The sequence below is a fragment of the Petromyzon marinus genome, chromosome 74, assembly GCF_048934315.1.
Source record: "Petromyzon marinus isolate PM22_M1 ecotype Great Lakes invasive population chromosome 74, UKy_Petmar_22M1.pri1.0, whole genome shotgun sequence".
Taxonomy (NCBI): Eukaryota; Metazoa; Chordata; class Hyperoartia; order Petromyzontiformes; family Petromyzontidae; genus Petromyzon; species Petromyzon marinus.
Window position 1 is genome coordinate 9,270,409 of NC_133740.1, and position 115,514 is coordinate 9,385,922.

Genomic DNA, 115,514 nt, shown 5'->3' on the forward strand with positions numbered 1-115,514 from the left:
TAAGTGATCAGTCTCACCAAAACGTTTTCGAAATCACCAAAATGAAGCTGTAAAAGCCAATGTTACCGGCGATCACAGGAGGTGTGATTCCAATGTGACAATAAACGATGTTCACGTAACATGTACGGCCAAACTTTGCACCCATAGCTGGTCGCACGAGTCGCTCCATAACAGCACGAGGATCAGCAGCAAGTACCAACATGTCTTCCAATGCACCTTTTAAAGATCGGCACACTACAATGACAACTCAAGATCATAACGTTGCAGCGGGCATCCGGAGCGATGCATTTGATTTCAGGCCACTGAATATCAGTGGCAGCTGGTGGGTGCACAGCTCCTCTAGACGAGGGAGGAGGAGGAAGGGAGGGAGGGAGACAGACAGACAGAGATACACGAAAACAGCACGTGTTCTTTGGTTCTTTCGGTAAAGTCACCACGTAGAATGAGAATAAAATAATAAATTGATAGAATAAAATAACGCAATAAAATTCTCACGACGTTTCGGCCACAACACAAGCGGCGTTCATCAGGTGAAGGAACGAGACTGTCTGGTAGGACAGCGCTGGAGTGAAAAAGCCACGCTCAGATCACGACCTTTAAGCTGTGTGAGAAGAAACAAAGCGCCTTGACAAAGGAATTAGCATAGAATTTAGCATTGAAATGGCTGAGTGATTAGCTTGTGACTGGTCACAGAAATGGCTATGTTAAAGTTAAAGCATACACATCCATAGCTTTCGTGAATGCAAGGATTCATCTTCTTTGGTTCTTTCGGTAAAGTCACGTAGAATGAGAATAACAGAAGCTAATCACTCAGCCATTTCAATGCTAAATTCTATGCTAATTCCTTTGTCAAGGCGCTTTGTTTCTTCTCACACAGCTTAAAGGTCGTGATCTAAGCGTGGCTTTTTCACTCCAGCGCTGTCCTACCAGACAGTCTCGTCCCTTCACCTGATGAAGGCCGCTTGTGTTGTGGCCGAAACGTCGTGAGAATATTATTGCGTTATTTTATCAATTTATTATTTTATTCTCATTCTACGTGGTGACTTTACCGAAAGAACCAAAGAAGATGAATCCTTGCATTCACGAAAGCTTTGAATCGAAATTTAACAGCACGTGTGTTAGAGAGAGAGTGGGAGGGAGTCTGTCTGCGTGCGTATGGGGCCGTCCATAAATGACGTCACGCACCTAAGGGGTGGGGGAAGGAGGGGTCAGACATTTGTGACGATGTGTGACGAGGGGAGGGGTGGGAGGTTTGAGAAATGTGACGTCACGTGAAAATACGCAACTTTAAATCGATATAGAATTGTTATAACAACACTCCTACAGCATCAGAATGCAGCGCCACGTTAAGTACGCACTACAATGACAATAGTTTAAAGTGATTTGAACCATGTTTTATTTTCAAAATGGAAACATGTTTTTTTTTGGGGGGGGGGGGCAGAGCTTTGTGACGTCATATTTGAGGGGGGGGGTAAAAAATCGTCCAAAATCGCGTGACGTCGTTTATGGACGGCCCCAAATACTCTTAGACGCATATTTGATTCTACAGACTCATAGAGACCCACAAAGACCCATATTCATAGAGACCCACATAGACTCATATAGATCCATAGAGACCCACAGAGACTCATAGAACCATATAGACCCACATAGACTCATATAGACTCACAGAGACCCACAGAGACCCACAGAGACTCATAGAACCATAGAGACCCACATAAACTGATATAGAATCACAGAGACCCACAGAGACCCACAGAGACTCATAGAACAACAGAGACCCACAGAGACTCATAGAGATGCATAGAGACCCACATAGACCCACAGAGACTCATAGAACCACAGAGACCCACAGAGACCCACAGAGACTCATAGAGACCCACAGAGACCAAAGTATTAAAGCTTTCGTGACTGCATAAAATAACTCATTGGTTTTTTCGGTAAAGTCACGTATGTAGAAATACATAATATACATAATATAATTTTATTGTATTTCTACATACGTGACTTTACCGAAAAAAACAATGAGTACCCACAGAGACCCACAGAGACTCATAGAACCATAGAGACCCACAAAGACCCATACTCATAGAGACCCACATAGACTTATATAGATCCATAGAGACCTACAGAGACTCATAGAACCATAGAAACCCACATAGACCCACAGAGACTCATAGACCCACAGAGACCCATAGAGACCCACAGAGCCCCACAGAGACCCACATAGACTCATAGAACCATAGAGACTCACAGAGAACCACAGAGACCCACAGAGACTCATAGAACCACAGAGACCCACAGAGACCCACAGAGATTCATAGAACCATAGAGACCCACAGAGACTCATGGAACCATAGACACCCACAAAGACTCATAGAACCATAGAGACCCACAGAGACCCACAGAGACTCATAGAACCATAGAGACCCACAGAGACCCATATTCATAGAGACCCACAAAGAACCATAGAGACCCACAGAGACTCATACTCATAGAGACCCACATAGACTCATAGACCCACAGAGACCCACAGAGACTCATTGAACCATAGAGACCCACAGAGACCCATATTCATAGAGACCCACAGAGAACCATAGAGACCCACAGAGACTCATACTCATAGAGACCCACATAGACTAATATAGAAACACAGAGCCCCACGGAGACCCACAGAGACTCATAGAACCATAGAGACCCACAGAGACCCACAAACACCCATATTCATAGAGACCCACAGAGACCCACAGAGACTCACTCATAGAACCACAGAGACCCACAGAGACCCACAGAGACTCATACTCATAGAGACCCACAGAGACCCACAGAGACTCATACTCATAGAGACCCACATAGACTCATAGAACCATAGAGACCCACAGAGACTCATACTCATAGAGACCCACATAGACTCATAGAACCATAGAGACCCACAGAGACTCATACTCATAGAGACCCACATAGACTCATAGAATCATAGAGACCCACAGAGACCCACAGAGACCCACAGAGACTCATAGAACCATAGAGACCCACAGAGACCCACAGAGACCCATATTCATAGAGACCCACAGAGACCCACAGAGACTCATACTCATAGAGACCCACAGAGACTCATATTCATAGAGACAAACAGAGACCCACAGAGACTCATACTCATAGAGACCCACAGAGACTCATATTCATAGAGACCCACAGAGAACCATGTTATTTTATTGTTGGCAGGCAATGCCCCACTGAGCTGCCGTGACGCTCTTTTTAACACGCTTTCATTTAACTCACTCTGTCTGTTGTTGTTGTCGTTGTTGTTGTTGTCGTTGCATCCTCAAATCTTGCAACTCAATTGTAACCCACTTCCCAATGTGCTATCGACTGCAAACTCGGTATATTTACGTCATACTGATGACAATACGATATTCTATCATTAAAAATAAAAAATACATATTTTTTAATATTATTTTTTATATGTTATATTTCGGCTTTGGTCAAATTGTCCACGCTCAACTGACGTTGGCTGTAATTGGCCACGTTACGGCAAGCTTCGGGGCCCCTTCCTGGAGTCGTGGACTTCTTCCATTACTAGTACGGTACATTTAATAAAAAAGCGTGTTTAAAAAAAGTGTTTTTAAAATGTTACTTTTATTCAGAAGCGGACCTGGCCACCACAAATGATGGCCCAACTGAGCGGCCTATCGTCATCGTCATGACCATCATCACCATCATCATCACGATCATCATCATAATCGTCGTGCGGGAATGTTTAGCATCAGCAAAGCACTCTGAAAGAGTGACGTCGATTATAAATGCGGAGGGGAAAGCCGAAGGACCCGGAGAAAAATCCACGCGACCACGGAGAGAGAGACACACTGAACTCCAAATATACAGCAGCAACAGACGCTGTCAGGGTCGTGATCGAACGCACGACTTCCTGTGTACCAGGCGAGGTAGTTAACATCTCCTAGCCACCGTGATGATTATGTGATGAGAGAGACACGCGAACTCCAAATATACAGCAGCAGCAGACGCTGTCAGGGTCGTGATCGAACCCACGACTTCCTGTGTACCAGGCGAGGTAGTTAACATCTCCTAGCCACCGTGACGATGATGTGATGAGAGAGACACGCGAACTCCAAATATACAGCAGCAGCAGACGCTGTCAGGGTCGGGATCGAACCCACGACTTCCTGTGTACCAGGCGAGGTAGTTAACATCTCCTAGCCACCGTGATGATGATGTGGTGAGAGAGACACGCGAACTCCAAATATACAGCAGCAGGCGTTGTCAGGGTCAGGATCGAACCCACGATCTCCTGCGTACCAGGCGAGGCAGTTAACATCTCCTAGCCACCGTGATGATGATGAGAGAGAGAGAGAGAGACGCAGACTCCAAATATACAGCAGCAGGCATCGTCAGGGTCGTGATCTAACCCACGACTTCTTGTACCTCAGGCGAGGTAGTTAACATCTCCTAGCCACCGTGATGATGAGAGAGAGACGCAGACTCCAAATATACAGCAGCAGGCGTCGTCAGGGTCGGGATCGAACCCACGACTTCCTGTGTACCAGGCGAGGTAGTTAACATCTCATAGCCACCGTGATGATGATGAGAGAGAGAGACGCAGACTCCAAATATACAGCAGCAGGCATCGTCAGGGTCGTGATCTAACCCACGACCTCTTGTACCCCAGGCGAGGTAGTTAACATCTCCTAGCCACCGTGATGATGATGAGAGAGACACCCCGAACTCCAAATATACAGCAGCAGCAGAAGCTGTCAGAGTCGGGATCGAACCCACGACCTCCTGTACACCAGGCGCGGTAGTTAACATCTCATAGCCACCGTGATGATGATGAGAGGGAGAGAGATGCAGACTCCAAATATACAGCAGCAGGCATCGTCAGGGTCGTGATCTAACCCACGACTTCTTGTACCCCAGGCGAGGTAGTTAACATCTCCTAGCCACCGTGATGATGAGAGGGAGAGAGACGCAGACTCCAAATATACAGCAGCAGGCATCGTCAGGGTCGTGATCTAACCCACGACTTCTTGTACCCCAGGCGAGGTAGTTAACATCTCCTAGCCACCGTGATGATGATGAGAGAGACACCCCGAACTCCAAACATACAGTTGCAGCAGAAGCTGTCAGAGTCGGGATCGAACCCACGACCTCCTGTACCCCAGGCGAGGTAGTTAACATCTCCTAGCCACCGTGATGATGATGTGATGAGAGAGACACAGACTCCACATAGACCTCCTGTATACCAGGCGAGGTAGTTAACATCTCCTAGCCACCGTGATGATGATGAGAGAGAGAGAGACACACAGACTCCACATAGACCTCCTGTATACCAGGTGAGGTAGTCAACATCTCATATCCACCGTGATGATGATGAGAGAGAGAGACGCAGACTCCAAATATACAGCAGCAGGCATCGTCAGGGTCGGGATCGAACCCAGGACCTCCAGGCGGAGTAGTTCACATCTCTTACCCACCGCCGTCGTCCACGTTTGTAGCGTGGTCGACTCAGCCTCAAATGAGTACCTGGTGCGGTGCGTAAAAAAAACATCGCCACTGGAGAGACAAAGGCGGCCGTGCGCGGTGCTGACCACCCACCCCGTTCGTGTGCCGTGCCGGCCTTTATAGGCGCTTGCTCGCTAACAGCATTTGCCCCTACAGTCTGTTCAGGCTGTACGGGGGATCTTTGTCTTGTTGTCTGCGTGTCTCAGGCTGCGTTGGCTGGGTCATGCATCCCGATGAGCGGTACACAGCGGTGTCGAGATCGGCCTCTGTGGTGGAGGAGGAGGCTCGTGAAGGACGCTGCTGCTGCTGCTGGGCAGGTGGAGGCAGTCGCCACTACAGCGACAGCGGAGGGTGGCGGAGGAGCTACGCTCACAACAACGAGCGGAGCGCCGGGCGGATAAAGCGCAGCGAGTTGGAACAGTGGTGGGGGGGGGGGGGGGGCACAGGTGGTTGCTTGCTGTCATCTGAGTCAGTGGACCCGTGGCACCTGCTGGGTCTGTCACGTGACCTCCTGTCAGCAGAGAGCCTTCGACAAAGTTCACGCGATAGCCTCAAAGTGCACCTAGCCTGGCTCAGCAGGGAGGCACAGGTGGTGGCATGTTGTCAGTCATCTGAGTCAGTGGACCCGTGGCACCTGCTGGGTCTGTCACGTGACCTCCTGTCAGCAGAGAGCCTTCGACAAAGTTCACGCGATAGCCTCAAAGTGCACCTAGCCTGGCTCAGCAGGGAGGCACAGGTGGTGGCATGTTGTCAGTCATCTGAGTCAGTGGACCCGTGGCACCTGCTGGGTCTGTCACGTGACCTCCTGTCAGCAGAGAGCCTTCGACAAAGTTCACGCGATAGCCTCAAAGTGCACCTAGCCTGGCACAGCAGGGAGGCACAGGTAGTGGCATGTTGTCAGTCATCTGAGTCAGTGGACCCGTGGCACCTGCTGGGTCTGTCACGTGACCTCCTGTCAGCAGAGAGCCTTGGACAAATTTCACGCGATAGCCTCAAAGTGCACCTAGCCTGGCACAGCAGGGAGGCACAGGTGGTGGCTTGCTGTCAGTCATCTGAGTCAGTGGACCCGTGGCACCTGCTGGGTCTGTCACGTGACCTCCTGTCAGCAGAGAGCTTTCGACAAAGTTCACGCGATAGCCTCAAAGTGCACCTAGCCTGGCACAAGCGCCGTCGTGACGTCACCGCCACTGATTGGTGAACGGCGGTTGTTGTTGTGTCCATGTAAAGACAAAGATCCCCCGTATAGCCTTGACGGACTTTTGGGGCAAGTGCTGTTAGCGAGTAAGGGGGGAGCACCACGCCAACCCCCACCACCACCACCGCCCCTACCCCTCCCCCCCGTGCGTAGTGACATCACCACGAAATTGCACGGTGCGTCATGACGTCACCACGGTCGACCAATGACGAAACGCGCCTTACGTTCTCGCTCACGAAACGCGTTGCGTTAATCGAGCGTGATGGCGTCACGAGACGCGGGGTCTGCGTGGGGGCGTGCGGAGGGAGGTTGCGAAGGGAGGAGGGAGGAGGGTGGAGGGGAGGGGGGGAAGTTCATAGTTCATAGTTTCATTTATTTTGGTATAGCCCTGTGAGCCATTCGGCTCTTGAATCGGATGTAACCGCAACAAACAAAAAACATGAACAAGAAAACATCTTAAAGTGATTATGTGACTGTGCAAACAGAAAATACAGGAAAAAAATATCAAAATATTCCTGAAATAGCACCGTGCACCAACGCTGTGTGCAAAAATCCCAGTGGGATGCAAGTCAAACAACAACAACAACCACAAGACAACTAAGATTAAAGCCATCAGTCTAACTCCGTACTACAATAAACAAAAACATGGCCAAAACAAACAAAAAACTTTTCGAAATCACCAAAATAAAAGCCATAAATCCAATGTAACAGTGTAACAGTGATAACAATAAACTACATAAATAAATTATGTAGAGCCATATTTTAGGCCACTGAATAGCAGTGGCAGCTAGGGTTGTACAACTCATAGGTAGTGAAGTGGGGAGGAGGGGGGAGGAAGGAAGGAGAAGAAGGGGAGGGGGGAGGAAGGGGGGAGGGGCGGGGAGGAGGGGGCAGGGTGGAGGGGAGGGCGGTAGATAGTGACGTCAAGACGTACGCGGCGGCGGGGGGGTATAATCATGACGTCACGAAGCCTCCCCTCTCCCTGCGACGTCACGCGCGCGTTTTCTCGCTGTCCGTGGTGCTGAGAGTTTGAGACGTGGGGGAGGGGCGGGGCCGTCACGGGGTGGGGGGGGGGTCCTGGGGTGGGGGGAGGGTCCCGGTAGGGGGGGGGGTCCCGGGGTGAGGGGGGGGGGTCTCGGGGTGAGGGGGGGGGGTCTCGGGGTGACCTCCAGGGGGGTGGGGGTAGGTCACCGCCTGGGCAGCTTTTAAGGTCGACTCGACCTTAAAAGCGAGCGAGGTTGCGCCGCCACGCACGAGCCCCCCCCCCCCGTCACTCGCAGCGCTGGGGGAGACAAAGGCGGTCGGGCGTGGGCTCTTCGTGACGTGCACCGAGACAGATTGTCCACTCGTGCGGCCTCAATAGGCCCGGATCGGGGTGGGTTGACCGCACAGCGCCACGCCCGGCCGCCTTTGTCTTCCCCCAGTGGCGATTTTTACGACACCGTAGCGGCGGGTGCTCGTTTGAGGCTGAGTCGACCTAGGGGAGGCCCGGGACCGGTTCAGATAATCGCCATCGAGGCTGGCCGTGAGCGGGAATCGAACTCGGGTCGCTGGGTTCGGAGCGCGGCGCATTAACCGCTGCACCACCGCTCCCCATACACACACACATACACACACACATACACACACACACATACACACACACATACATACACACACACAAACACACACATACACACACAAACACACACACAAATACACACAAATACACACACGTACACACACACAAAAATACACACACACAAAAATACACACACACAAAAATACACACACATACACACACAAACAAATACACAGAAATATACACACACGCACACACAAATACAACAACAACCGCCATTCGCCACTAAGTGGCGGTGACGTCACCACGACGCTTGTGCCAGGCTCGTTTGAGGCCGAGTTGACCTAGGGGTGGCCCAGGACCGTGAGCGGGAATCGAACTCGAGTCGATGGCTGCGTTCGTAGGAGCGCAGCGCTGCAATCAACACCACGGCCACCACCACCACCACTATCATTATCAGCCAGGTTCAATCCACTGTTGGATAAACGCCTCCCTTAAAACCAAGCCACCGCCGGCTCCAATCACAGCCCTGCGATGTGACCACAACAACAACAGCAACAACGACGACAATGTTGTTGTTGTAATCAATGCGATTAATGCACGAGAGCGTGACATCTATTGTGGAATATTTCATTTAAACAGGGGGGGTGGGGGAGGTTTACATAAAGCAAAGCATTACAAAAAAAACCGAAATGATGAACGAAGCAAAGTGCCGACTACACCGACGATCTTCTTGTTTCCTCCGATCGTGAAAAAAACAAGGACACGCAGCGAGAGAGGGGAGGGAGAGGTAAGACAGGGAGAGGAAACGAGAGAGCGGAGAGAGAGCGGGGAGAGGGAGAGCGGGGATGGATCGAGAGAGAGAGAGCGAGGAGAGGGATAGAGAGCGGGGAGAGAGTGGGGAGAGAGAGAGCGGGGAGAGGATCGAGAGAGAGCAAGGAGAGAGAGAGCGAGGAGAGGGAGAGAGAGCGGGGAGAGAGTGGGGAGAGAGAGCGAGGAGTGGATCGAGAGAGAAAGAGCGGGGAGAGGATCGAGAGAAAGAACGGGGAGTGGATCGAGAGAGGGGGAGAGAGCGGGGAGAGAGTGGGGAGAGAGAGCGGGGAGAGGATCGAGAGAGAGAGAGCGGGGGAGAGAGTGGGGAGAGGATCGAGAGAGCGGAGAGAGAGCGGGGAGAGGGAGAGCGGGGCGAGAGAGCGGGGAGAGGATCGAGAGAGAGATAGAGCGGGGAGAGGATCGAGAGAGCAAGGAGAGACAGAGAGCGGGGAGAGGATCGAGAGACAGAGAGCGAGGAGAGGGACAGAGAGCGGGGAGAGAGAGCGGGGAGAGGATCGAGAGAAAGAGCGTGGGAGAGAGTGGGGAGAGAGAGAGCGGGGAGAGAGAGAGAGAGCGGGGAGAGAGTAAATATGAGATAGAGGGGAGAGTATAACGAGAGGGGTTGGGGAGAGACGCAGCCACAGAGACGGGGAGAGACAAAGATACGCATGCACAGACGAGACACAGAGACACACACACACACACGGGCGAGAGACGGTGAGACACAGGGAGATAGACACAGACACACACACAGACACACACACACGGACACACACACAGAGACACACACAGACACACACACTCTCATACCCGGGCGCCACGTCCATCCAAACCAGGCTAGGTGCATGCAGTACCCCCCCCCCGTTCGTCCAATAGCGAGCGGCCTTCTCACACGGAGCGAGGAGTGACCGGTCCGGTAACTACCCCCCACCACCACCCTCCCCCCCACCTACCCCCCCACCTACCCCCCCCCCACCACCACCCTCCCCCCCCCCCACCTACCCCCCCACCACCACCCTCGCCCCCACCTACCCCCCTCCCCCCACCTCCCCCCCTCTCTCCCCCTCTCTCCACCTACCACTCCCACCACCACCCTCCCCCCAATCTACCCCCTCCCCCCACCTACCCCTCCCATCACCCCGCTCTCCCCACCTACCCACCTCCCCCCCAACTACCCCCTCCCCCCACCACCATCTCCGACGTCTGCGAATGCCCAGGTACCCCCGGCTGAGGAAGGACCCTACCGTGCCGACGTTCCGCGCTGGGGGGCAAAAGACGCCTTGGTACGAGCGCGGGGTGCTGCGCGTGACACCGCCGCATACCAAAAGCAACCAGCGGTACGTGGTGCAGGGTTTGTTGTTGTTGTTGCTGTTGTCTGGGTTATATATGAAGAACCAGTGGCATCTGCGTCGTAAAACCCGACACTACCCGACACCACCAGATGTAGATGACACTGGTTCTTCACGTTCTGCAGATGTAGTTGCCACTGGTTCTTCACGTTCTGCAGATGTAGATGCCACTGGTTCTTCACGTTCTGCAAATGTAGATGCCACTGGTTCTTCACGTTCTGCAGATGTAGATGCCACTGGTTCTTCACGTTCTGCAGATGTAGTTGCCACTGGTTCTTCACGTTCTGCAGATGTAGATGCCACTGGTTCTTCATGTTCTGCAGATATATGACACTGGTTCTTCACGTTCTGCAGATGTAGTTGCCACTGGTTCTTCACGTTCTGCAGATGTAGATGCCACTGGTTCTTCACGTTCTGCAGATGTAGATGACACTGGTTCTTCACGTTCTGCAGATGTAGTTGCCACTGGTTCTTCACGTTCTGCAGATGTAGATGCCACTGGTTCTTCACGTTCTGCAAATGTAGATGCCACTGGTTCTTCACGTTCTGCAGATGTAGATGCCACTGGTTCTTCACGTTCTGCAGATGTAGTTGCCACTGGTTCTTCACGTTCTGCAGATGTAGATGCCACTGGTTCTTCATGTTCTGCAGATATATGACACTGGTTCTTCACGTTCTGCAGATGTAGTTGCCACTGGTTCTTCACGTTCTGCAGATGTAGATGCCACTGGTTCTTCACGTTCTGCAGATGTAGATGACACTGGTTCTTCACGTTCTGCAGATGTAGTTGCCACTGATTTTTCACGTTCTGCAGATATAGATGACACTGGTTCTTCACGTTCTGCAGATGTAGTTGCCACTGGTTCTTCACGTTCTGCAGATGTAGATGCCACTGGTTCTTGACGTTCTGCAGATGTAGATGCCACTGGTTCTTCACGTTCTGCAGATATATATGACACTGGTTCTTCACGTTCTGCAGATGTAGTTGCCACTGGTTCTTCACGTTCTGCAGATGTGGATGCCACTGGTTCTTGACGTTCTGCAGATGTAGATGCCACTGGTTCTTCATGTTCTGCAGATGTAGATGCCATTGATTTCGATTTAAAGCTTTCGTGACTGCAAGGATTCATCTTTCTTTGGTTCTTTCGGTAAAGTCACGTAGAATGAGAATAAAATAATAAATTGATAAAATAAAATAACACAATAATATTCTCACGACGTTTCGGCCACAACACAAGCGGCCTTCATCAGGTGAAGGGACGAGACTGTCTGGAGGACAGTGCTGGCTTAGTAACCATCGGAAAGATGTTTTGAACCATTTCCGTTCTTAATTAATTGTATTTTACGATGACCTTCAGACCGCAGCTCTTTCGCTGGCATTGACTCTTAATACCTCTCACACCACGGTTAATGGTATGGTTTACAACATGGAGTATAACAGCGCCTCGCAGCTGTCTCTCTCCCCCTCCTCTGTTCCGACCATGGATGAACTCGTCTGTTTGAACGGGGCCTGTAGCTATCCGTGTTGCTAAAGTTGAGGGTAAGAATCCACCCATTTTTTTTCGCCATATAGTATTGTGATATATAAGGACTTATTGTTGGTAGCTTAGCTGATTGGAGAATATATAGAGTTTATTGATAACATTGAGGTAATTTATAGTTTAGTTTTTTATTGGTTGACTATATAGTATTCATTATATATTGTAGTGTATACCCAGTTACTGTGAATAGCTCAGATGTGTAGGCCTTGACTTCAACATAGCCATTTCTGTGACCAGTCACAAGCTAATCACTCAGTTATTTCAATGCTAAATTCGCCTAGTTATTTCAATGCTAAATTCTCCTGTTTGATTTGTACTAGGTGCCTCTGTGAATGTATATGCTCTGACTTTAACATAGCTATTTCTGTAACCAGTTACAAGCTAATCACTCAGCTATTTCAATGCTAAATTATATGCTAATTCCTTTGTCAAGGGGTGCCTCTGCGGATGTGTATGCTTTAACGTAGCTATTTCAATGCTAAATTCTATGCTAATTCCTTTGTCAAGGGGTGCCTCTGCGGATGTGTATGCTTTAACTTAGCTATTTCAATGCTAAAATCTATGCTAATTCCTTTGTCAAGGGGTGCCTCTGCGGATGTGTATGCTTTAACTTTAACATAGCCATTTCTGTGACCAGTCACAAGCTAATCACTCAGCCATTTCAATGCTAAATTCTATGCTAATTCCTTTGTCAAGGCGCTTTGTTTCTTCTCACACAGCTTAAAGGTCGCAATCTGAGCGTAGCTTTTTTCACTCCAGCGCTGTCCTCCAGACAGTCTCGTCCCTTCACCTGATGAAGGCCGCTTGTGTTGTGGCCGAAACGTCGTGAGAATATTATTGTGTTTTTTTTATTTTATCTTATCAATGTATTATTTTATTCTCATTATACGTTACTTTACCGAAATAACCAAAGAAGATGCCACTGATTTTTCATGTTCTGCAGATGTAGATGTCACTGGTTCTTCACGTTCTGTAGATGTAGATGCCACTGGTTCTTCACGTTCTACAGATGCAGATGCCACTGGTTTTTCACGTTCTGCAGGATGTAGATGCCACTGGTTTTTCACGTTATGCAGATGTTGATGGCACTGGTTCTTCACGTTCTGCAGATGTAGATGCCACTGGTTCTTCACGTTCTGTAGATGTAGATGCCACTGGTTCTTCACGTTCTGCAGATGTAAATGCCACTGGTTCTTCACGTTCTGCAGATGTAGATGACACTGGTTCTTTACGTTCTGCAGATGTAGATGACATTGGTTCTTCACGTTCTGCAGATGTAGATGTCACTGGTTCTTCACGTTCTGCAGATGTAGATGCCACTGGTTCTGCACGTTCTGCAGATGTAGATGCCACGGGTTCTTTACGTTCTGCAGAGGTAGATGCCACTGGTTTTTCACGTTATGCAGATGTTGATGGCACTGGTTCTTCACGTTCTGCAGATGTAGATGCCACTGGTTCTTCACGTTCTGTAGATGTAGATGCCACTGGTTCTTCACGTTCTGCAGATGTAAATGCCACTGTTTCTTCACGTTCTGCAGATGTAGATGACACTGGTTCTTCACGTTCTGCAGATCTAGATGCCACTGGTTCTTCACGTTCTGTAGATGTAGATGCCACTGGTTCTTCACGTTCTGCAGATGTAGATGCCACTGGTTCTTCACGTTCTGCAGATGTAGATGACACTGGTTCTTCACGTTCTGCAGATGTAGATGTCACTGGTTCTTCACGTTCTGCAGATGTAGATGCCACTGGTTCTTCACGTTCTGCAGATGTAGATGACACTGGTTCTTCACGTTCTGCAGATGTAGATGTCACTGGTTCTTCACGTTCTGCAGATGTAGATGCCACTGGTTCTTCACGTTCTGCAGATCTAGATGCCACTGGTTCTTCACGTTCTGCAGATGTAGATGCCACTGGTTCTTCACGTTCTGCAGATGTAGATGCCACTGGTTCTTCACGTTCTGCAGATGTTGATGGCACTGGTTCTTCACGTTCTGCAGATGTAGATGCCACTGGTTCTTCACGTTCTGTAGATGTAGATGCCACTGGTTCTTCACGTTCTGCAGATGTAAATGCCACTGTTTCTTCACGTTCTGCAGATGTAGATGACACTGGTTCTTCACGTTCTGCAGATCTAGATGCCACTGGTTCTTCACGTTCTGTAGATGTAGATGCCACTGGTTCTTCACGTTCTGCAGATGTAGATGCCACTGGTTCTTCACGTTCTGCAGATGTAGATGACACTGGTTCTTCACGTTCTGCAGATGTAGATGTCACTGGTTCTTCACGTTCTGCAGATGTAGATGCCACTGGTTCTTCACGTTCTGCAGATGTAGATGACACTGGTTCTTCACGTTCTGCAGATGTAGATGTCACTGGTTCTTCACGTTGTGCAGATGTAGATGCCACTGGTTCTTCACGTTCTGCAGATCTAGATGCCACTGGTTCTTCACGTTCTGCAGATGTAGATGCCACTGGTTCTTCACGTTCTGCAGATGTAGATGCCACTGGTTCTTCACGTTCTGCAGATGTAGATGCCACTGGTTCTTCACGTTCTGCAGATGTAGATGCCACTGGTTCTTCACGTTCTGCAGATGTAGATGCCACTGGTTCTTCACGTTCTGCAGATGTAGATGCCACTGGTTCTTCACGTTCTGCAGATGTAAATGCCACTGGTTCTTCGTATTCTACAGATGTTGATGCCACTGGTTCTTCACGTTCTGTAGATATAGTTGCCACTGGTTCTTCACGTTCTGCAGATGTAAATGCCACTGGTTCTTCGTATTCTACAGATATATATGCCACTGGTTCTTCACGTTCTGCAGATCTAGATGCCACTGGTTCTTCACGTTCTGTAGATGTAGATGCCACTGGTTCTTCACGTTCTGCAGATGTAGATGCCACTGGTTCTTCACGTTCTGCAGATGTAGATGACACTGGTTCTTCACGTTCTGCAGATGTAGATGTCACTGGTTCTTCACGTTCTGCAGATGTAGATGCCACTGGTTCTTCACGTTCTGCAGATGTAGATGACACTGGTTCTTCACGTTCTGCAGATGTAGATGTCACTGGTTCTTCACGTTCTGCAGATGTAGATGCCACTGGTTCTTCACGTTCTGCAGATCTAGATGCCACTGGTTCTTCACGTTCTGCAGATGTAGATGCCACTGGTTCTTCACGTTCTGCAGATGTAGATGCCACTGGTTCTTCACGTTCTGCAGATGTAGATGCCACTGGTTCTTCACGTTCTGCAGATGTAGATGCCACTGGTTCTTCACGTTCTGCAGATGTAGATGCCACTGGTTCTTCACGTTCTGCAGATGTAGATGCCACTGGTTCTTCACGTTCTGCAGATGTAAATGCCACTGGTTCTTCGTATTCTACAGATGTTGATGCCACTGGTTCTTCACGTTCTGTAGATATAGATGCCACTGGTTCTTCACGTTCTGCAGATGTAAATGCCACTGGTTCTTCGTATTCTACAGATATATATATGCCACTGGTTCTTCACGTTCTGCAGATGTAGATTCCACTGGTTCTTCACGTTCTGCACATTAGATGCCACTGGTTCTTCACATTCTGCAGATGCTGATTCCACTGGTTCTTCACGTTCTGCAGATGTAGATGCCACTGGTTCTTCACGTTCTGCAGATGTAGATGACACTGGTTCTTCACGTTCTGCAGATGTAGATGTCACTCGTTCTTCACGTTCTGCAGATGTAGATGCCACTGGTTCTTCACGTTCTGCAGATGTAGATGACACTGGTTCTTCTCGTTCTGCAGATGTAGATGCCACTGGTTCTTCACATTCTGCAGATGCTGATTCCACTGGTTCTTCACGTTCTGTAGATGTAGATGCCACTGGTTCTTCACGTTCTGCACATGTAGATGCCACTAGTTCTTCACGTTCTGTAGATGTAGATGCCACTGGTTCTTCACATTCTGCAGATGTAGATGCCACTAGTTCTTCACGTTCTGTAGATGTAGATGCCACTGGTTCTTCACGTTCTGCACATGTAGATGTCACTGGTTCTTCACATTCTGCAGATGCTGATTCCACTGGTTCTTCACGTTCTGTAGATGTAAATGCTACCGGTTCTTCACGTTCTGCAAATGTAGATGCCACCGGTTCTTCACGTTCTGCAGATGTAGGTGCCAAACGAGTACCTGGTGCTATAAATATCGCTACAAATGAAACAAAGGCGGCCGGGTGTGTGTGGTGCTGGCCACCCACCCCCCACACCCCACCTCGTGTGCCACAGTGCCGGCTTTCGTGGGCGCTTCTGCTGCCGCCCCTCGCTGCTCACCGCCACTTGCCCCGACAGTCTGCTGAAGGCTGCACGGTGGACGGTCTTTCGTTTTCTTTGGGCCTTTCGGTAAAGCCACGTCGATGGGTTCAAGTAAAAGAACAAAAGATAACAACAACAAAAACTACCCGTAGATTTTTTTAAAAAGCAAAAACAAAAACCAATTACAAATAGCTTTTCGTTATTTTTGGTTATTTTCTTTGAACCTATCGACGTTTTTTTTCTTTCCGAAAGACCCAATGGATATGAATTCCCGCGGTCACGAAAGCTTTAAGCCGATGTCTTTCCCTCCGCCCCTGTACATTTCTGCACACCGCGGTCACCGCGGCTACCTCCACCACCACCGCCCGCCTCTGCCAGGTTCACTGCGGCGGAGGAGCAGGAGGAGGAGGAGGCGAGGGGTGGTGGTGGTGGCGGCGGTGGCAGCGGTGGGTATAGTCAGGGCCGCGGGTGCTCATTCACGGCCAGCGAGCGCCCCCACCGAGCCGCCGACCCGACCGGGATGGCTCCGGCGATGGCGCTCGCCGCGCTAACCGTCGTCTTGCTGGCCGGGGGTCCGGCCCGCCACCTGGGCGGGTTCGGGGGTGCCGCGGACGCCCAGGAGGCGCCCGGGAGAATCGTCCAGCTGGGCGCCGTGCTTAGCTCGTCGGCGCACGAGGCCATCTTCCGGGAGGCCGTGTGGGCCGCCAACCGGCGGCTGGGCCTGTGGCGGATCCAGCTGAACGCGACGGCCGTGACGCAGAGGGACAACGCCATCAAGATGGCGCTGGCCGTGTGCGAGGAGCTGATCAGCAAGCAGGCGAGAGGGGGGCGGCGTCGGCGGTGTCGTTGTTGTCATTGTCGTTGTCATCGTTATCGTGACCGTCGTCATCATCGTCATCGTTGTCGTCGTCGTCATTGTCGTTGTCATTGTCATCGTGACCGTCGTCATCATCGTTGTCGTCGTCGGCGTCCTCGGCGTCATCGTCATCGTTGTCGTCGTCATCATCGTCATTGTCGTTATCATCATCGCTGTAGTCGTCATCGTCGTCATTGTCGTTGTCATCGTCATCGTGACCATCGTCATCATCGTTGTCGTCGTCGGCGTCGTCGTCATCGTCATCGTTGTCGTCGTCATCATTGTTGTCGTCGTCATCGTTGTCGTTGTCGTCGTGGTCGGCGTCGTCGTTGTCGTTGTCGTCGTCATCGTTGTCGTCACCATTGTCGTCGTCGTCATCATCGTCATTGTCGTTATCATCATCGCTGTCGTCATCATCGTCATCATGACCATCGTCACGATCGTCGTTGTCGTCATCGTCTTTGTCGTCATCGTCATCATCGTCATCATCGTCGTCACCATCGTCGTCGTCATGGTTAAAAATAACTATCGTGAAGCTCGTTCGTTTGCGTGAAGGGTTCGTAAGTCGGGGACTGCATGCAATAATAGTCATCGTCATCGTCATCGCCGCTCGTTAACGTCGTCCAGTCACCAAACCACGCGACCAGACAGCTACCTGAGCCATCCACTCACCCACCCACCCACGCACTCACCCACCCACCCACGCACTCACCCTACCTTTCACCCACCCACGCACTCACCCTACCTTTCACCCATCCACGCACTCACCCTACCTTTCACCCACCCACCAACTCTCCCACCCACTCACCCACCCACCCACCCACGCACTCGCCCACGCACTCACCCACGCACTCACCCTACCTTTCACCCATCCACGCACTCACCCTACCTTTCACCCATCCACGCACTCACCCTACCTTTCACCCATCCACCAACTCTCCCACCCACTCACCCACCCACCCACGCACTCACCCACGCACTCACCCTACCTTTCACCCACCCACCAACTCTCCCAACCTCCCACCCACTCTCCCACCCTCCCACCCACCCTCCCACCCACTCTCCCACCCTCCCACCCACCAACTCTCCCACCCACCCACCCACTCTCCCACCCACCCACCCACTCTCCCACCCACCCACCCACTCTCCCACCCACCCACCCACTCTCCCACCCACTCTCCCACCCACTCACCCTTCCACTTTCGCATCCACCCACCCACTCTCCCATCCACCCTTTTCGTTTTATTGAGCGTCTGGAGAAGATTTGGGGAGCGGGGGGGCGGTCTGTACTGTCAACGGATGCCTGCTTTAGGCAGTCAGGTCACGTCTCACAGATGGAGGGAAGGGAGAGAGAGAGAGGCTGGGTCTCGCTTTGTGTCTGTGTGTGGGGGGGAAGACGCAATTGTGTATGCACGTGTGTGTGTGTATGCGTGTGTCTCTGTCTGTGTGTGTGTCTATGTCTGTGTCTCTGTCTGTGTGTATGCACGTGTGTGTGTGTATGCGTGTATCTCTGTCTGTGTGTATGCGTCTCTATGTGTGTGTCTCTGTGTGTGTGTGTCTCTGTCTGTGAGTGTGTGTCTCTGTGTGTGTCTCTGTCTGTGTGTATGCACGTGTGTGTGTATGTGTGTGTCTCTGTCTGTGTGTGTGTCTCTGTGTGTGTGTGTCTCTGTGTGTGTGTCTCTGTCTGTGTGTATGCACGTGTGTGTGTATGCGTGTGTCTCTGTCTGTGTGTGTGTGTCTCTGTGTGTGTGTCTCTGTCTGTGAGTGTGTGTCTCTGTGTGTGTGTCTCTGTCTGTGTGTATGCACGTGTGTATGCATGTGTGTCTCTGTCTGTGTGTGTGTCTCTGTCTGTGTATCTGTATGTGTGTGTGTGTCTCTCTGTCTGTGTGTATGCACGTGTGTGTGTCTTTGTCTGTGTGTGTCTGTATGTGTGTCTCTGTCTGTGTGTGTCTGTGTGTGTGTCTCTGTCTGTGTGTGTGTCTCTGTCTGTGTGTGTGTCTCTGTCTGTGTGTCTGTGTGTCTGTGTGTGTGTGTATCTGTGTGTGTGTGTGGGGGGAAGACGCAATTGTGTATGCACGTGTGTGTCTCTGTCTGTGTCTCTGTCTGTGTGTCTCTGTCTGTGTGTGTGTCTCTGTCTGTGGGTGTGTGTCTGTGTGTGTCTCTCTCTGTGTTTCTCTGTCTGTGTGTGTGTCTTTGTCTGTGTGTGTGTGTGGGGGGGGAGCGGTAGTGTAGCGGTCAGCGCGCCACGCTACGAACCCGGCGACCCGAGTTTGAATGCCCGCTCACGGCCAAGACCGGCGAGGATTCTCTGAACCGATCCTGGGCCTCCTCCCCTAGGTCGATTCAGCCTCAAATGAGTACCTGGTGCGGTGTGTAGTAAACATCGCCACGAGGGAGACAAAGGCGTCCGGGCGTGGTGCTGGCCACCCACCCCCTCGTGTGCCGTGCCGGCCTTTAAAGGTGCTCGCTAGCAGCACTTGCCCCTACAAGTCTATTAAGGCTATACGGGGGATCTTTGTCTTTGCCTGTATGTATGGGGAGCGGTGGTGCAGTGGTTAGCGCCACGCTGCGCTACGAACCCGGCGGCCCCGAGTTCCATTGCCGCTCACGGCCACCAACACCACCAGTGACGATTATCCGAACCGGTCAAGGGTCCGATCCTGGTCCAGTACTGTGTCTGTAAAACAGCAGCAGCAGCAGCCACCACCGGGCCTTCCTACGTGCTGATGATGATTGCCTTGTGCCACACGGGGACAGCTGCCACTGGGGGTGCCCCAGGCTAGGCCACACAGCAGCAGCAGCAGCGCATTCCAGTGTGGTGATGATGATGATGATTGCCTTGTGCCACACGGGGACAGCTGCCACTGGGGGTGCCCCTAGGCTAGGCCATACAGCAGCAGCAGCGCATTCCAGTGTGGTGATGATGCTGATGATGACTGCCTTGTTTCACACGGGGACAGCTGCCACTGGGGGTGCCTCTAGGCTAGCCCACATAGCAGCAGCAGCGCATTCCAGTGTTGTGATGATGATGATGACTGCCTTGTTCCACACGGGACAGCTGCCACTGGGGGTGCCCCTAGGCTAGGCCACACAGCAGCAGCAGCAGCGCATTCCAGTGTGGTGATGATGATGATTGCCTTGTGCCACACGGGGACAGCTGCCACTGGGGGTGCCTCTAGGCTAGCCCACACAGCAGCAGCAGCAGCGCATTCCAGTGTGGTGACGATCGCCCTGCGCAAAGGGAATGACATCGCCAACACCGCACGAAATGGACGTCTGCGATGAAGAGCTTGATAGCTCTTCGGATTCCTCCTCCCTCTCACTGCCTCCACTTTCCCTCCTCCTCCTCCTCCTCCTTCCCTCCCTCTCTTCCTCCCTCCCTCCCTCCCTTCCCTCCCTCCCCCCTCCTCCTCTTCCTCCTCCCTCACTGCTCCTCCTCCTCCCTCCCTCCCTCCCTTCCCCCTCATCCCCCTCCTCCTTCCCCTCCTCCTCCTCCTCCTCTCTCCTCCTCCCTCCTCGAGGATAAATGAAGATTATTAGTCTGAAGTCCCTGACAACTCTACCGCTCACACTCTCACACAACCCTACCAGAATCAGAGTTTTTACAACTGCAGGAGGAATCCGATGAGCTATGAAGCTCTTTTCCACTGACGTCCAGTAAGGGTCAGAACGTTATAACAACAACAACAACAAACACAATCACAAATAAGACACGATCGGAGTTAAGCACATCACTAAAACATTCTAAGTAAATTCAAATATGCTCAAAATGTCCCCCCAATATATTGCTATAAAAAAAAAAATTATCGCGATGTTATGGAAATTAAAAACAACAATTTGCTCGACCTTGGCCACAATAAATGGACTTGTCTTCATATAAATCAACGCATAGATTTCCGTTAATACGATTGTGGCTGTGGTTGTACTCTATTAATCCCTAATCTCTTCCATTTACATACAATGAAACAAGAAAAGGTGAAAAAAAACCAGAGCAATGTAATACAATAACACTATTAGACATTATTGTAAAAAAATAAATTTTAAAAAGTCCATCTTATGTGTTAGTGAAATTTTTAAATATTTTAGGCAGGAAATTCGTTCTAGATTTAAAGCTTTCGTGACTGCAAGGATCCATACTCTTTGGTTCTATTCGGTAAAGTCACCTACTTGACTTTACCGAATAGAACCAAAGAGTAAGGAATTTCGTTTTCAAATTTCAATTTTTTTCTGGGGGGGGCGGGAGGGGGACACCCCCCCCCCCAGACCCCCTGGAAGATTTCATCCCCCACCAATGTTGGCTCCATGGCTACGGCCCTTGCCTGACCCCATCAAAGCCCTTCCGTGATCCCCTCCGCCCTTGCCGGCGTTCAAAGTGAACGACGTTCGTTTCCGCCCGCTCTCCCTACCTCTCCCCCTCTCTGCGTTGTCCACGCGAAAAGGTTCACGCGATCCTGGTGAGCCACCCGCCTCACCCGCACGAACACATGAACCCGACCCCCGTGTCCTACACCGCTGGGTTCTATCGCATCCCCGTGATTGGACTCAGCAACCGCCTCTCCATCTACTCGGACAAGGTGCGACGTGGTGGTGACGGTGGTGGTGGTGGCGACGGTGGTGGGGGTGGTGGTGGTGACGGTGGTGGTGGTGACGGTGGTGGGTGGTGGTGGTGGCGGTGGTGGTGGTGGTGGGGGTGGTGGTGAGGGTGGTGGTGGTGGTTGTCGTGGTGGGGGTGGGTAGTGGGGGTGGTGATGGTGGCTGTGGGGGTGGTGGTGGTGGTGATGATGGTGGTGGGGGTGCTGGTGGTGGCGGTGGTGGGCGTGGTGGTGAGGGTGGTGGTGGTTGGTAGTAGTGGTGGTGGTGGTAGTAGTGGTGGGGGAGTGGCGCATTACCACACTGACAACCACTCTTCATCCTCCTCCACTCCTCCTCCTCCTGCATCTCCCCTCTATCATCACCATCACCACCATCACCATCTCCTCCCCCTCCTTCTCCCCCTCCTCCTCCTCCACCACCACTCCCCCCCCCCGTGCCGCTGTGCCGCAGAGTATCCACCTGTCCTACCTGCGCACGGTACCGCCATACTCGCACCAGGCCCTGGTGTGGTTCGATCTCATCGAGCACTTCAAGTGGGGCCACATCGTTCTCATCGTCAGCGACGACCACGAGGGCCGCGCCGTGCAGAAGCGGCTCGAGAAGCTCCTGGAAGAGGAGGAGATCAAGGTGAGCGTCCTCGGGGTGGTGGTGGCGGTGGTGGTGGCGGTGGTGGTGGTGGTGGGGAGCGGTGGTGTAGCGGTTAGCGCTACGAACCCGGCGACCCGGGTTCGATTCTCCGCACACGGTCGACAACACCAGGTGGACGTTCATCTGTGACCGGTCCTGGGCCTCCCCTAGGTCGACCCAGCCTCAAATTAGTTACCTGGTGCTGTGCGTGTAGTAAAACATCGCCGCATGTCGGGAGACAAAGGCGGTCGGGCGTGGTGCTGGCGACCCCACCCCCTCGTGTGCCGTTCCGGCCTTCATAGGGTGCTCCTCGCTATTCGCTAGCAGCACTTGCCCCTACAGTCTGTTAGGGCTACACGGGGGGGATCTTTGTCTTTGGTGTGGGGTTAGGGGTGGGGGTCAGGGTGGGGTTGTTGTGGGGGGTTTGCTCCACATTCAGAACGTTCAAATGTCCACCTGCTCCACCACCCGCTCGAACCTTCTCCACCACTACCTCCTCTACCAAAACCTCCTCCACCAGGCGAGGACACGGACCAAGCGGCCGACCTCACAGCGTGGCCAGGAGTTGGTTTCGTGATTCTCGCGAGCTTCGTTTGCTTAGTTCGGAGGAGCGGTGGCGCCGCGGTTAGCGCCGCCGCTGTGACGGGTTCGGAACCCGGCGGCACTCCCTTTAGGTCGACTCGGCCTCGAATGAGTGCCTCGTGATTGTGGTGGTGGTGTGCTAAAGAAGAAGACGTCGCCGCCGGAGGGATACAAAGGCGGCCGGGCGTGGTTGCCGGCCATCCACACCCTCGCCCCAACAGTCTGTGAAGCTACACGGGGGACCTTTGCCTTTTCTTAGTTGTTGCCACCAACCCCCCCCAGCCCCCCCCAACCTCCAGCCCCCCCACCCCCAGCCCCCCAACTCCTCCCCAACCCCTCCCAACAGGTAGCCCCCCCCCCCGCACACTAACGAGAAGCCCCGCCCGCTACTGCGACAGCCCCCCGCCCACTGCCTAAATAGCCCCGCCCACTAACCAGGTAGCCCCGCCCACTACCGCGATAACCCTGCCCATTGCCCAGATATGGCCGCCCACTGCTTAGATAGCCCCGCCCACTGCCCAGGTAACCAACCCCCACTGCCCAGGTTGCCCCCGTCCACTGATCGGGTAGCCCCCCGCCTACTAATAGCGGTAGCCCCGCCCACTGCCAAGGTAGCCCCACCTACTGCCCAGGTAACCCCGCCCTTGGCTCATGTAATGAGTTGAGCGTGAGGTGGTGGTGATGTTGGTGGTTGTGTTGGTGGTGGTGGTGATGGTGGTGTTGATGGTGTTGGTGGTGGTGTTGGTGGTGATGGTGGTGGTGTTGGTGGTGATGGTGTTGGTGATGGTGGTGGTGATGTTGGTGGTTGTGTTGATGGTGATGTTGGTGGTAGTGTTGATGGTGATGGTGATGTTGGTGGTGATGGTGTGATGGTGGTGTTGGTGGTTGTGGTGGTGGTGATGGTGGTGGTGGTGTTGATGGTGGTGGTGTTGGTGGTTGTGGTGGTGGTGTTTGGAGGAGCGAGGGGTTGCTTGGCCTCCCTCTACTGCAGTAGCAGCGCTGGCCACGAAGTGGGGGCATCAGGCGGGTTCAAGATGAACAACCACCACCATGGTGGGTCACGTGTGGAGGGTGGAGGAGGATGGGATGGGTGGGTCACGTGTGGAGGGTGGAGGAGGTTGGGATGGGTGGGTCACGTGTGGAGGGTTGAGGAGGTTGGGATGGGTGGGTCACGTGTGGAGGGTGGAGGAGGTTGGGATGGGTGGGTCACGTGTGGAGGGTTGAGGAGGTTGGGATGGGTGGGTCACGTGTGGAGGGTGGAGGAGGATGGGTGGGTCACGTGTGGAGGGTGGAGGAGGTTTGGTATGGGTGGGTCACGTGTGGAGGGTTGAGGAGGTTGGGATGGGTGGGTCACGTGTGGAGGGTTGAGGAGGTTGGGATGGGTGGGTCACGTGTGGAGGATGGAGGAGGATGGGATGGGTGGGTCACGTGTGGAGGGTGGAGGAGGATGGGATGGGTGGGTCACGTGTGGAGGGTGGAGGAGGATGGGATGGGTGCGTCACGTGTGGAGGGTGGAGGAGGATGGGATGGGTGGGTCACGTGTGGAGGTTGGAGGAGGATGGGATGGGTGGGTCACGTGTGGAGGTTGGAGGAGGTTTGGTATGGGTGGGTCACGTGTGGAGGGTGGAGGAGGATGGGATGGGTGGGTCACATGTGGAGGGTGGAGGAGGTTGGGATGGGTGGGTCACGTGTGGAGGGTGGAGGAGGTTGGGATGGGTGGGTCACGTGTGGAGGGTGGAGGAGGATGGGATGGGTGGGTCACGTGTGGAGGGTTGGAGGAGGTTGGGATGGGTGGGTCACGTGTGGAGGGTGGAGGAGGTTGGGATGGGTGGGTCACGTGTGGAGGGTGGAGGAGGATGGGATGGGTGGGTCACGTGTGGAGGATGGAGGAGGATGGGATGGGTGGGTCACGTGTGGAGGTTGGAGGAGGTTTGGATGGGTGGGTCACGTGTGGTGGGTGAGGAGGATGGGATGGGTGGGTCACGTGTGGAGGATGGAGGAGGATGGGATGGGCTGGGTCACGTGTGGAGGATGGAGGAGGATGGGATGGGTGGGTCACGTGTGGAGGGTTGAGGAGGTTGGGATGGGTGGGTCACGTGTGGAGGGTTGAGGAGGATGGGATGGCTGGGTCACGTGTGGAGGGTGGAGGAGGTTGGGATGGGTGGGTCACGTGTGGAGGGTTGAGGAGGATGGGATGGGTGGGTCACGTGTGGAGGGTTGAGGAGGTTGGGATGGGTGGGTCACGTGTGGAGGGTGGAGGAGGTTGGGATGGGTGGGTCACGTGTGGTGGGTGGAGGGAGGTTGGGATGGGTGGGTCACGTGTGGAGGGTGGAGGAGGATGGGATGGGTGGGTCACGTGTGGAGGTTGGAGGATGGGATGGGTGGGTCACGTGTGGAGGGTGGAGGATGGATGGGTGGGTCACGTGTGGAGGGTGGGAGGAGGTTGGATGGGTGGGTCACGTGTGGAGGGTTGAGGGAGGATGGGATGGGTGGGTCACGTGTGGAGGTTGAGGAGGATGGGATGGGTGGGTCACGTGTGGAGGGTTGAGGAGGTTGGGATGGGTGGGTCACGTGTGGAGGATGGAGGAGGATGGGATGGGTGGGTCACGTGTGGAGGGTTGAGGAGGTTGGGATGAGGCACACTGCCAACGCCGGCCAACGTTGGTCCAACGTTGGTTCAACGTTGGCCCATGTTTGTTGGGAGCTCTGTCCAGAATGTTGTCAACCACACCCTGGCTGGATGATGAGGATGATGATGATGGTGCTATTTGTTCTGGAAGGCCGAACGGCTTGCTGATGGAACTCAACAAATGTTCCCCGATGTTCTCCCACGAACCTCGCTCCGTCTGAGAACAAGGGGTCGCTGTCTGCTCTAGGGTAGCCGTCGACTCTAGAACAAGTGTAGCCGTCTACTCTAGAGCGAGGGGTCGAGGGAAGGTGGGAGTTGGTGGTGGTCGATGTAAGGTGGGGGGGGGGGGGGGGTGGGTAGGTGGGGTCGAGGGAAAGTGGGGGGTGGGATCGAGTAATAGTTGGGGTCGGTAGGGTAGGGTTAAGGTTGGTGGAGTGTCGGTGGATGGAGGGTGAACAGCTTTTGTTCGGCCGGATCGAGGGGGCTAAACGGGCACGGCACGGGCTAGAGAAGAGATGGAGTGACGTGGTACAGACGGATGTGGAGTTGAGTGGATTTGCCGATGACCGGTACCAGCGGTGTCAAGATCGGCCTCTGTGGAGGAGCTCGTGAAGGACGCTGCTGGGCAGTGGAGGCAATCGCCCTCCAACAACAACGGAGGGCGGAGGAGCGACGCTCACAACAACGAGCGGAGCGCCGGGTGACTAAAGCACAGCAATTTGGCACAGTAGGAGGCACAGGTGGTGCACCAGCCAGTCATCTCGGTCATCCTCAGTCAGTCGACCCGTGGCACCTGGGTCTGCCCCGTGACCTCCTGCCAGCGGGCGTTCGACAATTCACGTGGCCTCAAGTTGCACATGGCCTGGCACAAGCGTCGTGGTGACGTCACGCCACTTAGTGGCGAATGGCGGTTGTTGTTGTTGTTGTTGAACCTGCTGCGTGGGGGGTGGAGTCGTGGTGGGGGAGGGGCAATAGTGTCGCCGGAGTTGAACCCCATTGTGATGAACGGGGGGCGTGGCAGGGGGCGTGTACACCCACGTGGTTCCCAGACCGCGTGCAGCCTCGTGCGTCTGTTGCTCTCTCTCTCTCTCTCTGCGTTGACGTTCCCACGAGTTGTCTTGCATTGCCCTCTCCGTTCCCTCCCCACTCCCCTTCTCTGGGCTGACTGCAGAAGACGGTGAGCTGCCCCTTTCGCCTCTTAGCCACGTGTTGACGTGCATTTGTGTGCTCTGCGTGTTTCGTTTGTGTTTCTCTCCCCCCCCCCCCCCCCACGTCTTCGAAAATGACAAATATACCAATGATATCAATACCTCGCACCTCCTTCCTTCCTTCCTCCTCCTCCTTCCTCCACCTCACTCCTTCCTTCCTTCCTTCCTTTTCCTCCGAACACCAAGTCCAAGAAGAACTTGTCCTCGGGCCCTGAAACCATGATGCCCCTCCGCCCTGATATAATCGTTTTTTGTGCCTTCCCGAAATGCTTTCGAAACTCACAAAACCCAAACCTTCGCACCTCTGCGCCGGCCCCCGGGATCATGAACCTGACCCCGTCATCGACCTCTGCCCCCATGCCCTGAATTCTCACTCCTCCCCTCCACCATGAGAAATGGCCCCGTGATGCCCGTAACTTGACAAAGGCCCTGGCTCCTGACTCATTTGCCATGACCGCCATGAGCCTGTATCGCCACCATTGACCCCCCTCCCCGCCCCACACACATTACCCTCAAATTGCAGTGAAATCATAAAACCTATTAACCCAACAACACAACAACCTCGTATAGCCACCACAGCGGCCAAAGAGGGCTCTGGATGGGTGCGAGGGGCTGGTAACTCCTCCACCTTCAATTAATTACCGCTAAACCACGAAAAACACAAAATCCTATTAACCCCCCCCCCCCCCCCACACACACACCCAATGAGCCACAACCCACCTCTTACAAACCTCAACCCACACCGTTAAATACGGGACCCCACACCTCCAATGTACGGAGTATGCTAACTATGCCAAACAACGACTCAGACGGCTGAAATACAGGGCGCTTCCAAATAGTTTTGTAACACTTCTGAGAATTTGCTGACAATACCACGTGACATGTGCTGCCTCCAGTGCTTTGGAGACCACCTAGAGAAGATTCCAGGCACGTGTTGACAACGATGGTGAACAATTGGGGACTCTTTGACCTTGCTGAAGCCGTTAACATTACATTTGTTATCACGTTACAGTATATTATCCGTTCTTTTGCCATTTAAAACGATAGTCCCGTATAAGTGTTCAACTTTCTTTGAAGCACCCTGTCATATTTCTACCTGCGTCAAATAAACCGTTAATCCCCAAACGGCGCACAACATCACAATTATCTGACCGCTGCCCTATAGACATATGCACACCCAGTAGTGGAATAATTAGCCCTGAAGAATTCGCAACAAATTTAAAGGCCCTTAACCATGCGCATCAGTCGCCTGCCTGTCCCAAACTACTGCCCCTTGTCTCCCGAGCATCGATCTCTCTACCTGGATTTTTGGGGGTGATCTCCCAGACCCACTTGCTCGTCACGATCGGACCCTTGGTGCCTAATTTACGTGTTGGTGGAAAGGGCAGTTTGCCACTGATATGGAGGTCAAAATGTTCAGCCACAATTCGTCCAAATTGTGTTTTGGATGACCTGTGTTCGCCCGTAAGGTAAACAACAAAGGCTAGTTTTAAGTAGTGAGTTTCAAGACAGACTTAAATATAGCTAACGTTTACGATTGGCTCATTAACAAGGGCAAAGCATTCCAAAGCTTAGGAGCTACAATGGCGAATTTTAATACGGGAAAGAAACGGGGCTTTTAATGACCCGGGGACACTTAGCTATTTATCAGGGTAACTCGTAGAAAATTAGAACCTTATTCTGGGTAGAATCAAAATAGGTGGCTTCCCGAGGCAGAAAACAAGCATCTGCTTATCAGTCTGGAGGCATTTTTGTTTTAAGCAAATATGAGAAAATCCTCACACCCTGCCGAACCCGTCTCAGGATTGGCTCTGCCTAAATTCTGCCCTAGAGCTGAGAACAAAAACTGAAATTTCACTTTCTCACTGGCACATCTGAGCCAGTGCCGGGCCCTCAAGGTACGGGTGTTTTTTTTCCACTGCCTGTTGAGCCGGAACCAAACCATTAATTGGGCGTTTGACATCAGCGGCACGGCCCGGCTTCTGCAGTGGAAAAACAACACGGGTGCCTCCCTAAGCCTGCGCCATGCTGGCTCGGCACGGCTCCAGCATGGCCCCAGCTCTGCAGTGGAAAAAAAGAGGTAAAATGTGAATCTGGCAAAACGTACTTAGCTGAACATTTTTGGTTTACTCTTTGATACTTTTCACCAATGCACGAATTAGGCACCTAACCTCTGCACTACAAGTCTGGACTGTGTATCAAAAGATGTGCGCCTGGTCCTCACCCCAGCTGTGTGAAGCATGACTCAACCACTGGTTCCCACCACGAGTCCCGTTTTGTACGTGTGCTGTCGATTTCCATTGTACACCACGACACAGAACACTCAGCCCGCCCATCGCCTGCTTGGGTGAGGTTGGAAGGTCACGGTCTTGAGGTTTGAATAATTCGTAATCCCATCGTCCATTCATGAACGCGTGAGCGTGTGCAACACACACACACACACGCGATGCTGATGTCTGCCGATATCGCTGCATGATTGAGCACGTCCCACTCAACCGCCCAGCCACATCTGACCGATTCTGGAACCTGATTCCAGAACCTAATTCCGCAACACCTAGTGTCAGTACATATGAAATCAAGCTCATTCCAACCATACTAAATGCGCCGACGTATTATTCAATCACACCCAGAACTGAAACACAACCCACTAAACCCAGCCATCGTGTCCCATCAAATCCACCCACACTCACACCACCGCCCTAACCGCACCCTACCTTGGCCCTACACCCAACCATATTTTACACAACCATACCTCACCCATATTCTGCCCAACCACACATGCTCAACCACAACCTACCTTGGTCCCTACTGAACCACACCCTACCCACCATACCTTATCCAACCATATGGCAACCACTTTCTTCCGGATTCAACCAGACCCTGCAGAACCATACCCTATCCAGCCATCCCTACAAAATTCCACCGCATTCAACCACCCCCGACCTGAAACCCACCCAACTTACCTCCTACTGAACCATGCCCCACCCGACACAATACACCCAACATGCTTCCACACCCAACCAGAAAACACCCCCATGTACACTGAACCCAATCGTACCCTACCCAGTGACTCAACCCACACCCTATTTAACCACACCCCAACCTAACAACACTCTACCGAACCACACCATACCAAACCACATCCCTACCCTACCCAACAACACCTTACCTACACGCTATACAACCATCCCCCCAACCACACACACAACCTTACGCACCCGTACTCCCACTCAACTAAACCTCCAGCTACATCCCACCTTGCAAGACCCGAGCGATCCACACCGATGCCCTACCCTAACACATCTTAACTACACCCTATACAACCATCCCCCCACCAACTCACGCAACCCTACCCACCTGTACCCCGACCCAACTACACCCTCGGTTACATCCCACCACGCAACACCCTAGCAACCCACAGCCATGCCCCACCCAACCACACCTTGCTCCACCACTCCCTCACCCACCCACCCACCCACCCGCCGACCCACCCACGCAACCTTACCCACCTGTAACCCCCCACCTACCCCCCACCCTAAACCCACTCGCAACTTGACCCCACGCGCGTGCGCACTGCTCCACGAATTCAGACGCTGTGTGTGTCCCCCCATGTGTCTCCAATCCCCCCCGCCCCCCCCCCCCTCGTTGCGCGGCCATGCCATTTGACCTCGTGACGCCCCCCCCTCCTCCCCCCAACCCAACCCTGTCGTGCCGTCAGAGTAAATATCTCAAGAGCTATGAGAGCTACGACAACCTTTTACCCGACAACGAGCCGGGACCCAAGGTACCTCTTACCGCTCCGGCGAGCGAGTGGCCCCTTTCGAGACGGCATGCCCCCACCGTGTGCACGCGTCCGGCCCCGTGGGGGGGGGGCTTCTTTGAGGGCCTCCCAGCCGACGAAACCCCTGGAAGCATCCTCGATTTGTGTTGGTTTTCTTTATTTCGGCGATGTTTTTTCCTTCCGTTTCTTTTCTTTACGGAGTCTATTTTTTTTGTTCCACCCTTTGCTTTAGTTATTTCCTGGTAAGCGTTAACTACTACCACCCTAAGCCCCCCCCCCCCTCTCTCCCCCCCCACCCCCCCACCCCCCCAGAAAAGCACCCATCTTGCGGATTGAGCCACGACGCTTGCCTAAGGACGGTCGAGAGACCAGAGGAGGTTGGGGGGGGGGGTAGTCAATGGAGAGGAGGTTTAGGAAAGGAAGAGAGGAGGGGGGGGGGGGGGAGAGTGTTGATAGGCCACATGGAGATGCACAGTCATACTGTGTGTGTTAGACAGCCCGAACCCCACGGATGTGCCAGTGAGGAGGTGCCCGCTGGAGGCGGTGGTACAGACAGAAGTAGAGTTTGAGTGTTGCCTCCTTCCCATGTGTTGGTTTTCTCCCGGGCGCTCCGGTTTCCTCCTGTGGACGAAAACTGATTTACAAATCATCTGCAAGGAGAATCTGCCTGGAAATGAGCTGTTTGGTCTTAAGGAAATAATCATCCAAATTACGCTTTTAAGCATCGTGGTCTTTAGGTTATCGGGTGGAGTCGGTACCTCGAGCTGTTAGCTGGGTCTACAACTTTTTCCCTTCCCCTGCAGAGTGCAGCACTTAGTAATGGAGGAACAGGGGGCTGAGCAAGCCTCAATCACAATTAAAAACCAGAGGAACACAGCGTCACAGGCATGCTTGTATTTGGGTGCAGAGGCATGTTTTCCTGCTACATGCGGAGGATGTCAATGACATTTTTGTCTGACGAGTCTGCTTTCCAGGGAATCGGAACCATAGAGGATAACAAAAAAACAGATTTAGAAGATAGTCCGGCATTAATAAACCAACCCAAGGACACGGAGGTAAAAAAATTGAATGCCGAATCCTAAAAAACTCGACCCACCCAGGGAAAATTGGGTTGTGGAAGCAGCAGACAGACCAGTTGGTGAGCTATAGAAGTATATTCTTGGTTCTTTCGGTAAAGCTAATCACTCAGCCATTTCAATGCTAAATTATATGCTAATTCCTTTGTCAAGGGGCTTTGTTTCCTCTCACACAGCTTAAAGGTCGTGATCTGAACGTGGCTCTTTCACTCCAGCGCTGTCCTACCAGACAGTCTCGTCCCTTCACCCGATGAAGGCCGCTTGTGTTGTGGCTGAAACGTCGTGAGAATATTATTGTGTTATTTTATTTTATCAATTTATTATTTTATTCTCATTCTACGTGACTTTACCGAAAGAACCAAAGAAGATGAATCATTGCAGTCACGAAAGCTTTAAATCGAAATCTTTCGGTAAAGTCACGTTGAAGGGAAGCATCTAAACAAACTGTCAAATCGCTATCCGTGGCGCCAACGTTGTAAAATAAATAAATAAATACAAACCGCCACTTCTTTCAAATGTTCTTGCCGTTGGGTTTCACACCTGATGATGACTGTTTGTATTGCAGTCGAAACGTCGTGACGATTTCATTGTTTTATATATATTAATTTATTGTTTCCCTTCAACGTGACTTTACCGAAAGAACCAAGAATATGAATCACTGCAGTCACGAAAGCTTTAAATCAAACTTTAGAGCTATAGAAGGTTTAGGGTTATCACACCCTGCGACTCTTTGAGGTTTGATGATACCATTTCGCCAGCATGAAGCTATTGAATGAACAAAAAAGACTTTGACTCTTTCCAGCATAAATTCATGCGGTGTTACGATGCTCAAACACCAGATACACTCTTATAACAAGGCACCAATTCTGCACTAACCACACATACGTGTGTTATGTGTTTGCATTGTCCTTGTATTATTCGCCTTAAGACGGCCTGTTGGTCCAGCACTGGTGCGGCAAAGGCATGAAACATGCATTTCGTTTCGCTCGCCACAAATGTTTGGTTCGTGCAGAATCGATGCCTTGCACGAGGTATCCATTTGGCGTTTGAACATCTTAACACCTCCTGTGTTTATCATTCAATATCTTTAGAGGTTCGTTTTTGGTGACGTTATTGCCTTGAGGAGTTGGCTACAAGTGACGGGAATGAGCGGACGGCCGTTTGGAATTGAGGAGGGGATAAGATGATGATGTTGATGATGACGATGATGAAGACACCAGCAGCTGGCTCATGGTCACAGGATGGACAGGATGGACGTTTGAGACCAGGTGCTCAGGTGACCGACTGCACACCAATGCCAACTTCCACTTGAAGGGCAATTCAGATGCCTGGTTGCTGTAAGCTTGGTTGAAGCGTGGTGGCATCGCCGCGAGATGGGGGCTTAGGGACCCGAGAGAGCCAGATAATGTTATTTTTTATTTATTTTTGCTCGCATTATCTCATTTGAATGACGCGCAGGTCTTCGCAGAGGTATGTGGCGATTGCCTGCCTTTATTTAACCTTAAAAAGCCTGATCTCCCTCTTCCGCCCTCACCCCGAACTCCCTCTCACCACCTACCCCACGTCGCAACTTTGAGCACAATACCGGTTGATTTCCGTTAACGCTGCAACATATTTATTTTTCATAAATATGTGGATGATTTTGTTGTTTTAAATATAGTTTTTGGTTTTTGAATTCCCTGCTGAGCCACCCTTGTAAATACTATTAAGAGAGAGGCCGGTTAACTCCCCCCCCCTCCCACCAACACTCTCTCCCCTCCCCCACACCCCTAAACCCACCCACCCTGGGGTCACTGAAGGGGTCATCCTCCCCTTCGCACGAGGTCACCTCGATCTTGACCCCCGGGTGATCCCGCATGCTCACAGGTGACCCCAGGTGGCCGCTGATGCATGTCACACGCGTACGCGAGCACAACGCAATGGCATACTGTGTATTATATTGTTATTATTATTGTGTTGGCATCATGACAGTCACCTGAAAAGCAATGCCTTATGTTATCAATGTTAAAAGTTGGGTAGAGCAGATCTGAAACTGTCACTCATGGGGAACACTAGAATATGCGGGCACTTTTGATGTTTTTACGAATGTATGGCTGTTGAAAGGAAACCACCCACTGTCGTCCAACACATTCGGTCGATTGGCCTCGAGTTACATACTTTTTTGGCCAGGTGTGAGAGAGAGATGTGAAAATTACCCGGCTGTCTGTGTCTCTCCCGTCCACAGGCCCTGGTGGAGTTGCACTGCCTGCACACTCGATAGCTACCTTAAAAGCCTGATCTCCCGCTACGCCACCATTGGCAACCCTAGCCCTATAGCGCCTCTCTGCTCCACTACTGGCGGCCATTTTTATCTACCGCCTGTATACCGCCACCTGCTGACTGTAGACGAAACCGGGCAAGCAGCAGCATTTTTTGTGCATTCCCAAAGGACCGCCATTTTGCCTTCATGCCACGTGGCGTTTCATAGGAGGAAGTTGAAACAGAAGGCATTGCTTCATGGGTGACCCTTGCGATAAATGATCCGAGTCTGCATAAAGTGGCGGCGAGCTCAAGGTCGTGGCCTCACCATTGAGCAAACGCAGCTCGCTAGTCGAGAGGTTGGTTTCTTGACGCCAGGTGTCCGGTGATTCTGCTGGGGGTATTGATGATAGTCGTGTGGCCTGGGTGGTGCCACGCATAGGGCACTTTAGACTCGCAATTTCGAAGGCAGAGAGGTCATACCCTCATCAGTTGTCGTGACGGCTTTTCCACTTTACCCCGTTTCCCCCGTTGTCTCCCCTAACGGGATTCAAACGCGGGTTGTTCGACCGTGATCGGGAAACTGTTGTTCACTTTCAGAATAGCAGAAGCGATCGCATTGGAATTCTAGTAACGGATGCACCGATTGGCGCACGGAGACATACAAGCTGCACCGCACCTGCCACAATGATTGGTCAGCGGCAGCCATCTTGGGGCACACGGTGGCAAGGCCCAGAGTCGCCGCTTGATACATTTCTTCGTGGCTACCTGGGCAATGGAACCTGAATAGTGAATTAGTTAGTTTGAGATAGTTATAGTTAGTTCATTCAAACTATTGACTTTGGTTCGACTGTGGCTTGAATGATCAAGGATGATCAATCTCGAGGGTTGTCATTTGGTTCAAAATAAGGGATGGTGATGGACTGTGCCTCGCGAAAGCATCTCCCGTGTGTCGGCAAAAAAGTGAAGCTCAGAACCTCATGCAAGTGTCCGAGTCCCTGATTTACTGGGTGTACGAGTCCTTCTTGAGTCCATGGGTATCTTGCTTCCAGTATCTCCGAATCCCCAAGTGTCCCTTGATCCCTTCAGCATCTGACTCCCGGGATCTCTGGGTTGAGTCGATACTGCAAGTTTCTAGAATCTATGAGTCTCTGAAAAAAAAAATCAAGGTCACTCTGTTTTTAGAGTTTCCGTAATCTCCAGGTGCCCAGGCCATATAATCTCAGAGTTCTCGTTTCTACAGAACCCCAGAGTGTCCAGGTGCAACAACCGCTGAGCCACAAAGCCTGTGGGTCACCAAAGATGACCTTTGTTTATCGTGAGGCAAATATTAATTCGGAGACACGGGCCTATTTTACAATGGACACCGACGGTTTAAATACGTGCAGCTGAATTCCCCTTATTCTCCTGCTCCAGGAGCGTCCAAGGCACAGATGCTTTGACTCCCGAAATCGGGGAGCCGTGGAGCTTTGAGCGTGGATATTGATCAATTAATCTATGGGATTCGGGAGACGTGAAGCCAGAGACCAAGTGATCTGGAAGCTGGGATCAGGGGCAGGTGGAATCACGGATTTCAAGGTGCTGGGATCAGGGTGTGGGGAACGTGGAACTCGGCTGAGCGCTGTTCTCATTCCCAGACGGAGAAGACCATTCTGTTCCCGCCTGGATCGAAGAACGTCACGTTGCTTCTGAGCGAGGCGCGGGAGGTGGAGGCCAGGGTCATTCTCCTGGTGGCTGAGTGAGGAACATCACCTGCATCACCACCACCGCCACCACCACCATGAGACTTAGACGTTACCCAACTTCTCGCCAGCGTCATCACCAGCCCCCGTCAGAGGACGCGTGGACGTAGCCATGCACGTGGCCGCCTCTTATCCAGCACCGCGGACGCGGAAGCGGTGGGGCTGGTGGATCACGCACAGATGGGGTTGTGGAGGTTCCCCTTGTCCCGTGGGTGGGTGTCGAGGAGGAGCAGTCTTCCCCCTGGCTCTGGGGCGAAAATGTGGACTCCGCCCATTCTGTCTGTACGGTGGGGGGGAGGGGTGGGGGTCTTCTCTGGGAGCTCCGGTTTCCTCCCATGTGTAGACGCTCATTCATTGGCCGGTGACACCTTAATGCATAGAGGATGGCAGAGCTTGGGAAGCTGTTGGCAGCGCCGGCTCCTCCCCACCGCCGCGTGGCTGCTGCTGTTGCCTTCCAGCTCGTCTGTGGTTCCTCCTTCTTGCGCCTCTGAGTCGTCCTCTCTCTCTCTGAGTCATTCTCTCTCTCTGAGTCGTCCTCTCTCTCTCTCTGAGTCATCCTGTCTCTCTCTGAGTCGTCCTCTCTCTCTGAGTCATCCTCTCTCTCTCTGAGTCGTCCACTCTCTCTCTGAGTCGTCCTCTCTCTCTCACTCTCTCTCTGAGTCATCCTCTCACTCTCTCTCTCTGAGTCGTCCGCTCTCTCTGAGTCGTCCTCTCTCTCTCTCTGAGTCGTCCTCTCTCTGAGTCGTCCACTCTCTCTCTGAGTCATCCTCTCTTTCTCTCTCTCTCTGAGTCGTCCACTCTCTCTCACTCTCTCTCTGAGTCGTCCACTCTCTCTCTGAGTCATCCTCTCTCTCTCACTCTCTCTGAGTCACCCTCTCTCTCCGAGTCGTCCACTCTCTCTCTCTGAGTCGTCCTCTCTCTGAGTCGTCCACTCTCTCTCTGAGTCATCCTCTCTTTCTCTCTCTCTCTGAGTCGTCCACTCTCTCTCTGAGTCATCCTCTCTCTCTCTGAGTCATCCTCTCTCTCTCTGAGTCGTCCACTCTCTCTCTGAGTCGTCCACTCTCTCTCTCTGAGTCATCCTCTCACTCTCTCTCTCTCTGAGTCGTCCGCTCTCCGTGGTCGTTGCGTGGATTTTGCTCCGGGCCCTCCCGGTTTCCCCCCCCCTCCACATCAAGAACCCGTGTGCGCGTTTAAGGCAACCTGGCTGCAGCTGCTGGCGATGATCTGTGATTCCGCGCGACGATGGCAAGGCCACTTCGTTCAGCTATCGTGTGGCGATGTATAATTGTACTGATAGCTGAAGAAATCCGGCACTGGATTCTGGTCGGTGCCGGATTCTCCTAGCAGCAAAAGTCGCTGCAAACGTAGTAGCTACTACACGTGTAGTAGTAGCTACAAATGTAGTAGCTACTACTACACGTGTAGTAGTGTAGTAGCTACTACACGTGTAGTAGTGTAGTAGTTACTACACGTGTAGTAGCTACTACACTACTACACGTGTAGTAGCTACTACACGTGTAGTAGCTTAGTAGCTACTACACGTGTAGTAGTGTAGTAGCTACTACACGTGTAGTAGTGTAGTAGCTACTACACGTGTAGTAGTGTAGTAGTTACTACACAGCTACTACACGTGTAGTAGTGTAGTAGCTACTACACGTGTAGTAGTGTAGTAGTTACTACACGTGTAGTAGCTACAAATGTAGTAGCTACTACACGTGTAGTAGTGTAGTAGCTACTACACGTGTAGTAGTGTAGTAGCTACTACACGTGTAGTAGTGTAGTAGCTACTACACGTGTAGTAGTGTAGTAGCTACTACACGTGTAGTAGTGTAGTAGCTACTACACGTGTAGTAGTGTAGTAGCTACTACACGTGTAGTAGTGTAGTAGTTACTACACGTGTAGTAGCTACAAATGTAGTAGCTACTACACGTGTAGTAGTGTAGTAGCTACTACACGTGTAGTAGTGTAGTAGCTACTACACGTGTAGTAGTGTAGTAGCTACTACACGTGTAGTAGTGTAGTAGCTACTACACGTGTAGTAGTGTAGTAGCTACTACACGTGTAGTAGTGTAGTAGCTACTACACGTGTAGTAGTGTAGTAGCTACTACACGTGTAGTAGTGTAGTAGCTACTACACGTGTAGCAGTGTAGTAGCTACTACACGTGTAGCAGTGTAGTAGCTACTACACGTGTAGTAGTGTAGTAGCTACTACACGTGTAGTAGTGTAGTAGCTACTACACGTGTAGTAGTGTAGTAGCTACTACACGTGTAGTAGTGTAGTAGTTACTACACGTGTAGTAGCTACAAATGTAGTAGCTACTACACGTGTAGTAGTGTAGTAGCTACTACACGTGTAGTAGTGTAGTAGCTACTACACGTGTAGTAGTGTAGTAGCTACTACACGTGTAGTAGTGTAGTCGCTACTACACGTGTAGTAGTGTAGTAGCTACTACACGTGTAGTAGTGTAGTAGCTACTACACGTGTAGTAGTGTAGTAGCTACTACACGTGTAGTAGTGTAGTAGCTACTACACGTGTAGTAGCTACAAATGTAGTAGCTACGGGCCCCGCACTTTCAAGGGCCCCGCGCTAAACGCTTTCAAGCTATCAATTCCTGGTTCAATGATTCTGCACTTGCTCTATTACTATAGTACTACACCGCCTTCGACTTATACGAACGACCGGGCGTTTAGGGTCAGCGATTTGTCGTATTATCTGGCCGTATGGCAAATGATGAAATACAAATTGCTTTACTATGCAAGTGAAAAAGACCATTGTGTTTTAATATTTATGTGTTTATTTATTTGTTTAGGGGGCCTTTATAACAAGTGCTAGAGGCCAGGCACTTGCTTCATCCGGCACTGCGTATAATAGCAACTCGGTGGGCATTATACCGGGGGGAAGGATATACAAAATGCTAAACAGTCGCAAAATTTCGACTTAAAACTTTCGCGACTGCAGGAATTCATATTCTTGGTCCGTCTGGTGAAGTCACGCAGATAGACAATAAAGAAAAAAAATATAAAAATAATAATTAAATAACATTGAAATATTAAAATAAACGCTAAAAAAAACCTTCGACAGTTTCTTGATTTTATTTTCAATCGTATTTTTTGTATCTTATTTTATTATTTTTATTAAATTTTATTATTTTATCATTTCATTTTCTACCGACGTGACTTTTCCGAACGAACTTTAGAATAAAGAGCTAGTCAAAGTTCAGTTCCTCTTGCGAGGGTCAAGCGGTGATGCCGTGGCGACGTTTTCCAGGGCCGAGGACGCGTCCACGGTTTACCGCGACGCGGCGCTCCTCAACATGACGGGCAGCGGCTACGTGTGGCTCGTGGGCGAGAGGGAGGTCTCGCCCGCGGCACTGGTCAACGCGCCTGAAGGTGACCACCCACACACACACACACGCACACACACACACGCCTCACACACACACACACACGCCACACACACGCACACACACACACCCCACCCACACGCACACACACACACCCCACCCACACGCACACACACACACATGCACCCCACCCACACGCACACACCCCACCCACACGCACACGCACGCCTCACACACACTCACGCCTCACACACACACACGCACACACCCGCACACACACGCCTCACCCACACGCACACACGCCCCACCCACACACACACACGCCTCACACACACACACACACGCCTCACACACACGCCCCACCCACACACACACACGCCCCACCCACACACACACACGCCTCACACACACACACACACGCCTCACACACACGCCCCACCCACACACACACACGCCCCACCCACACACACACACACCTCACCCACACACACACACGCCTCACCCACCCACACACACACACGCCTCACGCACCCACACACACACCTCACACACACACATCTCACACGCCTCACCCACACACACCCATCCCACACACACACACCTCACCCACACACACACACACCTCACCCACACACACACACACGCCTCACCCACACACACACACCTCACCCACACACACACACACCTCACCCACACACACACACACGCCTCACCCACACACACACACCTCACCCACACACACACACACCTCAGCCACACACACACACACGCCTCACCCACACACACACACACGCCTCACCCACACACACACACACGCCTCACCCACACACACACACACGCCTCACCCACACACACACACACGCCTCACCCACACACACACACACGCCTCACCCACCCAACTGCAACACCCGCCCGCCCCACACACAAACACCCACACCCCACACACCCCACACACCCCACACACCCACACCCCACACACACACACCCACACACACACCCATACCCCACACACACACACCCACCCCACCCACACACACACCCATACCCCACACACACACACCCACCCCACCCACACCCACACCCCACCCACACACACACACCCCACACCCACACACACACACACACACACACCCACACACACACACCCACACACACACACCCCACACACACACCCATACCCCACACACACACACACACACCCACCCCACCCACACCCACACCCCACCCACACACACCCACACACACACCCCACCCACACACACACACCCATACACACACCCCACACACACACCCACACCCCACACACACACACCCACCCCACCCACACCCACACCCCACCCACACACACCCACACACACACACCACCCACACACACACACCCACACACACCCCACACACACACACCCACACACACACCCCACACACCCACATCCCACACACACACACCCACACCCCACACACACACACCCACCCCACCCACACACACACCCCACACACACACACACACCACACACCACACACACCCCACACACACACACCCCACACACACCCACACACACACACCCCACACACCCCACACCCACACACCCCACACACCACACACACCCCACACACACACACACACCCACACACACACACCCCACACACACACACCCCACACACACACCCCACACACACACCCCACACACACACCCCACACACACACACCCACACACACACCCCACACACACCCATCCGCCCCACACACAAACACCCACACATCCACACCCCACACACACACACCCCACACACACACACCCCACACACCCCACACCCCACCCACACACACACACCCCACACACACACCCCACACACACACCCCACACACACACCCCACACACACACACCCACACACACACCCCACACACACCCAACCGCCCCACACACAAACACCCACACATCCACACCCCACACACACACACCCCACACACACACACCCCACACACCCCACACCCCACACACACCCCACCCACACACACACACCCCACACACACACACCCCACACACACACACCCCACACACCCCACACCCCACACACACCCCACCCACACACACACCCACACACACACACCCACACACACACCCCACACACACACACCCACACACACACCCCACACACACCCAACCGCCCCACACACAAACACCCACACATCCACACCCCACACACACACACCCCACACACACACACCCCACACACCCCACACCCCACACACACCCCACCCACACACACACACCCCACACACACACACCCCACACACACACACCCCACACACCCCACACCCCACACACACCCCACCCACACACACACCCACACACACACACCCACACACACACCCCACACACACACCCCACACACACACCCCACACACACCCAACCGCCCCACACACAAACACCCACACATCCACACCCCACACACACACACCCCACACACACACACCCCACACACCCCACACCCCACACACACCCCACCCACACACACACACCCCACACACACACACCCCACACACACACACCCCACACACCCCACACCCCACACACACCCCACCCACACACACACCCACACACACACACCCCACACACACACACCCACACACACGCCTCATCCACCCAACCCCCCCACTCACCCCACCCACCCCACCCACCCCTCACACTTCCCCCCCCCGAACCCCGCCACGTTGACCTCACGTTGACCTCACGTTGACCTCACGTTGACCCCACCTTGACACAACATTGATCCCACCCTTGACCTCCACCCCACCTTGACCTCCCTTCCACATCGACCGATCCTGCCTTGAATACCACTCCACCCAAACCCCCTCCCTCCCGCTCCATAACCTTGATCCCCCCTCCCCCTCCCCCTCCCCTCCATAACATTGATCCCCCCTCCCCTTCCCCTCCATAATCTTGATCCCCCCTCCCCCTCCATAACCTTGATCCCCCTCCCCCTCCATAACCTTGATCCCCCTCCATAACCTTGATCCCCCCTTCCCCTCCCCCTCCATAATCTTGATCCCCCCTCCCCCTCCATAACCTTGATCCCCCTCCCCCTCCATAATCTTGATCCCCCCTCCCCCTCCCCCTCCCCTCCATAATCTTGATCCCCCCTTCCCCTCCCCCTCCATAATCTTGATCCCCCCTCCCCTCCATAACCTTGATCCCCCCTCCCCCTCCATAATCTTGATCCCCCCTCCATAATCTTGATCCCCCTCCATAATTTTGATCCCCCTCCCCCTCCATAATCTTGATCCCCCTCCCCCTCCATAATCTTGATCCCCCCTCCATAATCTTGATTCCCCCTCCCCCTCCATAATCTTGATCCCCCCTCCATAATCTTGATTCCCCCTCCCCCTCCATAATCTTGATCCCCCCTCCATAATCTTGATCCCCCTCCCCCCCTCCCCCCCCTCCCCCCTCCCCCCCCTCCCCCCTCCCCCCCTCCCCTCCCCCCACCAGGGCTGCTGGGCCTGCAGCTGCAGCACGGCTCCAACGAGAGTGCCCACATCCGCGACGCGGTGGCGTTGCTCGCCCACTCCATCAAGGAGGCGACGGAGAGGGAGAACGTCAGCGAGCCCCCGCGGGGCTGTGTGGGCAACACGGCCGTGTGGAAGGGAGGCCTCACGCTCAACCGGTGAGGCTCGGACTCGCTCGGACTCGCTCGGACTCGCTCGGCCCGGCCCACGGGGGACCTCCCACTCCACTCCCAAACTTTCAGCCCGAAGCCTCCGCTCCGCTCCGCTCAGCTCAGCTCCGCTCCACTCTACGCGGCTCCACTCAGCTCCGCTCCACTCAGCTCCGCTCCGCTCCACTCCACTCCGCTCCGCTCCACTCCACTCAGCTCCACTCAGCTCCACTCCACTCAGCTCCACTCCACTCAGCTCCACTCAGCCCCACTCACTCCATCCGCTCCGCTCCGCTCAGCTCCACTCCACGCGGCTCCACTCAGCTCCACTCCACTCAGCTCCACTCCACTCAGCTCCACTCAGCTCCACTCACTCCATCCGCTCCGCTCCACTTAGCTCAACTCAACTCCACTCAGCTCCGCTCCGCTCCGCTCAGCTCCACTCCACGCGGCTCCACTCAGCTCACTCCATCCGCTCCGCTCACTCCATCCGCTCCGCTCACTCCATCCGCTCCGCTCCACTCCACTCAGCTCCACTCACTCCATCTGCTGCGCTCCACTCCGCTCCACTCAGCTCCACTCAGCTTCACTCACTCCATCCGCTCCGCGCCACTCAACTCCACTCCCCTCAGCTCCACTCAACTCCGCTCAGCTCCACTCCACTCAGCTCCGCTCCACTCCACTCAGCTCCACTCCACTCAGCTCCGCTCCACTCCACTCAGCTCCACTCCACTCAGCTCCACTCCCCTCAGCTCCACTCAACTCCACTCAGCTCCGCTCCACTCACTCCATCCGCTCCACTCCGCTCCGCTCCACTTAACTCCACTCCGCTCCACTCCACTCCACTCAGCTCCACTCAGCTCCACTCAGCTCAACTCAGGTCCACTCCACTCAGCTCCACTCAGCTCCACTCAGCTCAACTCCACTCCACTCAACTCCACTCAGCTCCACTCAGCTCAATTCCACACCGCTCCGCTCCACTCCACTCAGCTCCACTCACTCCATCCGCTGCGCTCCACTCCGCTCCACTCAGCTCCACTCAGCTTCACTCACTCCATCCACTCCGCTCCACTCAACTCCACTCCCCTCAGCTCCACTCAACTCCGCTCAGCTCCACTCCACTCAGCTCCGCTCAACTCCACTCAGCTCCACTCCACTCAGCTCCGCTCCACTCCACTCAGCTCCACTCCACTCAGCTCCACTCCCCTCAGCTCCACTCAACTCCACTCAGCTCCGCTCCACTCACTCCATCCGCTCCGCTCCGCTCCACTTAACTCCACTCAGCTCCGCTCCACTTAACTCCACTCCGCTCCACTCCACTCCACTCCACTCAGCTCCACTCAGCTCCACTCAGCTCAACTCAGGTCCACTCCACTCAGCGCCACTCAGCTCCACTCAGCTCCACTCAGCTCAACTCCACTCCACTCAACTCCACTCAGCTCCACTCAGCTCAACTCCACACCGCTCCGCTCCACACCACTCCACTCAGCTCCACTCAGCTCCACTCCACTCCACACCACCCACTCAGCTCCACTCAGCTCCACTCCACTCAGCTCCGCTCCCTCCACTCGCTCCATCCCTCTCTCCATTTCCTCACTCTCTCCCTCCCCTCCCTCCATCCAACTCCACTCCCTCCATCCATTCCCTTTACTCCCTCCCTTCCCTACGTCCACTGCCTCCACCCCTCCCATCCATCCATCCCTCCACTCCTTCCATTCTCTCCTCCTCCTACATCCTCCGCCATCATCTCTCCTGCTCCCCCTCCTCATCCTCCATCATCCTCCTCCTCCTCCGCCTTATCCCCTCGGCACCATTCCGGGGAGACGAAATCCGGGGTCACGGGGTCACGGGGTCAAGGCGCGTGCCCGCTGGCCACCCACCCACCTCGCTTCACAGCACTTGCCCCAAAGCAGCATGCTGCGCAAGGCGATCCGGGGTGGTGGGCGGGGGTGGGGGGTGGGGGGGGCCTGGCACCTTTGGGGCCGTCCATAAATGACGTCACGCACCTGGGGGGGGGGGAGGGGTCAGAGAAATGTGACGTCACGTCAACATTGCGACGTCACATCGAAAATGCGCAACAAAACATAGACACAACACGTTCTACTTAATTAAATATTTATTTTTAATAAAAGTTTTCTTCCTACAACATCAGAGTGCTAGCGCCACATTAAATACGCAACTACTACAATGACAGCAATAGTTTAAAGCCATTTGAAGCACGTTATTTTTTTTTGGGGGGGGGGGGGTGGGTGCAGAGCTTTGTTACGTCATATTTGAAGGGGGGGGGGGGGGACGAGGGTCAAAAATCGCGTGACGTAATTTACGGACGCCCCGCCCCCCCCCCCTTTGCCTCCGCCCAAGGTACCTGCTGTCGGCCAGCCTCAAGGAGGGCCTCACTGGGCGCGTGGAGTTCGACGAGGAGGGCGACCGCCGGCACCCTGAGTACGTCCTCGTGAACCTGCAGGCCGGGCGGGCCCTGGGGACTCGTGGCCTGGGGACGGAGGAGAAGAAGGTGGCTGCACAGCTCTCCAGCATAGACTGCACACCCTCCCTCTCCTCCAGCCTCCATTCAACCCTCCCCTCCTCCTCCCTCATCCTCCCTCCCTCTCCCCTCCCCCTCCTCCCTCCCTCCCTCCCTCTCCCTCCCTCCCTCCCCTCCCCTCCTCCCCTCCTCTCCCTCCCTCCCTCCCTCCCACCTCCACTCCCTCCCTCTCACCCCCCGCCCTCCCCCATCTCCTCCCCCTCCTCTCCCTCCCCCTCCCTCCTTCCCTCCTCTCCCTCCCTCCTCTCCCTCCCTCCCCTCCTCTCCCTCCCTCCCTCCCTCCCCTCCCCCTCCCTCCCTCCCCCCTCCCTCCCTCCTCCCCCCTCCTCTCCCTCCCCCTCCTCTCCCTCCCCCTCCTCTCCTCTCCCTCCCTCCCACCTCCACTCCCTCCCTCTCACCGCCCTCTCCCTCCCATCTCCTCCCCCTCCTCTCCCTCCCTCCCTCCCTCCCTCCCCCCCTCCCTCCCTCCCTCCCTCCCTCCCACCTCCACTCCCTCCCTCTCACCGCCCTCTCCCTCCCATCTCCTCCCCCTCCTCTCCCTCCCCCCTCCCTCCTTCCCTCCTCTCCCTCCCTCCTCTCCCTCCCTCCCCTCCTCTCCCTCCCTCCCCTCCTCTCCCTCCCTCCCCCCTCCCTCCCTCCCTCCCCCCTCCCTCCCTCCTCCCCCTCCTCTCCCTCCCCCTCCTCTCCCTCCCCCTCCTCTCCTCTCCCTCCCTCCCACCTCCACTCCCTCCCTCTCACCGCCCCCTCCCTCCTCCCTCCCCTCCTCCCTCCTCTTCTCCCTCCCTCCCTCCTCCTCCTCCCCTCCTCCCTCCTCCTCTCCCTCCCTCCCCTCCTCTCCCCCCTCCCTCCCTCCCTCCCCCCTCCTCCTCCCCCATCCTCTCCCCCCCCGTCTCCCCCAATAATAAACGACATTCTGATCTCTAAAATGACAACATTCACCTTGACCCTGACCGCCCCAGGCTCAGGTCAACGACAAGGACATCGTCTGGCCCGGAGGGGGCAAGGTCATACCAGACGGGTTCAAGATGTCAACCAAACTCAAGGTGCTCTTCAAAGCGCACACATCAGTGACGTTGATGGTGTTGATGGTGTTGAGGATGCTGGTGATGTTGATGATTATGCTGATGGTGTTCACAATGATGATGGTGACGATGATGGTGACAATGATGATGGCGATACTGGTGATGGTGATGTTGGCGATGATAGCGATGGTGATGATGGTGGTGGTTATGTTGGTGATGATAGCGATGGTGATGATGGTGATGATGGTGGTGGTGATGTTGGTGATGATAGCGATGATGATGGTGATGATGGTGATGTTGGTGATGATAGCGATGATGATGGTGGTGGTGATGTTGGTGATGATAGCGATGGTGGTGGTGATGTTGGTGATGATGGTGATGATGGTGGTGGTGATGTTGGTGATGATAGCGATGATAATGATCGTGATGATGGTGGTGGTGATGTTGGTGATGATGGTGATGATAGTGGTGATGTTTGTGATGATAGCGATGATGATGATGGTGATGATGGTGGTAGTGATGTTGGTGATGATAGCGATGATAATGATGGTGATGGTGGTGATGTTGGCGATGATAGCGATGATAATGATGATAGCGATGGTGATGATGTTGGTGGTGGTGGTGGTGATGTTGGTGATGGTAAGAGAACATGACGATTGTGATGGTAGTGACGTCAAAGCTGACGATGATGATGGTGAGGATGATGTGCTGGTGACGACGACGACGATGATGATGTTGATGGTGTTGAGTATGCTGGTGATGGTGATACTGGTGATGATGTTGAGGATTATGCTGATGATGATGGTGATGATGATGATACTGGTGATGATGATGATGGTGTTGAGGATGATGATGATATTGAAGACGATGATGATGACGACGACGACGGTGATGATGGTGACGATGATAATGACTACGACGATGGTGACGATGGTGATGATGATGACGATGATGATGACGATGATGAGGTGATGACGATGACGACGATGATGACGACAGTGACGATGGTGACGACGACGATGACGGCGACTACGGTGATGATGACGACGATGATGACGACAGTGACGATGGTGACGACGACGACGGTGACGACGGTGATGACGACGATGATGATGGCGACGGTGATGACGGTGACGACGGTGACGACGACAATGATGGTGACGACAACGATGGTGACGATGGTGATGATGATGACGATGATGATGACGATGATGACGGTGATGACGATGACGACGATGATGACGACAGTGACGATGGTGACGACGACGACAACGATGACGGCGACTACGGTGATGATGACGACGATGATGACGACAGTGACGATGGTGACGACGACGACGGTGACGACGGTGATGACGACGATGATGATGGCGACGGTGACGACGGTGACGACGGTGACGACGACAATGATGGTGACGACAACGATGGTGACGACGGTGATGACGACGATGGTGACGACGATGGTGACGACAATGATGACGACAACGATGATGACAATGATGACGACAACGATGGTGACGACGATGACGACGACGACGGTGACGACGGTGACGACGACGATGATGATGACGACGGTGACGATAGTGACGACGGTGATGACGACGACAATGATGGTGACGACAACGATGGTGACGACGGTGATGACGGCGATGGTGACGACAATGATGACGACAACGATGATGACAATGATGATGACGACGATGGTGACGACGGTGATGATGACGATGGTGACGACGATGATGACGACAATGACGACGATGACGACGGTGACGACGACGATGATGACGACTGTGACGACGGTGATGACGACGACAATGATGGTGACGACAACAATGGTGATGACGGTGATGACGACGATGGTGACGACAATGATGACGACGATGGTGACGACAATGACAATGATGATGACGACGATGGTGACGACGGTGACGACGATGGTGACGACAATGATGATGACGACGGTGATGACGGTGACGACGACGACGATGACGACAACGATGATGACGACGGTGACGACGACTACAATGACGACGATGACGGTGACGACGGTGACGACGATGACGACGACAATGATGCCAACGATGATGACGACGATGACGACGACTACAATGACGACGACGACGCCAACGATGATGACGACGATGACGACGACTACAATGATGATGATGATGATGACTACAACGATGATGACGACGATCCCGACGACGACTACAATGACGACGACGATGACAACGATGATGACGACGATGACGACGACTACAATGATGATTTTGATTTAAAGCTTTCGTGACTGCAGTAATTCATATTCTTAGTTTTTTCGGTAAAGTCACGTTGAAGAGAAACAACAAAATAACAAAATATATATAAAACAATAAAAAATTCTCACGACGTTTCGACCATAACTCAAACGGTCATCATCAGGTGTGTCGGTTTTCATGCAAACCGACACACCTGATGATGACCGTTTGAGTTATGGTCGAAACGTCGTGAGAATTTTTTATTGTTTTATATATATTTTGTTATTTTGTTGTTTCTCTTCAACGTGACTTTACCGAAAAAACTAAGAATACAATGATGATGATGACGACAACGATGATGACAACGATGACGATGACTACAATGACGACGACGACGACTACAATGATGATGATGATGACTACAACGATGATGACGACGGTGACGACGCCGCCAGATCGTCACGATCCACCAGGAGCCGTTTGTCTACGTGAAGCCGACCCTGAAGGATGGCACCTGCAAGAAGGAGCTCACCATCTTCGGCGACACCATCCAGAAGGTCATCTGCATGGGGCCCAACAACACCCTGCCAGGTGACACAACAACCACAACAACCACAACGCAACCACGCCACAACAACAACAACAACCACAACAACCACACCCTGCCAGGTGACACAACAACCACAACAACCACAACAACAACAACAACCACACCCTGCCAGGTGACACAACAACAACAACAACCACACCCTGCCAGGTGACACAACAACCATAACAACCACAACGCAACCACGCCACAACAACAACAACCACAACAACCACACCCTGCCAGGTGACACAACAACCACAACAACCACAACGCAACCACGCCACAACAACAACAACCACACCCTTCCAGGTGACACAACAACCACAACAACCACAACACAACCACGCCACAACAACAACAACCACACCCTTCCAGGTGACACAACAACCACAACAACCACAACAACCACAACGCAACCACGCCACAACAACAACAACAACAACCACACCCTTCCAGGTTACACAACAACCACGCCACAACAACAACCACACCCTTCCAGGTGACACAACAACCACAACAACCACAACGCAACCACGCCACAACAACAACAACCACACCCTTCCAGGTTACACAACAACCACGCCACAACAACAACCACACCCTTCCAGGTGACACAACAACCACAACGCAACCACGCCACAACAACCACACCTTTCCAGGTGACACAGCAACCACGATGCAACCACGACACAATAACCACAACGCAACCACACCACAACAACCGCACCCTTCCAGGTGACACAACGATCACACCACGACCACACCACAACGCGTGGACACAACAACAACGGCCACAATACAACCACACGACACGTGTACACAACAACCACACCACAACCACACCACAACGCGTGGACACAACAACAACGGCCACAACAACCACCCTTCCAGGTGACACAACAACCACAACGCAACCACGCCACAACAACAACAACAACCACACCCTTCCAGGTGACACAACAACCACAACAACCACAACGCAACCACGCCACAACAACAACAACAACCACACCCTTCCAGGTGACACAACAACCACAACAACCACAACGCAACCACGCCACAACAACAACAACCACACCCTTCCAGGTGACACAACAACCACAACAACCACAACGCAACCACGCCACAACAACAACAACAACCACACCCTTCCAGGTGACACAACGACCACACCACAACCACACCACAACAACCACTCTTCCAGGTGACACAACAACCACAACAACCACACCACAACCACGCCACAACAACAACAGCAACAACAACCACACCCTTCCAGGTGACACAACGACCACACCACAACCGCACCACAACGCGTGGACACAACAACCACAAAACATGGTCGGGGTGTCGTGTGTGTGTGTGCGGGGGGGGGGGGGGTTGGTGGGTGGGGTCAGTGGTATGGGGGAGGGTTGGTGGGGGGTGGTTGGTGGGGAGGGTTGGTGGGGTGGGTGGGTCAGTGGTGTGGGGGGAGGGGGGCGGTTGGTGAGGGTGGTTGGTGGGGAGGGTTGATGGTGTGGGTCAGTAGTGTGGGGGGGGGTTGGTGGGGGGGTTGGTGGGGAGGGCTAGTGGGGTGGGTCAGTGGTGTGGGGGGGGGTTGGTGGGGATGGTTGGTGGGGTGGTTGGGTCAGTGGTGTGGGGGGGGGGGGGGATTTGGTGAGGGTGGTTGGTGGGGAGGGTTGGTGGGGTGGGTGGGTCAGTGGTGTGGGGGGGGGGGGGGATTTGGTGAGGGTGGTTGGTGGGGAGGGCTGATGGGGTGGGTCAGTGGTGTGGGGGGGCTGGTGTTGTGGGGAGGCCTGGCGGTGGGGACGAGGACGGGGGTGGCTGGTGGGTGGGTTGGCTGGTGGGTGGGTTGGCTGGTGGGTGGGTGCCATTCGCGGCGGCGGCGGCGGCGGCGGCGCCGTTCCCATCCAGCAGTGGAGTGATAGTGGCGGCCGCTGCCCTCCGCTGGCGGCGCTGTTCGTTGCGTGGCGGCAGGACGGCCCATCGTGCCGCAGTGCTGCTATGGCTTCTGCGTGGACCTCCTCATCAAGCTGGCCAACAACCTCAACTTCACCTACGACGTCCACCTCGTGCACGACGGCAAGTTCGGCACACAGGAGCGGGTGAGAGGTGGCGCTGCGTGGTGGTGGCTGTTTGTTGTTGTTGTTGTTGTTTTTCATAATAAAGGTTTTTTGGGTTAGATCGCGTTTATCTATAAATGTGTCGTAACCCTCCACCACCCGACACGGCCAATCGGCAAAAAAAAGTGTCACGTTGACACAAGACAAATAGTTCACTGCTTTAGCCCACCGGTGTGTTGAAGAGTGAATCCACATTTACAGTTTGGGGTACGACGTTTCGCTGGCTAACCTCTGTGGGGAGGATACTTTTCTTAAAAGCAGAAAATTGGAGAAGCTTCGCATTAAGCGGATGAAATTGATATCTTCACTGGCGTTCCTCAAAAGGTGCAGAGATTCAAAGGTAATACCAAACGCAGTACTGATTACTAATCGATTATATAATTACAATACCCCCCCCCCTCCGCCTCTAATCACTGCACCTGATATGAGTTAAGTGATGACGTCACCCTGCTGCTGCTCTATATAAAACCGGGAGCAAGCGAGGGCTTTACCATTCTGGCGAATTGCCCGATGATGCTGGATGTATTTACCAGCGAAACGTCGTACTCAAACTGTAAATGTTGTGGATTCACTCTTCAACACACCGGTGGGCTAAAGTAGTGAACTAATTGTCTTTTGTCAACGTGACACTTTATTTTGCTGATTGGCCGTGTCGGGTGGTGGAGGGTTACGACACATTTATAAATAAACGCGATCTAACCCAAAAACCTTTATTATGAATAATATTGGTCGCGAAAGCCTTCTACGTGTTAAACTGGTTGTTGTTGTTGTTGCTGCTGCTGCTGCTGTTGTTGTTGCACGTTGTGCACGCGTCCGCTGTGCGCGCTCGCCACTCCGCAGGTGAACAACAGCAACAAGAAGGAGTGGAACGGCATGATGGGGGAGCTGCTGATGGGGCAGGCGGACACGATCGTGGCACCCCTCACCATCAACAATGAGCGGGCGCAGTACATCGAGTTCTCCAAGCCGTTCAAGTACCAGGGACTCACCATCCTCGTCAAGAAGGTCCGGGGGCCCCACCGAGAGGACGGGGCAGCCCGGGCAGCCGGGGCAGCCGGGGCAGCCGGGGCAGCCGGGGCTGCCGGGGCAGCCGGGGCAGCCGGGGAAATAGTCTTAGTCGGATCCCTCACCCCCCACCCCCCCTTACCACCCTCCCTCGTTAAACGCGGAAGCGGTAGACGCATTCCTGGAGGAAAGTATCGCTGAGCGTTCGCAAGTCGAGAGTTCGCAAGTCGAGAGTTCGCAAGTCGAGGATTTCATAAGTAGAGGATTCATAAGTAGAGGATTCATGAGTCGAGGATTCATAAGTAGAGGATTCATAAGTAGATGATTCATAAGTCGAGGATTCATAAGTAGAGGATTCATAAGTAGAGGATTCATAAGTCGAGGATTCACAAGTCGAGGATTCATAAGTCGAGGATTCATGAGTCGAGGATTCATAAGTCGAGGATTCATAAGTCGAGAATTCATAAGTAGAGGATTCATAAGTCGAGGATTCATGAGTCGAGGATTAATAAGTAGAGGATTCATGAGTCGAGGATTCATAAGTAGAGGATTCATGAGTCGAGGATTCATAAGTAGAGGATTCATAAGTAGAGGATTCATAAGTCGAGCATTCATAAGTCGAGGATTCATAAGTAGAGGATTGATAAGTAGAGGATTGATAAATAGAGGATTCATAAGTAGAGGATTCATAAGTAGAGGATTCATAAGTCGAGGATTCATAAGTCGAGGATTCATAAGTCGAGGATTCATAAGTCGAGGGGTTCGCAAGTCCGCCGACCCTGCGGAGCCTCGCAGCGTTCATTCGATTGTTTTTGCGCAACTTAAAAATCTATCTTCGCACTGTTTGAAATGTATTGCCAGAAACATCCAGACCGACGATAACTAACTATTGTTCCTGTCCCGAGCGTGCGTGTGCGCATCGTACGCGTGCATTGAAAACGCGATCGGCTTACTCTCTGGTCCTTTCGGTAAAGTTACTCAGCCATTCAATGCTAAATTCTATGCTAATTCCTTTGTCAAGGGGTGCCTCTGCGGATGTGTATGCTTTTACTTTAACATAGCCATTTCTGTGACCAGTCACAAGCTAGTCACTCAGCCATTTCAATGCTAAATTCTATGCTAATTCCTTTGTCAAGGGGTGCCTCTGCGGATGTGTATGCTTTGACTTTAACATAGCCATTTCTGTGACCAGTCACAAGCTAATCACTCAGCTATTTCAATGCTAAATTCTATGCTAATTCCTTTGTCAAGGGGTGCCTCTGCGGATGTGTATGCTTTGACTTTAACATAGCCATTTCTGTGACCAGTCACAAGCTAATCACTCAGCCATTTCAATGCCAAATTCTATGCTAATTCCTTTGTCAAGGCGCTTTGTTTCTTCTCACACAGCTTAAAGGTCGCGATCTGAGCGTGCCTTTTTCACTCCAGCGCTGTCCTACCAGACAGTCTCGTCCCTTCATCTGATGAAGGCCGCTTGTGTCGTGGCCGAAACGTCGTGAGAATATTATCGCGTTATTTAATTTCATCAATTTATTATTTTATTCTCATTCTACACGGCGGTGACTTTACCGAAAGAACCAAAGAAGAAGATGAATCCTTGCGGTCACGAAAGCTTTACATCGAAATTTAAAGTCACGTGGTTGGCGATGAAATGAAACGAATCAAAATCTCGGCGTTTCCGTCGCGACGCAAGTCGTTGCCAACACGCGGTTCCCCCGGAAACGCGTTGTGACGTCGCGCGAGCGGGGAAGGACGCCTGCAATGCGCAGGGGGGTGCTTTAAAAAAAAAAACGAAATAAATCTTTTTTTTGTTAAACCGCTTCCGAGAAATCTGCTAACAATGCCTGCGGATAGAACGCGCCGCCTCTGGGCTCCCCGGGGGACCTCCTGGAGAAGATTCCAGGCAACGCGTTGACAGCCAGTGGGAGGTGAACATTATGCTCCTTCTTTGGTTCTTTCGGTAAAGTCACCACCACCACGTAGAATGAGAATAAAATAATAAATTGATAGAATAAAATGACGCGATAAAATTCTCACGACGTTTCGGCCACAACACAAGCGGCCTTCATCAGGTGGTGGGACGAGACTGTCTGGAGGACAGCGCCGGAGCGAACACAGCCAAGCTCAGACCGCGACCTTTAAGCTGTGTGAGAAGAAACAGAGCGCCTTGACAAAGGAATTAGCATAGAATTTAGCATTGAAATGGCTGAGTGATTAGCTTGTGACTGGTCACAGAAATGGCTGTGTTAAAGTCAAAGCATACACATCCATTCTTTACCGAAAGAACCAAAGAAGATGAATCCTTGCAGTCACGAAAGCTTTAAATCGAAATTTAACATTATGCTCGTTATCGCGTTACGGTGTATTATTTCCCCCCCTCATTAAAACGATCGTGCCATGTTAGTGTTAACATTTGTTTGAAGCACCCGGTGTATATATGTGTAGATATATACATTGTAGGTCACGAATGAAGACGTGAAAATGATACAAAGGTGAATCGCGCGTGCGCTGTAAAATCAGCCTGCAGACATCCCGATGGTTGCAGGGCAAGTAACTGAGATGATGATGATGGTGGTGGTGGTGCTGTGTCGTTCCACTCAGGGGGTTGGGTCAGCACTCACACGCTGCATCCCCGTGTCTTCACGTGTCTCCCCCTCACCTCCCCCCCCCCGCCTCCCTGCGTCTCCCCTCCGTGTCTCCCATCACCTCCCCGTGTCTCCCATCACCACCCTGTGTCTCCCATCACCAACGCTGTGTCTCCCCTCCGTGTCTCCCATCACCACCCTGTGTCTCCCATCACCACTCTGTGTCTCCCCTCCCTGTGTCTCTCATCACCACCCTGTGTCTCCCATCACCTCTCTGTCTCCCATCACCACCCCGTGTCTCCCATCACCTCCCCGTGTCTCCCATCACCTCCCCGTGTCTCCCATCACCACCCCGTGTCTCCCATCACCACCCTGTGTCTCCCCTCCCCGTGTCTCCCATCACCACCCCGTGTCTCCCATCACCACCCCGTGTCTCCCATCACCAACCCTGTGTCTCCCATCACCACCCTGTGTCTCCCATCACCACCCGTGTCTCCCATCACCTCCCGAGTCTCCCCTCTCTGTGTCTCCCATCACCACCCCGTGTCTCCCATCACCACCCCGTGTCTCCCATCACCAACCCTGTGTCTCCCATCACCACCCCGTGTCTCCCATCACCACCCCGTGTCTCCCATCACCTCCCGAGTCTCCCCTCTCTGTGTCTCCCATCACCACCCTGTGTCTCCCATCACCACCCCGTGTCTCCCATCACCTCCCGAGTCTCCCCTCTCTGTGTCTCCCATCACCTCCCCGTGTCTCCCATCACCAACCCTGTGTCTCCCATCACCTCCCCGTGTCTCCCATCACCACCCTGTGTCTCCCATCACTTCCCCGTGTCTCCCCTGCTGATGTCTCCCATCACCTCCCCGTGTCTCCCATCACCACCCTGTGTCTCCCCCCCGCCCCGTGCCCTCACACCCCCCGCCACCCCCACCGTGTCTCCCACCCCCCCCCCGTGCCCTCACACCCCCCGCCACCCCCACCGTGTCTCCCACCCCCTCCCCGCGTGCCCTCACCTCCCCCCGCCCCCCCCACGGTGTCTCCCCCTCTCCGCGTGCCACGGCTGAGCAGGAGATCCCGCGCAGCACCCTCGACTCGTTCATGCAGCCGTTCCAGAGCACGCTGTGGCTGCTCGTGGGACTCTCGGTCCACGTGGTGGCCGTCATGCTCTACCTGCTCGACCGCTTCAGGTGCGGGGTCGTGGGGGCGGCGGCTGGGGGTGGTGGGGGGTTACCTGCACGCACACCTGTACACACACACTCACTTGTACACACACACACACGCCTGTACACACACACTCACTTGTACACACACACACACGCCTGTACACACACACCTGTACACACACCTGTACACACACACTCACTTGTACACACACCTGTACACACACACTCACTTGTACATACACCTGTACACACACACTCACTTGTACATACACCTGTACACACACACTCACTTGTACACACACCTGTACACACGCACCTGTACACATACACCTGTACACACACACACACCTGTACACACACCTGTACACACACACCTGTACACACACACCTGTACACACACACACATGTACACACACACCTGTACACACACAACAACAACAACCGCCATTCGCCACTAAGTGGCGGTGACGTCACCACGACGCTTGTGCCAGGCTATGTGCACCGTGAGGCCACGTGAAGTGTCGAACGCCCGCTGGCAGGAGGTCACTGGGCAGACCCAGGTGCCACGGGTCGACTGACTGAGATGACTGGCTGATGCACCACCTGTGCCCCCTACTGTGCCAACCTGCTGTGCTTTAGCCACCCGGCGCTCCGCTCGTTGTTCTGAGCGTCGCTCCTCCGCCCTCCGTTGTTGTTGGAGGGCGACTGCCTCCAACTGCCCAGTAGCATCCTTCACGAGCCTCCTCCACAGAGGCCGATCTTGACACCGCTGGTACCAGTCATCGGCAAGTCCACTCAGCTCCACGTCCTCCTGTACCACATCACTCCATCTCTTCTCTAGCCCGTGCCGCGCCCGCTTAGCCCCTTCAATCCAGCCAAACAAAAGCTGTTTCGGCATGCGGTGGCTGGGCATGCGGGCTACATGACCCAGCCATCGCAGCCTTGCCTGCCGGAGGAGCTCACCGATGGGACCCTGCCCAGATCTTTCAAAGATTTGTGAGCTCCTCACACAATCCAGTCTGGTTAAACCCAGGATGGATCGTAGGCAGGCCAGCCTAAATGTTTATAACCAGCGAAGATGTTCCATTAGGGGGGTCCACGTTTCGCAAGCGTAGAGAAGGGAGGGAATGACTGTGGCCGAGAAGACCTGAAGCTTAGTGCGGAGCGACAGACCAGGTAGCTTCCACACAGCGTTACGCAACCGATGAAAAGATATTGCCGCTCGACTGATTCGGAGTGAGACCTCTGCTGTTAAACTGGAGCCAGTCATAAGCACACTGCCCAGGTATGGGAAACTCTCCACTCTCTCCACAACTGCCCCATCACCGATTGGGAGTTGTGGGGGTGGAGTGTCCGATGGTACAAAATACCCAGGCAGGTGCTTAGTTTTGGTGGGGCTGATGGTAAGGCCCCACCTCTTAGTGGCACGCTCCAGTCTCAGCAGCAGCATCTCCAACTCCTCCTCTGACTGAGCAGCTATTACCAAATCATCAGCATACATAACGTGGTTGAGCAATAGGGAGCCATCCCTTGACCGCACCCGGGCATCGATTAGCCTCCCATTATATATGTACCATATGGAGATTCCCCCGGTACAGCTATTGAAGGCTTCACGAACTACGTGGTCAAAATAGATGTTAAATAATGTGGGAGCCAGAGGACATCCCTGTCGCACACCAAGGTGTACAGGGAATGGCTCTGACTCCCGGCCACGTAGTTTTACCCGGGCCCGCTCACCATCATGAAGGTCCTTAATGATCGTGAGCAGAGGGTCAGGTACTCCAAAAGCACGAAGAACGACCCAGAGCCCAGGCCTACTGATGGTATCATAGGCCTTGACCAGGTCAATAAAGCAGAGATGTAGGTCTTGTTGGAATTCCCTACACCTCTGCTGTAGCAGACGGACAGAAAATATGGCATCTGTGCAGGACCGCCCTTTCCTGAAACCGCATTGGGGCTCCGCAAGCCTCTCCTCAGCGTGCCTGGCAAGGCGATGCTGAATAATCCTTGCCAGGACCTTTCCCGGCACACTGAGGAGTGAGATGCCCCTGTAGTTGTTACAGTCTGTGCGGTCCCCCTTCTTAAAAAGGGGGACCACCAGGGCATCCTTCCAATCCTGCGGAACCCGTCCAGTGGTCCAGACTGTTGTTATGAAGTCATATAGGGCAGTCTGTGCACAAACGCCACCCTCCCTCAGCATTTCGCTTGGGAGATCATCTCTGCCCGCTGCCTTTTCTGGTCTCAGACTCCGGATCGCCTTCAATACTTCCTCAGCAAATGGCACCTCAGCCAGCCACTCACAGGGGGTGACTTCTTCCAATATTTGAGGCACCGCAGCCTCAGCAGGGTCATCCTCACTTTGTGCCACGATGTTTTCCTGGCTGAGGGATTTTCCCTCCCCCAGGACCTCACAGAAATGCTCAGCAAATATGCAAATCTGTTCGTGGGAGTCGGAGATTGGATCACCGTTTTTTCCCCTAATGATGGAAATAGGTGTGGCGCTGCAGGTTACTTTTTTGATGGAGTTAAATAGAGATTTGTGATCGCGGGCCACTGAGGCAGACTCCATCTCCTCAGCAACCCGCGACCACCACCCATCCTTGCAGCGCCTCACGGCTCTCCGAACCTCTGAGCGAAGGTTGCGGTAAGCCTCCTCATTCTCTGATGTGGGATTCTGTAGCCGATGACAGTGGGCCTGTCGCTTTTTCTCAACCATCCTGAACACCTCCTCTGTCAGCAAGGGTCTCTGGGGAGGTATGGACCGTGTACCCAAAGCAGCCATTGCAGCTGCATGAGTCACAGTCCTAAACCTCGCCCATTTACCCTCGACATCAGGAGGAGTGAGGGACGATGCCAACCCCAGCCGCAGGCGATGATGAAATTCTCGCTTGCAACTTTCATTAGCTAGCTGAGACCAGGCCACTTTTGGTTGGAATGGGGTCCTGGGTGTACACCCACCACCGGAGCGGAAGAATGGGCGGCGCATCTTACAGATGACAAGTCGATGGTCAGAGGGCAGATCAACTCCACAGTAGGTCCTGATGTCAAGGACATGGGCTCGCATCCGCTGGTCCGTCACTATGTAGTCCAGCAGATGTTCTTGCTTGGACCCGGCATGCATCCATGATGTTGTGTGGATGCGCCGATGCCGGAACAGCGTGTTGGTAATTACAAGTCCATGGGCTGCACAAAAAATCTAGCAGCCTCCTACCGTTGTTATTAAGCTGATCCGGCCCATGCCCTCCAATCACTCCAGGCCAGGTGCCAGCATCATGACCAACTCGGGCATTGAAGTCACCCAACAAGATGACTCTATCCCGAGGGGCCACTTTAGCCAGCACCTGTGACAGGAGGTCATAGAAGGCATCTGACTCATCGACTTTGCCTGAATCCCTCCACGGATGTTCTTCGGTGGGGGCATAAGTAACCACGACCACCAATCCTCGCCTCCGATTGATGGGAAGGCGAGCCCAAAGTAGCCTGGGGCTTACAGCTTTCCACACCTCACCGCCACGCTCCTACGCCCCCTTAATTCTTTTGTTCAAAAGAAGAGCCACACCCTGTTGTTTGGCAGTCTCCTGCCCCGAGTAGAGGACTGTCCACCCCTCATGGTGGCAGGTGCCAGAACCGGTCTACCGGACCTCCTGAATGCCACAGAGATCCAGGCGGTACCGTTCCAGCTCCCGACAGAGGAGTGGCAGCCTCTCCTCCGCAGTGAGCGTTCGAACATTCCACGTGGCCATCCGTAATGGCTTTTCGTTGTTTCTGGAGGAGCCCCGAGGGTTGAGATTCAATCTCCTGGCTCCGCCAATTGGAGTTTGGCCAGGAGACGTCATAGACGCCTGTCCCCCGGGGCCTCCGGCACAAGCTTATTTGTTACATATTTAAGTTTAAGTCGTAGTTTCGTGGTAATTTTTTGAAGGTGGAGGGGTTACCAGCCCCTCGCACCCGGCCGTCCAGAGCCCCCGTTTAGCCCCTGTGGCGGTCACAGACGCCATGAGGGGAGGAACCAATCGGAATTGGCCCTCCCCCTACAGCACTGTCCACGACAGAGTTGCCCGTCCGGCACCGCGAGGAGGTAGGGGGTTGTTTTGCCGGACTAGCAACACACACACACCTGTACACACACACACCTGTACACACACACACCTGTACACACACACACCTGTACACACACACACCTGTACACACAAAAGACAAAGATCCCCCATATAGCCTTAACAGACTGTAGGGGCAAGTGCTGTTAGCGAGCACCTATGAAGGCCGGAACGGTACACGAGGGGGTGGGTGGCCAGCACCACGCCCGACCGCCTTTGTCTCCCTAGTGGCGATATTTACACACCGCACCAGGTACTCATTTGAGGCTGAGTCGACCTAGGGGAGGCCCGGGACCGGTTTAGATAATAGTCACTGGTGTTGGCCGTGAGCGGGAATCGAACCCGGGTCGCCAGGTTCATAGCGCAGCGTAGCGCTAACCTCTACACTATCGCTCCCCTGTACACACACACCTGTACACACACACTCACCTGTACACACACACCTGTACACTCACCTGTACACACACACACCTGTACACACACACTCCCCTGTACACTCACCTGTACACACACACACACCTGTACACACACACCTGTACACACACATCTGTACACACACACCTGTACACACACACTCCCCTGTACACTCACCTGTACACACACACACCTGTACACACACACCAGTACACACACCTGTACACACACACACCTGTACACACACCTGTACACAACACTCCCCTGTACACTCACCTGTACACACACACCTGTACACACACACACCTGTACACACACACTCCCCTGTACACTCACCTGTACACACACACACACCTGTACACACACCTGTACACACACCTGTACACACACACCTGTACACACACACCTGTACACACACACCTGTACACACACCTGTACACACACACACCTGTACACACACCTTATGCAATATCGCGCGAGTGGTGACGAGTTGGATCGCGCGCGCTGAGCCCCGTTCCATCCCACGTGCTGACGAAGTGATCCGCCGATTCATTCCACAGATCCATTCCAGCTGCGCGTCCCCCCCACCACCCTCACCCCCCCCCCACCACCCTCACCCCCCCCCCACCGCCCTCACCCCCCCCACCACCCTCACCCCCCACCACCACCCTCACCCCCCACCACCCTCACCCACAACCCTCCCCACCACCACCCCCACCATCATCCCCACCACTCTCCCCACCACCACCCCCACCATCATCCCCACCACTCTCCCCACCACCACTCCCCACCACCCTCACCCCCCCCCACCCTCCTCACCCCCCACCACCACCCTCACCCCCCCCACCCTCCTCACCCCCCCACCACCCTCACCACCCCCCCCCCACCACCCTCACCCCCCCACCACCCTCACCCCCACCACCACCCTCACCCCCCCCCACCCTCCTCACCCCCCCACCACCCTCACCCCCCCCCACCACCCTCACCCCCCCACCACCCTCACCCCCCCCACCACCCTCACCCCCCACCACCACCCTCACCCCCCCCCACCCTCCTCACCCCCCCCACCACCCTCACCCCCCCCACCCTCCTCACCCCCCCCACCACCCTCACCCCCCCCACCACTCTCAACCCCCCCACCACCATCCCCCCCACCACCCCCACCACCATCCCCCCCACCACCCCCACCATCATCCCCACCACTCTCCCCACCACCCTACTCACCACCACCCTCTACACCCCCCCCCCCACCACCCTCACCACCCCCCACCACCCTCCACACCCCCCCCACCACCCGCGTGGCGATCCGGCATTTCCACCGCCCCGTCATAGCCACACAACAAGTCGCTCTGCAGGTAACACGCACGCGGCGGGCTGCCCCCCACCCCGTGAGTGTCTCTGTAGCTGCCCCCCACCCCCGTGTGTCTCTGGGGCTGCCCCCCCCTCGTGAGTGTCTCTGTAGCTGCCCCCCCCGTCTCTCTGTGGCTGCCCCCCCGTGTGTCTCTGTAGCTGCCCCCCCTCGTGAGTGTCTCTGTGCCTGCCCCCCACCCCTCCCGTGTGTCTCTGTAGCTGCCCCCCCCCGTGAGTGGCTCTGTGGCTGCCCCCTCCCCCCTCCTGTGTGTGTCTGTGGCTGCCCCCCCCCGTGTGTCTCTGTAGCTGCCCCCCCGTGTCTCTGTGGCTGCCCCCCCTCGTGAGTGTCTCTGTGGCTGCCCCCCCCGTCTCTCTGTGGCTGCCCCCCCCGTGTGTCTCTGTAACTGCCCCCCTCGTGAGTGTCTCTGTGGCTGCCCCCCACCCCTCCCGTGTGTCTCTGTAGCTGCCCCCCCCCGTGAGTGGCTCTGTGGCTGCCCCCTCCCCCCTCCTGTGTGTGTCTGTGGCTGCCCCCCCCTTGTGTCTCTGTAGCTGCCCCCCCTCGTGAGTGTCTCTGTGGCTGCCCCCTACCCCGTGTGTGTCTGTAGCTGCCCCCCCCCGTGTCTCCCCCCTGCCCCGTGTCTCCCCCCCCCGCGTCTCCCCTCCCCCCGTGTCTCTCTCCCCGTGTCTCTCCCCCCGTGACTCTCTCCCCACGTGTCTCCCCGTGTCTCTCCCCCCACGTCTCCCCGTGTCTCTCTCCCCACGCGTCTCCCCGTGTCTCTCTCCCCGTGACTCTCCCCCCACGTCTCCCCGTGTCTCTCTCCCCACGCGTCTCCCCGTGTCTCTCTCCCCGTGACTCTCCCCCCGTGTCTCTCCCCCCGTGACTCTCTCCCTGTGTCTCTCCCCCCACGTCTCCCCGTGTCTCTCTCCCCGTGACTCTCCCCCCGTGTCTCTCTCCCCACGCGTCTCCCCGTGTCTCTCCCCCCACGTCTCCCCGTGTCTCTCTCCCCGTGACTCTCCCCCCGTGTCTCTCCCCCCGTGACTCTCTCCCCGTGTCTCTCCCCCCACGTCTCCCCGTGTCTCTCCCCCCGTGACTCTCCCCCCGTGACTCTCCCCGTGACTCTCTCCCCACGTGTCTCCCCGTGTCTCTCCCCCCACGTCTCCCCGTGTCTCTCTCCCCGTGTCTCTCCCCCCGTGTCTCTCCCCCCGTGTCTCTCTCCCCGTGTCTCTCTCCCCACGCGTCTCCCCGTGTCTCTCTCCCCGTGACCCTCCCCCCGTGTCTCTCTCCCCGTGTCTCTCCCCCCGTGACTCTCCCCCCGTGTCTCTCTCCCCGTGACTCTCCCCCCGTGTCTCTCTCCCCACGCGTCTCCCCGTGTCTCTCCCCCCGTGTCTCTCTCCCCACGCGTCTCCCCGTGTCTCTCCCCCCGTGTCTCTCTCCCCACGCGTCTCCCCGTGTCTCTCTCCCCACGCATCTCCCCGTGTCTCTCTCCCCGTGACTCTCCCCCCGTGTCTCTCTCCCCACGCTTCTCCCCGTGTCTCTCTCCCCACGCGTCTCCCCGTGTCTCTCTCCCATGACTCTCCCCCCGTGTCTCTCTCCCCACGCGTCTCGTGCACCGCGCGCAGTCCGTTCGGGAGGTTCAAGGTGAACAGCGAGGATGAGGAGGAGGACGCCCTGACGCTCTCCTCCGCCATGTGGTTCTCTTGGGGAGTGCTGCTCAACTCCGGCATCGGGGAGGGTGAGCGGGTGGGGGGGCAGTCGGGTGAGAGACGTCGATGGTGGTGGTGAGGATGGTGGTGGTGGCAGTGGTGATGGTGGCAGTGGTGATGGTAGCTGTTAGTGGTGACCGTGACGGGGACGATGGTGGTGATGGTGGTTGTTAGTGGTGACTGTGATGGTGGTGATGGTGGTGGTGGTGACAGTGGTGATGGTAGCTGTTAGTGGTGACCGTGACGGGGACGATGGTGGTGATGGTGGTTGTTAGTGGTGACTGTGATGGTGGTGATGGTGGTGGTGGTGACAGTGGTGATGGTAGCTGTTAGCGGTGACCGTGACGGGGACGATGGTGGTGATGGTGGTTGTTAGTGGTGACTGTGACGATGGCGGTGGTGATGGTGGTTGTTAGTGGTGATGGTGACGATGGCGGTGGTGATGGTGGTTGTTAGTGGTGGCTGTGACGATGGCGGTGGTGATGGTGGTTGTTAATGGTGACAGTGACGATGGCGGTGGCGGTGGTGATGGTGGTTGTTAGTGGTGACCGTGACGGTGGTGGTGATGGTGGTTGTTAGTGGTGATGGTGACGATGGCGGTGGTGATGGTGGTTGTTAGTGGTGACCGTGACGGTGACGATGGTGATGGTGGTTGTTAGTGGTGACGGTGACGATGGCGGTGATGGTGGTTGTTAGTGGTGACCGTGACGGTGGTGGTGATGGTGGTTGTTAGTGGTGACCGTGACCGTGACGATGGCGGTGGTGATGGTGGTTGTTAGTGGTGACCGTGACGATGGCGGTGGTGATGGTGATTGTTAGTGGTGACCGTGACGGTGGTGGTGATGGTGGTTGTTAGTGGTGACCGTGACGATGGCGGTGGTGATGGTGGTTGTTAGTGGTGACCGTGACGGTGACGATGGCGGTGGTGATGGTGGTTGTTAGTGGTGACGGTGACGATGGCGGTGATGGTGGTTGTTAGTGGTGACCGTGACGGTGACGATGGCGGTGGTGATGGTGGTTGTTAGTGGTGACCGTGACGACGGCGGTGGTGATGGTGGTTGTTAGTGGTGACGGTGACGATGGCGGTGATGGTGGTTGTTAGTGGTGACCGTGACGATGGCGGTGATGGTTAGTGGTGACCGTGACGATGACGGTGATGGTGATGGTGGTTGTTAGTGGTGACCGTGACGGTGACGATGGCGGTGATGGTGGTTGTTAGTGGTGACCGTGACGATGACGGTGATGGTGATGGTGATTGTTAGTGGTGACCGTGACGGTGACGGTGGTGGTGATGGTGGTTGTTAGTGGTGACCGTGACGGTGACGATGGCGGTGATGGTGGTTGTTAGTGGTGACCGTGACGATGGCGGTGATGGTGATGGTGGTTGTTAGTGGTGACCGTGACGGTGACGATGGCGGTGATGGTGGTTGTTAGTGGTGATCGTGACGATGGCGGTGGCGGTGGTGATGGTGGTTGTTAGTGGTGACTGTAACGATGGCGGTGGTGCGGCGTGCAGGCAGCCCCCGGAGCTTCTCAGCGAGGATCCTGGGCATGGTGTGGGCCGGCTTCGCCATGATCATCGTGGCCTCCTACACGGCCAACCTCGCCGCCTTCCTCGTGCTCGACCGCCCGGAGGCCCTCATCACCGGCATCAACGACCCGCGGGTGAGCGCCACGCTCACCGCCACGCTCACCGCCACGCTCACCATGACGTTCACTGCCACACTCACCGCCACGCTCACCATGACGTTCACCGCCACGCTCACCGTCACGCTCACCATGACGTTCACCGCCACACTCACCGCCACGCTCACCGCCACGCTCACCGCCACGCTCACCACGACGTGAACTGCTACTGCTGCTGTTGATGCTGCTGATGATGCTGCTGATGATGCTGCTGCTGCTGATGATGATCCTGCTGATGCTGCTGCTGCTGATGCTGCTGATGATGATGCTGCTGCTGCTGCTGATGATGCTGCTGCTGCTTCTGATGATGATACTGCTGCTGATGATGCTGCTACTGATGATGCTCCTTCTGCTACTGCTGCTGCTACTGATGATGATGCTGCTACTGATGATGCTGCTGCTGCTACTGATGATGATGCTGCTACTGATGATGATGATGCTACTGATGATGCTGCTGCTGCTACTGCTGCTGCTGCTACTGATGATGATGATGCTGCTACTGATGATGATGCTGCTGATGCTGCAGCTGCGGAACCCATCGGACAAGTTCATCTACGCGACGGTGAAGCAGAGCTCGGTGGACATTTACTTCCGGCGGCAGGTGGAGTTCAGCACCATGTACAGGCACATGGAGAAGCACAACTACGACAGTGCCGGGGAGGCCATCCAGGCCGTCAAGGACGGGTACGCACACATACACACACACATACACACACATACATACACACATACATACACACACATACACACACACATGCACACACATACACACACACATGCACACACATACACACACACATGCACACACATACACACACACATACACACACATACACACACACATACACACACACATACACACACAAATACATACAAATACACACACACATACAACAACAACAACAACCGCCATTCGCCACTAAGTGGCGGTGATGTCACCACGACGCTTGTGCCAGGCAATGTGCACCCTGAGGCCACGTGAAGTGTCGAACGCCCGCTGGCAGGAGGTCACGGGGCAGACCCAGGTGCCACGGATCGACTGACTGAGATGACTGGCTGATGCACCACCTGTGCCCCCTACTGTGCCAACCTGCTGTGCTTTAGCCACCCGGCGCTCCGCTCGTTGTTCTGAGCGTCGCTCCTCCGCCCTCCGTTGTTGTTGGAGGGCGACTGCCTCCAACTGCCCAGTAGCGTCCTTCACGAGCCTCCTCCACAGAGGCCGATCTTGACACCGCTGGTACCAGTCATCGGCAAGTCCACTCAGCTCCACGTCCTCCCGTACCACATCACTCCATCTCTTCTCTAGCCCGTGCCGCGCCCGCTTAGCCCCCTCAATCCGGCCAAACAAAAGCTGTTTCGGCATGCGGTGGCTGGGCATGCGGGCTACATGACCCAGCCATCGCAGCCTTGCCTGCCGGAGGAGCTCACCGATGGGACCCTGCCCAGATCTTTCAAGGATTTGTGAGCTCCTCATACAATCCAGTCTGGTTAAACCCAGGATGGATCGTAGGCAGGCCAGCCTAAATGTTTCTAACCGGCGAAGATGTTCCATTAGGGGGGTCCACGTTTCGCAAGCGTAGAGAAGGGAGGGAATGACCGTGGCCGAGAAGACCTGAAGCTTAGTGCGGAGCGACAGACCAGGTAGCTTCCACACAGCGTTATGCAACCGATGAAAAGATATTGCCGCTCGACTGATTCGGAGTGAGACCTCTGCTGTTAAACTGGAGCCAGTCATAAGCACACTGCCCAGGTATGGGAAACTCTCCACTCTCTCCACAACTGCCCCATCACCGATTGGGAGTTGTGGGGGTGGAGTGTCCGATGGTACAAAATACCCAGGCAGGTGCTTAGTTTTGGTGGGGCTGATGGTAAGGCCCCATCTCTTAGTGGCACGCTCCAGTCTCAGCAGCAGCGTCTCCAACTCCTCCTCTGACTGAGCAGCAATTACCAAATCATCGGCAAACATAACGTGGTTGAGCAATAGGGAGCCATCCCTTGACCGCACCCGGGCATCGATTAGCCTCCCATTATATCTGTACCATATGGAGATTCCCCCGGTACAGCTATTGAAGGCTTCACGAACTACGTGGTCAAAATAGATGTTAAATAATGTGGGAGCCAGAGGACATCCCTGTCGCACCCAAAGGTGTACAGGGAATGGCTCTGACTCCCGGCCACGTAGTTTTACCCGGGCCCGCTCACCATCATGAAGGTCCTTAATGATCGTGAGCAGAGGGTCAGGTACTCCAAAAGCACGAAGAACGACCCAGAGCCCAGGCCTACTGATGGTATCATAGGCCTTGATCAGGTCAATAAAGCAGAGATGTAGGTCTTGTTGGAATTCCCTACACCTCTGCTGTAGCAGACGGACAGAAAATATGGCATCTGTGCATGACCGCCCTTTGCTGAAACCGCATTGGGGCTCCACAAGCCTCTCCTCAGCGTGCCTAGCAAGGCGATGTTGAATAATCCTTGCCAGGACCTTTCCTGGCACACTGAGGAGTGAGATGCCCCTGTAGTTGTTACAGTCTGTGCGGTCCCCTTCTTAAAGAGGGGGACCACCAGGAAATCCTTCCAATCCAGCAGAACACAGTGGTCCAGACTGTTGTTATGATGTCATGTATGGCAGTCTGTGCACAAACGCCACCCTCCCTGAGCATTTCGCTTGGGAGATCATCTCTGCCCGGTGCCTTTCCTGGTCTCAGACTCTAGATCGCCTTCAGTACATCCTCAACAGATGGCACCTCAGCCAGCCACTCACAGGGGGTGACTTCTTCCAATATTTGAGGCACCGCAGCCTCAGCAGGGTCATCCCCACTTTGTGCCACGATGTTTTCCTGGCTGAGGGATTTCCCCTCCCCCAGGACCTCACAGAAATGCTCAACAAATATGCAAACCTGTTCCTCGGGGTCGGAGATTGGATCACCGTTTTTTCCTCTAATGATGGTAATAGGTGTAGCGCTGCAGGTTACTTTTTTGATGGAGTTAAATAGGGATTCGTGATCGCAGGCCACTGAGGCAGACTCCATCTCCTCAGCAACCCGCGACCACCACCCATTCTTGCAGCGCCTCACCGCTCTCCGAACCTCCGAGCGAAGGCTGTGATAAGCCTCTGCATTCTCTGACGTTGGATGCTGTAGACGATTATAGTTGGCCTGTCGCTTTTTCTCAACCATCCTGAACACCTGCTCTGCCAGCCAGGGTCTCTGTGGAGGTCTGGACCACGTACCCAAAGCAGCCATTGCGTCTGCATGAGTCACAGTCCTAAACCTCGCCCATTTACCCTCGACATCAGGAGGAGTGGGTGACGATGCCAACCCCAGCCACCAGCGATGATGAAATTCTCGCTTGCAACTTTCATCAGCTAGCTGAGACCAGGACACCTTAGGTTGGAATGGGGTCCTGGGTGTCCACCCACCACCGGAGTGGAAGAATGGCAGGCGCATCTTACAGATGACTAGTCGATGGTCAGAGGACAGATCAGCTCCACGGTAGGTCCTGGTGTCAAGGACATGGGCTCGCATCCGCTGGTCCGTCACTATGTAGTCCAGCAGATGTCCTTGCTTGGACCCGGCATGCATCCATGAGGTTGTGTGGATGTGCCGATGCCGGAACAGCGTGTTAGTAATTACGAGCCCATGGGCTGCACAAAAATATAGCAGCCTCCTACCGTTGTTATTGAGCTGATCTGGCCCATGCCTTCCAATCACTCCAGACCAGGTGCCAGCATCATTACCAACTCGGGCATTGAAGTCACCCAACAAGATGACTCTATCCCGAGGGGCCACTTTAGCCAGTACCTGTGACAGGAGGTCATAGAAGGCATCTGGCTCATCGGCTTTGCCTGCATCCCTCCATGGATGTGCATCTTCGGTGGGGGCATAAGTAACCACGACCACCACTCCTCGCCTCCGGTTGATGGGAAGGCGAGCCCAAAGTATCCCGCGGCTTACAGCTTCCCACACCTCACCGCCACACTCCCACACCCCCTTTATTATTTTGTTCAGAAGAGTCACAGCCTGTTGATTGGCAGTTTCCTTCCCCGAGAAGAGGACTGTCCACCCCTCATGGTGGCAGGAGCCAGAGCCGGTCCACCGGACCTCCTGAATGCCACAGAGATCCAGGCGGTACCGGTCTAGCTCCCGATAGAGGAGTGGCAGCCTCTCCATGACAGCGTTGTCCATGACAGCGTTGCCCGTCCGGCACCGCGAGGAGGTAGGGGGTTGTTTTGCCGGACACACACACGTGTGTGTGTATGTGTGTGGGTGCATGAGTGTGGGTAGGTGTGTGTGGGAAAGTGTGGGTGATTTGGGGTGGGTGTGGGTAAGTGTGGGTGGGTGAATGGGTGGGTGGGTGAGTGGGTGAGTGGGTGCGTGAGTGGATGGGTGAGTGGGTAGGTGGGTGGGTCAATATGGGTGAGTGGGTAAGTGTGGGTGGGTGAGTGTGGGTGGGTGAGTGGGTATGGGTGGGTGTGTGGCGTGTGTGACCGGGTGAGCAGGCGTGGGTACCAGTGAGTGCGCACGTACAATCGACGCCCCCCCACCACGTCCCCCCACCCCCCCCACCATTCCCCCAGGACCCTGCATGCCTTCATCTGGGACTCAGCTGTGCTGGAGTTCGAGGCATCCCAGAAGTGCGACCTGGTGACTGCCGGGGAGCTGTTCTTCCGCTCGGGGTTCGGCATCGGCATGCGCAAGGAGAGCCCCTGGAAGCAGAAAGTGTCCCTGTCCATCCTCAGGTGGGCACTGCCCCCGCTGCATAGCGCCACGTGGGCACGGCGGGGGGCGGGTGTGTGTCTGGGTGTGGGTCGACGCTGTGGTTGACGCTGTGGTTGACGCTGTGGTTGACGCTGTGGTCGAGGCTGTGGTCGACGCTGTGGTTGAAGCTGTGTTCGAGGCTGTGGTTGACGCTGTGGTTGAAGCTGTGTTCGAGGCTGTGGTTGACGCTGTGGTTGACGCTGTGGTTGACGCTGTGGTTGACGCTGTGGTTGACGCTGTGGTCGAGGCAGTTTCCACGAGAGCGGCTTCATGGAGGACCTGGACCGCACGTGGGTGCGCTACCAGGAGTGTGACTCACGCAGCAACTCGCCCGCCACGCTCACCTTCGAGAACATGGCCGGTGAGCACAGCCAGGCGCTATCCACTGCTGGGTGAAGACCCTTCCACATCCTCCCCTACCTATCCCCCCCCTCCTCCCTATCCCTACCTCCTTCCTATCCTTCCTCCCTATCCCCCCTTCATACCCCCCCATCCCCCCTTCCCTATCCCCCCTCCCTATCCCCCCTTCCCTATCCCCCCTCCCTATCCCCCCCTCCATATCCCCCCTCCCTATCCCCCCTTCCATAACCCCCCCCTACCTATCCCCCCCTCCCTATCCCCCCTCCCTACAACCCCCTCTCCCTACCCCCCTTCCCTATCCCCCCCTTCCATAACGCCCCCTACCTATCCCCCCCTCCCTATCCCCCCTCCCTATCCCCCCTCCCTACAACCCCCTCTCCCTACCCCCCTTCCCTATCCCCCCCTCCCTACCCCCCCTCCCTACCCCCCCTCCCTATCCCCCCTCCCTACATCCCCCCTCTCCCTACCCCCACGCGCGGTGTTGCTATCGACCACGGACCGTGACGAATTTTCCTGCGCCACCACCAACCACCACCAACCACCGCCAACAGCGCAGCAGCGGCACATCGATCGCTTGCCCCCTCCGCCCCCCCCCCCACCCCACCCCCAACCAAGGTGTGTTCATGCTGGTGGCGGGGGGCATCGTGGCGGGGATGTTCCTCATCTTCATCGAGATCGCCTACAAGAGGCACAAGGACGCGAGGCGCAAGCAGATGCAGCTGGCGTTCGCCGCCGTCAACGTGTGGCGCAAGAACCTCCAGGTGCGCGAGCGGCCCGCCGGTGTTCGGCCAGGGCGGTCAAGGGCGGGTGGCCAGGGCGGGTGGCCAGGGCGGGTGGCCAGGGCGGTCAAGGGCGGGTGGCCAGGGCGGGTGGCCAGGGCGGTCAAGGGCGGGTGGCCAGGGCGGGTGGCCAGGGCGGTCAAGGGCGGGTGGCCAGGGCGGGTGGCCAGGGCGGTCAAGGGCGGGTGGCCAGGGCGGGTGGCCAGGGCGGTCAAGGGCGGGTAGCCAGGGCGGGTGGCCAGGGCGGTCAAGGGCGGGTGGCCAGGGCGAGTGGCCAGCGCGGGTGGCCAGGGCGGGTGGCCAGGGCGGGTGGCCAGGGCGGTCAAGGGCGGGTGGCCAGGGCGGGTGGCCAGGGCGGTCAAGGGCGGGTGGCCAGGGCGGGTGGCCAGGGCGGTCAAGGGCGGGAGGCCAGGGCAGGTAGCCAGGGCGGTCTGCGGGGAGGCCGGGGCGTGTGGCCAGGGTGGGTGGCCAGGGCGGTCAAGAGCGGGAGGCCAGGGCAGGTGGCCAGGGTGGGCAGGGGGTGGCCAGTGAGCGGTCAGGGCGAGCGGCCAGGGTGCGTGGCCAGGGTGACGCTCGCACGGCGCGGGCCAGAAGGAGGCCTGGGTTCAATTCCTGACCCGGGTGCCCTGCAAACCCCCCTGTCTGGGTCTGGAGTTCGTGAGTTTGCTCTCTACCACGAACCCGGCACCCCCTCTACCCACCCGACCAATCAGGGCCATTACCAGTTACCCACGATCCCCTCACCCCACCCACCCACACAACCAATCAGGACCATCATCAGTTACCCACGATCCCCTCATCCCACCCACCCACCCAACCTATCAGGACCATCACCGGTTTCCCGCGTTCCCCCAACCCCACCCACCCACACAACCAATCAGGACCATCATCAATTACTCACGATCCCCTACCCCACCCAACTATCCAATCATCCAACCAATCAGGACCATGAGCAGTTTCCCGCGTTCCCTCATGCCCCACCCACCCACACAACCAATCAGGACCATCATCAGTTACTCACGATCCCCTACCCCACCCAACTATCCAACCATCCAACCAATCAGGACCATGAGCGGTTTCCCGCATTCCCTCAGCCCCACCCACCCACACAACCAATCAGGGCCATTACCAGTTACCCACGATCCTCCACCCCACCCACCCACACAACCAATCAGGACCATCATCAGTTACTCACGATCCCCTACCCCACCCAACTATCCAATCATCCAACCAATCAGGACCATGAGCAGTTTCCCGCGTTCCCTCATGCCCCACCCACCCACACAACCAATCAGGACCATCATCAGTTACTCACGATCCCCTACCCCACCCAACTATCCAACCATCCAACCAATCAGGACCATGAGCGGTTTCCCGCATTCCCTCAGCCCCACCCACCCACACAACCAATCAGGGCCATTACCAGTTACCCACGATCCTCCACCCCACCCACCCAACCACCCAACCAATCAGGACCATCATCCGTTACCCACTATCCCCTCATCCCACCCACCCAACCAATCAGGACCATCATCGGTTACCCACGAACCCACAGCCCTTCCCCCTTCACCCACCTCCATCTTCCGCCTACCTAGCCAACAAAACACGATCATGTATGTGAATGTGTGTGTGTGTACGTTGAACGTCTTTCATACCGTATGTATAGCCAACCGCGCTAATCGGAGGTCCAAGGGAAGGACGACAAACTGAACACAGCAACAACAAGCAGTCCTAAAGAAATTAGTTCTCAATCCAGTATCTGCTGGTGGTGGTGTTGGTGTTGGCTGTGGTAGTGATGGTGGTGGTTGTCTGGTGGTGGTGGTGGTGTTGGTTGAACTTCTGTCGCACCACATGTATAGCCAACCGCGCTCTTTGGAGGTTTGGGGGGAAGGAGAACAAACTAAACACAAAACGAGTTCTAAGGAAATGAGATTTCAATCTATATGAGTTTCCAATATAGTAAGTGCTGGTGGTAAGTTGGCACAGTAGGGGATACAGCTGGTGCATCTACAGTACCAGTCATCTCAGCCAGCCAACCCATGGCACCTGGGTCTATCCCGTGACCTCCTTGTCAGCGAGCCTTCGACACGTGGCCTCAAAGTGCACCTGGCCTGGCACAGGCGCCGCGGTGACGTCACCGCCGCTTAGTGGCGAATGGCGGTTGTAATTGTGTCGCAGTGAGTATACATATACATGTACGTCGGACTTCTTTCGCACCGTACATCGACCCCCCTCGTGCTGCACAGGGACAGCTGCCACTGAGGGTTAGAAGTTGTTGGGGAGGGGGAGGAATGCCCCCCCCCCCCCACGTGATGCAATGCACGCCTCGTCTTTTGAAGGAAAACGACGCTGCCAATTGAAAAGTCGTCGTCTTCGTCGTCGTTATTACTTGTTGTTGACTATTGTGCTGCGTTGTCAAAGGCGTGTTTTGTCACCTGCACAACGGCACAGACGTCCCCCTGCGCACGTTAGACATGGTTCATCCTGCACGGTCTCCATGCCACAGCCTTGCCCTGACCTGCCCCCCCCCCTCCTCCTCCCCCATTCCCGTTCCCTCTCCCCCTGAAAGGCTTTGAGAACTGCTGCACTAACGGTTCCCCCCCCACTCGCCTTTCTCCCTCCCTCTCATCATACACCACCACCTCCTCCACCAGCAGCAGCAACAGCAGCACCGCCAGCAGCAGCAGCAGTATCAGCAGTGGGGCCGGATTGCGGACGGTTTTTTTTTGACCGTGTTGCCTGTTTGCCTCCAGGCTTGAGTGGCGCTGTTGGGGAGGCCCGGGCCTGGCCCATTGGAGGCGCTAAAGCCAAAGTACCCGCGCACGCACAGCCGCTTCAGCCAGTGCCGCTATGTCTCCCTCCTCCTCCCCCCCCTCCTCCTCCTCCTCCATCCCCCGCACGCACCCCCCCCCCCAAACTCCTCTCTCCCCCACCCCATCCTCCACACTCCCAGCACCTCCGCCGCCCCCCTCCCCAACTCCCACCTCGCTTTCAAATCGGATTCAACAAATCGGCGAAATCAGAATGACGTCGCGGGGGTCAGAGTACAGAATGGCTTGTGACGTCGCCGTGACGTCGTGAAAATGCCTTCGGTTGAGTTTTTTTCTTACGATGAGATTTCTCGTAATGCCAAGCAGGTTTACAGAGTGGTTGCGATGTTGGGGGCGTTGGCAGCATTGTCCTTAAAGGTGGGTTCTATGCTACGTTTTCTCATGACTCCAAGTAGCTAAAGAGTGGTGCGATGTTGGGGCATTGGTAGCAATGTCATTTAGTAAGCTGGGTTGTAAGGTAAGTTTTCTCGCAACTCCAAGTAGATAAAAAGTGGTGCGATGTTGGGGCATTGGAAGCAAAGTCATTAAGCAGGCTTGGTTCTATGATAGGTTTTCTCATTACTCCAAGTAGATAAAGAGTGGTGTAATGTTGGGGCGTTGGTAGCAGTGTCGTTATGTAAGCTGGGCTCTACGTTAACTTTTCTCATGACTCCAAGTCGATAATGGGCGATGCGATGTTGGGGCGTTGGTAGCAATGTCGTTATGTAAGCTGGGTTCTACGATAAGATTTATCGTGACTCCAAGTCGATAATGGGTGATGCGATGTTAGGGCGTTCGTAGCAATGTCGTTAAGCAGCTGGGTTCTGCGATAAGATTTATCGTGACTCCACGTAGATAAAGAGTGATGCGATATCGGGCGTTGGTAGCAATGTCATGAGCTGGGGTCTACGGTAATATTCATCGTAATTCTGAGCGAACAGTGCTCATTTTTGTACGCAGTCTCATTTGTGCAGCGAGCCACGGACAAACGGGAAGGCAGCCGGATCCGGTGCCCACAATGGGTCCCAGCTCGTTGGCCCGACATTGGGATTTTGGGCCATCTCCCTCAATTATCCCAACGAAAGTTTTGTTTTTAGTTACTCCATATGATCAGATTAACACGACCCATTGCAACGTATATGACCACATTAACCCCCCCCACTCTGGTCTTGGCACCTGATAGGCCTCACAGTGATGACGTCACCTTCCACTCCTATTTAACACCGGAAGCAGGAGGACTTCTTCACCAATTGTGGCCAATTTGCCTGATGAAGCTGGTTGTAATCGCCAGCGAAACGTCGTATTGTCTGTTTACACTGCAACACACAACCGGTGTGCTGAACGAGTAACTAAATGGCACGTTTTGTGTACGTGAGAGAGCTTAATGATTGGCTGTGTCAGGTGGTAGCGGGTTTGACGTCACATTTATATGTACGCAATCTAACCAAACCGCCCCCTCCTCCTTTATTATGGATAATATTGGTCGCTAAAGCCTACTACGTGTTAAACTCCATGAATCATGTTTATACGCGAGAGAATAATAGTCATGGCAATTTGGACATTAGTGGTGAGGTCATGAGTTAGCTTCACGATAAAGCTCTCTCATAACTCCTAGTGAATAAGAGAGTTGCAATATTTGACGTTGATAGTAATGTCGACAGTTTGACTCGCCGCAAGATGGATCACAATTCCAAGTGAGTGAGGCATTCACGGCATTGGGCGTTCATGAAGACAGTAGAAAAGCATACGGGTTGATCACGTCAGGGAGTTATTGATAATGTAAGAATAACAAAAGTAACAATGAATGACATGAACCTTTCCCCGTTCCGAGGCGTCTGCAAGTTTCAGGGTGGGCGGGTGTACACCTCCGATTAGCGCGGTTGGCTACATACGGTGCGAAATAAGTTCGACATACACACGTGCATATAACCGTGACGTCATGGCGGCCATGTCACATTGGGGTACTTGTTTTTGTCTTCCTGGCAGCTGATTGGTTAGTGCAGTGTGAGTCATAACATTTTTCCTAGCAACCACTCTTTATTACAGTGAGAGTTACCATCTCACTGCTGCTGCCACCCCCCCCACACATTTAACTTTGATTTATGATTAAAAAAAAAATAGTTTTTTTTTAACCTCGCGACATTCTCGACCGTGCCGCAATCGCATCCCTCTTGCCGGGCCCTACGAGAAATCTCAAGAGAGCGTCGTCTGTACTTTGGCCCCCACCCCCCAAGCACGCCCTGAACACGTGGGGGCCCACATTCTCAGCGTGTGTCCCCCTCACCCCCCTCCCCACTCACCGTCTCATGCTGCTCGCTGTTGCGCGCGCGCGCACCTGTGTCTCAATCTGGGCTTCATTTTTCGTTCAATATTTACCGCCGCCACCCCTCCCACCCACCTACCCACCGGCAGATCGCGTTCCCAGTAAACAAAAAAAAATCTCGCTCGCTTTGCGCTGTGGCGTCTTCGCCAGGGTACCTGCCACCTTCCCCCTAAGTCTGTCAGCGACTCTGGCAAAAACAAATATTCGCTGGGAAATTAAGCCCTACTCGCGCTGCGATTCAGTTTTTGCCAGGTGGGAGCCTCGCTTTTTTTTTGTTGTTGTTGTTGTTGCTCAAAACCCCTTTTAACCAGCAACAAAAAAAAACTATTCGGATCTGCTGATTGGATAACCGTAAAGGTTCTGCTGAACGGATGCTCTCGCTCTCTCGCTCTCTTGCTCTCCTGCTGTGTGTGTGTGTGCAGCAGCCCGCTGTCTGGTTACTGCTCCTGCCCGCTGCTGCTGCTGCTGTTGTGTGCCGTTACCCCCACGCCTCCTCCGCTTTTTGCTTTGCAGCATGGGGGAAAAAAAAAACCAAACACAAGCTTCCGCACTCAAACGCAGGCGGCGGTCGCATCCGGGAGTCTTTTCCGTCGCCGCCGTCGTCATCAGCGGTGGCGGTGGCTCGCCACCCCCCGCCACCCCCCTCCCCCAATTCCTCCCGGCGCGTGCATTGGCTGCGGCATTTTCACGACTGACAAAACCGGCGTCCGCCAAGAGCCACGATCTAAAAATCGGGCGTGACCCGTCGCGTCACGTGACCCGTCGCGTCACGTGACCCGTCGCGTCACGTGACCCGTCGCGTCACGTGACCCGTCGCGTCACGTGACCCGTCGCGTCACGTGACCCGTCGCGTCACATGACCCGTCGCGTCACATGACCCGTCGCGTCACATGACCCGTCGCGTCACATGACCCGTCGCGTCACATGACCCGTCGCGTCACATGACGGTCCCCCGGTAGCCTTGTGTCGTGGCGGGTTTGGGTGGGTGGGTGGGTGGTGGGAATAAATGTTTCTCGTAGACAACTTCAGACGTTTGCCACGCGTTGCAAAAAGAGGTGGGGGGGGGGGGGGGTGGGGGAACCTTTTAAGGACGGTTACTCAGTTCTTGCGACCATCGCGAGATGTCGCTCGGGACGTGTCGTTGTCCCGCCGTCTCAACGTTATTGCGGAGGCGAGACGTTTCCGAGTCTCGCGGAGCGATGAGATTATGAAGGTCCACCCCCCCCCCCCACCTCCCCCCCCACCCCCCCCCGAGACGTTTGCCATCGGTGGCGTTTTGCACCACCACGGGGGAATTGGAGCGAGGAGCGGAGGCCCAATTGTGCGAACAGGCTAACTGACGGCACAGTGCAGGACGACGACTTAGCAGGGACGGCGAGATGTTAACTACCTCGCCTGGTATGCGAGGTAGTTTGTGGGTTCGATCCTGACCCTGACGCTGCCTGCTGTGCATTTAGAGATTTTGGTGTCCCTCTGTCGCCCGTGGTGGCGTGGATTTTTCTCCGGGTCCTCCATTTTTTTTGTTTTAGCTCCGCGTTCAAAATCGACATCACGCGCTTAGAGTATTTGGCTGTTATAAATTGGCACCCGGTGATAAGCGGCTTCTCTGAGCTATCGTTTGTGATGGCCAGGTTCGCTTCTGAAAAAAAGAGATGTATAGGTCAGTGGGCTTTAGCTGGTAAAAAAAAAATTAGTTTCGTTTAATTACTGCTAACGAAGAACCCTTTCAGAAATCACCGAAATATTTGACCGATAAACTGCAGCTTGGTCCTATGTCAGCCACGCTTTTGGCAAAACAATGCTTCGGAGCTCTTGCGCTATGGCCGCTGAGATTCTCCCATTAAGAAACCTACTTAGTCCATCTAATATGTTAGATAAACTGGAGGTTTAAAAAAAAACGTAACTGTACAGCACTCTGAAGCGGGCATCCTCAGGATTTGCCTGCTACTGTGGACATCTTCAGGAGTTGAAGATGTCTGCAAGATTTGCCCGCTACTGTGGGCATCCTCAGGAGTTGAAGATGCCTGCAGGATTTGCCCACAACAGCGGGCATCCTTAGGAGTTGAAGATGCCTGCAAGATTTTCCCACGACCTTAGGCATCCTCAGGAGTTGAAGATGCCTGCAGGATTTGCCCGCTACTGTTGGCATCCTCAGGAGTTGAAGATGCCTGCAATATTTGCCCGCTACTGTTGGCATCCTCAGGAGTTGAAGATGCCTGCAGGATTTGCCCGCTACTGTTGGCATCATCAGGAGTTGAAGATGCCTGCAAGATTTGCCCGCTACTTTTGGCATCTTCAGGAGTTGAAGATGCCTGCAGGATTTGCCCGCATCTGTGGGCATCCTCAGGAGTTGAAGATGCCTCCAGGATTTGGCCGCCACTGTGCATCTTCAGGAGTTGAAGATAACTGCAGGATTTGCCCGCTACTGTTGGCATCTTCAGGAGTTGAAGATGCCTGCAGGATTTGCCCGCCACTGTGGGCATCCTCAGGAGTTGAAGATGCCTGCAGGATTTGCCCGCTACTGTTGGCATCTTCAGGAGTTGAAGATGCCTGCAGGATTTGCCCACTACTGTGGGCATCCTCAGGAGTTGAAGATGCCTGCAGGATTTGCCCGCCACTGTGGGCATCCTCAGGAGTTGAAGATGTCTGCAGGATTTGCCCGCTACTGTGGGCCTCAGGAGTTGAAGATGCCTGCAGGGTTTTGCCTGCTACTTTTGGCATCCTCAGGAGTTGAAGATGCCTGCAGGATTTGCCCGCTACTGTGGGCATCGTCAGGAGTTGAAGATGCCTGCAGGATTTGCCCGCTACTGTGGGCATCCTCAGGAGTCGAAGATGTCTGCAAGATTTGCCCGTATCTGTGGGCATCCTCAGGAGTTGAAGATGCCTGCAAGATTTTCCCACGACCTTAGGCATCCTCAGGAGTTGAAGATGCCTTCAAGATTTGCCCGCTACTGTGGGCATCCTCAGGAGTTTAAGATGCCTGCAAGATTTGCCCACTACTGTTTGCATCCTCAGGAGTTGAAGATGCTTGCAGGATTTGCCCACTGCTGTGGGCATCCTCAGGAGTTGAAGATGCCTGCAGGATTTGGCCGCTACTGTTGGCATCCTCAGGAGTTGAAGATGCCTGCAGGATTTGCCCGCTACTGTGGGCATCCTCAGGAGTTGAAGATGCCTGCAGGATTTGCCCACTACTGTGGGTATCCTCAGGAGTTGAAGATGCCTGCAGGATTTGGCCGCTACTGTTGCCATCCTCAGGAGTTGAAGATGCCTGCAAGATTTGCCCGCCACTGTGGGCATCCTCAGGAGTTGAAGATGCCTGCAGAGTTGCCCGCTCTGGCGGGCACCTCTGGGAGTTGAAGATTCCCGCCATAGTGCGTTGCGAAATCATGATATGCAAAGCGATCAACACGTGGCCTAACCTGGAATACCACGCTTGCATTAACGAGTGCCTGGATCAAACCTACGTGCTAAATTGCCCATCGTAAACTTGGTGGAGGGTGGGGGGTGGGGGGGGGGCAATGGGAGGGGGGGGGGCGTTTTACGGCGTGGCCTGGGGAAGGCTTGCGTATGTGTTGGTGTGTATACCATGACCCCCCCCCCACCGCCCTCCATGCCCACCAGCCTCACGCACTAGCTGCAGCACATACACTCACCCGACTCATGCCATCGCACACACTCTGGCTGGCTCCGTACTGCGTCCCGTGTGCGGTGGTGCTCACAACCCCCCCCCACCCACCCCCCGCCCCCCCCCCCCATGCCCACCAGCCTCACGCACTCGCTTGCGGCACGTACACTCACCCGACTCGTGCCATCGGGCACACTCAGGCTGGCTGGCTGGCCTGGCTGGCTCCTTGGCTTGGCTCCGTTTCCTGCGTCCCGTGTGCTGTGGCGCTCACGTGCTCTCGCTGTGCCTTTCCCGTCTCTTCTCTGTCGCCGCGTCGGATTCGCCGGCTCGATCTGCTGAACGCGTTCGTCGTCGTCCTCGTCGTCGTCGTCGCCACCGTCGCCACCGTCGCGCGCGGCCCTCTCGCTCGCCCACCGTGTTCAGTGTCTGGCTGGCCGTTGTGACGTGGGTTCAGTGTCGTGATTTACTTGGCCTTCACTCTGCTGATGCGTGCTGTGCTGTGTTACCGTGCTGTCTCGCTGACTGGTTTGCTGTGTTTTTTTTGTTGTTGTTTTCCTTCCGTACTGTGTTCACTCCCTTCAGCTGGCTGGTTGGCTCTCGTTCCCCCGTGTTCACTCGCTGGCTGGCTGGGCTCCTGTGGTGTTATTAGCCCTATTGTGTTCCGCTCGTGCCTTTGTGTGCCAAGGGTAACTCGGTGTGTAATGTCGAAAGCCCTCAGAACATTAGGCTGCTTTGTGCATCTGGGAACCACGTTTCTCCCCCACCCCCCCTCCGCCGCCCCCTCACCCCTTATCATCATCCACGTTTTTTCCGTCGCTGTGTCTCCCGTGAGTCCCAGCACCGGCACCGACTCTCGGCCGTGGCCGTCGCTTTGTAGCGATGGGAGGGAAGGAGGGAAAGACGAAAAAAACCCCCAACAGCTGGGACGACACCTTTGATTGCACAGCCTCCTTTTTTGGAACCCCCAGTTCGTCAGATCAACCCCCTCCCACCACCCCTCACTGCGGATTTGCTAATTTAAGATTTGTGGCATTCGAGATGGGGGAAGAGCGGGGACCCGCTCCTTCATCTGCGTCTCGCTCCAAACGATTGCTCATCTCTCTCTCTCGTCACCCCCCGCCATCGAGGGTGGTAGCCAACCTCCTTCATGCACGACCACCCCACGCATGACCCCCCCACTTCCCCACACCCGTCCCCTCCCTCTCAGAATTATAATATTTATTTAGGTATGGTCAAAAATATACACATTAGACAAGGTATACCAGGACACCCCCTCTCCACCCCCCCCCACCCCCCCGGAGCCAGACCTGGGGGTGGCGTTCACCGGCAAGTGTCCAGTGGCCGGGTGACCCCCACGTAATTCGGTCGGGCCCAACCCGAAATGAACACGTGGCGCCATCCCGTGGGGCCCACACCATCCGCAGGACAAAGGGTGAGGGGCCGGGTTCACGATGCCGATGTGTGGAAGGGAGAGGGATGGTCTCAGATGGACTGGACCTTGGCGATGGACACTGCTGGCTCGTGGACGAGGTGGAAAGATACCGACTAGGTATAGTCGGTCTCACCTCCGCACACATCATTGGCACTGGAACCAAATTTCTCGATCGGTGGTGGTCTCTCTCAACTATTTCGGAGAAACCCATGGTGAGAGGTCCCGGGCAGGTGTTTGTCGCAGTGGATGAGAGGGTCGCCTTAACGAGACTTCGGGTCTCAGAAAGGAAAACTCTGACTGTTGTCTGTTCTTATGCACCAAACAGCAGTTCAGAGTATTCGGTCATCTTGAAGATGGTGGGTGAGGTGCTTGATAGCGTGCTGCCTATCGATTCCATAGTCTTACTATGCAACTTCAATGCTTAAGTGGGAAAGAATGGAAATACCTGCAGAGGTGTGATTGTGATGAATGCCCCCCCCCCCCCCCCGATCTGAACCCAAACAGTGAGATGTCATTGGAATTCTGTGCGAGTCACGGAATGTCAATGGCAAACACCGTGTTCTAACACAAGGATGCTCATAAGTGTGCTTGGTACCAGACCACCTTAGGGCGAGGGTCAATGATTGCTCTGGACGCTTGGGTGAAGAGAGGGGCAGAGCTCTCAACTCATCACCACCTGGTGGTGGCAAGTTGGATCTGATGCTTGGGGCATCGACCAGACAGACGTGGACGGCCGAAACGAAGAGTGTGGGTTTTCTGGGAACATCTGGCGGAAGACCGAGTGCAGAATGATTTCAACTTCCACCTCCGGGGAAATTTTTTCCAGCACTCAAGGGGAGGTGATGGACATTGAGTCTGAGTTGACGATGTTCAGGACCTCGATTGTGGATGCAGCTGCGAAAATCTATGGCCTCTGAAGGTAGTTGAGGCCTGTCATGGCGGTAACCCTGGTGTACACCAGTGGTGAGGGAAGCTGTCAAGGTGAAGAAGAAGGAGGCTTTCTGAGTTATGCTTGGCAAAAGGTCTCGCAACTCGATTGAGAGGTACCGGCCTGCCAAGAGGGGTGGCAGCTGCAGCAGTCGCTGAAGTGAAAGCCTCGGGGGGCGTGGGAGGAGTTTGGAGAGGCCATGGAGAGTGACTACCGGGCAGCCTCAAAGATGTTGTGGCAACCATCCGACGCCTTAGAAGGGGTCGACGGGATGTGGCCCAGGGTGTTTTCCGTAAGGGTGGTGGCATGACATTGAGCTCAACTAAAGAGATAGTCGAGAGATGCAAGGAACACTTTGAGGAGCTCCTCAACTCGCTGGACATGCCCTCCTCTCAGAAGGCAGGCCTGGAAACAGCTGGGGGGGGGGGGGGGTGGTCAGACCCATTACGCTTGCTGAAGTTGCTGCGGCAGTCAAGGGTCTTTGTAGTGGTAGGGGTGCTGGGGTGGACGGGATTTGCCCATAGTTGTTGAAAGCACTGGACAGTGTAGGAGTGTCGTGGCACACACGCCTCTTTAACGTTGCATGGAAGGCGGGTATAGTACCTCTGGATTGGCAAACTGGGGTTGTGGTTCCCATTTTTTAATGAAGGGGACTAGAGGGTGTGCTCCAACTACAGGGGGATCACATGCCTCAGGATCCCAGGTAAAGCCTATGCCAGAGTTCTGGAGAGAAGGCTTTGTCCGATGGTCGAGTCTGAGATCCAGGAGGAACAATGCGGATTCCGTCATGGTTGTGGAACAATGGACCAGCTCTTTTCCCTCTCACAGATATTTAAGGGGGCATGGGAGTATGCTTCTCCAGTCTACCTCTGCTTTGTAGACTTGGAGAAGGCATATGACCGTGTTCCCCGCGATGTCTTGTGGGAGGTGCTGCGGGAGTATGGTCTACCGGTGCCGCTTTTGTCTGCTATCCGGTCCCTCGATTCCCGGAGTTAGAGCTGTGTCTGTATTCTTGGTGTTAAATCAAAGTCGTTCACTGTAGGTGTCGGACTCCGCCAAGGGTGCATCTTGTCTCCACTCCTGTTTGTGATTTTCATGGACATGATACCAAGGCGCAGCCGAGGTATGGAGAGTATCCAGTATGGGGGCATGGAGAGGGCGTCGCTGCGTTCTGCAGATGACGTCGTCCTCTTTGCCCTGTCAGTCTGTGATCTCCAGGGTGCACTTGAACGGTTTGATGCCGAGTGTGCAGCGGCTGGGATGAGGATCAGCACCTCCAAATCTGAGATCACGGTTCACTCACGGCATACGGTGAATTGTTCTCTCCAGGTTGAGGGGGGAACAGCTGCCCTTAGTGGAGGCGTTTAAGTACGTACCTCTTTCTCTTTCGTGAGTGATCGTAAGTGGGAGTGGGAGATCGGCCGGCGGATCGTTGCGGCGTCCGCAGTGTTGCGGATACTGTACCGTTCCGTGGCAGTGAAGCGGGAACTGAGTTCTCGAACAAAGCTCGCAGTTTACAGGTCAGTCTACGTTCCCACCCTCACCTATGGTCATGAGCTTTGGGTAATGACCGAAAGGATGAGATCGTGGCTATACAAGGGGCCGAAATTTGGTTTCTCTGCAGGGTTGCGGGCTCACTCTTCGTGATCGGGTGAGGAGCTCGGTAATCGGGGAGAGCATCAGAGTGGAGCCGCTGCTCCTCCGGATAGAAAGGAGCCAGTTGAGGTGGTTCGGGCACCCGGTAAGGATGCCCCCTGATAGACTCTCCCGGGAACTCTACTGGGCAGCACGTCTCACTGGGTCGAAGACCCCGGGGCCGGCCTAGGACACGCAGGCGGGACGATGTCGCTCGGCTGGCCTGGGAATGCCTGGGTTTTCCCCAGGAAGAGCTAGAGTCTGTGTATAGTAGTGTATAGTTTAGTAGTGTATAGTAGTGTAGTATAGTGCTGGAGTCTGTCGCCAGGGAAAGGGAGGTCTGGACCGCCACTACTCAACATGCTGCTGCCGCGACCCTCATCAGGACAAGCGGATTAAGAAACGAATGAACTATAAAGCTCTTTTTCACAAATGTCCAGCATGGCCACGGGGTTAGAATGTTACAACACAGTTACAAAAACATGACAGTAGTACAAAGTGCAAGAAGGTCAACAAATCACCCAGACACATACAAATACAACACTAAACCATTCCCATCCTCATCATTAGACCTCCTTTGCCAGTTCCAAAATGTAATAGGGGTTTTCCCCCTTTTTTCTGGCAACAAAACTGAAACCTCCAGGTATTGTGGTTAATGCAGTAACATGAATCCTTGTAAAAAAGGTTTCAGTTTTGTTGCCAGAAAAAAGGGGAAAAACCCCTATTATTACATTCCCATCCTACCAGACAAACCCCCCACGGAGGTATTTGCTTATTTTTCCCAAGCGACCTTGGCTACCGCAAATGATAGCCGCCCAACAAAGTGGCCCCATAACATCATGTGGACATTCATGTCACCCAACATAATTTCAATGATCGGAATGCAAAGGAGGGGCGGCGGGGGGGGGGGCACTCCTTTGCTTGCGTTTCGTTCCAAAGGATGTTTCATCTCTTCCCCCCCCCCACCTTGAAGAGCGGTCCCAAACCTCCTTCACCCTCCACCTTCCAACCTTCCCCCTCCCTTTCGGTTCCCGTCGCATTTGCTGCTTCGCAACAGCAGCGGGGGGTGGAGGGTGGGGTAAAATGCGCCCCCCCCCCTCCCCTTTGAGGGCGCTCTGTCACCTGATGTTCTGAGGGCCTTTTCTTGTGTGTGTAAGTGCGCGCGCGCGCGTGGCGGCGGAGGCGGTGGTGGCGATGGTGGTAGCATCGACCAGCAATTGAATATAATCGAGAAATGTGTCCTCTAGTTGTCGACAGTCTGTAATGATCGCATTTATATTTGCCTTTCCAGAGTCCAGACAGCAATGACTCTGGTAGGTAACCGTTTGGTACTTTACTCTCTCTCACCACAGACACCCAAATAATAATAATAATGCCCAGGCTAAAGGCATCGCTTCAAAGAGGGGGTCGTTTTGCTGTGGTGGGACCTGTAGAAAACCCGGAGTGCCTTCGTGTCACAGTTTCTGACGAATCAGAATCAGTATTTACTACTGCAGGAGGAAAACCGATTAGCTATGAAGCGCTTTTATCAAAGATGTTCGGTAGTGGCACGGGGTAAGAACGTTACAACAGCAAACACCGTTACAACAAAAAACACACGATAGCAGTGCAAAGTACAAGCAAGGTAAACGGACACGTTACAAATACGACACTAAACCATTCCCGTCCCCATGGAGGTATTCGCTTATTTTTCCCAAGCGACCTGGCTACTGCAAATGATAGCCGCCCCAAAACATGGTGGCCCCATCATATCATGTGGACATTGGTGGCACCCAAATGAATAAAAACAAGTCCGAGCGGGGATTCGCAATGAGAAGAAGTGTGGAAACCGCATTCACATAGCTCGGTGTTTCTGGGTCCTCCAGGCGGTTTTTTAAAAATTATTATTAGACCTTGCAAATACTCAATTTGAGCTAAAGATCTCCATGAGTCGTGTCACAATGCCACTGCTGCCCTCCGCAATTGTAGATGTTAGTGCTCAACAAAGCACGAAAAGCGCGCACACTCACTAGCGCACACATCGACATAGACACTCCCCGTAATAGCCTTAACCGAGTGTCGGGGCCATTGCTGTTAGCGAGCAGCACCTATGAAGGCTACCGGCACTGTGGCACACGAGGGGGTGGGTGGCCAGCACCACGCCCGGCTGCCTTTGTCTCCCCGGTGGTGATGTTTACACACCGCAACCAGGTACTCATTTGAAGCTGAGTCGACCTAGAGGAGGCCCAGGACCGGTCCAGATAATCGTCACCGCTCACCGCTACACTACCGCTCCCCACACCTGCACACACGTGCACACACACATACCCTTCTTTCCCCTCCCTCTTCTCTCTCGACACACTCGCATGCACTGCGTTAAGAATATAAATGGCGGTCATCAGCTTTGTTGTCACCATAAGGGGAAGGATGGAGGGGGAGCTTCCCCCCCCCTCACCCCCTACGCTCCCATTGGCTCTGGCGTCCCCGTCGTGAAGCCACCCCCCTTGAGTTAACCTCCTCCCCCCCCCCCCGACAGTGTTCAATTGCTGGAGCCCATGCTCTTTCCCATTGGTGCCATCGGGCCTGCCCCATGTTGGTGGGGGTGGGGGGGTTTGGTTGTGGTCACATGGGGCAGGGAAGGGCGGCACTCGGATTCAAGCGGTGAACGGAGGCGGGGGGGGGGGGGGGCAAAGGGATGAAGGGGGGGGCAAAGGGATGGAGGGGGAGCAAAGGGATGGAGGGGGGGCGGCGGTAAGTGGGCGGTGACAAATTCGGGGGGCTCGTCCGGGCAATCCTCGAAAACTCCAAATGAGCGTCGTTAGAGTCGTGGGTTAGTGTTAGGTTACAATCAGCGTTTTTTAGTTTTCAGGGTGGTGGGTGTTAGGGCTTTTTAGTGTCTCAGTTAAAGATTTGGTTGACGCGAGGCTGGAGTTGTTTTTTCAGCGGTGTTAAGAGTCACGTGGTCTCAAAAAGGGCACCTCGCCTGGCACAGGTGCCGTGGTGACGTCACCATCACGTAGCGGAGATTGGCAGGTATTGCTATTAGTATTGATTAGAGTCAGGTGTGGTTGGTGGTTAGGGTTAACGCGAGGATTAGTGTCTTAGTTCAATGTTTGGTTGACGTCAGGGATTGTGTTAACATTCGGGTTCACGGTCGAGTTGACGGTTAGGTCGATGTTAGGGTTCTTCTTAATTCATGTCAATGTTGCAGGTATGGTTGGTGTTAGGGTTGAGTTAATGATGGGGTTGGTGTGTTCATCTGAATGGGTGTTTGGTGTTAGGGCTGAGTTAATTTTGGGGTTGGTGTGTTCATCTGAATGGGTGGTTGGTGTTCGGGCTGAGTTAATGATGGGGTTGGTGTGTGCATCTGAATGGGTGGTTGGTGTTAGGGCTGAGTTAATGATGGGGTTGGTGTGTTCATCTGAATGGGTGGTTGGTGTTAGGGCTGAGTTAATGATGGGGTTGGTGTGTTCATCTGAATGGGTGGTTGGTGTTGGGGTTGAGTTAATGATGGGGTTGGTGTGTTCATCTGAATGGGTGGTTGGTGTTAGGGCTGAGTTAATGATGGGGTTGGTGTGTTCATCTGAATGGGTGGTTGGTGTTAGGGCTGAGTTAATGATGGGGTTGGTGTGTTCATCTGAAGGGGTGGTTGGTGTGTTCATCTGAAGGGGTGGTTGGTGCTAGGGCTAAGTTAATTATGGGGTTGGTGTGTTCATCTGAATGGTTCGTTGGTGTTAGGGCTGAGTTAATGATGGGGTTGGTGTGTTCATCTGAAGGGGTGGTTGATGTTCGGGGTTTAGCTTAGGAGCAGGGGGTTAGAGTTAAAGCTTTGGTTGGTGTGCTTTGGGTTAATGTTAGGATTACAAAATGTCTGCATTGTAACTGGTGGTGCAAGAGCTTATTATTTGGAAGAGTGAGTAAGGGTTCAGGACGAGGGCTAACATCACGAATATAATCCAAAGCATTTCACCGTCAGCTTCAACACCGTCGCACGACTTTCAGTGCTGGAGCTACAACGTTAGTGGCACTGAAGATCAGCGTCACAATTCGGCGTTCAGAGCTTTGATTGTCATTCACAAAAAAAAACAGGACGCGTTTTATGAATATATTTATTTTTCAAAAGGTTAGATGGAGTCCAGCGTGATGGTTGTTGGTGGCCGTGTCAAGGCTCTTTGGTTTCTTCACTCGTAGAATTTGCTTTCGAGGTCAGTTGCTGTCGTTGGGTTGCGTTAGGCTCAAGTTTCATTGTGTAGGGCTGTAGGCGGTGTTAGGGTCGGTGCTGTGATCAGGGTACTGAGGCCACGTGGGGGTTTTTCTTTTTATCCGGCGGGGGAGGTCGAATGCTACTGGCCATGTCGGCTAAAGGGATCGGTAATATCGCTTGGGAGCTGGGGGGGGGGTTCCAAACGTTGAGAGTGTGAACCACAACCACGTGCTCTCCCCCCCCCCCCCCACTAGCAAGACCCCCCCCCCCCACAACACAAACACCCCCCCCCCCCCCCATCGTTCAGTGTTCGATTCATGTCGCTTGTGCCGTTCATGCTGCCAACCACCTACCACCACGCACCCACCCACCACCACCCACCACCACCACCACCCACCCACCAATACCACGACGCACCCACCATCCCCACCACCAACACTCACCCACCCACCAATACCACCACGCACCCACCATCCCCACCACCACCCAGCCACCACCCCCACCAACACCCACCCACCCACCACCCACTCACCACCACCCACTCACCACCACCACCCACTCACCACCACCACCCACTCACCACCACCACTACCCACCCCGCATGGCTTCACATTCCGGCTCACTTGTAGCGACACAGCAGAGGTTGGGGTGGGGTGGTAATCGAGATGCGAAATGTTGCAAAACATAAAGACAAAGATCCCCCGTATAGCCTTGACAGGCTGTTGGGGCAAGTGCTGTTAGCGAGCACTTATTAAGGCCGGCACGGCACGCGAGGGGGTGGGTGGCCAGCACCACGCCCGGCCGCCTTTGTCTCCCTAATGACGATGGTTACACACCACACCAGGTACTCGTCTGAGGCTGAGTCGACCTAGGGGAGGCCCAGGACCGGTTCAGATAATCGTCACTGGCGGTGTTGGCCGTGAGCGGGAATCGAACTCGGCTCGCCGGGTTCGTAGCGCAGCGTAGCGCTAACCGCTACACCACCGCTTCTCAAATGTTTCACGCACACACACACAGGCACACACAGACACGTGTTTAGAAGTCCAAAGTCTAAAGCAGTGGCCCTTAACCTTTTTATGCAGCCTTGCACCCCTTTGCTTCTTAATCGTTTAGAAAATGTGCACACAGACACACATACAGATGGCTTCGGATGCATACAGATGCATAGAGATGCAGAGACCCGGCAAGACCCAACGCTGAAACTAAACTTTGCTTATCAGACCTCCTTTGCCAGTACCAAAATATAATAATAATAGGGGTTTTCCCCCTTTTTTCTGGCAACAAAACTGCAACCTTTTTTTCACAAGAAATCATGTTACTGCATTAACCACACGATACTTGTGGTCAAAATGCAAACAAAAAACACAATATAGGAATAGGTTTTACCCTTTTAACTGGCACAAAAACTGACACCTTTATTCAAGGCATCATGTTTGCAATAACCACAACACAAGCAGTCAAAATACAAACAAAAGAGACAACTCTGATAATAATGTGCACTGTCCTTGAATTTGATTGGTCCACACCCGAGACGGCTTTTCTTAGAGCCTAGTCTCCATTGGTGTTGGACCAGAAGATGCCAAAAGGCGTACAACTCAAAAACAGCACCCTATCAGAGTATTGAGGGCTCGGGGTGAGCATTTACATTATGAGACCTCCTTTGCCAGTAACAAGATATAGGAATAGGTTTTACCCTTTTAACTGGCACAAAAACTGACACCTTTATTCAAGGCATCAGAGTTGTCTTTTTTGTTTGCATTTTGACTGCTTGTGTTGTGGTTATTGCAAACATGATTCCTTGAATAAAGGTGTCAGTTTTTATGCCAGTTAAAAGGGTAAAACCTATTCCTATATCTTGTTACTGGCAAAGGAGGTCTCATAATGTAAAAAACACACTCTGATAACATACTGTATGCATTGTCCTTCAATCTGATTGGTCCACACTAGAGAAAGCCGTCTCTGGTGTGGACCAATCAGTTTCAAGGACAATGCATCATATTATCAGAGTGGTTTTTTTTGCATTTTGACCATAAGTATTGTGGTTAATGCAGTAACGTTATTCCCTGTAAAAAAAGGTTTCAGTTTTGTTGCCAGAAAAAAGGGGAGAAATCCTATTATTAAACTTTGCTTATTTTACCAGGTCTAAGGCCCACTGGGAAGCTGCATACGTAGCTGCTTTTCAGACAAGCGACCCATAGAGAATAGAGAGACCCATAGAGATACACAGAGACACATCGAGGTGGCTTGAGATGCATCGAGACGCATAGGGACACAGAGACCCATCGAGACCCATAGCTGAGACGAGGGCTGCACGATTAATCGATTGCAAATCGAAATCGCAATTTGAAGCAATGCGATTAGTACATCGCAAAGGCTGCGATCTTTTTTGCGATTTGAAAAGTCCTATGACTTCCTTATTGGGATTGTTTTATTTTTTATTATTATAACTTTACTTATTTAACTTAACAGATGTCCTATTAATACATTTTAATAAATACATGTTGGAAGTAATTAATATATTTTAAGTTCTCATCCTTGCATTCGAATACATAGAACAGTTCATAGTTTGATGGTATCACGTGGTAATGCTCCATCACGTGTTTTAAACCTATTACACAGTAAATATTGAACGGTAAATATTGACTTAAGACATTTTAATCGCAAATCAAATCGCAATCGCAATATCTGTCAGAAAAATCGCAATGAGCTATTTTCTCCCAAATCGTTCATGCCCTAGCTTAGACTAAACGATGTCTATTTTACCAGGTCTAAGGGCCCACCGGGTGACCTGGCTATCATCACAAATGATAGCGGCTTCAACGAAGTGTGGCGGCTCATCATCAATCATCAATCGTAGTCGTCGTGGTTGTGGAAATGTCAAGGAGCGGCGCAGATAACTCCGAACGAGCGACACGCTCGTTCTAAATGTGTGTGTGGGGGGGGGGGGGGCGGGGGAGGGGGGTGGGGAACAAACGAAACGACATGGAGATACCAAAAAATCAACGCGACCGTGGGGGGGGAGAGACAGAGAAACGCAGATTCCAAATCTACAGCAGCAGGCGACAGGTTTGGGATCGAACCCACGACCTCCTGCGTACCAGGCGAGGTAGTTAACATCTCCTAGCCACCGTGATGATGATGATGAGAGAGACGCAGACTCCAAATATACAGCAGCAGGCGTCAGGTTTGGGATCGAACCCACGACCTCCTTTACACCAGGCGAGATAGTTAACATCTCCTAGCCACCGTGATGATGATGATGAGAGAGAAGCAGCCTCCAAATCTACAGCAGGCGTCGTCAGGGTCGGTATCGAACCCACGACCTCCTGTGTACCAGGCGAGGTAGTTAACATCTCCTAGCCACCGCGATGATGATGAGAGAGACACGCAAACTCCACGACCTCCTGTATACCAGGCGAGGTAGTTAACATCTCGCTACCCGGAGCCGTTGTGGCAAGGGTTGGTGTATCGCGCGTTGAACGCTTTAACTCGGGCACATTCTAATCCCCTAAAAATCTATTCCGAATTCTCGATTTTAAAAAATATATATAAGAATCGTGTTTTACCCTTCTCGGGCAATGAAGCAGGAGTTGTGTTAAGATGTTCAAACACCAAATAGATTGTAGCTTTTGCATAAGGATCAGGTCATCGCATTAAGCACCCACGGTGCTTGTGGTGAACGTGCAAACAAACATGGCTCTGATAATATATGGCATTGTCTTTAATAATAATTTAATAATAATGTTACATTTTCTTTGGCACTGATCGGTCTACACCAGAGGCAGCGGCAGCCTTCTCGATGGCCGAGTCTCACCACCACCAGCAGTGTCAGTAGACCAGAGAACGACGCCTAAAGGCGGACAGCACAGAGGCAATGCCACGTGTATCAGAGCATCTCTAGCTCGAGGTTGAGCAGCAGCTATGCCATGGGATAACTTTTGGCGTTGTTTTCTGGTCTGACACTGGCAGTGAGATGTATCTCTCTCACGCTCCCCCCCTCCCCGCCTTACTACCCTTGTTGAAGTTAGCTGAGTTTGGTGGGGATTCGTAGCGTAGGTGCAACGCCACAGCAGCTGCCACTACCGCTGCCACCACCGCCACCGCTGCCACCACCGCCACCGCTACCACCGCTGCCACCACCACTGCCATCACCGCCACCACCACCGCCATCGCTACGACCACCACCGCTACCACCGCTGCCACCACCATCACTGCCACCGCCACCACCGCTGCCACCGCCACCACCGCTGCCACCGCTACCACCGCTGCCACCACCGCCGCCACCACTCCACCCACGGTTAATGTCCGTGTGTGTTTGTCTCATCGTGAGTGAGTCCCATCGTGGCCATTGCATTGTTCATCGAGCCTCAGGCCCGTACTGAAATGTGCATGGCATTTGTACTCAAGTGAGATTCATCTTTTTCCGAAGACTGTGTCGGTGCTTGGGGTGGAACAGCGGCAAAATAAAAGACGCTGCAAATAACGTTCATGAAACGACACGAAACACCCCCCTCCACTCACTTCTCCCCTCCACTCCTTCCACTCCCTCCCTCCACTCCCTCCCTCCACTCCTTCTGCTCAATCCACTCGCTCCACTAATTCCACTCCCTCCTTCCCTCCCCTCCCATCCCCTCCACTCCCTCCCTCCCTCCACTCCACTCACTCCCCTCCCTCCCTCCCTCTCTCCACTCCACTCACTCCACTCCCTCCTTCCCCTCCCTCCCTCCCTCCCCTCCCTCCACTCCCTCCCTCTCTCCACTCACCATTGTTCTGGACGCGCAGATGATCGATGTGGATGATGATGATTGTGAAGGTGCTGATGCTGCGCCCGTTTTCCTTGTTGTCAATCTCCCTTCCTCCCATATCCCCACGCCCTTGCCGATCCCTAAACCCCGATCCCTAAACCCTGATTCCTAAACCCCCATCTCTAAACCCTGATCCCTAAACCCTGATCCCTAAACCCCCATCTCTAAACCCTGATCCCTAAACCCTGATCCCTAAACCCCCATCTTTAAACCCCAATCCCTAAACCCCGATCCCTAAACCCCATCTCTAAACCCCAATCCCGTAACCCCGATTCCTAAACCTTGATCCATGAACCCCCAATCCCTAAACTCCCGATCCCTAAACCCCCATCTCTAAACCCTGATCCCTATACCCCCATCTCTAAACCCTGATCCCTATACCCCCATCTCTAAACCCTGATCTCTAAACCCCAATCCCTAAACCCCGATCCCTAAACCCCCATCTCTAAACCCCGGTCTCTAAACCCTGATCTCTAAACTCTGATCCCTAAACCCCAATCCATGAACCCCAATCCCTAAACCCACATCCTTAAACCCCAATCCCTAAACCCCGATCCATGAACCCTAATCCCTAAACCCACATCCCTAAACCCCAATCCCTTAACCCTGATCCTTAAACCCTGATCCATGAACCCCAATCCCTAAACCCCTGATCCCTAAATCCCGAACCCCGATTCATAAACCCCCAATCCCTAAACCCCCAATCCCTAAACCCCAATCCCTAAACCCCTGATCCCTTAATCCCGAACCCTAAACCCTCATCCCTAAACCCCCATCTCTAAACCCCGATCCTTAAATCCCCATCTCTAAACCCCCATCTCTAAACCCCGATCCCTAAACCCCGATCTCTAAACCCCATCTCTAAACCCCGATCCCTAAACCCCATCTCTAAACCCCCATCTCTAAACCCCGATCCTTCAATACCCATCTCTAAACCCCGATCCCTAAACCCTGATCCCTAAACCCCGATCCCTAAACCCCATCTCTAAACTCCGATCTCTAAACCCTGATCCCTAAACCCCGATCCCTGAACCCTGATCCCTAAACCGCGATTCCTAAACCACGATTCCTAAACCCCGATCCCTAAACCCCAATCCCTAAACCCCGATCCCTAAAGCCCGACCCCCAAACCCCATCCCTGAACCCCATCTCTAAACCACAATCCCTAAACCCTGATCCCTAAACCCCGATCCCTAAACCCTGATCCCTAAACCCTGATCCCTAAACCCCGATCCCTAAACCCGATCCCTAAACCCCGATCCCTAAACCCTGAACCCTAAACCCCGATCCCTAACCGACCCATAAACCCATGTTCCCTAAAACCCGGTTACTAATCCCCCGATTCATAAACCCCCAACCCTTATACCCCGATTCCTAAACCCCGATGCAAAAACCCCCGACCCCTAAACCCCCGACCCCTAAATCCCCGACCCCTAAACCCCCGACCCCTAAACCCCCGACCCCTAAACCCTCAACCCCTAAACTCCCGATCCCTAAACCCCCGACCGCTAAACCCCGACCCCTAAACCCTCGACCCCTAAACCCCCGACCCCTAAACCCCCGACCCCTAAACCCTCGACCCCTAAACGCCCGATCCCTAAACCCCCGATACTCACGACCTCCCCGAATCCTCTCCCCGCCAAACCCCCGATCCCCCACTCCCAACCCCCCCTCCCCCCTCCCGGATGCCGACCCCAAACCCCACACCCCCCAAGCCTGATTCGAACCCTCACCCCCCTACAACCCCTCGTCTCGAATCCCACCAAAGTGCACGTGGCCCTAAAACCACCCCGTGACCCCCCCATGACCCCCGTGACCCCCGTGACCCCCCCCCCCCCCAACCTAGCCACTCAAAACATCCCCGGCCACCCACGCTCCATGTCCTGACCCCGAACTCCTCGAACCTCTTAATCCTCAAACCCAAAACCATTCACCTCTGTTCCACGTCACCCACGCACCACGCCCCACGCACCACGCACCACGCCCCACGCACCACGCCCCACGCACGACCACGCCCCACGCACGACCACGTGCCATACACCCATAACTGCGATCACAAAATCCATTCACCGCGTCCCTCCCGTATTCGCTCTCGCGAACCTCCGCACCCACCCACAACTTCACCCACCAACAACTTAAACCACCCTCCCCCCGCCGCCCCCACCACCACCCCATCCAACCCTTGAACCCCCTTGAACCCCCCCTGAAACCCCTAAACCCCACCCTTGACCCCCCCCCCTCCCCTCAACAGCCGGACACCCTTTCGGACGAGCAGAGATCCGAGCCCAGCCCAACATCTCACCGCCATCACCAAACTCCGCCACTGGGATTCTACCACCACCACAACAACAACAACCACCACTACCACCACCACCATCAGCGGCACCACCAGGCTGCGGCGGGTCTGGCTCCTCTTCCGCAGCAGCAGCAGCAGCAGCGGCACTGGGCCACGCAGCGGCTGGACGCTCTGCCGCTGCTGGCCCAGAAGCCGGCTGGCCAGCGGTCTGGCGAGCGGCAGGACGGCGACGGGCTGAGCTCCCCGGAGTCGCTCCCCCCGCGCCACCGCACGCACATCGACCCGCGCACGCTGGCCCACCCGCTGGCGCGCCCTGCCCTGCGGCACACCATCATCTAGGCGGCGGCGGCGGCGGCGGCGGCGGTCCGTCTTTGGATTCCCCCGGCGGCATCGGCATCGGCGGCGGCGGCGGCGGTTTTCCGGCGTGGCCGGGCGTCGGGCCGGGACCGGTGTCCGCGTCCATCGCCGGCGGCGGCGTCGGCGACCCGCCGCACCGGGGACGCGTAGGGGGCGGTGGCGGCGGGGGGGGGCCGGCGGGGCCGCCCGTCGGTCACTCCTCGCACGGCCACTCGCACGGCAAGCGCTGGCCCACGCGCTAGCCGGCGCCGGCGGCTGCGGCTGCGGCAGCGTGGGCCAGCGTGTGGCTGAGTGGATGGGTTTGGCGCTGTAGCCCTAGCCCCCCCCCCCCCCACTTCCCTACCACCATGGCTGACCGCCAGCCCTGCCCGTCGCTAGCCCCACTGCTCTAACCCCAAACCTAACACAACCTGACCCCTACCCACCCGCTGGTAGACATCCACTAGCACGTGAGTGCTTTAGTCCCTCTGGCTGACCGCTTAGACGCACGTGGGCTGACCGCCAGGCCTGCTCGTCTATTCGTTAGACCCACTGCTCTTACCCCAAATCCAACCTGAGCCCTACTCACCTGCTGGTAGACATCCACGAGCGTGTGAGTGCTTTGGTCCCTCTGGCTGCCTGTTCAGATGCACGTGGGTTGACCGTTTAGACGCACGTAGGCTGACCACTTAGACACACATGGCCTGACTGATTAAATTCACGTGGGCTGATCACTTAGACACACATGGCCTGACTGATTAAACTCACGTGGGCTGACCGCTTAGACGCACGTGGGCTGACCGATTAAACTCACATGGGCTGACAGATTAAACTAATGCGGGCTGACCACTTAGACGCACGTGGGTTGACCAATTAGATCCACACGGGTTGACTGCTTAAACGCACGTGGGCTGACTGCTTAGACGATCCCCTGATAGGGATTCACTCGGGCACGGGGGGGAGGTGAGGGGCTGGCTAACCCGCATGCGATTTATTCCGGGGAACCGCGACCGTCTCTCGTGTACACGAGCAGCGTTGGGGGGGGGGGGGGGGACTCTTGAAAACGGTCGCATCGCAAGGGGTTGGGGTATTTTTTGAAAAAAAAGTTGCAGTTGCCGAATTTGTGGCTTTTTATTTTAATAGACAGTCGTTATTGTGGTATTGCCGGGTGCGTTTCTTGCAGCAGCACACCAGCCGCGTGTTGGCTGGCACCTTAGCCCCATCTCGGGGGCTGACCGCTTAGACACAATGTGGACCGACAACCACGAGCCCACCGCTCTTACCTACGAAATCAACCCCCACCCCCCAACCCCCCTAGCCTAACCCCACCTGTGACACCATGCGCAAGTTTTGCTCCCCACCACTAGTTAGACCACGCTGGCCCACACCCTGGCCAGTCTGTGGGAGGACTAGTAGCACCCCCCGGCTGGGTTAGGACTAGTAGCACCCCATGGCTGGGTTAGGACTAGTAGCACCCCTCGGCTGGGTGAGGACTAGTAGCACCCCCTGGCTGGGTTAGGACTAATAGCACCTCGCGGCTGGGTTAGGACTAGTAGCACCCCCCCGCTGGGTTAGGACTAGTAGCACCCCCCGGCTGGGTTAGGACTAGTAGCACCTCACGGCTGGGTTAGGACTAGTAGCACACCCCAGCTGGGTTAGGACTAGTAGCACGTCACGGCTGGGTTAGGACTAGTAGCACCCCACGGCTGGGTTAAGACTAGTAGCACCCCCTGGCTTGGTTAGGACTAGTAGCACCCCACGGCTGGGTTAGGACTAGTAGCACGTCACGGCTGGGTTAGGACTAGTAGCACCCCACGGCTGGGTTAGGACTAGTAGCACCCCACGGCTGGGTTAGGACTAGTAGCACCCCCCGGCTGGGTTAGGACTAGTAGCACCTCACGGCTGGGTTAGGACTAGTAGCACCTCGCGGCTGGGTTAGCACTAGTAGCACCCCCTGGCTGGGTTAGGACTAGTAGCACCCCCCGGCTGGGTTAGGACTAGTAGCACCCCCTGGCTGGTTTAGGACTAGTAGCACCTCACGGCTGGGTTAGGACTAGTAGCACACCCCAGCTGGGTTAGGACTAGTAGCACGTCACGGCTGGGTTAGGACTAGTAGCACCCCACGGCTGGTTTAAGACTAGTAGCACCCCCTGGCTGGGTTAGGACTAGTAGCACCCCACGGCTGGGTTAGGACTAGTAGCACGTCACGGCTGGGTTAGGACTAGTAGCACCCCACGGCTGGGTTAAGACTAGTAGCACCCCCTGGCTTGGTTAGGACTAGTAGCACCCCACGGCTGGGTTAGGACTAGTAGCACCCCACGGCTGGGTTAGGACTAGTAGCACCCCCCGGCTGGGTTAGGACTAGTAGCACCTCACGGCTGGGTTAGGACTAGTAGCAACTCGCGGCTGGGTTAGGACTAGTAGCACCCCCCCGCTGGGTTAGGACTAGTAGCACCCCCCGGCTGGGTTAGGACTAGTAGCACCTCACGGCTGGGTTAGGACTAGTAGCACACCCAGGCTGGGTTAGGACTAGTAGCACCTCGCTGCTGGGTTAGGACTAGTAGCACCTCACGGCTGGGTTAGGACTAGTAGCACCCCCTGGCTGGGCTAGGACTAGTAGCACCTCCCGGCTGGGTTAGGACTAGTAGCACCTCGCGGCTGGGTTAGGACTAGTAGCACCCCCTGGCTGGGTTAGGACTAGTAGCACCTCACGGCTGGGTTAGGACTAGTAGCACCCCACGGCTGGGTTAGGACTAGTAGCACCCCCCGGCTGGGTTAGAACTAGTAGCACCCCAGGGCTGGGTTAGGACTAGTAGCACCTCGCGGCTGGGTTAGGACTAGTAGCATCCCCCGGCTGGGTTAGGACTAGTAGCACCTGGTGGCTGGGTTAGGACTAGTAGCACCCCCTGGCTGGGTTAGGACTAGTAGCACCTCGTGGCTGGGTTAGGACTAGTAGCACCCCCTGGCTGGGTTAGGACTAGTAGCACCTCACGGCTGGGTTAGGACTAGTAGCACCTCGCGACTGGGTTAGGACTAGTAGCACCCCCTGGCTGGGTTAGGACTAGTAGCACCTCGCGGCTGGGTTAGGACTAGTAGCACCTTGCGGCTGGGTTAGGACTAGTAGCACCCCCCGGCTGGGTTACAACTAGTAACACCCCCTGGCTGGTTTAGGACTAGTAGCACCTCGCGGCTGGGTTAGCACTAGTAGCACCCCCTGGCTGGGTTAGGACTAATAGCACCCCCCGGCTGGGTTAGGACTAGTAGCACCCCCTGGCTGGTTTAGGACTAGTAGCACCTCGCGGCTGGGATAGGACTAGTAGCACCTCGCGGCTGGGTTAGGACTAGTAGCACCTCGCGGCTGGGTTAGGACTAGTAGCACCCCCTGGCTGGGTTAGGACTAGTAGCATCCCCTGGCTGGGTTAGGACTAGTAGCACCCCCTGGCTGGTTTAGGACTAGTAGCACCTCGCGGCTGGGATAGGACTAGTAGCACCTCGCGGCTGGGTTAGGACTAGTAGCACCTCGCGGCTGGGTTAGGACTAGTAGCACCTCGCGGGTGGGTTAGGACTAGTAGCACCTCACGGCTGGGTTAGGACTAGTAGCACCCCATGGCTGGGTTAGGACTAGTAGCACCTCGCAGCTGGGTTAGGACTAGTAGCACCTCACGGCTGGGTTAGGACTAGTAGCATCCCCTGGCTGGGTTAGGACTAGTGGCACCCCCCGGCTGGGTTACAACTAGTAACACCCCCTGGCTGGGTTAGGACTAGTAGCACCTCGCGGCTGGGTTAGCACTAGTAGCGCCCCCTGGCTGGGTTAGGACTAGTAGCACCCCCCAGCTGGGTTAGGACTAGTAGCACCCCCTGGCTGGTTTAGGACTAGTAGCACCTCACGGCTGGGTTAGGACTAGTAGCACACCCCAGCTGGGTTAGGACTAGTAGCACGTCACGGCTGGGTTAGGACTAGTAGCACCCCACGGCTGGTTTAAGACTAGTAGCACCCCCTGGCTTGGTTAGGACTAGTAGCACCCCACGGCTGGGTTAGGACTAGTAGCACGTCACGGCTGGGTTAAGACTAGTAGCACCCCCTGGCTTGGTTAGGACTAGTAGCACCCCACGGCTGGGTTAGGACTAGTAGCACCCCACGGCTGGGTTAGGACTAGTAGCACCCCCCGGCTGGGTTAGGACTAGTAGCACCTCACGGCTGGGTTAGGACTAGTAGCAACTCGCGGCTGGGTTAGGACTAGTAGCACCCCCCCGCTGGGTTAGGACTAGTAGCACCCCCCGGCTGGGTGAGGACTAGTAGCACCTCGTGGCTGGGTTAGGACTAGTAGCACCTCACGGCTGGGTTAGGACTAGTAGCACACCCAGGCTGGGTTAGGACTAGTAGCACCTCGCTGCTGGGTTAGGACTAGTAGCACCTCACGGCTGGGTTAGGACTAGTAGCACCCCCTGGCTGGGCTAGGACTAGTAGCACCTCCCGGCTGGGTTAGGACTAGTAGCACCTCGCGGCTGGGTTAGGACTAGTAGCACCCCCTGGCTGGGTTAGGACTAGTAGCACCCCACTGCTGGGTTAGGACTAGTAGCACCCCCCGGCTGGGTTAGAACTAGTAGCACCCCACGGCTGGGTTAGGACTAGTAGCACCTCGCGGCTGGGTTAGGACTAGTAGCATCCCCCGGCTGGGTTAGGACTAGTAGCACCTGGTGGCTGGGTTAGGACTAGTAGCACCCCCTGGCTGGGTTAGGACTAGTAGCACCTCGTGGCTGGGTTAGGACTAGTAGCACCCCCTGGCTGGGTTAGGACTAGTAGCACCTCACGGCTGGGTTAGGACTAGTAGCACCTCGCGACTGGGTTAGGACTAGTAGCACCCCCTGGCTGGGTTAGGACTAGTAGCACCTCGCGGCTGGGTTAGGACTAGTAGCACCTTGCGGCTGGGTTAGGACTAGTAGCACCCCCCGGCTGGGTTACAACTAGTAACACCCCCTGGCTGGTTTAGGACTAGTAGCACCTCGCGGCTGGGTTAGCACTAGTAGCACCCCCTGGCTGGGTTAGGACTAGTAGCACCCCCCGGCTGGGTTAGGACTAGTAGCACCCCCTGGCTGGTTTAGGACTAGTAGCACCTCGCGGCTGGGATAGGACTAGTAGCACCTCGCGGCTGGGTTAGGACTAGTAGCACCTCGCGGCTGGGTTAGGACTAGTAGCACCCCCTGGCTGGGTTAGGACTAGTAGCATCCCCTGGCTGGGTTAGGACTAGTAGCACCCCCTGGCTGGTTTAGGACTAGTAGCACCTCGCCGCTGGGATAGGACTAGTAGCACCTCGCGGCTGGGTTAGGACTAGTAGCACCTCGCGGCTGGGTTAGGACTAGTAGCACCTCGCGGCTGGGTTAGGACTAGTAGCACCTCACGGCTGGGTTAGGACTAGTAGCACCCCATGGCTGGGTTAGGACTAGTAGCACCTCGCAGCTGGGTTAGGACTAGTAGCACCTCACGGCTGGGTTAGGACTAGTAGCATCCCCTGGCTGGGTTAGGACTAGTGGCACCCCCTGGCTGGGTTACCCAGCCCAGCCCACCCACACGCCCGCCCACCCGTCCCAGTTGCGCACACACGCGCACGATGTTCTAACGTTTTAACACCTCCTGTTTTATTGCCAGAAAGGGTAAAACCTCTTCTAATATTTTGATACTGATTAACACGTAGGCTTTCGCGACCAATATTAATCATAATAAAGGTTTTTGGGTTAGATCGCGTTTATTTATAAATGTGTCGTAACCCTCCACCACCCGACACGGCCAATCAGCAAAAAAGTGTCACGTTGACAAAAGACAAATAATTCACTACTTCAGCCCACCGGTGTGTTGAAGAGTTAATCCACATTTACAGTTTGAGTTTACAGTTTGAGTACTCAAACTGTAAATGTGGATTAACTCTTCAACACACCGGTGGGCTGAAGTAGTGAATTATTTGTCTTTTGTCAACGTGACACTTTTTTGCTGATTGGCCGTGTCGGGTGGTGGAGGGTTACGACACATTTATAAATAAACGCGATCTAACCCAAAAACCTTTATTATGAATTTTGATACTGGTAAGGGAGGTCCAATGTTGTAGCCGCTCAACCTCGAGCTATGAATGCCCTGATAGTGGCATTGTCTTTGTGCTGTTCGTATGTTGGTGCCCTCTGGTCTAACGCTGTTTGAGACGAGGCTCTAAAGAAAGCCGTCTCTGGTGTGGACCAATCAGTTTCAAAGACAACGCGTGATATATTGTCAGAGCGCGTGTTTTTTTGTTCGCATATTCACCACAAGTAACGTGTGTGCTTATTTATTGCAGACAGGATCCCTCGCAAAAGGTTTCTGTTTTGGTGCTTTAACATCTCAGCACAGCTGTCTTATTGCCGGCAAGGGTAAAACCTATTCTTATATACGATGGATGTTTAGTTTTTATTTTCTGGTCTCGCGGATAACCGCGTGAATATCGGGGGGGTGGGGGGAGTGGGGTGATGGAGTTGTTTTTAATTTTAGATTTGTTGTTGTTGGTGCTGCTGCTGCTGCAGTTAATCATAATTGCGCTGACGATAACAGTTCGCTCCATATGGACTCCTCTACTTACGAACGCTCGACTTGCGAACTTTCAGAGATATGAACGAAACCTGTCCCCCCCCCTCCACCGTACGTCCAGTTTGCCTGTTCGGAACCGATAGTTCGTAAGTTCAACCGCCCTGCGCAATCGATGGCGGCGGTGGCGGCATCTTACATCTGCAGAACGTGAAGAACCAGTGGCCTCCACTATGGTTCGTTCATGGGTGGGTCAGTGGGAAGGTGAGTGGGTGTGTGTGGGTGTGTAGGTAGGTGAGTGGGTCGGTGGGAAGGTGAGTGGGTGGATGTATAGGTAGGTGAGTGGGTCGGTGAGTTGGTCGGTGGGAAGGTGAGTGGGTGGGCGGATCAGTGGGAAGATGAGTGGGTGGATGTGTAGGTAGATGAGCGGGTCGGTGGGAAGGTGAGTGGGTGGGTGGATCAGTGGGAAGGTGAGTGGGTGGATGTGTAGGTAGATGAGCGGGTCGGTGGGAAGGTGAGTGGGTGGGTGGATCACTGGGAAGGTGATTGGGTAGGTGGGAAGTTGAGTGGGTGGATGTGTAGGTAGGTGAGCGTGTCGGTGAGTGGGTCGGTGGGAAGGTGAGTGGGTGGGTGGGTCGGTGGGAAGGTGAGTGGGTGGGTGGGTTGGTGGGAAGGTGAGTGGGTGGGTGGGTTGGTTGGCGGGAAGGTGATTAGGTGGGTACGTTGGTATGTGTAGTTAGTGAGTAGGTGGGGAGCGGTAGTGTAGTAGTGGTTAGCGCTACGCTGCACTATGAACCCGGCGACCCGAGTTCGATTCCCGCTCACGGCCAACACCACCGGTGACCGTCATCCGAAGCGGTCCTGGGCCTTCCCTAAGGTCGACTCAGCCTCAAATGAGTACCTGGTGCGGTGTGTGTAGTAAACATCGCCACTGGGGAGACAAAGGCGGCCGGGCGTGGCGGTGCTGGCCACCCACCCCCTCGTGTGCCACAGTGCCGGTAGACTTCATAGGGTACTGCTCCTCACTCACAGCACTTGCCCCAACAGTTTGTTGCGGGCTACACGGGGGACCTTTGCCCTTTGAGTAGGTGAGTAGGTAGCAGGGCTGTAGCGACAGCATCTCTCGCAAATTCGATGCGATGTAAAAAATCTGACGACGGACACCCCACCACCATCGTGGACATATATCAGCTGCTGGTCTGTGGTAATCACTGTAACGGTGTTTAGATATTCGTATATTCTCGTGTGTGTGTGTGTGGGGGGGTGATTTTGGGTCTCCCTTGTGCGCTGTATCGTTGTTTTGGCTGTCAAAGTTGCTGTGAGAATAAAAAAAAGAGTCGCTCCGATCATCGTCCGGTCACAGTTTACTCTGCACGGTTAATCGGTTCTAAAGATATCATCATTGTTATTGTCAGCAGCAGCAGCAGCAGCGTCGTCATCGTCATCATCAAAGCAGTGTCTGTGTGCATTGCTCTTGTACTGCTCGGTTTTTGGTGTCGTTCGCTGGTCTAACACCGGTGGTGAGACAAAGCCACAGAGGAGGAGGCTGTGTGTAGCTCTGGTGGAAGCCAATCAGTTTCACATACAATGCACGTGACGTTATACAACATATCAAGAGCAACTTTGTTTGCACGCTTTGCTACAAGTGCAGTGCGGTGTACATTTGACGGAGAACTTCTATGCGAGGCCTACACGACTTTTATTTGGCTTTTCTGCAAGGTCCCTTACACAAAGGCCATGGGGCGGCCCCATTGCCCGATACTTGGGGAGGTATGGCCTCTGGACTGCACGGGCCCTATGCACTGGGGACCCCCGTTAACCTTCCGTCCTGCAGCTGGGGCCCTAGGGGAGGCTACGCTGAGCCGACCGCACCGGTCCTGGCCCTTAGAAGGACGGCGGAGCTTTGGGGTCCAGGGTCCTAGCTGCAGCACAGGTCTTCGGATTGGAGACGACTGACCCCTCGAGAGGACCGGCCTTATATACCGGCTCGTGGCTTGCTCCGCCCTAGCCACGCCTTCCTTCCAGAACATTCTGTAAGGATGACATCACCCCTCCGGTCTCCCCCGGGGAATGTGTCCCAGGATCCGTTTACCGGGGATTGTCGTTGGGCCCCTTCTGGTCACATGGGCATGAACACTGGGGCGATAGCGCTTCCGTCCCCCTGTGGACGAGAAGGGGGAGCTAACAGTGTGGAGAGTGCCGATTATTAACACCCTTGCACAAGTATGACGGTTGTGGATGATGCAGCATTGACGATGCCTTGCTAAGAGGCGCGTGTCTCGTACGAGAAGCGTTGGAATGTCTCAACGCAGCTCCTCGCGGCATCATTGCCGGAAAAAGTGTACAAAGCGTCTTTCCCAATCCCATCGTTTTGATGGATAAAAAGTGGGCGAGCGAGTGGGTGACTGAGTGAGTGAGCGAAAGACTGAGTGAGTGGGTGACTGAGTGGGTGGGTGACTGAGTGGGTGACTGAGTGAGTGGGTGACTGAGTAAGTGTGCGAAAGACTGAGTGGGTGACTGAGTGAGTGGGTGACTGAGCGAGTGGCTGACTGAGTGGGTGGGTGAGTGGGTGGGTGACTGAGTGAGTGGCTGACTGAGCGAGTGGGTGAGTGAGCGAGTGGGTGACTGAGCGAGTGGGTGACTGAGTGAGTGGGTGACTGAGTGGCTGACTGAGGGAGTGGGTGACTGAGCGAGTGGGTGACTGAGCGAGTGGCTGACTGAGCGAGTGGCTGTCTGAGTGAGTGGCTGACTGAGCGAGTGGCTGACTGAGCGAGTGGACGACTGAGCGAGTGGACGACTGAGCGAGTGGACGACTGAGCGAGTGGGTGACTGAGCGAGTGGCTGACTGAGCGAGTGGCTGACTGAGGGTGACTGAGCGAGTGGCTGACTGAGCGAGTGGCTGACTCAGCGAGCAAGTGAGCAAGCGACTGAGCGAGCGGGTGACTGAACGAGCGAGTGACTAAGCGAGCGGGTGGGCGAAGATGATGGCGGGCGATGATGATAGGATAATGATGATGATGGTGGGTCAATGATAATGATGGGGACGATGATGATGGGACGATGATGATGGGGGCGATGATGATGGTGATGATGATAGGATGATGATGATGGGTCAATGATAATGATGGGGACGATGATAATGGGTCAATGATGATGATGGGGATGATGATGATAGGATGATGATGATGATGGGGATGATGATAGGATGATGATGATGATGGGTCAATGATGATGATGGGGGCGATGATGATGATGATGGTGATGATGATGGGACGATGATGATGGGGACGATGATGATGATGATGGTGATGATAGGGGCGATGATGATGATGGTGATGATGATGGGTCAATGATGATGATGGGGGCGATGATGATGATGATGGTGATGATGATAGCGGCGAAGATGATGATGATGATGGGGGCGATGATGATGATGATAGGGGCGAGTAGAGGCTTCACTTCTTCTTGCAGCAGCTCCAGGCCCCGTGCAGGCACGAGCCGAGGCGGCTCTCGGATCGCGAGCAGAAGCGAGACTGGCGACAGCGGGCGTTGTTGGCGAGACACAGACTCGTGTCATCCCAGCGCCTCCCTAGTGGGACACACGGACACAGTGGGACACGGTGGGACACACGGACACAGTGGGACACGGTGGGACACGGGCTACACAGTGGGACACAGTGGGACACACGGACACACGGACACAGTGGGACACACGGACACAGTGGGACACAGTGGGACACACGGACACAGTGGGACACACGGACACAGTGGGACACGGTGGGACACGGTGGGACACATGGACACAGTGGGACACAGTGGGACACACGGACACAGTGGGACACACGGACACAGTGGGACACAGTGGGACACACGGACACAGTGAGACACACGGACACAGTGGGACACACGGACACACGGACACAGTGGGACACAGTGGGACACAGTGGGACACACGGACACAGTGGGACACACGGACACAGTGGGACACGGTGGGACACAGTAGGACACACGGACACAGTGGGACACAGTGGGACACACGGACACAGTGGGACACGGTGGGACACACGGACACAGTGGGACACAGTGGGACACACGGACACAGTGGGACACACGGACACAGTGGGACACGGTGGGACACAGCGGGACACAGTGGGACACACGGACACAGTGGGACACACGGACACAGTGGGACACACGGACACAATGGGACACAGTGGGACACACGGACACAGTGGGACACACAAACACAGTGGGACACAGTGGGACACAGTGGGACACACGGACACAGTGGGACACAGTGGGACACACGGACACAGTGGGACACACGGACACAGTGGGACACACGGACACAGTGGGACACGGTGGGACACAGTGGGACACACGGACACAGTGGGACACGGTGGGACACAGCGGGACACAGTGGGACACACGGACACAGTGGGACACACGGACACAGTGGGACACACGGACACAATGGGACACAGTGGGACACACGGACACAGTGGGACACACAAACACAGTGGGACACAGTGGGACACACGGACACAGTGGGACACACGGACACAGTGGGACACTGTGGGACACACGGACACAGTGGGACACACGGACACAGTGGGACACAGTGGGACACAGTGGGACACAAGGACACAGTGGGACACAGTGGGACACACACGGACACAGTGAGACACACGGACACAGTGGGACACACGGACACAGTGGGACACACGGACACAGTGGGACACGGTGGGACACAGTGGGACACACGGACACAGTGGGACACGGTGGGACACAGCGGGACACAGTGGGACACACGGACACAGTGGGACACACGGACACAGTGGGACACACGGACACAATGGGACACAGTGGGACACACGGACACAGTGGGACACACAAACACAGTGGGACACAGTGGGACACACGGACACAGTGGGACACACGGACACAGTGGGACACTGTGGGACACACGGACACAGTGGGACACACGGACACAGTGGGACACAGTGGGACACAGTGGGACACAAGGACACAGTGGGACACAGTGGGACACACACGGACACAGTGGGACACAGCGGGACACACGGACACAGTGGGACACAGTGGGACACACGGACACACGGACACAGTGGGACACGGTGGGATACGGTGGGACACACGGACACAGTGAGACACAGTGGGACACGGGGTACACAAGACTCGCGTCGCCCCAGCGCCTCCCTAGTGGGACAAAGACAAAGCTCCCCCGTGTAGCCTTAACAGACTGTAGGGGCAAGTGCTGTTAGCGAGGAGCAGCACCCTGTTGTGAAGGCTACCGGCACTGTGACACACACGAGGGGGTGGGTGGCCAGCACCACGCGCGGCCGCCTTTGTCTCCCCAGTGGCGATGTTTACTACACGGTACACACGACACCAGGCACTCATTTGAGGCCGAGTCGACCTAGGGGAGGCACGAACCCGGCTGTGGCCATCTCTCTCTATATATAAAATTATAGATTTGAAGCTTTCGTGACTTGCAAGGATCCATACTCAACACAAGTCGCCTTCATCATCCTCTGGACAGCCCAGTCCCTTCACCTGATGAAGGCCACTTGTGTTGTGGCCGAAACGTCGTGATTTTTTGTTATTTTATTTTTACCTACGTGACTTTACCGAATAGAACCAAAGAGTGTATATATATAAAAGGCAAAGTTGGGATTATGTGCGTCTGTTCAAAATGTTTAGCGTGCTTCTCGACATGCAACAAACTTGAATGTTGCCATGTGCGTACTTTCCAGACTGTACGCCATGCAAAACGTATAAAAATAGACTTTTGTGAGCGGTGACGTCAGATCTGTGACGTCACCCGCATGCGGCAGCGTCACGCAGTGTGACGTCACGCAGCCCCCCCCCCCACCCCCAACCCGTCCGCGTAGGCCGTGAATTAATTCAAAACAAGAAACTAAGTCACGGGCGAAGCCCGGTGAAGTAAAGCTTGTACGTTATAAAGAGGTGATGAAATAAATACGAAAATAAAAACACTCAAATATTAAAACACGTACATTTTTTAACTTGCTCAGTAAAGTCCATTGTCTTTTAATAAAGTATTAAAGCTTTCGTGACCGCATAAAATAACTCAGTGGTTTTTTTCGGTAAAGTCACGTATGTAGAAATACGTTAAAATTATAATTATTGTTTTTTGTTTTAATATAATTTTAATGTATTTCTACAGACGTGACTTTACCGAAAACACCAATGAGTCATTGTGTTTTTTTTTCATTTGCCATGCGGCCGGATAATTCGACAAAGCGCTCACCTTAAACACCCCTGGTCGTTGGTAAAAGTCGAAGGCGGTGTAGTACTATAGTACTATAGCGAGTGCGGAATCATTGAACCAGGAATTGATAGCTTTAAAGCGTTTAGCGCGGGGCCCTTGAAAGTGCGGGGCCCGTTGCTACTACACGTGTAGTGTTACTACTAGGAGTAGTAGTAGCTACTACACGTGTAGTAGCTACTACACTACTACACGTGTAGTAGCTACTACACTACTACACGTGTAGTAGCTACTACACTACTACACGTGTAGTAGCTACTACACTACTACACGTGTACTACACCACTACACGTGTAGTAGCTACTACACTACTACACGTGTACTACACTACACGTGTAGTAGCTACTGCACTACTACACGTGTAGTAGCTACTACACTATTACACGTATACTACACTACTACACGTGTAGTAGCTACTACACTACTACACGTGTAGTAGTAGCTACTACTACACGTGTAGTAGCTACTACACTACTACACGTGTAGTAGTAGCTACAACGTTTGTTGCGACCGTTGCTACTACTACTACTACGGTAATCCGGCATTGGGTTTCGTGGTGACCGCTACGCCACCAGCAGACGCGCAAAATGCAACTCAGTTTATTTAACGTAAGTGCTGTCGGACGGACATCTCCGTACGACCGGCTAACTGCGGTATTGACCGGGGCGGGCCGTCGGATTCCAACCGCGAAGCAACGGCACTCTCAGGCTGCAGCAAGCGATGGGGTCAGGTGACAGGAGGCGCGGTGGTCTGAGAGGGCGAGGGCCCTCGGAGGGGACTGGCACGGAATCGTGGCTCACCTTCGGCTGTGAGCACGAGCAGGAACAGCAGGAGGGTGATGATGAGAACGAGGAGATGGAGTGGAGCCCTCATCGTGCCAGCTGGAGGAGAGGGAGGAAGAGTCACCACCAGACCCACCACACCCCGAGTCCTTGCCATCCACGACTCAGTCTCGCCCCTCCCCCCCCACCACGTTACCCCACTCCACGTTACCCCCCCCACCGCCCCACGTTATACCTCCCCCCTCCGCCACGTGGCAGCTGTGAACCCTACACGCGCACTCTGTGTGAGTCTATGGGTCTCTGTGTGAGTCTATGGGTCGATGTGTGACTCTACGGGTCTCAGTGTGAGTCTATGGGTCTCAGTGTGAGTCTATGGGTCTCTGTGTGAGTCTACGGGTCTCTGTGTGAGTCTACGGGTCTCTGTGTGAGTCTATGGGTCTCTGTGTGAGTCTATGGGTCTCTGCGTGAGTCTATGGGTCTCTGTGTGAGTCTATGGGTCTCTATGTGAGTCTATGGGTCTCTATGCGAGTCTACGGGTCTCTGAGTGATTCTGTGTGCCTCTGTGTGAGTCTATGGGTCTCTGTGTGAGTCTATGGGTCTCTGTGTGAGTCTATGAGTCTCTGTGTGAGTGTCTCTGTGTGACTCTATGGGTCTCTGTGTGAGTGTCTCTGTGTGACTCTACGGGTCTCTGTGTGAGTCTACGGGTCTCTGTGTGACTCTATGAGTCTCTGTGTGAGTGTCTCTGTTTGACTCTATGAGTCTCTGTGTGAGTCTACGGGTCTCTGTGTGAGTCTATGGGTCTCTGTGTGAGTCTATGGGTCTCTGTGTGAGTCTATGGGTCTCTGTGTGAGTCTACGGGTCTCTGTGTGAGTCTACGGGTCTCTGTGTGAGTCTATGGGTCTCTGTGTGAGTCTATGGGTCTCTGCGTGAGTCTATGGGTCTCTGTGTGAGTCTATGGGTCTCTGTGTGAGTCTATGGGTCTCTATGCGAGTCTACGGGTCTCTGAGTGAGTCTATGTGTCTCTGTGTGAGTCTATGGGTCTCTGTGTGAGTCTATGGGTCTCTGTGTGAGTGTCTCTGTGTGACTCTATGGGTCTCTGTGTGAGTGTCTCTGTGTGACTCTACGGGTCTCTGTGTGAGTCTACGGGTCTCTGTGTGACTCTATGAGTCTCTGTGTGAGTGTCTCTATGCGACTCTACGAGTCTCTGTGTGAGTCTACGGGTCTCTGTGTGACTTTATGAGTCTCTGTGTGTCTCTGTGTGACTCTATAAATCTCTGTGTGACTCTATGAGTCTCTGTGTGAGTGTCTCTGTATGACTCTATGAGTCTCTGTGTGACTCTGTGAGTCTCTATGGGTCTCTGTATGACTCTATGGGTCTCTGTGTGAGTGTCTCTGTGTGACTCTATGAGTCTCTGTGTGAGTCTATGAGTCTCTGTGCAACTCTATGAGTCTCTGTGTGACTCTATGAGTCTCTGTGTAAGTGTCTCTGTGTGACTCTATGAGTCTCTGTGTGACTCTATGAGTCTCTGTGTGAGTGTCTCTGTGTGACTCTATGAGTCTCTGTGTGGCTCTATGAGTCTCTGTGTGACTCTACGAGTCTCTGTGTAAGTGTCTCTGTGTGACTCTATGAGTCTCTGTGTGACTCTATGAGTCTCTGTGTGAGTGTCTCTGTGTGACTCTATGAGTCTCTGTGTGGCTCTATGAGTCTCTGTGTGACTCTACGAGTCTCTGTGTGTGTCTCTGTGTGACTCTATGAGTCTATGTGTCTCTGTGTGACTCTATGAGTCTCTGTGTGAGTCTATGTGTCTCTGTGTGGCTCTATGAGTCTCTGTGTGACTCTACGAGTCTCTGTGTGACTCTATGTGTCTCTGTGTGACTCTACGGGTCTCTGTGTGAGTATATGTGTCTCTGTGTGACTCTATGGGTCTCTGTGTGACTCTACGGGTCTCTGTTTGACTCTATGAGTCTCTGTGTGAGTGTCTCTGAGTGACTCTACGAGTCTCTGTGTGACTCTATGAGTCTCTGTGTGAGTGTCTCTGTGTGACTCTATGAGTCTCTGTGTGACTCTATGAGTCTCTGCGTGACTCTATGTGTCTCTGTGTGACTCTACGGCTCTCTGTGTGAGTCTATGTGTCTCTGTGTGACTCTACGGGTCTCTGTGTGACTCTATGAGTCTCTGTGTGAGTGTCTCTGTGTGACTCTATGAGTCTCTGTGTGACTCTATGAGTCTCTGCGTGACTCTATGAGTCTCTGTGTGACTCTACGAGTCTCTGTGTGACTCTACGAGTCTCTGTGTGACTCTATGAGTCTCTGTGTGAGTCTACGAGTCTCTGTGTGAGTGTCTCTGTGTGACTCTACGGGTCTCTGTGTGAGTGTCTCTGTGTGAGTGTCTCTGTGTGAGTGTCTCTGTGTGACTCTATGAGTGTCTGCGCGACTCTACGAGCCTCTGTGTGAGTGTCTCTGTGACTCTATGAGTCTTTGTGTGAGTGTCTCCGTGTGACTCTATGGGTCTCTGTGTGAGTCTACGAGTCTCTGTGTGAGTATCTCTGTGTGACTCTACGAGTCTCTGTGTGAGTCTATGAGTCTATGTGTGACTCTATGAGTCTCTGTGTGTCTCTGTGTGACTCTATGAGTCTCTGTGTGAGTCTATGTGTCTCTGTGTGACTCTATGAGTCTCTGTGTGACTCTACGAGTCTCTGTGTGACTCTATGGGTCTCTGTGTGACTCTACGGGTCTCTGTGTGACTCTATGAGTCTCTGTGTGAGTGTCTCTGTGTGACTCTACGAGTCTCTGTGTGAGTATCTCTGTGTGACTCTACGGGTCTCTGTGTGAGTATATGTGTCTCTGTGTGACTCTATGGGTCTCTGTGTGACTCTACGGGTCTCTGTGTGACTCTACGGGTCTCTGTGTGAGTGTCTCTGTGTGACTCTATGGGTCTCTGTGTGACTCTATGAGTCTCTGTGTGACTCTATGAGTCTCTGTGTGAGTGTCTCCGTGTGACTCTATGAGTCTCTGTGTGACTCTGTGAGTCTCTATGGGTCTCTGTATGACTCTATGAGTCTCTGTGTGACTCTATGTGTCTCTGTGTGACTCTACGGGTCTCTGTGTGAGTCTATGTGTCTCTGTGTGACTCTACGGGTCTCTGTGTGACTCTATGAGTCTCTGTGTGAGTGTCTCTATGTGACTCTATGGGTCTCTGTGTGAGTCTATGAGTCTCTGTGTGACTCTACGGGTCTCTGCGCAGAGTCTATGAGTCTCTGTGTGAGTGTCTCTGTGTGACTCTACGAGTCTCTGTGTGACTCTACGGGTCTCTGTGTGAGTGTCTCTGTGTGACTCTACGGGTCTCTGTGTGACTCTACGGGTCTCTGTGTGACTCTACGGGTCTCTGTGTGACTCTATGAGTCTCTGTGTGAGTGTCTCTGTGTAACTCTACGGGTCTCTGTGTGAGTCTACGAGTCTCTGTGTGACTCTATGAGTCTCTGTGTGACTCAACGGGTCTCTGTGTAACTCTACGGGTCTCTGTGTAACTCTACGGGTCTCTGTGTAACTCTACGGGTCTCTGTGTAACTCTACGGGTCTCTGTGTGAGTCTACGAGTCTCTGTGTGACTCTATGAGTCTCTGTGTGACTCAACGGGTCTCTGTGTGACTCTACGGGTCTCTGTGTGAGTCTATGGGTCTCTCTGTGTGACTCTATGAATCTCTGTGTGACTCTACGGGTCTCTGTGTGACTCTATGAGTCTCTGTATGAGTGTCTCTGTGTGACTCTTTGGGTCTCTGTGTGAGTCTATGAGTCTCTGTGTGACTCTACGGGTCTCTGTGTGACTCTACGGGTCTCTGTGTGACTCTACGGGTCTCTGTGTGACTCTACGGGTCTCTGTGTAACTCTACGGGTCTCTGTGTAACTCTACGGGTCTCTGTGTAACTCTACGGGTCTCTGTGTAACTCTACGGGTCTCTGTGTGAGTCTACGAGTCTCTGTGTGACTCTACGGGTCTCTGTGTGAGTCTATGGGTCTCTCTGTGTGACTCTATGAATCTCTGTGTGACTCTACGGGTCTCTGTGTGACTCTATGAGTCTCTATATGAGTGTCTCTGTGTGACTCTACGGGTCTCTGTGTGAGTCTACGGGTCTCTGTGTAAGTCTACGGGTCTCTGTGTGACTCTACGGGTCTCTGTGTGAGTCTACGGGTCTCTGTGTGAGTCTACGAGTCTCTGTGTGACTCTACGGGTCTCTGTGTGACTCTACGGGTCTCTGTGTGACTCTACGGGTCTCTGTGTGAGTCTATGAGTCTCTGTGTGAGTGTCTCTATGTGACTCTACGGGTCTCTGTGTGACTCTACGGGTCTCTGCGCAGAGTCTATGAGACCCATTCCGCCCAGGCTGCCGCGCCTGTCGGCAGGTCAGCACTGTGGTGGAGGCGCGTAGCGCGATGCAGGATGAGGATGATGAGGATGAGACTCACCTGTGCCTCGGGAGGGAGAGCTGAGCAGAGGTGAGGACAGGTGAGGGAGAGGTGAGGAGAGAGCTGAGAGAGAGCTCAGCGAAGCGGTCGAGTTCGCCTCTGCGTTGATGTCAATGGGAGTGGACTCACTAATTGATGATGTCAGTGGGAGTGGACTCACTAATTGATGATGTCACTGGGAGTGGACTCACTAATTGATGATGTCACTGGGAGTGGACTCACTAATTGTACCCCGCCACGGATGACGGCAGGCTCTGTTCGCATGCACGTGCCCGCACGCGTGGCCATTAGGCTGGGATGGATAATGCGCAGCTTTAAACAACAACAACAACGACGTTCGGTCGACGTCACGTCGCGCGCGCCTGTGCCAGGCTAGGTGCAGGAGGGTGTCTCTCTCTCTCTCTGAGTCGTTGTTGACCGACCGAGATGACCGGGGCCGACGCATCAGCTGTGCACCACCCCCCACAAACCCCCCAGCGCCTAATTGTGCCAACTCGCTGCGCTTTAGCCGCCCGGCGCTCCGCTCGTTGTTGTGAGCAGCATCGCTCCTCCGCTATTGCTGGAGGGGCGACTGCCTCCAACTGCAGCAGCGTCCTTCACGAGCCTCCTCATCCTCCACTTCCTCCACAGAGGGCGATCTCGACACCGCTGGGAACGGCTCATCGGCAAGACCGCTCAGCTCCACGTCCTCCCGTACCGCATCAGCTTCCATCTCTTCTCCAGCCCGTGTCGTTTACCCCGCTTTAGCCCCCCCTCAACCACTCATTCACTCACACTCAATCACTCACTCACACACTCAACCACTCACTCACACACACAACCACTCACTTACTCACACACTCAATCACTCACTCACACACTCAACCACTCACTTACTCAACCACTCAACCACTCACTCACACACACACTCAATCACTCACTCACACACTCAACCACTCACACACTCAACCACTCACTCACTCACACACTCAACCACTCACACACTCAACCACTCACTCATACACTCAACCACTCACACACTCAACCACTCACTCACTCACACACTCAACCACTCACACACTCAACCACTCACTCATACACTCAACCACTCACACACTCAACCACTCACTCACACACACACTCAACCACTCACACACTCAACCACTCAACCACTCACTCACACACACTCAATCACTCACTCACACACTCAACCACTCACTCACTCACACACTCACTCACTCAGACACTCAATCACTCACTCATTCACTCAACCACTCGCTCACACACTCAACCACTCACTCACTCACACACTCAACCACTCACACACTCAACCACTCACTCACTCACACACTCAACCACTCACACACTCAACCACTCACTCACACACTCAACCACTCACTCACACATACTCAACCACTCACACACTCAACCACTCACTCACTCACACACTCAACCACTCTCACACTCAACCACTCACTCACTCACACACTCAACCACTCACACACTCAACCACTCACTCACACACTCAACCACTCACTCACACACACACTCAACCACTCACACACTCAACCACTCACTCAACCACTCACTCACACACACACTCAACCACTCACTCACTCACACACTCAACCACTCTCACACTCAACCACTCACTCACTCACGCACACACTCAACCACTCACACACTCAACCACTCACTCACACACTCAACCACTCACTCACACACACAGACGCAACCACTCACACACTCAACCACTCACTCACACACACACTCAATCACTCACTCACACACTCAACCACTCACTCACTCAGACACTCAATCACTCAATCACTCATTCACTCACACACTCAGCCACTCACTCACTCACTCAACCACTCACACACTCAACCACTCACTCACTCACACACTCAACCACTCACACACTCAACCACTCACTCACTCACTCAACCACTCACTCACACACACACTCACACACCCAACCACTCATTCGCTCACACACTCAACCGCTCACTCACTCACACACTCAACCACTCACACACT

At 54.3% G+C, this 115,514-nt stretch overlaps 1 protein-coding gene and 1 long non-coding RNA gene across 25 annotated transcripts; one reads left to right on the forward strand and one right to left on the reverse strand.

Moving 5' to 3' along the window:
• Window positions 1-9,479: 9,479 nt before the first annotated feature.
• Window positions 9,480-96,729, forward strand: GRIN1 (glutamate ionotropic receptor NMDA type subunit 1). Its single transcript, XM_076056098.1, has 23 exons — window positions 9,480-10,005; window positions 10,307-10,426; window positions 16,647-17,085; window positions 21,564-21,698; window positions 22,168-22,344; window positions 30,482-30,547; window positions 35,496-35,596; window positions 38,872-38,993; window positions 42,441-42,615; window positions 44,968-45,121; window positions 46,114-46,191; window positions 48,863-48,998; window positions 50,974-51,101; window positions 51,960-52,124; window positions 55,781-55,899; window positions 63,357-63,469; window positions 64,957-65,105; window positions 65,653-65,810; window positions 69,703-69,864; window positions 70,135-70,244; window positions 70,859-71,004; window positions 92,741-92,771; window positions 95,015-96,729. The coding sequence occupies exons 3-23, from the start codon at window positions 16,789-16,791 to the stop codon at window positions 95,656-95,658; spliced, it is 3,366 nt and encodes a 1,121-aa protein (XP_075912213.1). The 5' UTR covers window positions 9,480-10,005; window positions 10,307-10,426; window positions 16,647-16,788; the 3' UTR covers window positions 95,659-96,729.
• On the reverse strand, window positions 96,726-100,847 carry LOC142907083 (uncharacterized). 24 transcript variants are annotated; one of them, XR_012930788.1, is made up of 8 exons: window positions 100,371-100,840; window positions 100,007-100,314; window positions 99,139-99,698; window positions 98,663-99,026; window positions 97,935-98,578; window positions 97,543-97,878; window positions 97,403-97,430; window positions 96,726-97,290 (listed from the first exon to the last, which is right to left on the reverse strand). It is a non-coding gene; the product is annotated as an uncharacterized LOC142907083 (long non-coding RNA). The 24 variants fall into 24 exon arrangements; XR_012930782.1 differs by having other exon boundaries at window positions 96,726-97,318; XR_012930787.1 differs by lacking the exon at window positions 97,403-97,430.
• Window positions 100,848-115,514: the final 14,667 nt, after the last annotated feature.

Bases quoted from the DNA above. Each gene is read 5' to 3' on its own strand.
- GRIN1 (XM_076056098.1), top strand. From the start codon at position 16,789: ATGGCTCCGGCGATGGCGCTCGCCGCGCTAACCGTCGTCTTGCTGGCC. The intron at 45,122-46,113 runs GCTGCACAGCTC...CCCCAGGCTCAG, and splicing joins GGACGGAGGAGAAGAAGGTG to GTCAACGACAAGGACATCGT. The intron at 70,245-70,858 runs GTGAGCACAGCC...CCCCCAACCAAG, and splicing joins CACCTTCGAGAACATGGCCG to GTGTGTTCATGCTGGTGGCG.